We start from the raw sequence: 143,081 nt of genomic DNA, 5'->3' as shown, positions 1-143,081 counted from the left end.
TGCGGTGGGAATTGTGGCTTCAGTGAAACTGCCTGGAAAGACTGCTCTGTTGTAGTTTGACCCTGTGTTAAGGAACAGTTCCAGCTTCTAGTGTCTGGCCACAATTTCTTGAAACATTTCTAGTGCAGAGTTAATGTTGTTTGAGTTAACAGTTTGCAAAGATCTGTGAGTACATTCTGCTTGTGGGTACATTGAGGCAGTTATTTCTAGATATCATAGTTTTTCAAATTAGTACCTTGAATGGTAGAATTTTCTTTTCATTATTGATTTTTTTTAATAAATATTTGTATCATTAAGAAAGAATAAGAGGCATCTGTCTATGTCAGGTATTGTACAAGCAGCAGTGGAATTGCTAGTAAAGTATGGTGCTTTGTGCTTTTCTACATTTATACATTGGTGTATCATTATTTCTTCTGGTGGGTTTGTAATAGAGAATCTTGGAAAACACTATCCACATTGATCTTGAACCCTTATATCAAGACTTGTCTGCCTTAACTTCATGACTGTTTGTCATAAGCTTGGACTCTGACACAACAGAGGCTTTTCGGGAGTTTGCAGAAGGGTGAAAATATTCAGAATGTTAATGTTTACACTTATTGTATATGCCATCTGGCTGGTATTTTCAGATATCAATATTAAATATCAAATATCTAATTGTTTTAGTAATATTTGGGAAATTAATTCCTTAAGTTTATTTGAAAAACAATTCCTGCAGGCCCCATTGAAATACCAGTCTCTTCTTTATTTTCTTAAAGCATATAATTCTACATTGCCTGTACACAAAGCCCTAGTCCCATAACAGTTGATGAGATTTTACAGTTGACTTTGATGAAGCTGGGATTTCATCTGCATAATGAAACTGTAGGTAATTCTTTCTACTCCTGTTTATGTGTGCTGTGTACTTCATATTTCTAAGAATAGTAAGAGTTTTCTAAGAATGCGCTTAAATTCACATAAAACAATACAGTGCCTAATGATGACATGGTTTCTAGCCATTAAACCACTACCAGCAAAACGATGGGATCATAATTTTTGTTGTACGTAGCTCTTCAGAAAATTGAATCACTTTCATTTTGGGTTTAAGTATGAGACTGAGAACCCTGAGTTCAACATTCAAGCACAAAAATGTGGCCAAGGTTTTTTTTAAAATAGCAAATCCCAAAGCTTCTATTATTGCAAAAGTGTACTTATAATGAACAGATAAAATTTACCCTCTATTTCAGACTGGGGCCAATTTCACTGGGGCAAGGTCAAGTATCTATTGCAAAAACAAAAGATAAAGGATGCAATAAAACTATGAAACTGGGCATTTCTGGAATTGTCAACTAGCAGTTGCATGGATGTTAGCTCTGTAAGAGCTTTTAAAATACACAACAGTATGCAATTTTCATGCTGCAGTACAAAACGTTTGTATGAAGTTCTTGGCAGATCAGAATTGAGCTTATGTTGTTGCTACTTATACCATGGGGTCAATGGAAAGATATTTTAGGACTAAAAAGTTGCTATTGTTTTCTAACCTATTGTACAAAATGTAACCCCACACTGTAGTGACCTTTAGCTCTTAGCCATTTTTTATGTTGTTTTTATGGATATACCATGTCACTTTTTCTTTTTTTTTCTTTCTTTTTTAAATAATGAATGACAATCCAAAGAAAAACTGAGAACTCTTATCCCATTTTAAAGCCCAGAAACTGAAATACAGCAAACCTTACATAGCATATAGCAAACTACCATTTTTGAAAAAAAAAAAAAAAAGGTCAAAAATAGGGTTTTGTGGGTTTTGTTTGCTTTTTTTTGCTGTTGTTGTTTTATTTTGCTTTGTTTAAGCAAGTAAAGAGGTGAGGGAACCTTCATCCTGAAAAAGGGATAGGTGGAAGACAAATAACAGAGGTCTTTGTTGGTGATAGCCAATATAGTTTCACTAAGGGCAAATCGTGCCTGCCAAATCTGGTGGTCTTCTACGATGGGGTTACAACATTGGTGGATATGGGAAGAGAAACTGACCTCATCTACTTAGATTGTGCAAAGTTTTTGACAATGTCCTGCATGATATCCTTGCCTCTAGATTGGAGAAACATGGATTTGATGGATGAACCACTTGGTGGGTAAGGAATTGGCTAGATGGTCACACTCAAATATATATATGCAGGACAACCAGGAGATTAGGCCCAGTCAGCATGGGTTCATGAAAGGCAAGTCCTGTCTGACCACCCTCATCTCCTTCTATGACTGGGTAACCACCTGGTGGATGAGGGAAAGGCTGTTGACATAGTCTACCTAGACTTCAGCAAGGCCTTTGACACTGTCTCCCACAGTATCCTCCTGGAGAAGATGGCAGCCCATGGCTTGGACAGGTACACTCTTTGCTGGGCTAAAAACTGGTTTCAAACTAGCAGAGGGTATATTTAGATTAGATATCAGGACAAAATTCTTTAATATGAGGATGGTGAGGCACTGGAACAGATTGTGGATGCCCCATCCCTGGAAATGTTCAAGACCAGGTTGGATGGGGCTTTGAACAACCTGGACTAGTGGGAAGCGTCCCTGCCCATGAAAGGGGGGTGGGAATTAGATGATCCTTAAAGTCCATTCCAATCCAAACCATTCTATGATTCTATTGATGAGAAAACCTTGAGAATTACTAGAGAAATAGAGGAGTAGTTGAAATGAATAATACTTTTCCCCAGAAAAATGGAGTATGGGCATCAAAATTAAGCTAGCAGCTAGTAAGTTATATATTTATACATATATACTCTTTTTTCATACTTACTGCATTTCCTCCTCTTTGTAAACCTTATCATTTCAATCAAGACACTGTTTTCTCATAGATGGCCATTCTTTCTGAAAAATAGCAGAGACATCTGATAAATCATCACACAAAAATTGTATATTATAATAGCTAAACAGAATAGTTAAATTTCAATAGGGTGTACTCAAGTCAAATTTCAGCTAATTTTGTTGCACAGTTAGACCCATTCTGCAAGTCCATTTCCTTTATGCTTTTTCTTGCTCCCAACATCTTCTTTTTAATATTCAAGTTTCACAAATTTTCCATTTCGTTACATTTACTTGTTATATATCAGCATGTTCATCTGACTAAACACTAAAACCTATTGTAGATTAATCTCCTTCATGTAGAAAATACAGTTTCCATGCTGCTAGAGCCCATCTGTTAACTTCATAACCCTGAAATAAAAAACAGAAAGCAAAATTAAGTATATAATCAGCATTTTTTTCTTTTAATTCAGATACCAATGAACATCCAAAAGGACTTCAGGCAAATAGCAGGTGAGCAACAATGATAGCTACATCTTTTGAAGAAAGTATCCTTGGCAAAACACAAAGAAAAACCATTTTTGATTTTTTTTTCACGCTGTTATATAAACATGTCTGATGGTGTTGGAGCACATTGGACTATGCAATTATAAAAAGTAGTTGTTCTACCTCTCTTATGTACTTAGGATATAAGTTTAATGGGTATTTCACAATCAAAATAACATTTATTTCTGCAAAGTCAGCTATTAGCTTAAATGAATGAGTACAGCATTTATTTGTTTCTGCAAAGCCTTTCATCGTTTGGATTAAGTAAGATTTAGCAGAGAGGTCTGTGCAAACCTTCTTCCAACTTAACACTGACTTTTCTATACGCAGTACAATTGAAGTAACCATGTAAGAAAGAAAAAGAATGATGATGAATAACCGCATATTTGAAGTTTAAGACTTACAGATTGTGAGTAGACACATGATTTTATATGCTTCTATAATTAATCTATTTTCATCCAGATTGTTGAAAGCGTTCAAATAACAATGTTGTTTTACTGATTTTGCCATAATTCACTACTTAGACCAATTTCCACTAAAACCAGAAAGAGTTTACTTATAAAAGAATCGTGTAATTATACAAGACTTCATTCCATACTGGCAGGAATAGCTCTCTTATTAGTTCTCGTAATCACAATATAATTCTTGTAAATGTAATAAAGTTTGTTAAACTAAAACATGTGTTCTAAGACAGGAAATGGATACTAAAAATAACTATTTGTTTCGGCTTTAGTCCTTCTTTCAAAAGATTTCCTGTTGCTTATCTCACTGCACAGTGAAGGCTTTTGAAGCTTGAAACAAAAACTTGTTTTCTTTCTGAATTTTTCTAGTCTTTTCTTCAGAAAGTCACTGCTTTCAGATTATTCATGAATGTTTGTGTGATCACTTGCATTTGCTAGATTTCATTGTCCCTTTCAAGCAATTTTGCTAGTGCTCATCCATTAGTTTCAACTTTCTCAAGAGTAAATGTAGAACTGCAACTCAGGAATTTTTCTGAGCAATAGTATTTTCAGACTACGCACATAAAGAGATCATCTGATATACCACTTTCTGCTTTAGGGGACAAGGCATGATCTAGCCTTCCACCACTATATGTTTTTTAGAACTTCATGAAAATATATCCACAGAACAACTTACTGCTTTTATACCATCTGATGATGAAGAGAAGGACATCTGCATCTCTTGCTTGGAACATCTGCTGTGAATTTAATGACAGTGATAGAGAGGATACATCACTGAATTTAAACCGTTGTTTTCAAGGAGGCAAGGTGCCATGGGATGCCCTCTGGGATCCAGTCTGTGAGCTCTGTGTCTAGGAACCATTGTAAGAGGAGGGAGAGACTGGTAATGAGGAAAAGACAGTACTCTGTAGGCATGATATTATTCCATCTGCCTTAGATACTTGTTTTATCATCAGATGATGACATTAGTGAGGTGTCCTTCTCACTCCATTGACTGGGGAGGACTCAAGGTAACAGACTAATAGAAAGCACCTAACTTTGGGTGCTAAAATTAGATGAGGTGAATTTCACCTGCTCTCTAAAACTGAAGCACCTACTGAAATGATGGATGTAATATGTGAAGACTAGGGACTGTGATCACTTTTATTTTCAGTCATAGATTAATGAGCAAAGATTATGTGTTTTTTATATATTCTTAATATGATGCAATGTTTTCGTGTTGTTGGTTTTTGTTTTGTTTGTTTATTTGCTTTAACCTTGCGTCCTCATAAAGATGAAGAATTTTCTAATCCAAAGACTGCAGTCAAAGTAGACATATAGTCCTTTTACATATAGTACAATAGTTTGAGGTTCTTACTTGCTGCCTGCAAACTCATAGGTACTCAAAGTCTCCTACCCAAAAACAAGTATACAAAAAATGATTAATTTTACACATTAATAATGTTTCTTCAGATTCTACAATGTGCATCTCTTTTCCAAGATAAAAAAGCAAATTTCTAATTTTTGCCTTCTAATAAAAAAAAAAAGTGAAGTCTTTTCTTTCTTACAGTTAGTAGCTTTCATAGCCTGTAGCTTTCATAGACCACATCTTTCAGTCATAGTCTAAGCTGCTGCCCTACTTGAACTCCCCTATTATCTTGTCCATGAACCCCGTTAGCCACCTCCCAGGTAATTATCCCTTTTTTTGCTGCCACTGAAAGAGCCATCATACACCAGAACATTAATGTCTTTGCAGAACAAATAGCAGTATGCTGTCACCCTCTGTGGCAGGAGCAACCCACAATTACTCAACTTTATACCTTCACTGCATTTGCTGGCAATAAAATACCGTCTGCTTATCTGTGTGCCTGAAGTTTTTTCCCTCATGGCTGACTAGGCATCTGTTCCACATATTGAGGTAGTCAACGCACAGATTTGCACAATTTATTTCATAATGTTTTCACTCTGGAGCCATAATCTATGTTCCACCTCTGTACCCACACGGTGATGGAGTACCACAAGTTACTGCAGAAGGCACTCACAGTACAGCAGTCATTTCTGCAAGGTTGTTAACAGTTCTTCACTCTTCTAGTCACCTTTCCTACTTTCTGCTTTATAATTAGTGGACCGTATTCACCTTAGTTATCATAGTTTTCCTACCTGCCAACATTCCTGCCAAATTCAGGCTACTCAAGGCTGCATTGTTACTGTCCAAAATCCCACTGGAGTCATGGCCTCTGCCTACAGGAGTAATGAAGACTGAACCACATAGTCAAAGGTAACTGTTTTCTCTCTTAATACAGTCACCACAGCTCTAAAAGGACTCAGTGTTGACTTCAAGTATGTATCATTTACTCAATGTTTTCTACTCTAGCCCCATTTACTTTTGATTTGGCCATTACTTATTTTTTTCTTACTTATGATTAGCTAAGGTGGATTTATACTTCCATTATATTTCTCTAGCTGTTGAAGTTCAAATCTGTATGCCCTTAACAGGTTCTCCCACAGCATTAACCAGTTGCAACCTGTCTGTGAATGTTCTCAACAGGATTGCACAGTGTATATAAGGTGATGATTGCCCAGAGTGAAACTCTTTGTCCATTTCAATTTGCATTAATTCTACTGAGAATATTTTTATTAATTTCTGGATAGTCTAAGATGATTCTTTCCCTGAATGGTAAGTAGTGTTCATTATGATATTTTGCATATGTTTAAAAACAAACATTTCAAGGCCCTCACCCAGGTCATTCTTCAATTTTCCCATCTGAAAAATGTTGTAAAATTTGTAAGACACTTGACACTCTTTCTTCCACAATCTTCAGCACATCTCTTGACATGTTACATTGCCAAAGCCTGTTCTGCTTCTTTTTTTTTTTTTTAATTTTCATAAGTGTTCCTTCAATTTTTTATTTTATTTTTTTTTCAGGAATATATTATTCCTCTTTTCAGCACATTTTGTTCTGATTTTCTCTCCTAGCTGTCATTATTTAACATTCATTCAGAATAATCCCTCTTGATATTATTTATTGATTAATCATTAGATTGAGTAATGTGACTTTTTTTTTTCCTAGCAGAAATAATGTTTTGCACTTTCTTTTTCCTTCATTTATGCACTTTCTTTTTCCTGTGAATCCTTAAAGAGCACGTAAAAGCATCTTATCTGCTTTGTCATTAAAATTCATTACATTCATGTCATTATAAAATTCACTGCAGAGTGCATTGTTAGTAACTGCTGTATTTCCTTTGGCATAAACTGATGTATATTGAGATAAAGGTTTGTATATCGTAATAAAGGTTTTCAAGCTCTTCCTTAACAATGGTGAAAACAGTCATCTTTTCAAATCACTACTAACTGTTAACTTACAAAATATCAAGTATGCCATAAAATCAGCTCTGCAGGGGTATTCTTTCTAGTTATGAAAAGTTTTTAGTAATTCATAGAATTCTAAATTGCCTCTGAATATCTATGCCAATCTTATAGTCATTACAGACTGAAACTGAGGAATCACAGTTATGGATAAACCATCCATTTTTCCTAGATTTTAGATTAATTATATTTTTAATTGATTATCATTTTATTTTTATTTTTTTGAGTTTTGAAAATTAAAAAGGTTTTACCATCCTGATTAATTGTGATTAATAAATGCATCTTGCTTTGCATTGTTATATTCACAGGAAGCAAATATGGAAACTTGTGATAATAAAAGGAAAGTGGCATGTGTTATAAAGGAATGTACTAGAGTTGACAAAACCAGCTGCAATGATTTAGGACAACACACATTTATCTGTTGAGGCAGATATTCTATTCAAACACATCTCCTGGATTTCTTGAAGTATGAAAAATATCATAGAATCATAGAATCATAGAATATCCCGAGTTGGAAGGGACCCATAAGGATCATCAAGTCCAACTCCTGGTACCACACAGGTCTAACCAAAAGTTTAGACCATGTGACTAAGCGCACAGTCCAAACACTTCTTAAATTCAGACAGGCTTGATGCAGTGACTACTTCACAGGGGAGCCTGTTCCAGTGTGCAACCGCCCTCTCAGTGAAGAACCTCTTCCTGATGTCCAGCCTAAACTTCCCCTGCTTCAGCTTAACACCGTTCCCATGGGTCCTGTCTCTGGTGATAACGGAGAATAGGTCACCTGTCTCTCCACTCCCCCTCGCGAGGAAGCTGTAGACTGTAATGAGGTCCCCCCTCAGCCCCCCCTTCTCCAGGCTGAACAGGCCCAGTGACCTCAGCCACTCCTCATACGTCTTCCCCTCTAGGCCCTTCACCGTCTTCATCGCCATCCTCTGGCCACTCTCCAACAGTTTAATGTCCTTTTTGTACTGTGTTGCCCAGAACTGCACACAGTACTCGAGGTGAGACCGCACCAGCGCAGAGCAGAGCGGGACAACCACTTCCCTCGACCGACTAGCAATGCCGTGCTTGATGCATCCCAGGGTATGGTTGGCCCTCCTGGCTGCCAGGGCACACTGCTGGCTCATATTCAGCTTGCTATCAACCACAACCCCCAGATCCCTTTCTGCAGGGCTGCTTTCCAGCGTCTCATCACCCAGTCTGTACGTATAGCCGGGGTTGCCCCGTCCCAGGTGCAGGACCCGGCACTTGCTTTTGTTAAACTTCATGTGGTTGGTGATCGCCCAGCTCTCCAATCTGTCCAGATCTCTCTGCAAGGCCCTTCCACCCTCAGCCGAGTCCACAACTCCTCCAAGGCTGGTGTCGTCAGCAAATTTGCTCAAAACACCTTCTAGTCCTACATCCAAATCATTTATAAAAACGTTGAAGAGGACTGGCCCTAAAATGGAGCCTTGAGGGACCCCACTAGTGACCATCCGCCAGCCTGATGTGGCCCCATTTACCACAACCCTTTGAGCCCTGGCCATCAGCCAATTGATCACTCATCATATGATGTTTTTGTTAAGCTGTATGCTGGACATTTTGTCCAGTAGGATCCTATGGGAAACTCTGTCAAAAGCTTTGCTGAAGTCCAAAAAGATCACATCAGCTGGTTTCCCTTTATTGACTAGATGGGTGATCTTCTCATAAAAGGAAATCAAATTTGTTAGGCAGGACCTACCCCTCATGAACCCATGACTACATTGTCCCCCAGGTGCACTTCAACAACTTCAAGGATCATCTTCTCCATAATTTTACCAAGCACTGACATGAGACTGACAGGCCTGTAATTGCTACAGTCTTCTTTCTTACCCTTCTTGAAAACTGGGACAACATTTACCAGCTTCCAGTCTACTGGGACCTCTCCAGATTCCCAAGATCGTTGAAAAATAATTGAGAGAGGCCCTGCGATGACGTCAGCCAGCTCTTTAAGCACCCTGGGATGAATCCCATCCAGACCCATGGACTTGTATGGATCCAGGTGGAGCAGCAAATCCCACACACGTTCAGGGTCGGTTGGGAGTTTGTCATTCCCACTATCACGGTCCTCCAGCTCAGGGCACCCTGGATCCCGAAGACCATCATCAGTGTTGAAGACAAGGCAAAGAAGGCATTAAACGTCTCTGCTTTGCCTATGTCCTTGTCTGTGAGGAGACCTCCCCATCTAGTAGCGGACCTATGTTTTCTTTGGTTCTCCTTTTTCTGGTCACATATCTAAAAAAACCTTTTTTATTGTCTCCCACAGACATGGCCAGCTTCAACTCTAGTTGCGCTTTGGCCACACAAATTTTTTCCCTACAAACACAAACAGCATCCCTGTATTCCTTCCTTGTCGCCTGACCCTCCTTCCAGCAGCCGTACACTTTCTTTTTTCACCTAAGCTCCAGTAGAAGATCCCTGGTCAACCAGGCCGGCCTTCTGCCCCGCCTGCCTGATTTCCAGTATTTTGGAATTGCCTGATTCTATTCAAACACATCTCCTGGATTTCTTGAAATATGAAAATATAGTTTCCAAACACACTTTGTTATGTTTTATATATTTTTATATGATCTTCTATTTATTAGAAGCCCTGTAACTTGTCTGTAATATTCCATTATACTTAATGTTTTTTTTGGTAGAGCAAATATTTTAAAAGATAGAATCATAGAATCGTAGAATCATTAAGGTTGGAAAAGCCCTCCAAGATCACCCGGTCCAACCATCCCCCTACCACCAATGTCACCCACTAAACCATGTCCCTAAGCACCACGTGCAACATTTCCTTAAACACCCCAGGAACGGTGACTCCACCACTTCCCTTGGCAACCCGTTCCAATGCCTGACTGCTCTTTCTGAGAAGTAATATCTCCTAATTTTTAACCTGTTTTTAAATGAAGACAAGTGCTTTCAAGCATTCCTCCTAAGTGAAATCCTTCTTATTTTGCAAAACATAGCCCAATATGAGCTATAAAGATCTGTTCATTCTGCATCACTGAGAAAGTTCTTGTTTACAGATAATTAAATTTTGATATCAACATTACAGTTCCTTTGACAATCTTTATTACTATGTTAGAGAGGTTATATGTATGAATATTTGATTCTTCTTATATTTTCTATGGAGAATGAATTGCTGCCTTAGTTCAAATCTTAAAATTTAGCTCTTTGGGTGTTTTTAGTTTGTTTGTTTGTTTCCTTTTCCTTTTGAAATATGACTAGCCAGTCATATTTACTTTGGGGTTTTGCAGTGCCATCTCCTAGATTCTACTAGAGAAAAAGGAGAGCATTAGTTCTTATGTATTACAAAAGGATGTCAAAGAGATGCTCCATCTATGAGAATATCAATTCTATTAACTTGCTTTTATGGTGAATGCCAGGCCCTGAAAAAAGTAAAAGTTACTAATACCAGAAAAATCAATGGTTGTATGGTAAAACAAACCCACAAGATAACACAGAATTATCTCCTACAAAGCATATGCCTTAGACCCTGGAGACATACTCTACTAAACAACTGTATATTCATTGACCATAAGCCACGCAAAGGTTTGTTGGCTTGTTTTCATTCAGCTTCTGGCGGAATGAAAACTGATTAATTCCATCAAATTTAGGAGCTGTAACATTCCTTTAGTCTTCTTATAATCATTTCTTTATTAACTGTTCCTTCTTGTTTATTGTGTCACATACATTTATATATGTATGTGACGTACAAATTCAGTGAAAACTGAAGCAAAGGTCAGAGCACAGAATAATATTTGTCTTTGTTTTAGCCTTTCCCTTTAAAACATCTCTTCCTCTAATTCATTAAGCCAATTTTATTTTTAGTTTTAGTTTTTATTTCTTTGATAGTATCCTTTTGCAAACACACCTTTAATTTACAATGATGGATATAACATTAGTTTTAGAATCTTTCTGTCTACTAAATTTTATTAATTTCCTAGTAAAAAACTCTTTTTTTAATGCATAGAATTTGAAATCATTTTTTATACAGTCATTTTCTGAAGTTAAGACAAAATTAATTCAACAATTCTGGTGATCATACTGAAGACCAAAGTTTTAGGTTACAAATGAAAAATGCAAGGACAAGTGTTTGTTTTGCTTCTGCAGTGATTCTGTTTATATAGGAAACAGAGCAGTTGTGTGTATAGATGGGGCAAAATTAGCTGTCCATTCAGATGGCTAATTAGGCAACGAAAGGATAATAAGTATACATAGGCAGCTGCAGCAATGACTGTAGTGAAATCAGTGTGCAGCTTTTTATGTACGATGTTAAAAACTCAATATTTTCATGACTTTTACAGCTTGAGATAGATATTTTCTAGTACCACATTTTTATTTTTTATTTTTATTTTTATTTTTAATTTAGCAACTGAAAGGAACTAATTATTATATATTAGCACTTCAAATAGTGTGCACATGACAACAAAAGGCAATTGCTCCTACATTCTGGAAAACAGGTTTGGAAATATAAGATACTATTTCTTTGTACATTTTAATGTTCAGTAGGAATCTGTCAATATTGTAACTGAATTACCTGTGGAAGGCAAGTTACTGGTATCTAGGATCACAGATGTCTTTGTACAGCCGTAAAGAGATTTTTTTTTTCTGACACATTTAAAGATGACTACTAAGAATACATGCAGTTATGTAAATATATTCCAAGAAAAGGATGAAATGTTTCAGTTGGTTGAAAATCTGAGTAGAAGTATGAATTCAATGTCTGGTGTTGTATTTGTCTTCTATGAATGTGAATTATCATTTATTTTCATGTTTATTTTGTATGATGTACAGAAATGCTAATCCACAGCTCCGCCGTGGGATCCTTCGGCTGCAGGGGGACAGCCTGCTCCACCAGGGGCCTCTCCCTGCACAGGCCACAGGGGAACTGCTGCTGCCTGCCTGGAGCACCTCCTGCCCTCCTGCTGCACTCACCTGGGGGGCTGCAGGGCTGCTTCTCTCACATTTCTCACTCTTCTCTCCCGGCTGCTGTTATGCAGCAGTATTTTTTCCTTCCTTAAATCTGCTCTCCCAGAGGCCCAGCCGGTGTCGCTCCCTGGCTCAGCTCTGGCCAGCAGCAGGTCCCTTTTGGAGCCATCTGGAGCTTGCTCTGCTCTGACATGGGGCAGCTGCTGGGCTCTGCTCACAGAGGCCACCCCTGCAGATCCCCTCATATCAAAACCCTTGCCTGATAAACCCAATACATAATATTGTCTGCAAACATACTGAGGGTGCACTCAATCTTTTCTTCCAGATCATTGATAACAACATTAAACAAATCTGTCCCCAGGACAGTCCTGGGGAGCACTACCGGTGACTAGCCACCAACTGGATTTAACTCCATTTACTGTGACTCTGATTAGCCATCAAGCCATTTCTTCAGTCAGCAAACTGTGACCTGTTCAAGCCATGACCAGCCAGTTTCTCCAGAAGAATTACGTGTGAAACTGTCAAATGCTTTACTAAAATCCAGGCAGACAACATCCACAGCCTTTCCCTCATCTCTGAAGTGGGTCACCTTGTCATAGGAGGAGATCAGGTTAGCCAGGCAGGACCTGTCTTTCACAAACCCATGCTGACTGGGTCTGATCACTCAGAAGTCCCATATGTGCCATGTGGTGACATTCAAGATGATCTGCCCCATAAACTTACCCAGTTCCAATGTCAGACCGACAGGCCTATAATTCTCCAGATCCTCCATCCTGCCCTTTTTGCAGATTGGAGTCACGTTCATTAACCTCCAGTCAACTGGGACCTCCCTGGTTAACCTGAACTGGTGGTAGATTACTGAGAGTGGCTTGGCAAGCACTTCCATCAGCTCCTTCAGTACCCTTGGATGAATCCCATCTGGTGTCATAGACTTCTGAATGCTTAAAGGATGTAGTAGGTCACTTACAGTTTACTGCTAACTGAGGGTGAATGATCAAGATCTAAGCTGATTCTCATCAGGCTTTTAGCTTTATCATTCAGGCTTTGGAAAGCTGTGCTTTTCTTTTTTCTCTTTATATGATATGTTTTGTCTAAATGGTGTCTTGCATCCAACTATTATTTTTACACATTGTTACCTGAGGCAACAAGTTTTTTTTTATTTTTATTTTTTTCTGTTCCAAAGTGTAAGAAGAGGGAGAAAATATTCCCTCTTTTCTTTTTCTTTTTTTCTTTTTTTTTTTGAAAGGCTAATGCATATTAATATAGCACACATGAAGGTGAAAATGTTAAATACTTTTAAATGTTGCTTGTAGTAACATGAAGATATCGAAAGCTGATAGGAATCTGCCACTACTCTTGAAAAACTTTGCCATCCATGTGCATCTTCCTGCAGATGTTTTCTTATGTTGAGTTACATACATCTTCAAATGCCTTAAAGGCAATCCTTGTTTTATATTGGTAATAGGTAGTATATATAGCCTGACACCTATTGGTTATTCACATAAAAACATTTTAATATGTATGTCATATGATGTACATTATATATATATATATGTATGTGTAACTGGTGTATGCTTTGTTCTTTTGGATGAACTTTCCAAGATTTTAAGAATATATTGAAAAACTTGCTCTGACTGATGATCCAGAAATATTTAGAATGCATGAAGATGCCAATTTAGTGTTTCAGGTTTGTAGGTTTTTCTTAAAAACATTTCTAAACAAATATGTTAAATGAACTATATTTTGTAGCTTAAAGGGCAAATTTAATTTAACAATCACAGTTTGTTAAGCAGAAATAACAAGGAGTGGCTGCACTGCTCATTAGACTTGGCTTCTTCCACATAGGTATGGAACAGAGGATTCTTGGATGTTTTCTTTAACCCATTTCTTATCAAATTACTTATTATTATTTGTACATTATATATTATGTACTATGTTATATGTTATCCATGGTTTTGCACAAATTAATCAGTTTTCACGTGCTAGTGCTTTTATACTGTCCAATTTCACACAGAAACACACCAAAGGAATACTAAGAAGCTGTTCATATCCAGGTTTTCAATATTAAATTAGTTAAATCTTTTTCATTTTTCCTAGAGGGACTCTAGTAATCCTCTAAAATCTGCTTAAGCGGGACATTTATAACAACTGATAATGTGATATGTTTACAACCACTCAATGTAAGGAAGTTTAAGACTTTCAATACAAGCTAAAGTATTAACATGAAGGAAAAAAATGTATTTGTTTATGCTTAAGGTTTTGGGGTAGAACTGCAGTGATTTTGTACAGTTCCTGACTGCACCACAAATACCCAGGGTAGGCTGGGGTAAGTGATTTGATCTCTTTTTATTTTTGCTTCCTGTCAGCAGGAAATAAATGAAATATTTCTTGTTTATCTTCCTGTACCTTGTTTATCTAATCTGAAAGCAATTTGGATTGGCTGTACACAGCCAACCACATATGAAACTAATTTTGGTAGTTTTCTGAGCGCTTCTGAGTACACAATAATGACATCCCATGACTTTAGAAATACATATACGTTAATATTCCCTGTATCATTTTTAATAACCTGATATGAAAATCACACTTTTACCACTTAACCGCCAGTTTCTACAAGATTTCTAATTCTTTACATTTCTATTCTAAATCTATCAAGCATCAATACACATATCAGTCCCTTTGCAAAGATATCAACTTGAGATTTTAGATGCAGTTTTGAACAGAATCAGTTTACTTACATCATAGCCCTCTGCTAGGGAGAAGAAGCGTCAATTTATGTCTACAGTGCAATATTAATTATAAAAACTAGACTTCTATAGCAATAAACTGAAATCCTAGTACAAAAAGATGGAGGTTGCACCTCCTAGAATATAAGGAAGATAAAGGACATGATATTTAATAAACTTTGTTCCTCCAGGCTTGAAATGAGAATTTAATAACATCTAGTCCTAAGATAATTAAGTCAAAGTATTAAAATTTTAATATGTTTTCTTATGTTTAAAACCTCATTCAGTAATACACCTAAGGATTTTAATGGCAAAATTAGGAACATGCTGAGGAGAATAAACCTCTTTATGAAGGAAACAGTGAAAATTGTCCTTAGAATGATCAGCATAAAATATTAATAAACACTTTAATCCAACTTTGAATATTTATCTTTGATTTAAGTAGTATTCATAGTCTACAATTCAGTGCAAAGGAATAGATGCTGTGTAAAATTAAAAAAATATATTTTTTCCTAATTCCTTGGAATTTTTTTTTTCCTGTGCAGCAGTTGTTCTTTTAATAAATAGCTGAGAACAAGTAGACATTTGGTGTAAAACATCAATTTTAAATTTTGAACTGAGCAACTTAAATAAGACCATCATTCCAAATACTGCATGGAAGCATTTCCCATGGAAAATAAATATATATAAATAAATAAATAGGAAGGAAAGAATAGAAAACATGAGACTTCTGTTGGAAAGTGCTCTGAAGGATTCTTATTTTTCTATTATCTACCCTCTGTCCTATATAAAGAGACCAATATTTTAATTACAATAATATCTGAGTTGCAGCCATGGTCAACAGCACAAAGATAAGGAAAAAGCAGCGAGGAAATTCTTCTAGGGCTCATTAACAATATCTTGTCCAAACTCTATGGTATTTCAGTGTCACATATCTTTCTCAGTGCAGCTATTCTATATTATAAAGTCTGGTTGTTAAAACCAGTGAACCAGTGAAAATTGGTCCACTGTTTAATAAACTCACTTCTCACTGGAAACACTACAATGGATGGCTACAAACTCTACAGAAGGGTTAGGCAGCCCTGTACGTTAGTGAGTGTTTGGATTGTCTTGAGATTAATAATGCTGATGACAAGGTTGAATGTTTATGGATAAGAATCAGGGGGAAGACCAATGAGGCAGATGTCCTGGCGGGCATTTGTTATAGACCACCTAACCAGGCTAAAGAGGCAGATGAAATATTCCACAAGTAGCTGGGAGAAGTCTTAAAATTGCTAAACCTTGCTCTCATGGGGGACTTCAATATACCAGGTATCTGCTGGACATACAACATAGTTGAGAGGAAACAGTCTAAGCCAACTAGAGACGATGCCCTGCTGGGCCTTTTGAAGGGCAAAATGTAGAGAAGGAATTGTGGGTGATGTGAAGGTTGGAGTCTGCCTTGGGCAAGTGAGTTAATACAGTTTCCGATTCTTGGAAAAGTAAGGAGGGGTTTTAGCAGAACTGCCACCCTGGACTTCCAGAGGGCAGCCTTTGACCAGTTAAGAAGACTGGTTGGCAGAGTCACTTGGGAGGCAGTTCTGAAGGGCAAAGGAGTCCAGGAAGGCTGGACACTCTTCAAGAAAGAAATCCTAAAGGCACAAGAGCAGGCCATCCACACATGCCAAAAGGTGAGCTGGCACCGAAGGAGACTGGCCTGGCTGAACAGAGAGCTGGGGCTAGAGCTCAGGAAGAAGAAGAGGGTGTATGACCTTTGGAAGAAGGGGCAGCCACTCAGAAGGACTACAAAGATATCGTGAGGCTGTGCAGGGAAAAAAAATGGAGGACCAAAGCCCAGTTAGAGCTCAATCTGGCTATTCCTGTTGAAGACAATTAAAAAAAAAAAAAAAAGTTTTATATAAATGCATAAACAAGAAAAGCAGAACTATGGAGAATCTCCATCCTTTATTGGATGCGGGGGGAAACATAGTGACAAGAGATGAGAAAACAGCTGAGGTACTTAATGCCTTCTTTGCCTCAACAAGACCAGTATTTCTCTGGGTACTCAGCCCCTTGAGTGGGTAGATAGGGACAGGGAGCAGAACAAAGTCCTTATAACCCACGAGAAAATGGTTAGCAGCCTGCTACTCCTCTTCTATTCCACTTCTTCAATATTTTTACAAGTGATCTGGACAAGGGGATCAAGTGCACCCTCAGTTAAGTTTACAAATGTCACCAAGTTAGGCATGAGCGTAGATTTGCTCAAGGGTAGGAGGGCTCTGCAGAGGGCTCTGGATAGGCTGGACCAATGGGCTAAGGCCAACTGTATGAGAGTCTTGCACTTGGGGCACAACAACCCCATGAAATGCTACAGGCTGGGGGAAGAGTGTCTGGAAAGCTGCCTGGTGGAAAGAGACTGGGGGTATTGGCTGATAGCTGGCTGGCTGAATATGAGCAAGCAGTGTGCTGAGGTAGCCACGAGGCCAACAATCTCCTGGCTTGTATAAGAAATAGTGTGGCCAGAAGGATTACAGAAGTGATTGTCCCTCTGTACCCAGTTCTGGTGTACCTTGGCCCACATTGAATACTGTGTTCAGTTTTGATCCCCTCACTACAAGAAGGACATCAAGGTGCTGGAGAGTGTCAAAAGAAGGGTGAAGAAGCTGGTGAAGGGTCTAGAGAACACGTGTTATGAGGCGCAGCTGAGGGAGCTGGGATTATTTGGCTTGGAGAAAAGAAGTCTGAGAGGTGATCTTATTATACTTTATGATTACATTCAAGGAGGTTGTAGCGAGATGGGGATCGGACTCTTCTCCTAAGCGCCAAGTGATGAGGGAAAATAGCCTCAAGTTGCACCGGGGGAGGTTTAGTTTAGATATTAGGAGGAATTTCTTTGGTGAAAGGATTGTGCAGCATTGGAATAGGCTGCCCAGGGAAGTGGTTGAGTCACCATCCCTTGAATTCTTCAAGAAACATGTAGATTTAGAACTTAGTAGAATGGTTTAGTGGTGGACTTAAGTACTAGGTTAAAGGTTGGACTAGATGATCTTTGAGGTCTTTTCCAACCTGAACGATTCTATGATTGTAATAAAAGTGTACTTGTCATGATGCCAGTTTTACATAACGAAATAGTAAATATGTGTGTAACATACTAAAAGCCAAACTTCTAATACCCATGAAAAATTGCTGTACTTTGAATGTTAAAAATGGGAAAAAACACCTAATCATAATCCGTGGTTAGTGCATTGAAGTTGTTGCATAAAGCATCATTAAGCAGTAAATTCTCATTTATGCTTGTGAATATCTTCAAAAAGATATGATGACTAGTGAATATAAAACATGTAAGATTAATCAAAACAGATTTTTTTAATATGTAATATATTTATCTGCTAAATGTTAACAACTGCAACACAGCATAAACACTTAGGAGTAACAATCCAAACACTTCAAGAAGAGATCTGAATGGCAATTGGTGTTGACAAAGCAGAGTATAAGTGTGTTGCTAGGACAAATTATGGTGTTGACAGCCTCTTTCAGAGTACCCCCCACTGGCCAGTGATGTGAATGTTATCTGGCTAGATGGGCTAGATGGAATGAACAAAATAGGTGGATGGGATCCAAGTACACAGCAGTTCATGGGATCATACCTAGTTATGTCAACTGAGGATTTGGCTACTCTTAGATTGCATGTTACACAGTGATTAGATACTTGGCATAAAACTGTTTCTCTCAAAATAAAAGATAACCATGTGGGAGTAAAATTCCTGCAGGTGTTTTTAAATCAATGCTTTTCATCATGTTTTAAGTAGAAAACATTGAATAATAGTTCAATCAAGATTAAACTCTTTCAAACCTGTCACAAATCAGAAACTAATTAAACACATTCAAAATTATGGTGAAGTCAGTAATTGTATTCCTATCTGCAACAGACACAGGTGTCCATGAGAAAAACACGGTATAAGAATGACTGTGTCTGACTTGTTTGTGTATTGACTGCACAGAAGTGGAGAAGAAGGAAGGATTTCTAAATGGAGCTGGAAGTCTTAGGCTATTAGAAAAATCATCTATTCAAATAGATGTTCATGATGAGATGTCATAGCAAAAATAGATCTTTTGTTCCATTAGAGAAAATAACATCCTCTTCCAACAAACAGCTTTTATTACACATTCCCTTAGCTCTTAATTTCATTTATTTGCTAAAAGATAATTTTAACACTCACATCACCTGCAATGCATAAATCTCACAGCAGTTTATGTGGTTATTAAGCAGTCACAACTGTGCTCCTGAAATGCTTTCCCTACTTTGATTTACACTGATATACTGAAGAGGTGTGGCATTTGCCATGGATGACACAGCCCGAGATACCTGGTTTGGGTGTTTTTTTGTCTAACTATATACTATGTGGCTGCGTTAGCAAGGTATGGCCAGCAGGTCAAGTGAGGTGATCCTTCCCCTCTCCTCAGCACTGCTGAAGCCATACCTGGAATACTGTGTCCAGTTCTGAGGCACCCAGTGTAAGAGAGACCTACACATACTGGAAAGAGTCCAATGTAGGGCCATCAAGATGGTCAAGTGACAGGAGCACCCCTCCTACGAGGAGAGGCTGAGAGAGTTGAGACTGTTCAGCCTGGAGAAGAGGAAGCTCAGGGAAGGTCTTATCAATGGCAATAAATGTCTGAGGGGAGGGTGCAAAGATGGTGGAGCTAGGGTCTTTTCAGTGATGCTCACTGACAGGACAGGAGGAAATGAACAACAGTGCCCTCTTTAGGGCACTGACCCAGGGCCAGGTCCTGGCCAGGCATGGGCAGCTGACAAGAGACATGAAACCTCTCAGTGCTACCAACAGTCCTGGATGGAGAGACTGATTTGGAGCTGTGCTGCAGAGCAGCAGCAGCAATGGAGCATGTGCAGGCCCTGAAAGCCCCTGGGGAAGCCTGGAAGAGGAGAGGTCTGGCCACCAGCCATGGAAAGTGAGGAGGTGAAGCTGGTGCTGCTGTCCAGGGAACCTGAAGCATGGGCAGTGCTCAGCCTGGGGTCTGTATTTCTATGGGCTGACAAACACTGTTGGAGGAGTTGGGCAATAGGGTGAATCCTCCTGTCCCAAAAAGGCACTGCCATGGTCTCCCAGACCAAACAAGCTGGACAGGGAAAAGGCGCCACCTTCTTCCCAAGTGCTGCTCCGATTGCTCAGAGCAGGCAGAGACCCTGGGGCTGAGCAGCACTGTGTGACCCCATCACCCTGCAGACACTGACCAGGGGATGCTGGGCCCCACTCAGCTCACATCTGAGCTGGGACCCAAGCACTACGTCCATCCCAGCCCAAGGGTCAGCAGGAATTGAACGCAAAAAGCTGCTAGGAAAAGTGACGGTGTCCTGTGGTGTCTCCATGGTGGTATCTGGGTGCAACCCCTTTCAGCAAATGGAGACCCAAAGCTTGGGTCAGGAAGCAGACGTTGTTTTGCCCTGTGGGTGGGACAAAATCCCTAAGAGCAAGCCAAGTGTTGCTTTTGAGCTCACCTGGGAGGAACCAGGGGAGCCCAGAGGGCTGGTCAGCAGCCCTAAAGTGTGGGAAGAGCCTGTAGGACTTGGTCCTGCAGCCTCAAAGAGAAGCATGAGGTGTTGTCGAACACTTCCTCTTGCTTTACATCCCTGGGGATGTGTGCCATGGCCCGAATGACCTGATGGAGCCACGTCACAGGAAGACATAGCCAAGGCCTTGATGACTAGTGTGAAACACCAATGCCCAGCACACAAGATCTGCGAGTTGCAGCAAAGAGTGGCACTGCAGAAACCCCACATGTGTGTGCTGGGGCTGGAGTGCGGCTGGAGCACATACTGCAGGTGAGAACACAAGTCGTGATGCCAGGCAGAGACAGCTCAGGGACACCCAGCCAGCCATGGTCCCCTCTCCTCTAGGCAGCCTGGCCACGGGCTGTGGAGCTGGTGCCCATGGCTTCAGTGGGTGGCTTCCACCAGCACACCTGGGAATCCTTCTTCCAGGATGTATTGGGTTTATGTGGCAAGGTTTTGGTAGCAGGGGGCTGCAGGAGTGGCCTCTGTGAGCAGAGCCCAGCAGCTGCCCCATGTCAGACCAGAGCAAGCTCCAGATGGCTCCAAAAGGGACCTGCCGCTGGCCAAAGTCAAGTCAGGGAGTGATGTTGGGTGGGCCTCTGGAGAGTAGATTTAAGAAAAGGGGAAAAATGCACAACAGCAGCTGGGATAGAGAAGAGTGAGAACCAGCCCTGCAGCCCCCCAGGTGAGTGCAGCAGGAGGGCAGGAGGTGCTCCAGGCAGGCAGCAGAAGTTCCCCTGTGGCCTGTGCAGGGAGAGGCCCCTGGTGGAGCAGGCTGTCCCCCTGCAGCCCATGGGTCCCACACGGGGCAGATGTCCACGCTGCAGCCCCCCCGTGGAGGAGCCCCTGCTGGAGCAGGTGGATGTGGCCTGGAGGAGGCTGCGGCCCACGGAGAGCCCCCGCAGGAGCAGGCCCCGGGCTGGAGCTGCAGCCCGTGGACAGGAGCCCACGCAGGAGCAGGGGGTCTGGGGGGAGCTGCCACCCACCCGTGGGGGACCCGTGCTGGAACAGTTTGCTCCTGGGGGATGGATGGACCCCGTGGTACGGAGCCATGTGGGAGCAGTTCTTGAATAGCTGCTGCCTGCGGGCAGCCCCCGCAGGCTCAGTTTGGGAAGGACGGCATCCCGTGGGAGGGACCCCACGGGGAGCAGGGGCAGAGAGTGACCGTGAGGGAGACAAAGTGTCAGGGACTGACCGCAGCCCCCGATCCCCATTCCCCTATGCCGTTTGGGGGAGCAGGTAGAAAAGAGTGGATGGGGGGAAGGTGTTTTTGGTTTGCTTTTAGTTTCTCACTTCTCTAGCTTGTTAGTAAAAGGTAATAAATTTTATTAACCTCCCTATACTAAATCTGTTTTGCCCATGACAATAATTGTTAAGTGATCTCCCTGTCCTTATCTCAACCCTTAAGACTTTTTCATCATATTTTCTCCACCTTCCCTTTGAGGTGAGGGAGTGACAGAGCAGGTTGTGGTGCAGCTCAGCTGCACAGATGAGTAAAACCACCACACAGGAGTACCCATCTCTGCACATTTTTTGGAGTCCTACATAGTTGAACTTTTAGTTTAGATCATCTGTGGAAAGCAAAGGCTCTGAAGACGATTCAAAATAAACGTAATCTGCACTTAGATACTGAGATGTGAATGTAGAACCCTGGCTGCAAGTCTTGTTTGAAATCACTTCTGACATCCTTGCCACCTTTCAGGTATACTGGCTGTAAACAAAAAAAACAAGATTTCTTTATATCCATAAAATCAATAGGAATCACAGAGAGGCTGTGTCATTAATGTTTCTTAGAACTGAAAAGTACAGGAATAAACTGACAGATATTGTGAGTTTAGGTGTTTCTCACTGTGCAAGTCATTCATTAATAGTTACTTCAGTCAATAAGAAAAGAGTAAGTTGACAATATAGCATTTTTAGTGAAGCAAGGTCTAATTCTACCTCAAATATACACAGCACATTCTCTTATATCTGCCCGGTTTTCGCTGGAATTTACATTCTCCACAAGGATAGGGTCAGCCAAAAACAATACATACACTCTGTACACGTAGTGGCCGTCTTCCATGTAAAACCACTGGATGAGGTGCAGCTGTCGACTGCACTTTCTGAATGTCAGCAAATATAGCACTGAAATCTTTGGCTCACTTTGTCAAGAGAGACAGAGGTGAAGAAGACAGGTTTAGGTACAGTTCCTATCTCACCCGGCAGTCAGAGAAGATCTTATTCAGAAAGATGAGCAGCTTGACATTACCTTACTTGTTCCACGAGGATTTTTGCTTTTGTGCTCGATGTGAACAGAAACCAGTGCCAGGAGACATTTTTGTGTGCCTTGAAGCCCCCCTGGTGACGCATGCTTGCTTTGTCATGTTCCATATCTGCCTTTCAGGCCTGCAGTGACTACATATGAGCTGGACCCTGAACTTCATCCATGCCCCCTCTTCTTTGGGGCAATACATTCAAGAGAACCCACACATGGTCCTTCCTTCAGTGTCGGTTACTTCAGCTTGGAAAAGGATTGTTTGGATCTAAAATATCTGACTGATTTTTGACCATCCAGTATATGCTGGGTTTTGCAAATTTCTTAGCTTACAGTTCTCTACTAGTGTCTATCACAGTATAGAAAGGTTGTGGGTTTTTTTCTCATACAGTCCATACCAAGACTTTGTTAGACTCACTCCTGAGACTATTCCATAAACTCAGAGAAGGTTTAGGAAGGAAGACTGGAAGGTAAAATGGATTTAATCACAGCTCATCATTTTCAAAGATGTGTAATTTCTTAATGGAGTCTCCTGTCAGAAAGTGTTCACCTTTACTCCTTAAAAGGTTTTCAGATACATGACGATACTGAAGTTGAGCCTGGTTATGAGAAAGCTGATTATCAGCCAAGGGAACTTCTCTCTCCCTTGACAGGTGCAGTGTTTTGTGAGCAAAGTGAAATGCTCAACCCAACATTTACTGATATATGTTCAGTATATATGCCCTGTCCTTAAGATGTCCTCTGTGCAGCAAATTAAGACACTCCATGACAGGCACCTGCCACAACATTATCTCTGAGGTCAAGATAATACAGAGCTCTGAGTGAGATTTTCTCCTGACACAAAGAAGATGTTAGAGGTACACCAGTGAGTTGGAACCTGAAAGGGAGTTAACATGCTGCACTCCTGAAAAGATGAAATTAGTTATGTGTCCTCTGCCCATTTAAACTGGTGAATAATATCACAAGATTCTGCATGTGATGAACACCGAACCCCAGACAGTTGGCTTTGCCACTTGCCAAAAAAATATTTTCACTTTTTAATTTTTTTTTTTATGAGTTGGACTTGATGATCCTTATGGGTCCCTTCCAACTAGGGATATTCTATGATTCTATGATACATTTATCTGTTCAGGAATTCCATTAGGCATACTTCATCAGTGCCATCCAGAAAAAAATACCTCAACTGAAGGGAACTGTAGCGACTGTCTGCAAGCAAAACACTTTGTTGTCTTGCCAAGAACACTTTACTAGTTTGTAGTAGAAAATATATGGTCACTGAATTACAACAACATGGAACTAGTTTGTGATCAGTCAATGAGATAAAAGGCAGGCTCTTTTAATGTGTTCATGGAACTGGTCATGTCCAATATTAATAACAAAAACTGATGACAATAGTCACTTTATACTATTTCTGCATTAAAGTCCATTAAAGTGACAAATCAGGTTGTTGCTGTTTAGATGTACACAGTACCCACAGCTTCCATTTTATAGCAGCCCTGGAGGAAATAAATGGACAGAAATGTGGTTGATATTTTGTTTCATGCAAGTTTTGGAGGTGACTCCTCATGTTCAGACCCTGACATGCATCCCCTGGAATTGTGTAACAGACAGTCCTCCTTACAAATAGGTTTTCTACTCTCTCAACAAACTCTATCAAGTTTACAAGAATCTTCCATGCTATGCAGATGCTTACCATCAAAACTAATTTTCAAAAGCTCAGATTTTCACTTGGCAATCTTTGTTGACAGTGGTGAGAACCTGGCTGTTTCTTGCTCTGTCAACTCATCTTCTCACAAATCCCAAATACAAAAAGTTGAGACTTACATATATATATATAATGTTATTCTTACTCTGCAGAAGCAACAATTAAATAAAAAAAAAACAAACAAATACACAAAAAAAACCAACAACAAAACTCACAGCTTTAAATAAGAGGTATGTGGTTCACTTCTGTTTCTGTAATACAATTTTAAAATTATGACTTGAAGGCTCTCTGGAAACACTCAAAAAATATTGCTGTTTTTGTGGTGATGAGAGAAGAGGAGGAAAAAATTTTGTAGTAGTTTTATTTAAAAAATAAAATAAAATAAAAAATCCTGCCCTGTGGGCCAATGCAGAATATTCTTCCCCGAAGCCCTTAGGAAGCTGAGTACTAAATTTTATCTCAGGACAGCAGTAGATGCAAGTATTTCACTTTATTAGTTAAGGATTTAGGAATTTCATGCTGAACTTTATCTTTTTTGGCTTTAACTATGGGAGCTGCTCAGGGATATGAAAGAAGATGCTGACCCAAGTTTGCTGTGTAGTCTTTTCTCCAAAAGCCATTTGGAATTAAAACACAAAATTCACACAGCACAGCTGCTGAGAAATCTGCTCTTCATCATCACCATTATCGTAGCTGAGTCCGTTTCTGGACACTGAGGTTTCAGTCTGCTGCTATTCTTCAAGGCATTTGAAAATTCATAGCAGTAGGAAGAATGTGCAGCAGAAAGGCCCTTCTGGCACGTTTGAAATGGTGTATCCAACATCTCCACAGCTTGAGCCTTCCCAGCTATTGCACAGCATCAATCTCAGGTCATTGCCTTGTTCTGTCTGATCTCATATGGAAGGTGTATTTTAAAGTATTTGAATCTAGTCGATTTTACTATGTGCTAGTGATTCCCAAACAGTGGTAAAATATGTCAGTGATGCATTTGGGAAACTGTAAATTCTCTGTTATTTGAGTTTTAAGATTAGTTATGTTGGAAGCAGTTGAAACATAGCTGTTGTTGATCCCATGTTGGTCAGGAGAAAGATTGTGTGAATGATTTGTGTGATATTTGATAAGGAGTCAGAACTAGAGATCCAAAGAGCATCTTAAATGGTGATCGAAAGCAGTTGTGATGGAGTCTAGCTTTAAAAGCTACCGTGTCAAATATAAATCCAAGAGACATTTCTACTCTTTCCTGTGCAAAACCTGCACAAAAGCACAGTAGACACATAGAGTCCTCCAGCCTGTTCAACATGAGAGAAAGGGAGCCAGTTTTCTGAGCATACACATTTTTACTAAATTGAAATGGGGAGTTTGTATGTTTTCGGTACTTTCTCCCTTACTCTGCATGCAATCAAGAGGAAAAATTATAAGAAACCCTTGTTTTGCTAATAATTCCAAACTGGATGTGTAATTCTGGTAAGGGGAGGTCTTCCAGGAAAATTTTCTTTGCTGAGCCCTTAACACAGACATATTTTCAATAAAAGTTTTACAGAGGTTCAAAATATTCTTCCAAATTCCAGAAAGAGGAGATTGACAGAAGAGATTTTAACTGAATCATAGAATATCCGAGTTGGAAGGGACCCACAAGAATCATCTAATGGCCTGGGTTGAAAAGGACCTTAAAGATCATCTAGTTTCACCCCCCCGAGCTCTGGGCAGGGTTGCCAACCACTAGAGCAGTGGTTCTAACTAGTTCCCTGAGCAGTCTGAAGTCTGCTCTCCCCAAATCCAGGGTTGAAGTTTTGGCAGCAGTTTTCCTTTTATCACCGAATATTTTGAATTCAACTACCTTGTGGTCGCTATGGCCAAGGCAGCTACCAATGCCACTTCACCCACAAGACACTCCCTGTTCACAAGCAACAGGCATAGGAGGGCACCTTTCCTAGTCAGCTGGATTCACCTGTATTTATTTCTGTGGTGGTTTCACAATATTTGACACTCTTACAGTATAAAACCCCCAATTAGCCATGTTCTTCAACAATATTCTGCTGATTTAAACAACTCTCTTACTCAGGGAATGTGGTAACTTAGTATAAGAAAATGTTTTTAGCTCAAAATCCTCTACTTCTCTATTATTATCAATACTAAAAAGTTAATGTTAGTTCTAAAGAACTATATGGTTTTACTGTAGTAAATACATTCTTGATATTCACTGATAGAAGTTATACAGCCACACTTCCCATGGTGGTAGGCAAAATAGCAGACTTTCAAGGGTGACTGCCAGTGTTCTAAGAAGATTGAAAAACACATTGTTCCAGGTATATCTAGGTATTTTGAGTCAAGATAATTAAGACACTTCAGAAAACACTGTAACCCATGAGTCAAAGTGAAAACTAGGCATTGATGGTATCTATTGTTTTTTATGCTTCATGAACAAATCAGGGCAGACTCTCATCTTCTTATGCTGAATACCACCATGCCAGAAACCTACCATGCCTTCTAAGAAATAAGGCTCTCTCTTTAGCAAGAGACAATGCATAAAGGCCTTTACTGTCATGTTTCTGTGTTACCTGGGAAGGGTAAGAGGATCAACGCTCTTCATGTTTCACTTGTGTAAGTGCCTCAACATTGTAAGGGACATTGTGGGCTAGTTCCTTGTTGCCATTTACCCTTAGTAGTCATTTTGGGATTTTTTCCTTCTCTTAGAATTATGTAGTACTTTGACAGATACTCTGTGACACTATCTAGCCATGTCATGAAGGGCTGTGAATCAGTATATAGAGATGATGCGTCTGCTTTTCCAAGGGTGCTGTGGTTCTCAGAAAAATCTTAAATGTATTGGCACTTTATTCTGCATTGCCTTGTGTGTATAGTAACTATTTTCTGGGCCATCTTAAACTAGGTCATTCTACAAATTCTGTGCTGATGGTGCTATTACCTTCCAAAAGGTTAAGTGACTACTGAATATCCAAAGGATCTGCTCTACTTTGTCACCTTAACAAGTAAGCAGAAAGCAGTTTCAGTCTAGTATAAAGATTTGTAAACTGCATAGAGCTAACATAATTTGAGTTTTAGAACACTTCTGTAAGAGACAGTCCAGCCCTGCTATATAACAGTATTAGATAGTAAACTGTAAATTGAAGTTTTTATTTGCACTGACTTAATAAAACAAAAATTATTGAAATTAATTTCCCGTTGCTGTTTTCAGACAGTTTCTGTCCTTTCTCTGATCCTAACATATACACATCCAGTTAAAAATACTCTTATACAACAAATCTACATTACTTGTAAAAAAACGTGCTTTGCATTGGAAAGCTAAGCTATTCTGACTGTGTGCTTTAACTTTAGCTTTTATCTTTTTATCCTGTCACTGGAGATTACTTTCAAAATGGAGATCTTCAAGCAAAAATATTAGTGGTCCTTGAGCAAGTGTTCCAAAGGTCATTTAGCATCCTGCATCATCAGCGGCAGAAGTAAATGATATTTAGGCTTTTTATTTGTCTATTGTCCCTGTAACTAAAGCAGTAATTTACAGTGAGCACTTCAGCTGCAGTCCAGGATCAGAGCCTGATATGACTAACCCAAAGCCCCAGACCAGTACAGCAGTTCAGTTAAGATATTTCTATTAGCCAAACTGCTCTTGAATTGCATTTTGCAAGGTCAATTTAATAAGTAGAAGCAACAAAATGGGCAGGAGAAAGAATCAGAGATCATGGCAGTTTTGTCTTGCTGGCCCAGAAAGAACTAATTAGAGCACTAGAGCTCCTGTGGAGGAGAACAAGATCTCAGAAATATGGATTGAATTTTCAGTGGAGGTTTTTACCATAAGTCATTGTTACCCCTCTGAGCTGCACCCAGAACTGAAGAAACTTCCGTAAATACAGAGCACAAAAGTTACATGAAATACTGAACAGGCAGCTGTGGCCAGAACCATCAGGGTGCTTTTTTGAACATAACTCCAAGTGGTGTGATAGCTCCATTGATGTGATGATCTAATTTCATATCCACAGAGGTAGCATTCAGAACAGTGAAGTCTCTGTCTGAAGGGAGCCATCACACCCATAATAAAGAGCAATAGAGGAGAAGCTCAAGAACCTGATTCAAAAAGAAATAGTTGTGTGTTCCTTCAGTCTGTATAGCTATCAGCTTCACTGTCACCTTTAAATTAAATGCTTTCTCTTGAATAATTGCTCTCTTTCTTCAATACTGATAGTGAGACGGATCCATCAAGCAGATACGGGACATGTTAATTCTGGTGCACTAACAAGTGGAAGAAAAGGAAGGTGTAGGCTAACCATAGAAAACAGTAAGTTGTTGTTTTCTTTTAGTGAACACTCAGAAAAATGCTATGTTACCCCAAAGAGGGAAGATGCCTCAATCAGATCATATCCTCTTGGAGGTCTGTGGTGGTCAGTTGGCAAAAAAAAGTCATACCAAGAAAGGTGCATTGCCACTACAGCAGTGAATGGAAAGATGCTATTGAGAAGAGGGTTTTATTGCCAATATCTTCCAGCCAAATATCATGATAGAAATATTTTTTTATTAATTGATACTTTGATACTGTAATTGAAACATTGATGCATAAAAATTTAGCAAAATAAAAATAACCTTTTACACAATCTTTTTAACAAAGTCATATTGACCAAGCTTGAAAGTGGACTGTACTAAAAGAATTTGCAAAAAATATTGCTTAAGTGTGGTAAAGACCAAGGGCAACAAATATGGAATCTGACACCAGTGAAATCATTGGCAAATTTGCTACAGATTATGCAAAGCCAATATTTTTGCCCTAATTACACAGAGTTAATCACTCTACGTTGGCAACTGTGACCCAAGAAATCAGAGATATCTCAGATTAAGTAAAGATGACAGCTACAGTTAAGCGGCAAGAGCAACGGGGGTGTTGTGTTAATGATATGTATGATTGTCAGCATGAATTTTCTTTCCATCCTCAACAGCCAACATTTCCTACATTAGAAACAAACTAACAAAAAGATAATATCCTGGCAAAAAAAAATAAAAATAATAAATATATATATTAATAATTAAAATCTGAAAACATATTTACTGATAAAACATTCCAGACATTGCACAGGTAAGAGCTAACAAGATGATAGTTTATTTTCTTATATGCAATATGCAGGATCATAAAAGTGCAGAGAGATGTCTGTCAAATGTGAGGAGTAAATTTCACAACCACACTAAACAAAAATGATAAAACATAAAGATATTGAAAACAATAAAATGCTGCAAATCTTATAGTCAAGAATGTATCATTTAACTTACTAACAATATTTAAAAGTTCACAAATACATAGTAACACATTGACACTACTGTTAACTTGTTATAAATGTATTGTGCACTTGAATTCTTGTCTATTATTTGTAACAGATGATGACATAATTACGTGTGGAATTAGTCTAGGAAATAAGTAACAGAGCTCAATATGTATACTATTCAGTAACTACAATTACTAACATCAGTAATTATTATCTCCTAAAATTAACTTTATCCCCATCAGTGTATGTTAGCACATAAAAGTACACTTCTCTCTTATGAGTTAAATTACTTAGCAGAATTACTGGTAATATTCACTTTTAAGTTACCTTTCTGCTCTTTGTGTTTATCTTTGAAATCCTTATGTAAAATCCTTTGAAACAGCTTCTATGAAGTTTGGAGCAGACATGAGTATTGTAAATGTGCAAATGATGGCAAAAAGGGTAAATGCAACCAGGCATAATCTGTCTATAACTGCAGCTGCAAACTTCCACTCACTGCAGATCTCTTCACCCTCATCTTGCTTCCTGAAGCGCGTTGCTATGAACTGAACTTCCTCCAGGATCTTCACAATCACTGGGATAGTATCCATTAAAGCTTTCTTTTGAACAAGCTCATTATCTTCTGGCAAGGGGCAAGAGATCTTTCCACTCTTGCTACCCAGGTCATTGTTCTGGGGGCAGCATGGATTCTCCATTGCATGGTAGCTGTAGATCATGCTGCCATTGCTGGACTGGTGCCCAGGCAGGACGTTCATCTCCATGCTCTTCATGCTTGGATGGTGCTTGGGGTAGCTATATTTGCAAGAGAGGGGCTTTAGGTTTTCCCCGGGTTTTTTCATACGTAAAAACCAAGCACACCAATTCAGCAGAATGACACGGACCTGAAAGAAAGTGATCATAATATAAAAAAAGGGAACTTTAGTGCAATTTAACAGGTTTTGAAATATTCAGTGACTGTTATAGTCAGTCTGTATGTTCTGCTAGAATGACTGCCTGCTGTTTCTTCAGCTATCTGCTTTCAAATGTAGTGGTTTTGGCTCTGGCTTATTCCCGAGAAATACCTTTTTTTTGGATATGTTTTGAAGATGTCTACCTAGTGTAGAAAGCAAAAGAGATGTAAGATCTTATTTTACAAAATGGTTTTTGAACTCCTGTATTTTGCAAACAACCTTGCATCTCTGTAATTGAACGCAGTGGATAAAGTTGGCTGCATTGTTTTACAACCACTTCCCAGGTAACATGGAAAGAGACAGAGTTAAGGATCTGAGGAACAAAGTTTCAGATTACGCTGAAAAAAAAATAATATATATACACAACAAAATAACAGCTGTTTTAGCACTATCCTCACCCATATTGTTTAAATCTAAATAACCTTTTTTTTTTCTCTCTCTTTTTTTTTTTATTTTCACTTGAGTGATCTTAATACTCCTTTGAAGTTTAGCTGCATAATACAGAAGACCTTTTTCTAATGAATAACAGTAAATCAGTTAGACTGGGCAGTTCAAATCCAAATGTTGTTGTCAGCTGCCATTGGCTCCTCATGGTCTGGTGTACAACTTCTTGGAGCATTGTGAGAATGCTCTATCCTGCACCTGGCAGACTGGGGAGTGTACATTTCTTGTCAAGGTCATCAGCTGAGCCAAATGCAGAGAGTACATCCAGCTCTTTTTCCTTGTGAATTGGTCTTCTGATGTTCTGTCTGAAATCTGAGCCTCCGATAATTCCTGGAGTTGATACATTGCAAATTAAATCAGTAAATCTTGTAACTGTAAAGTCCTTCAAGCAGTATGTATACAAAATAGACATTTGCAAGGTGCTCGTGAGTCACTCCAGGGACAGAGAGGGCCTCCGTTATGACTTTGTCATTCTGGCTGCAAGTCAAATAATCTGCTGTTTGGTAAAGAGCAGAAGTGACCACTGGTTTCAGGAAGAACAGGACTCTTTCTGCATTTCTGCTGCAGTCACTTCAGCCACACAGAGCTCAGCACTGCCCTCTGCCTCTGTGGTTGTTTTGGATACAGGTTGAGTTGTCTCCTGTGTTTGCACAGTGCAGATGCAGGGATGGGGAAGTTACAGCAAGCACATCAAGTTGCTGCTGTAACGACAAGCATAATTTCAGAAAGGAGAAACCATTAATTACCACAGCTGGGAATAATACTAATAAAAACCCCAAGCAATAGCAAGTGGAAGATGGTTACACAACTTTGAAATTCTACAGTAAGTGTTCTTCTGGTTTGCAGTCTCGTACTGTTTTCTGTGAGCTTTTCTGCTTCTCTCCTACTAATGAATCACTTATTCCTTATCCTGGAAGATTATTTCCTGTGTTTCAAATTATTATGTTTTTCCCAAGGACTTTAAATGTTTCATTATTTCCTCCATGGTCACCACAGACAAAGAGAAAACTGTAATGTAGCAGCTTAAAAAAATCCATCCTCGATTTAATTGAACTTACTTAGTTATAATGTCCTCTGACAGCCTTTAGACAGAAAATGAAACATCATTGAACAAAATAAGGTCTTAATTACTAACAGTATTTTAACAGTGTTTGTGGCAAAGGGGAGAAAGATAAATTTATTCTCTAGTACCATGAAATTCCAAAATACTACACCAGGCAAACTTTCCTATTAGAAAATGTTAATATGTCTCTTAGCTCTGGAAGGAGACGTGAGGTGAAAAAGCTTTATTCTACAGGAATATTACTTTTCTTTTCAAGATAAAGTGTTTGCTCCCTAGGGAAATTAGATTTATAAATATAGCCAAGCCCATTTCCCATAGAAAAATAAATATGTGCAAGAAAGCAACACAGCTTTTAATTTGCTTAAACTTCAAAATACAATATTTCTTTGAAAACAGAGATGCTCATGCATCAAAATGGTCTGTCATGCCAACTAATTCAGGAGACAGATACAGCACAGGAGCTGTCAGAAAACAGCCCGGATATGATGGTATGAAACTACATTCTCATCTGTACTGTCATTTATGGGTTTCTGTGGAGGAAGGACACAGGTATGCCACCCTCAGAAGTTAGCAGCCTGCCGCTGTTGCAACCCTGCCACCACCGCAGCCTTTCTGCTCTCTGTGCTTGATCTTCCTATATCTGTCACCTGTCCAATTGTTTTGGTTGTCAGCAGGGGTGGGTTGGTGGAGTTGTACCTCACATCTGATATTATCCATTCCCAAATTGTCAGCTAGCTGGACTTTGCCTCATGCTATTTCAGCAGATGTTTTAAAAAGCGCCACGTTGCCATCAGATCCCACTTCTGAGCTGAGTAACCAGTAAATACCATGACCGAACACCTCAGATTTAAGCTTCTCTCTTGGAAAGATGTAGGCTTTACTAAATCATCAAGATTAATAGGAAGGAAGGCACAATTCTCATCTGTGGAGTAAGGGAAGAAGCAAGAACTTGCAGAGAGCTTAAAAACTAACGCTCGTATCTCCTCCCTCCTCTGGCCCAAAGGCCAAACACCAAGCCCTTGAGAGATGGGCAGGGAAAAGAAACTGCTCAGTTGTGAAAAGTTTAGAAGGCAGATTTTTTGGCAGTGCCATCAGTTATACCCTCTAGGTTTGAAGCTGCTTCCACACAAACCCAGTGCCTTCCCCTGGAACTTACCCCAGCACTAATTGCATCGGAGCAGGAGGTGAAAATAATTGTGTAACATTATCCAGTCAACTAGGGCAAGAGCTCTGCAGTACACTGATGTCTGGCTTTGTGAGGAGGAGGAGAGTGTGGGGAGAGAGTAGCTGGTAGGGGAATCTGATGAGACTGGAATTGCAGAGGAAAAAAGAACAGTATTTCCTACTTTCTGCAGACAGATGTAGTATATCCCAGTTTTTCATTGAGCAAAAGTCTGTAAGGCTGTCTGTGACAGAAGAATGTAACATGCCCTGAAATAGGTGGACAGGAAAAAATGAAAATGGAGAATGTGCCATGAATCCTAGTGACTGAGCCTTGGCCGTGTATTGCAGAGGACTAATGCCCAATTCTGTGGAGTTAGCCTCTTCCCTGCATACCTGGCATTCACTTTTTTTTTTTTTTTCTCTTGAGATCTCACAGCTCTGTCAGCTTGCCTGTTCTGCAGATTTCACAGTCTTATCATCTGCTCTTCCCAGCAGTCCGTTAAAGAGTTTTTGCTTCATAATTTATTTTTTTATTGTTTTTTTGTTTGTTTGTTTGTTTTAATGCATGCCAGTTCAGCAGTTCAGCAGTCAGGGCACTGAACCATGTTCATCTGGAGTGATAATTCTTTATACTCAGTGTTTCCAGACGAGAGGGTGGACCTCAGCAGCTCTGTGGCAAGACCCCAGACTACTCAACCAGGTCTTCTTTTATCTGTAGTTTTTATTCTTTCGTCCTTTGGTCCAGATATTGTCAGGCACAGACCAGACTGTAGTCACAAAGCTTAGCAGCAGGTCTGTAGAGGGCTAGTGAGTCCTACACAACATGCTTCAAAACACAGGTCTAGAGCCCTCCATTCCCTCTCTTCTCACCCTCCAGCCCCTGTTTTCCCGTACTGGTTTCAAGAGTCTGGTTAGGCCCAATGCTAAAACTGGCCAAATTGACAGAAGCTCCCGTGTTTGTCAGTTGTGTTAGCACAGGATGTTGCCATGGGACTTTGCAGCACTGTTCTCTTAGGCTTGTGCTCTCTCACGAGAAACTCACAGAAGAGTCCTGAATCATAATTTCCTCCAAAATCTGAGCATCATACGACAGTTTCCTCAGCAAAATAACTGAGGAGGCCTGAGAGGATCTCCTGCTGTACTGTGATACAGAGCAAGAGCTGACTAAAGAGCTCATTTAATATGAGCTATTTTGTCCAGGCTCCTCAAAAAGCAAGATGAATAATAAAATTGCTCATGGGAGCTGTTACGCTGCTACATACTCTGTCCAGGTACATATCTGAAGCATGTTTGCCCAAATTTGTGCCCTCAAGTCTTGCTTGCATGGAGGCTTATCCACAATTCCCATGCTCTGGTGTCTTGAAAGTAAGGTGATCTTAAATGATATGGCACTTTAAGAAATAGTTATTAGAAGGCTTATTAGCTATTGGACTTCCTTTTTATTTATTTATTTTTTAATTTGCACTGATGCTGCAGTTTATTTTTGGAGGTGTCAAATTAGAAAGCATTTCTGTTCTCAGGCTGACATTGGTGAGCATAGGACATTTAACATTGTGTCAGGATAATTGTCTAGCATGACAAATGTGGTGAATGAGGTACTAGAGGATGTTATAGGAGCAGACATCTGCAAAACCAAGGTAGGCAGATGACTATTTGTATCTGCTTATGCTTTCATTGTTTTTCTTTTTGCAATAGCAAAGCACAACCTTCTTATTCTAAAACCTATTCTTAGGGAAGGGAGAGAGGAAAAAGCATACTTTAGTTTTATCTGGAAAATCTAAAATAAACACATTCCTCCTGAAAGGCATCTGGGACAGGTGCCAGACCTCAGTGGGAAAACAGTCTCTGCTGTAGAGAAAAGAGGGTCCAGATGCTAGCTGAACTGAGAAGTGATCAGACGGAAACAGACAGAATTAATTTTCCACTCAGAGCAGTGGACATAGCTTCAGCAAAGGGCAGATACTTGAGCCAGTGATGTCCGGGGATCTACTTGATGCCAGAGCAAGCCCAAAAGTATTGCCTTTCTGTTTCTGCTGATGGTGCACTAGGAGCCGGATCCGAGCTGTGAGAAGCGTAGCTGTGCTCAGCGTTCAGTTATGAGTTGTTGCTGTTCCTGGTTTTCCAGCAGCTCTGGGAGCCAACTCCTAAGTGGGGCAGTTGCAAGACAAGATAAGCAAATTGGCTTCACCTCCTGCCTTTGTTCTGGAGGATTACAGCTCTGCTGCTAGATTCAGTGAGAATCTATGAGGGAGCAGAGCAGACAAACTGCCCAGCAGAGGCCAGTAAATGTTTGCTGGTGCTTTGTAATGTCACGTTTTATTGGTGTCTGCTGGATAAGAAATCAAAGGTGCTGCCCACCTTTGTTAGCGCTTGCAAAGCAGGTGCTGAGAGAGATTACTCTTACCTACCCCTGTTTAAAGTTTAAATAAAAAACCTAAATAACAGATGCTGTTTTTAATGGAAACCCCAATTTAGTATGTTTGTTCTTTCACTCCAACAACAAATGTAACAGTGTAAAACAGTGTCCCTATTTGACACTTGGGGTTAATGGGGAACAACTTCTTCCCCTCATCAGTTTGCCACAACATTTAGATTTTTCCATCAGTAGGCTGTTGAATATTTACCACCAGAGCTACTTACCCATCTGGGCATCTTTCCGGCTTGTGGGTCGTGATGGTGAAACTGCAGAACCAGCACCGTTACAACCACAGACAGCCCAACAATGACCATAATGCTAGCGAAATACTGAGCTGCAAGTAGAACGAGGATTTGGTTAGGAGGGAAAATAATAATAATAATATTCCTTGGCCAGGCCCTGAGAGCTACATTTGAGAAGCATTGCATCTTATCCAAATATCCTCTACTCTGATCTTCCACATCGGAGCATCTGAGGCCTTTTAGGTTTTCAGTCTATCTGCTCAATTCCCTCATCTCCACCTAGGAAAGGCCAGAACTGGTGAAGGGCTTATGTTGATCAGTTTTTATTCCCAGAGAGGAATGTGCAGCCCCATGCCAGGGACCTGCTCCGTGTCTGCTGCCAGGACAGCAAGGTGCCTGCAGAGCTGACCTGCACACCATCACACCTGGCCCTGGACCTCCCTGCCATGCATGCAGAGGTGCTGGAGAGAAAAGCTGTCTTTGTGGCACCAGTGGACACCCCAGGAAGAGTGGTTGTGTCACCCTTTTCTCCTCCTTCATGCCATCATTGCCCACAAGGGCTTAGGTGCATTTTTTCAACACCCTCCGCAGCCCTTAGGGCCACCTCTCTTGGTTTCTTTGAGAACAAAATACACACTTGCCTAAGTGTTAAATTTAAACCTTCCATGCAGGAAAGAAATCAAGATCTTGAAAGCCAGAACTAGGACCTGAAACCGAATCTCAGTGTCAGTAGAGCCTCCTCATGCCAGCAGTGGGGTTGATGCACCAGGGTGTACAGAAGAATTATCCACAGGGCTAATGATATTTGAGGGCATCTGTGTCAAAACACCAGGGACCATTACAGCTGGGTGATGGGGAGAGATGTGGGAGAGAATGTGACATCACCACAGGCTGCAGCCTCCTTCCATCATCACCCCTCCCTCCTGCAGCTTGCAGAAAAAAATGAGAATCTAATTAAGACTCCGAGGCAAGTTTTTCTATTTCAATTTCTTAATGCTGCTTCCCACTGCCTCAGCAGAAAAAAAAAAAAAAAAAACACTTGTTCATAATAATGGGGTTCTGAAACCTTTCTGAAACCAATGTTGCTATTGCTTCAAGAGGCAGGTGCGGGTTTCTGAGGTAAGATGAATTTCACAGCTGAATGCTCCTGAGAGTGAGGTGAATTGAGAGGTCTTTGCTGCACCTACTTATAAGAGAACAGACCCAATAGCCAGGCAGAAGAACAGCAAACCACAAACTCAGGGTTGAAAAAAGATGTCTGATTTGATTCCAGCATGCATCATGCAAGAGAAATGCAGCAGTGTTTATATCACTGTTTTAATTACTGCCATAAATCACTAAATCCTACAATAAATTCTGTGCATTTTGGTGCCTCCAGTAAGACTACCTGACCTGAATGGTGCCTCCAGTAAGACTACCTGACCTGAAGTGATCCACTTAAAAGAGCTTTGGCTTGGATTTTTTCATAGAGTCTTACTGAATTACCTGCCTTGTTGAATTTGAAAAGAACTTGGTATTACCCGACACTATCAACGTCCAAGCTAATGATTAGGGTAGGAAATCAGTCTTAACTTTGTGTGCTGGAAACCCAGAAATTGAGGTCAGGAAATTGCTGTAGAGATCTACTAACAAACAAGGAAAGCAGTTCTCTCAGGAACAGACTGGGAATTGTAGGGGACCCGTGGAGCCATAAAGAAAGATGTTTTTTGTTTTTGCCTAATGATAGACAAAAGAAGATAGAGAAGAAGAAATGGCTGGGTGAGCATCATCTGTATATGTCAGGAGGCTTCAGTTCAAGGTACAGTTAAGTTTTCAGTTGGAAAGTAAGGATGGAGGAAATAGGGAATTGTACTTCAGCCCTGTTGCCAGGGTCAGGCAATGAAATGTCACAAGAGTATCTGTGAGATGAAAATTGGCAAAATTGGCGTGGGTAAACCCATGCAGCCCAGGCGTTGAGCTCATCTCAGGGGAAGAAAGCCCCAAATCTCTGGAGCAGCCCAGACCTGAAGAACCAGCACTGAGAGGGGTGGAAGGAAGTATCAGCTGGTGGCACATTTTACGTGTTAGCCTTTCACAGCTCCAGTATGCAACAAGATGAAGGCTGTTGCCTGCTCTCCTGTGGCAAGATGAGTTAGATGAGTCACTGTTCACAAATAAATTGCTAGATCTTCTGCCCATGTCTATCTTTGATCAAAAACATGATTCTACCTACAATCCAAATCCTGCACTGGGACAGAGACACAGGTAGAGATGGCCAAGACCAAGCTGGGCCTGGGTTCAGTGACAGTTCACGTGGAAGGGAAGGAAAGACCCCAGGACCCAATGTTAAATTCTGCAAGGCAAACAGATGCTGACTCTGAAAAAATATGTGTACTCACTCTGCATTTCCTAATATTACCTTCCAGAGTTTAATCTTGCGTCCTTCTCTTTCCTTGCTGAAAAACATGGTCCTTCTGCAATAGTCAGGAGAACTGGTGAGGAAGACTCCCATGCTGTCTCCCATGCACCTCCCCAAAAGCATTGCTTAATGGTTTGAGAACGCTCCAGCCTGCTGACTTGGCATCTCTGCCCCGGCAGGTTTTAGCCCTCACAACAGACGGATCAACTCCCATCACTTGGTGAAAGCAACAAGGGCTGATGTGCCATTTCACACCTAGCACACCCTCTGCTATGACTGTGACTTTCTCACCTTTCTTCAGCCACCCTATGAGGAGAGGAGCAGTCTGCAGTCACCCCACACTTGCCCCACACAGGCCCAAATCAGTGAACTCTATTCCTGGGGCACCACCGATGTTGCTGAGCACTGCCACAGGAATAGAGATGCTCTCCCATGAAACGTGGCACAGGAAACAAGTGACACTCACGGGCTTAGGGCTTTGAAGCTGCTGCTCTCACCAGCCCCTACACCTGTGAGTGCCTGTTGGCAGGAATAAATGTGAATCTGATTTCACAAAACCTCATCCCCTCTCACTGAAACAGCAGAAGGGAAGTGCTCAATCTCTCCCACTAAGTATCTCTCTGTATCCTTCTTAAGAGCTCCTGCTTACTGAGGTCTTCCCTCATATAAATGGGTCATCCTGGAGGCTTTAACAAATCACCTCCCAGTGGGTAGTGTCAGCCCTCGGATTAAAGAAGAGCAATCCCAGACCAGGGTGCGTTAGCAAGAGCATGGGACCAAGTGCTGTACGTCAGCTGCTCTGGGGCACGTCTGGGAAATGACTGACCCATTCTGGAAGGCAACTGCTTCATTTGCACTCTCTGTCCTGGACAGCTGCCGCAGTCCAGGGAAGGGAGATATCCACGTCTCCAGCCCCACCATATACCTGCCTTACACAGTGGCATTTCCCAGGAATACCAACGCCTGCTAGATGCTCTCCATCGATTTCAGAGCTGCATGCCGCTCTCTTTAGCAGTTGCGTGTGACAAGGAAAGCTGTTTAAGATTATTGGCTGAGCTCTTTCAAGCATGAAATATTTGCTCTCCTACAGCTGATATTATTCCCTTTGCCAAAGGAGGCATGATGTAACACGCTACCTGGACAGCTGTTCTAACATCTGGGAGTTGTCAGCCCCTGTCTCAGCACTGTCAGAAGAAGATCAGGTGCTGCTGTCATAGCAAATACAGATCTAATATAGACATAGAGGCCCAGAAGCTCTTTAAAATATCGGTGACAACAGCTATTTGTTCTTACAGACATCCTCTGAAATTGCCTATATCAAAAGGATGGCACTGACTTGCAAATCATAACTCAAGGAGCTTCCAGCATGATTTATGGACCTTCTGTGCCCTTATTTGATGTCAGGAAAGCACCTTAGGATTATTTTAGAAATTATTTGGATCTGCTGCTTGAGTGGAACTGGATTAACTTTAAGGGCTGAGTAGGAGCAGGGTAAATAAAACAGAAACCCTGAGGGGCGAAATGATTCCAGATGGATGCTTCACTTTGTTGATTTTATCATTGAACACTGATTCAGAAAGCAGTGTATTACCCAGATTTATTAACACAGCTAATCATAGGAAAGGCAGAGCTTCTCCATTGTGTCCAGTCTTGCTGTTACTGTGGAAGAGGGGGGACAAAAGAGAGTGTTATGATCAAGTGTTTAGAATGATAAGATTGGATACTTCCCACTACCTTTTCTGTTTGTATTCCTTCTTTTGTGGACACACCAGTTTGTGCAACTGAAATGCAGGACCGGCTTAGAGCTTCTGTAAGTCAGGTCATTTCAATCATTTAGTGCTGAGCACTTCTGGTGAACTCTCATGAAATGGCACAAACATCCCAGAGAGAGCATGCACAGAAAGAGATACACACTGCTCTTCCCTCTGGAATGGCTCCAGGTTAATAAACTGAAGCCTGTGGAGGGTGCAGAAAACCTCAGATGTCAGCACAAGGACTTCCACCCACCCTCCTTCTTTTCTCCTGTGGCATGGAGCAGGACTGGAGCTGGTCTAACACTGTCGCAGTCTATGGCAGGTGATGGCTGTTCATGGGCAGAGTTTCTTGGAGACCAGGGAAATCAGAAGGTGGAGGACAGACTGCCTTGCTGGCTGACTTACTGTTGTATTCAGACATCAAAGAGACAGGGACGATGACAAGGGCAAGAAAAAGTTGTCCATCATTAAGATTTACTGTATCTGGGACACCTTGTGTCAATCTATTAGGTCTCACTGGCAGTAGAAGGCAAAAAAAAAATTGTTACTGGTGCCTCACAAACGTGAAATATCTTAAAAGACTGAGAGACTTCAGGATTAGAACCTATGTTGACCTTCTGATTATGGTATTTTTAAAGGGCATAGATTTTCTCTCTCTTTTTCCTCCCACATGCTGTTGAATAATAGAACAAGTGTTTGAGGAATAAAACTGTTCTTATTCTTTTTTTCTTTTTTTTTTCTTTTAAACAAAGTGCATCCAAGAGTCATGGATTTCTGCAAAGCACCATTGATCACTGTAAAGAACTGCTGCAAATAAGAATTTCTGTTGGGTGGAAGAAGCTGAAAGGAGACCTGGCATCAGCAGGTCACCAGGAAGGACCATGAAAAGGGAAGGAGAAAATCATTCCACAAAACTGGAAAGAGACAGGGAAAAATGAAATGGCAGCAGCTGAAGACATGCAGGCAGATGACAAAAGATGCAATAGATTAATCTCATTTTCTCTCTCTAGTCAGGACCATTAATAATATCTTATGCTCATAGCTTAAACAATCTGTAATTCCTGGAGGTGGCAAAGCACCACATTGCTTCCTTGTCTTAGCAATTTGCAGTCTCATTTGCTGTATGACTAACTGCAAGAAATCACCCTAAGCATCTGCTGCAAACTTACTTACCCACAGCTTACAACCTTGATTTGTATTGAGATAATGTTGGCAAGATAATGAATGGCAAGGAGGGAAGAAGGCTGAAAACAGGTCAGCACAGCAGAGCCCTGAGCTGCAAATTCAACTGTTGTGGATTTAGAATAAGCAAGCAGATGAAGAAGACAGAGGAAAATGCAGTTATGTTATCTGGAGATGAGGGTAACTTGAGGGTTTTTATGCAGCATTTGACACATCCAGCCAAGGTGTCAGGCATCATGTGGATGTTGATCATAGGAAGTGACAGTTCCTTATCTTCACAAGCCCTGCTGTCCACTTCCAAATGCTCTCTGCACAAGTTAGCTTTCAGGTGCTTCACACTTTCTGCAATAAGAGTCCTTTTATAGAAAATACAGATTTGGTTGTGTTATTGTGGAGAGAGAAATAGTGATTTGCAGCATTTTGGAGATATTTGGCTGTGGGGAAAAAAGTCTGACATGATTGAGGACTTCTCCCGAGCAACAGGATGCTCTCTGACTGGTTTCAGAACATTTCACCTGAGGATTTCCCTTTTGGGCAATCTGATCTGACTTCCTCAGAGCATGGCTAGGATGGAGGGAGTGCAGCCAACTCACACCTTATTGCAGATTTGGTCTCAAGCTAAAGCTGTCCTGCTGTGAGTGCCCCCAGCTGTTGCTCTGCATAACTGTACTTCTCTGCCACCCAGGACCTGACCTCAAAGGCTTCTGGTCTGCTGTGAGCTGTGGACCAACAGGAGAGTAAACAGCCAGATGAATTGCAAAGTGATCATTTTAGGGTCTCTTTCTCCACTGCATTGCCCTGTTCTCACAGCAGTGGGACAACACTGCAGCAAAACAAAGGTGGGCTCAAGGCAGATGCAGGAAGGTGGCAGAGAAACCTTCTGAAATTGGTGTTTTTATCTGTTGCTGGAAGCAGCCAGCATCACGGAGTGAGAGGGAAGAGTGGCAACAGCTACAAAACTTTTCAGTGCTTCAGGGTTTCTCCCCTCTGGAGATGATGTCGGAGGTGGGAAGGAAGGAGGTCAGGAAGCTGGTCGTGATCATGCCCACAGCCGTGATGCTCTGAATTTTCTAGTGCAATGGGTTTGGGGTTTGTCCGACTTTAACAAGGGTTGTGGATTGATCTGTCTTTCTGAAAGACTAGTTGGTATTCGTAGTAACTAAACATTACATTAGAAGCTACATTTTTTTATGGTTTATAAATCCAAACCAGAAGCTTAAACTGAGACACTGATTTTTGAAGATATGCCTACAGCAGTACAAGATTAATTAGATTCTGGTCACTGTTTTAACAGGTACTGCTGGATGTGTGTAGGCATGGTCAACAGCTGTGACATCTTAAGGAGTCTCTACTCAAAGGACAGTCATGAAGGGACAGAGCTACAGTCAGGAATCTGTCTTGACGTAGGGGAACTTGTTCCTCAGTGACTTCTTAATGCATGGTTTACTAGCCTTAATTACAAGGTTGCTTCCAAATGGGAAACACAGCTTAATGAAACAGACCAGAGATATGGAGGCTGTAAGAAGGGAGGCACAGAGCTCTATAAAAAAGAGAATTCAGGCATATGTCTATTGCCAGAGGAAGGAACTGATCTTATCTCCAGAGATGGTCATAAAAATATTATCAAAAAATGGACTTGATTATCCATCCCTGTTTACCTGAATAAATTTATCTTTATAGAGTTAAAAATAAAAATAAAAAAGACACTTCCAGTTTACATCTGAATGACTCAAATGTAGTTCTCAGATTAATTACCTAAGCCTTTAGTTTCAGTGGGTAGGACCTGAGCTTGTACAAAAGCTCTAATTGAAATAAGAGGATTTGCTTAATTTCAGTGCGGTCACTGAACTGGGAAATCGGCACATGCACATCCATGTAGATATCCCTTCTTATATAATGCAGTAGGCTGGGTGCAATGGTAGGGACATGAAATCCCTTTGAAATTACTGGCTTTCATTGTGTGAGATAAATCTATGCATAACTGCATAGGTTTTGAGAAGTGGAAAGAACAGTTGATGTATACGTGAGCTGTATCACACAGGCTTTAGGATTTTAGCCAGTGATCAGCACATTCAGCCCAGCCATTTCAGATGTGCAATACACCTGGAGTACTTTGCATTTCTTCATGTTCCTTCCTCAAGTAATGACATCCATCTCTCTCTACTTACATAGACTCTTCATAAAATATTTTCAAAGAGAGAAATCAAAAGTCAAAGCACGTGTGCAGCCAGACACATTGCCCATGAGGAATGATTAAGCTACACCAGGGAGGGTAAGTTTAGGACACAGCTGCTGCTCTATGGACGTGGTCTGAAAGTCTTTTAAGGAGCTACACTCCAGAGCTTTGAGTGCCAGGAGGGACCTCCAGGACCCAGAAGTGAAACAAGCCTTGTGTATAGAGTTGACTTGTGTTGGGCTCCGGCCAAACCATTGTGTTTGTAGATGTCATGGGACTAAAACTCTCTTCATCCAAATGGCTGAGCTGGTTTCTGTTGCTAGGGGTAGTTAATTTTTTAAACAGAAACAGAGGCATCCTTGCTCTGGTTCCCAAGCTTCTTTCTTTGGCATCACAAATGACTTTGCAGAAGGGCAGCATTCAACTTTTGAATGGTCTCTGTGCCTTGCTTGGCACGTACTCATGCTGCTGAAAATTGTGTTTTGGAAATATTTTTTTCCCCCAAACATGGATGGTCTCCTGGAGAAGGATGGGAGCAGATGTGCTGCTATTCAAGGAGAAACTAGCTTCTGATATGAATGCAGGCCCCCAGGAAGGCTGGGTGAGAGCAGGGACCAAATGTCATCATCCAGACTACCCAGATAGAACATTTGGCAGGGAAATAATAGACTGATCATTGTGGAAAAGAAAGTTCCTGTAAACACAACCCTGCAGTGCAGTGGAGTATCAGGATTCTGGTGTTGAAAAGTGCTGAGCAGCCTGCTGCTTATATCTATAAGCTTATATCTTTGCTGCCTGCTCTTTGCAGAAAAGAAGTCTGCTTGTTTTTAATGTGTATTAACACAGCATTTAGAGGGCTGTATAGAAATGGGCATCCATTGTGAGGGGAAATTGAACATCATGAAGAACAGCTCTGGGCAGCTTTATAAGCAGACAAAGAAAGGGCACACACACCAAGGAACCAGGGAGCAGCTTTGTGCAGAGGTAGAAAAAAGCAAATGTCTTGCCCTGCCTGTCTTCTTGTGTCTATTTAGGCTGAGTGGTGCTTTATTCACTGTAAATATAAGTTGAGGACACAAGGGAAGTGGCCTCAGCTAAGAAGAACCAGACTATAATTTCCACATTTCCTTTCAAACAGACCAGACCTGAGAAGCTAGTTCATTCCCAGGTGTCGTATTAGAGCAGCATTCCTTTGTCTCTTCATAAGAGACACTCCAAACAGCAGCCATGAGAATTTCCAGTATTATTATCTACTATTATTTAAGTAGTTAAAGCTGTGGTCAGATGGTGGAGAAAAGTAAAATGTACAGCATGTTTGGGTTTAGTGTTTATACACTAGCAAAGGCCAGAAGTGTTCAGCCATGTCCAGGTAGCAGTGGGTGCATGGCTGTTTCAAAAATAAAAATAAAAAAATTCTAGGAATAAATTCAGATTTTCCAAAGCACGTGGGGTCATGTTTTCCCACACAAAGACCAGCAACAGTGGCTTTTCTGTAGACTAGCAATGGATTTTTTCAGCTGCTGGTGGCTTTGTTAAGAGGATAGAAGGTGTGCTCTTCATAGAGTCATTTAGGTTGGATAAGACCCTTAAGATTATCAAGTCCAATCATCAACCTAACACTGCCAAGTCCACTACTAAACCATGTCCCCAAGTGCCTTGTCCTCATATCTCTTAAACATCTCCAGGGATGGTGACTCCACCACTTCACTGTGCAACCTTTTCCAATGCTTCAGCACCCCTTCATGAAGAAATTCTTCCTGACATCCAAACTAAACCTCCCCTGGCACAACTTGGTGCTGTTTCTATCACTTGTCACCTGAGAAAGAGACCAACACCCACCTCTCTACAACCTCCTTTTGGGTAGTTGTAGGGATCGATGAGGTCTCCCATACCGGGGAGACAAGTTAATACCCACAAGGCTGAACTATTTGGAGGAAAGGCTGACTGAGCCAGCATGCAATTCAGGCCAGAGCTATAGGCAGCCCTGGCCCTAGGCAAGCAGAGCCCATCAGGAGTCCAGAGGGCAGCTCTTGGGAGATGGCACAGGGGGCACAGGGCTGCACAGGGGCCAGCCAAGAGCTGGGGCAGAGTGGGCATGGGGTGAGGAGCCAGGAGGCCCGGGGGGATCCCTCCCTTCAGCAACAGCCAGGCCTCATCTAGGTGCTCCTTTCTGGGGTCCTGGGCAGGGCGGATGACGGCAGACTTTCAGAGAATGATGCCTGAGTGGACCCCACCATGTGGATGGGTCGGTTTGCTTTTAGGCTGTTACAGGGGAGCATCAGATGAAAGTAATCATGGGGTTGTTTTAGGCAACCCTCATCTGGATACCTAAAGTCAGTCTCTAGTGTCTTACAAAGTATTTGTGTGCTGGCATAATTATATTATAATGTTTCACAATGCAAAATTTGACTAATGAACAGATGAAAGAAACAGACTGCATTTGACCTACATGACAACTTTGAGATTCCAATATATTTAATATGCTCTAATTATTGAGGCATTAGGAAAAACTTGTAACAATACGTGCAGCCAATGAGGCATACTAGCTGTGAGAAGAGACTCCTTTATCATCTCCCTGTCTTTTGATCTAAAAAGGATGAAAAGTTGTGAGAGGTCCTAATATAACATTTACATGGAGAAACGGACTGTTGCATAGTCAACCTCCTTCTCCACAGGTAGATCTGATTTTTTTTTGCCTTGAAGTTAGATAATAAGATGTCTGAGTAAATGTTCTTTTGTTATTTTTATGATACAATTCATGCTAGGCTTTAATTTTACAATGATGAAGTGCACCTTCTGTCAGCACTTAGATACAATGTTGAATTTTTAGTTTATTTCAACTGTCTGGAATGTGAACCTTAGTCATGATTTATATGCAAATATTGACCTTAGCTCACAGGAGAGGATAATTTAACAATTTCTGAGTTTTCCTTTGGTGTTCATACTTATTTCTTTGGCAATCCAGAACAGCTTTATTTTTCCCACCCTGTTATGAGATCAGGAAGCTATGCTTTACCCAGTTTATAGGAGAGAAACTGAGTCCTCATGAGATCAAGATAGAGTGATGATCCTATGAAAATAAAAATAATAATACCTGTCTGTAATACTCAAATCAACTTCAGGATAGAAATGACTCAAATAGACATGCATCAGGTGTTGTTAGCTGGGTCTTGCAGAACAGCAGAGTCCCAGCCTCATTTTCTCCTTTTTAAAGCCAGCTCCAAATTTAGCAAAAGGAGGACCAGGAGATAAGGGACTGCACTGCACAGATCACTTAGTCCCAGTGAAAAAGATAACTACTGGCTGCTTTGCCTGTGCCCACAGGGTGACTGTCACCAGCTTCTCCTTCAGCAGGTGCCGGTAGTAACTCAGGCTCTGCACCCAGGTACATGTGCATCCAACAGAAAGACAACAAAAGTACACGTGCCTTCACTGATCACAACTTGCCACCCAGCCTTCTGCCTCTCCCATCCAATTTAGCCATCACAGCTCTGCTGGGTTTCTGCCTCCTCAGCCCAAGAGAGGCGGAGAGCCACCTGAATCTCCTGGCCCTCTGACCAGCTTCAAGGCATTCCCTTCTGCCTTTGCTTCTCTGAAGGCACAAGGGAGCTTCTCGCTGCTTCTCCCTCTCGTGCTGCCAGTGACAAATCAGCTGGCAGAGGAATGTGCAGCACACAGAGGTGACTTTCCCTTCCTGTAGTTTATGTCACATGCAGCTTCAGAAACAAGATGCCATCAAGTCCATATTTCTCACTTTTTCTGATAAGGTTCATAATATCCACGTCTTTGTGTGCTAGCAACTTGATATGACAGTCCCATAACAAATAAGCCATCCCTCCTCCCACATCAATTTACCTCGTAGAATAAAAGTGAGTCCCTCACCTGACTTGTTATTTGACACTCCAGAAAGAACAAATAAATAAATAAAAAATGATTACAGCCCGCTGTCTTTCTTGTATGGCCTTGGGCAAATCATTTAATCCTTCATAGTGTTTTCACTCCTTGTCTGCAAAAATGGGAAAATATCATTCCTTCCAGCTGTTTCTTTATACTTCCCATCGATTGTGTGCTTTGTGTGCCTAACCTACTGATCTGGAGACTTCTGATACCACAACAGTGACAAAGTGAGTAACAATCTACCATGTTAAATCCACATAAGATTTTTTTTAGATGTTTCCATGGCTATTTGCTAACTCATAATAAAAATATTTATCTAGTATAAGTTTCTATTTCTTGTATTATCTTTGGAGTTATTTAACATTGGTCAATGCCAGAAAGAGAATTGCCTAGAAGGTTCCTAGTTTGGATTTTACAGGGCTATATCTAGCTTTAGAGATTTTAAGCCAGTTATGATTGTGGGTTTTTTGCTCTCAGTGTAGGCTGTGCAGTCTCACAAGCATTTCCCCCAGAGGGTGATATCCTATCCATTTTGTGTTCGTGTTAACTTCTCTATCTGTAGGTTGAGTCTTGCTGTTCAGACAGTGGTGGGAATTTCTTGAGTCATTTGTGCAAGCCTCACCACTCTGTTCTTACCTTCATTCCTTGGTAAGGACAAGCTCCCCTGCAACAGCATGGCAATTTAACTCACACTGGTTATTTCGAAAGAACAGCTCATGATTGCACCTATGAGAGTTCTGTGTCTAGCTTGGTGGGGATGACCACAAAGAGAAACTGAGACTTCAGTGAGGTTTAAAGGCTCATGACACATCTTTGCAGACTCCCTGTAGATCTGCATATGGTGGAAGGACTCTGTCCAATGCATTGTTCATTAAACTTTTTCATATTTAAGCAAAAAGTTGTGTTTAATTTACATCAGGTAGTACAATAAATTCCCAACAGTGCATAAAAGGATGGAGAGCAGGTGACGTGGAAGAGGAAAGGATTTTCTTCAGACAGCAGCACTGACATCTTCAAATGGGCCCAGCTTCATCCAGAGAGATGTCAGAGTAACTGTACCAGCAGACCCAATGAGCCCAGCACCATGGCCAAGTAATATTCCTGTATCCCACCCACATCCATGTACTGGTGGTGCTGTCCTTTGTACTCTGCCTACCCAAACCTCCACATCGTGTATTGATTCTTCGTCCCCTGAATCATTCCAATTACCAGCTTATATGATACTTGCAGAGCCCCTTTCTATCCCTCATGCAGGCTCTCTCTGCATCTACTCAGACAGCAAAACCCAGACAGGGATTTACTCCTGACGTTGCTGAAATGTAGAACTGTGGTAAGACAAAGAGTCAAACCTCCAATAGGCATTGAAGAACTCTTGGAAAGCATTGTACTTTATGCACTGAGCAGAGAAAATCAACCTACCTATTAGTGGGACTGAGTCAGAAGTTGCAGGCATGATCTCGGCCACAAGCAGCATGAATACTGTCAGGGAAAGCAGAACAGTGATACCTGCAGGGAGTGAACATGTAGGGGAAAGATGAGGAACATGATCACTGCAGCTCCTCCTCTGATGTCTTTGCTGTTAAATATAACTTTGTCCTGATCTATGGCTAAGCCAAAACCATGACTTAGTGCTTGTCAGAGCAGGTGAGAACTTCTACCAAGTGAGAGCATCTTTGGATGCACTTTTATCTGCTCCCTTTCCACTTCTCAATTGCACCCAAACCTTTGCTCCTCTGAAAATAATGGATAAATCTTTGCAGGTCAGTCAAATGGAGCTTGCAGATCTCATGAAATACACTGTTCTTGCAAAACAGAACTCATACAAAACCCAGACAATTATTAAGGGCTAGGAGACACTTGAACAGTTTTGGCTATTGCATGTTATATAACACCCTCCACAGAGATGCATGCCTGTTTCAAAAGGAGCTCTTTGTTATCTTGTTCTCTCTGGAAAGGCTGTTTGCAAAACCTAACTACCCTAAGCTGAGAAATTGCTTTTTATTTCGCATGTTTAATGTATGAACATTACATCCCATTTTTGTGACAACGTTGTTACTTTAGCTCAGATAATCCTTTTCCCTGCCTGTTTTTCACAGGCAGCAGTCGTATCCCTCACAGCCCGTGTTTTGCTTCTTGTAAGACTGGCTGCTCAGTAGAACCCTGATGGTTCTACCAACCAAGTGCATTTGCATGATTTAAAGGTTTCTATCCTGATTGCATCTGTGCACAATTGACTCTAAAGGTCTTAGCTGGGTCACTCTTACATATTTACTTTACTTTTATTTATTTTACATTTTATTTTCCCTGTCTTTTCTTGGAAGCGCCCCTCCTCTCTTTATTGGTACACATGACAGTAAATCTTGTTTAGCTATTCCTTGGCTGTTGCTACTTTGCATTGCTTGGGAACTCATGGTTTGGAGGTTTGGGAGCTGTACTTGGAAGGCAAAAATAAAGTGTCCAGCTGCTGCTGCTCATGACCCTTCACTCTCTGTATGTCAGCATGTCTTATCTGAAAGAGAGAGTTAATCAGCCGTGAAATCCAGTGAGACTTGCTAAGGAACAGAACCACAGGGAAGACAGAGTACTATCACTGCTGCCTCTGCCAGAGATGAGTTCTGCCTCATCCCAGGGTAAATGCAAGTAGAAGTACTTAGCACAGTGTGTGTGAATGGTGTGCAGAAAGCTGTTACACCAGTTTCTGCAACCAAACAAGTGCTTCTGTTGTTCCTCCAGGGAAATCTTTATTTATCAAGCACCGTGAGGCATTATTTGCCAATTTATGGGAATCCCTAATGAAATAAGTGAATTCTTGAGCACTTACCTAAAGAAATCTTCTCTCCTGAATCAGCTGGCAAGAGGAAAACAAGCAGAGCCAAGCCAGATATGAGGACACAGGGAATCAGTAGGTTCAAGCCGTAGTAGAGGGTGCGTCGGCGCATGGTGATGGTGTATGTCACATCTGGGTAGGGTTCTTTACAGCACTCGTAGTACATCTCATTCCTTTTTCCTGGGACACCTACAGAAAGGGAGGTCAGAGCAGTGAGGAGAGGTGCAGGACTGCCCAGCATCCATCCCCTTGGAAGGGGCCAAGAACAGATGGCTTATGAGCCAGTGTGTGGCTCATAAGGGCCTCTCACTGGCACCAAAAGGATCTCCAGAGACGCCCTAGTCTTTCCCCAACCACAAGCAGATCCAGCTTTTTGTGCAGAAAAATGTTTTTTATTTCATGTTCTTATGAACGAAATGTTTCTTATTTCAAGTTTCTTATTTTATTGCCTCTCAGATGCCCTGGCTGGTAGAAATACTGTAATCAGTTGTTCTGGGGCAGTTTTTCCTTGGCTATATATCCGGATTAGAAGACGAAACATCCTGCTTGCAAGTTCTCATTAAGGTGGTCTAAAACCTGTCCATTTCTACAGCATTACTTCTGATTTACCCCTACTTAAATGAGTTCAAAATATCTCACTGAGATCAAGCTATGAATAACCAATTCTGGACATGGGTTCCTCTTTTAAAAATACAGGTATCTTCTAAAGCACAGAAGAGGAGAGAGACATAGTGAGCTGCAGTTATTTGCAGATATTACTGACTGGAGGACACTTTCATGGTTTTCTGCGTGAGAGGGATTCTTTGCAAAAGCTCATTTCAGTTTTGCTGAAATAGTGTTTTTTGCACCAATCATTTTTTGGCTGATGTGTTAGAGTAGATGTGACAGTAGTGTTCAGTGTGTCTACATGAGGTACATCTAAGTATAGTACTGGCATACTGCTCGGATGCATCAGCACCAGTAGATTTCATCTATGCACTTAGATTTAGGCAATTGCTTCAGAACACAGTGTTTTCAGACACATTTCAAAGAATGCATTTGAAAGGTTGTTTCTGAACTCTTTTTTTTTTTTTTATGCTGTTGTTTTCATGGAAACTTTTAATATCTGTATTTCAAATGTCTCAACAGGATTGATCATTTCTATATATTTGGGTTTTGCCTTTGAAAATTAGACTACTGAAAAAAAAAAATTTAGGCCAGACAATTTACCCACTAAATCCCACTCTCCATTTGAGATGTAGTTGGAAATATCAGCGTCAAGCATCTGTAGGTCAATCAACCAGCCGCTGTGAGTCCAGGAGCCAAACTTCAAATCACACTTCTGCACATCGAAGGGGAACCAGCGGACATCAATGTAGCAGGTGCTCTTCAAGATACCTGTGGACAGAAATCAACCAGAATCAATCACGTGCAGGGTGCAGTTCACCTCCACCCTTATTTATCCAGTTGATTCTGACCACCTTTCTTCTGCAAAAGCCTGTGTGATGTAGTCGTGGGGTAACCAAACAACTAGCACAGGTGGAAAATGTTGGCATGTGTGGAATATCATCCCTTCCTGGGGCACCAAGGAAGAGCAGAGAAGATGACCTGTGCAGCCCGTGCCACCAGCAGCTGGTGGCAAAGCACAGACGTCAACCCTGCAAACCCTCACCCCTGCAGGCCCATGGCTCTTCAGCCCTCACCTTACCTCCCCACCTCCCCTGGGCCAGCAGCCATCTCAGATGTGCCGTGCGATGGAGAAGCAGCTCCTGCTTCATTAGAAAGTTATCTCCAATGCTGTGCCGAGGTGACCTGTTTGCAGTAATTGTTTCTGCGTTCTCCCTAAAACACCAGCTAACACGAATCCTACCTCTGATTCACCTAAACAGAGTCTGATGCTTTGCTGTAAGTACTCAGGCTGCGACTTTTCAAGATTAAAATCCCCAAAACAGAGTTACTGTGTTGCTGTTTCTGCCTGCTGCTGCAGAGGCTGAGGGCATTCTGGCATAACTGTGTAGTATGTACACGGTTACTTATTCCCCTGCACAAACACTGATGCTCTGCAGAGGCTAGATTCCCTCCTTTTGCTCCGTCAGTTTCTGGTAGGTCTGCCTCCCACTGCCACAGCCATTGCGGGGTTGGTTTCATGGGCGTTTTCTCCCAAATCTTGGCTCTGCTCCCTTCCTTCTCAACAGACAGCTGTCTCCTGCTTGTCCCCTCTCTCCACTCCTCCACCAAGCCATATGTAACAGAGCTTGTTTCTCTAATGGAGAGCAGTAGCGGGTACAGCCTGCTCTCAGTCCTGGGAAATAAAACTTTCATGAAGCCTTGGAAACAACATCTTTTTCTCCTTTCCATGTTTTCCAGTCTCTTGATTGATCTAGCTGTTTCTGTGAGCAGTTGTTGCATTAAGTAGGCTGATTATCAACATTTACCTTCTAAATTGTGTTGGGCAAAGCAGTTTAGCAGCAGTTAAATTCATTTAGGAAATTATTTCCTGTGATTTGCATGAGACATTTCTATTACTCCTTATTCTCTCTTTTCAATTTCCTTGGGGTCTTAAGTAACCAATTCTTCGCCACAGAGTTTGTAGCTCACCATAGATGTACTCTGCTTGTGTGGTATGCTTTCTCCTCTGTTAGGTGAAAAGAGATTGGCAGAGCACCAGATCTGCCCACACAGACACCTTTTCCATCACCTACTTGTGCAGACCCTTGAGGAATGAAGAAGGCTCTGCTCTGGTGCATCCTGATTTAATTCCTGTCATCTGTTTCTCCCTGGAGAGCAACCATTCCCATGGTCCGCCGCAGAAAAAAACATAAAGTTCATAAAGATTTTTGTTTGTTTGTTTGTTTTTTCATTTGCTTGTTTGTTTTGTATGTTTTTAAAGAGGTCTCAGAGGTAGGGATCAGCTGGGGATCAGCCACCAGGGAAGACCCTTTTGTTTCCTGGTGTCCCTTGTGGATGTGCTGGCATCAACAAACCAGCAGCTATGGCACAAGGTTTGGACATTTCTTGCCCACCAAACGGAGTGACTGCGGAGCTAGCTTGTGTGTTTTCTGGCAGGTCCTAGCTGCTCAGCCCTCTGGGCACTGAATCAACAATACAGACAGAAAGTGGGATGTGTTCTGGGTCTGGCTGGCCAGCACTGGCCTCAGTTCATCTTTTCACCTGGATCTGGAGGTTCAGCCTCATGAGGTGGACTTGGCTGCAGAGGGATGGCTGCTTCTGGGTGCCTCCTCTGGTCACAGCTCTTCTCACTCTTAGGAAAGAGCTAGTTGGTTGACATGAGAAACTTCCCTCTGTGGTAAAGTGACCTGTGGTGTGTACCACCTTGCTTTGGGCAATACCTCAACTGGGCCTCTGAATGATCAAACTGCTCAGGAGAGAGATTTACTGACTTATGAAGTGGAAATACGCAACTAATAATGGACCTAAATTACTTCAGTGGGTCTGTCTAATAATTAAATTACACAGCTTGCAAAATTTCTGCAGACTGCTTCTAAACACTTTGAATTCATTTATGAAGGAAAACTGCTTGTAGTTATTTGAAGCTACACATTCACTTAAAACAAACAAACACATTGCATTCTACCTGGAGGAATATATTGGCAGGATCCAGAGTAATTCACCAGCACATTTGTGTGAAATGTTGCATCAAATCTTTCATCCGCACTATAACACGATATAAAGAAAACAAAAGAAAAGAAAGAAAATGTAGGCTGATGTTTGAGTTAAGATGTACCAAATTCCTACAGAAAAAATAATCTTTTGTGAGAATTCAGTGCACAGAATCAAGGTCTGGCTTACACCTAAGTTAAGAGCACACCCTATATTAGTATCTTGCCTTCTGATAGACATTATTGGCCTGCTCCCAGACATGCTGGTGACTTTCTTAATGTCTTCAGAGAATCAGAGAATCATATCATAGAATGGTTTGGGTTTGAGGGGGCTTTAAAGACCACCCAGTTCCAACCCCCTGCCATGGGCAGGGACACCTTCCACCACACCAGGTTGCCCAAAGCCCCATCCAGCCTGGCCTTGAACACCTCCAGGGATGGGGCATCCACAGCTTCTCTGGCCAACCTGTGCCAGTGGCTCACCACCCTCTGAGTAAAGAATTTCCTCCTAACCTCTAATGTAAATCTCCCCTCTTTTAGTTTAAAACCATTCCCCCTTGTCCTATCATTATCTACCCAAGCAAAAATGATGCTCTGCATCTTTTTTAATAAATCCCCTTTAAGTAGTGAAAAGCTGCAGTGAGGTCTCCCCAAAGACTTTTCTTCTTCAGTCTCAACACCAGATGTCGCAGGGCAAAGGCAGAAGGGAAAGGAGCAGAAGTATCATAGTTTTTGACGTTTCTAAGTGGTTTTCAAAGACTGGACTGTAGGCAGGATGTTTTTTTTTTCTGGGGCTGCTGTCAGAATCAGGCAGCTCATGGTGTAAATCAAGTTATTTTTTACCTAGATATCTATTATGGGAGAAAAGATTTCCTGAGGCTATAATTCTGCAGTCTCTTAGGATACATGGGGGCCAAAGGTTTGCTTCAGGCAATGGAAGAAGACACTGGAGAGAAGTTCTTTCAGATCTGGGGTTCATAGGACAGTACTGATTGAGACTGTAAGAGCAGAAACCATGCAAAAGGGACCAAGAAAAGAGAATTTATTTAAGATTCCACCAGTTCTGAGAAAAAGAAGGGAATAGTGAATATCACTAAGAAGGGAATAGGGAATATCACATTCTATCATAGTGTGCTGAGCAAGGGCGAGCATTCTTCAAGGGAGCAGGCATGGGGACCTGCTCCAGGTTAAATACAGAAGGTTCCCCGTGCTGGTGCTACAAACCCTTGCCTGTCATGGCTACGTGCAGGTCTTTGTTGCATGACTCCACCATCTTACACACCCAGTCTTACAACCAAACAAGTAAAATTCACATTCCCTGTTCCTCTTATGACCTGCCCTCTGTTCCGGTCTGAGGAGTCCTCAGGCAAGACATGCTGGAGGAGACGACATACAGGACACACAGACAGCCTACTCTGATGGGAAAAAGTAAATCACAGTGTCTGCTGCTTCAGGATCCTCTACATCGTGGCTTGGAAATCAAGGGCTGAGCATTGAAAACATGGGAGCAAGATCATATGCCTCAGGATAAGATTAATGAAACAGAACAAAACAATGGGGATGAAATTGAAAAGACCAAGGTGCAGGACAAGTGATGACATAAAAGGCAGCAAAAAAGGCTTTCATTAGTAGAAGAAAACAAGGAAAAGTCTAACAGGACAAGTCAGACAGGATAGACCCACTGCTTGCTGTGGTACAGAGAGCTGCAGTATCCTGTACCCTCTGCACTTCACTCTTCACAAATTGTGGCTCACCCCAAGTAATTCTCACACAGCGCCAGGAGTCCAGGGCAGGAGAGGGGAGGAATAGGTTAAAGAAGTGTATGTAGATAAGAGAGATTCCAGTTGGCAGCACTGATGAAATTTACTCTCAAGTACTGAAGGGACTGGCCGAAATACCCTCTGAAGCATTAACAATTATCTGTGAGAGCTCGGGGAGAACAGGGAAGGGCTCAGTGAATTAGAGAAGATCAAACAGAATTCTGACTTTTTTTTCTTTTTTTTTTTGTAAAAAGGTAAAATTACAGACACATCAGTCTAACTTCAAAGATAATGAGGTGAAAAAAGCTGGCACAGATTTGTCAAGGGCCAACTGGATCAAATCAATCTAATTTTCTTACTGACTAAATGAATAAGAGGAGGTAGGAGATATATCTGAACTTCAGAAAGCCTTTTCCATGTCATGCTCTTATAAATAAACTAGAGTAATATGGACCATACCATATGCTTCATTTTTGGTGACTGAAAATGAGTAGAGAGACTTTAAGTAGTAAAGCCGGAGTAAAGAATTATACTTTAAAAATTTCCAGGCCACTCCAAGCCTCCTTCAGATATACTGGGGACTTGGAATGGAAAATGGATCTTGGTAGACAGTGAAAAAGAGCAGAATGAAATTCAACCCAGATAATTAGAAAATATTATGCATAAAACTGACAGAAAAAGACAGATCAGTGAAAATCTAGCCAGACAGCAAGACTGGAGAACAAAATTAGTCCAAAAGTAAGATGTTAGAGCAAAAATAAAATCTCTCCCTCCTGGAAAGAATTAAAGAAAAGTGTCTAGAGAACTTTCACTCCAACCAAAACTGCAGAAGTACTGTCCAGAGTACTGGACTCTCATGGAAAAGAAAAAAAAAATAATCTAGAGTGTTAAGAGGAGACAAGGAGTGACGAAAAGAAGTTTAGAAAATGTGGGTGATGGGTAATGTGCAAAGAAACACAGATTGTTCAGTTCAGGCAGGAAGACTCTGGCAGCGGTAATTTTCTAGCACAGGTGCGTTAATTATAAGGAGAGTATGGATTGTTTGCTCTGCACATTCACTGGGATAAGGGAAATAAGACATCTGCAAAACAACTGCAAGATTTAAACTGGCTATTAGAAAAATCTGTTAGCTGTTGGTTTTTTTTTTTTTGTTTGTTTTTGTTTTTGTTTTTGTTTTTTTTTACGTGTAAGAGAAGAAGTCCTGGATGGATAAAGCCCTGAAATATCAGTGAAGCAATGTTGTTTTCCACCACCTAGTGCTCTAGTGTTAGGCTCTCACTGGATATTGCGCACCTTGCTTACCTGTTATACAGAAGAATGTCTGGTACCCAAATCTGGTCAGCTGGAAATCGTAAGTTCTGCACTCCTGGGTATTCATACTGATCCCAAGACAAGTAAATATCAACCCAGTACTGTTGGAAAATACATACATTATGTTATACAAGCTGGCAAAAGACTTTTAAGGTATCTGGAATGTTTAGGGAACAGAATGGATGTTGTCAATAGCAATAGCAGTAGTATGATAGTATGATAGTATGGCTAAAAGGGTGTTACGTGTGCTATAGCTGAAGACACCCTCTGCAAAGGACAGGATACACATAGGCTGTGCCCTGACAGTCCTGTAGTCCCGTGGGATGGTTTGTGTTAGTTTTTCCAATAGAGCTAAACCCATTCTTTCTGCAAATAGCAGCAGGTAGCTGCAGAAGAAGCTGCACCCATTAACTTGACATAGTGTTCGGCTGCTTAAGTCAAAGCAGAATTAGCTCAATCATTCAAGTCTCCCGCAGGCTTTCCCCTGCAGAGCTGCATCTTTGCTGAGCACAAACCATTAAGGAGATCGGTTTATGCTCCGTAAGAATAGATCATATCTCTCACCATACGCCACCAGCAGCAGACGTGGTGGGAAGCTCCCTCCACCACAGCCCTAAGTGAAGATCAGTTTTGCTTATCCTGCATGGCCAGCACTGGTCACTGCTCAGCTGGAGAGGTTTGCAGGAAAGGGAAGAGGTGCATTTAGGGATGAGGTTGTTAAATCGGGAGGGAAGGCAGTGCTCCTAGGAAGCTGTCCCAACTATGAGCCTGGGCACTGCTGACAGCAGTGCAGCACAGGGCTGCACGTGGTCCTCTGCGTTTGGGAGTGCGTGCTGGGGGGTTCTTGTACAAGCCATGAGAGCAGGGCACCCAGGTCTTACTGTGTCTTACTTCACCACAGGTCCTCATCTCTGCCCTTGGAGAGGCCCTGAGCCCCTTAAAGAGTCTCTCCTTCACTTGTGGTGGGAGTCTGGCTTTTGGGCTCTCCATTGCAAGACCCCCTATGCCCAGTGGTCTAACTATATAGGTTGGTATTACCTCCTGAAGCCAACAGGTCTGCCCAATGGATTAACTCAGTCTCCTTCGCTTTGTTTCAAATGCTAAAAGGAACATCGGAAAAATTTCAGAGGACTCAAGAACATGCACTAATTTCACACTGCAGACAAATTAAAAGGCAGCAATCTTGCTTTCCAGGTAAGAAAATGCATCCAGTAGTTTGCTATTAGGAAGGGGGGGTTGTTCTTTATCGACACAGGTTACTCACCATCTGCAGCCAAGCGTTTGTGATCAACACCTGGTTCTTCTCATCCTTTGAATGAAAGGGGAAAGGAAAAAGGGAAAGGGAAAGGGAAGAGAAAAAAGGATGAGCCACAAATTACAGATAAATTACAAGTGGAAGAGTTCTTGTTCTGCTTCTTTGAAAACCCATGCTCTTGGGGTAAACAAGCACAAATGGTATGGAGTAGACTGGGAGCTCAGCACAGAACCACCCAGCTGCTTTGCATGGCTCAGACAATAATGGCTCTTTCTACCCTTTAAAACTACAGACCTCCTGAATTTATCATAACAAATCACTATCAAAAGTGAAAATAATAGACAACAGCTGTTATTTTGCTGGAGACAATTGAAGAGCTTACCAAATGCACAAGCTTTTCCTTTTGGCTAGCTGGGCAGAACAAGTTATTTCTAATACCATGAAGCATGTGGTAATTGGAGCAGGTTTATGTCTTCTCTGCTGCCACTGCAAAACCGTAGTGAAACAGCACTGGAAGCACTCTTCTTTTGGAGTCTGCAGAACCCCAGATCCACACCCATGCTTTGCATAGCTCCAGATACTGCCACAGGTGTGCCCTGCACTTATGGGGAGCTAAGGCTGGGTACTCAGTGGTGCTGGTTCACTGTATGCACAGTTCTGTCCAGCTTGAACTGAGGTGGATCCTTAGGTTTGGGTTTGATGCTGTGCCTGGGGGCATTTCTGACCAACGTAGCCACTTTCCAAGAAAATCACATTTTTGGCCAAAAGGCATGCCAGAAGCCAGCACTTGTCCTCTCTGCTTCAGCTCAGATCTCTTGCAAGGAACAGCCATGGCCTGGGCAATGTGACTCACTTGTCCGCAGCAAAGTGGGAATGCTTTCAACCTGTCACACCCCATACTGCATTGACTTGCCTACCCTTCCTACAGGTAAGTTACTATAAAGTACAACTTGGGCTCCTGAGACACTACTCTTCTTTAATTAGAGACAGTTTTTATGATTGATTGTGTTTTTTCCTATTCTTCCATAGCCAAAGAGAAACATCAGACACAGAACTCATGCAGAGACTAGAGCGATTAGCGATATTACAAGGAAGATGTGGAGATCTCTGAAGGAGAGCTAGATGTTTTATCATCAGACAAAGCTGCTGTGAAACTCTACAGAAAACCCTGTGACTTCACTGCAGTGATCAAACCTCAGGGCCCAACAGAGCAGCAAATACTCATGGACAGTATGCAGTAAGAGCAGACAGACAGAGAACTTCACCAAGATGCAAGAAGATGTGTTGTCCTAGCAAATTTCTGAGGAGAAACACCCATTAGTCCTGGCTGTCACCTAATCAAGTTACTTCCCAGGCTCATGGTGACAACAACGTGGTGCCAGTGCTCTGGACTCCTGAGCTACCAATTCATGTGTCTGTGTGTGTGTGCACGCCCTACGAAGCATCTGTTCTTCTGCAGTGTTTGGAGTGGGACACACTGCAATTGCAGACTGCTCCAGCAGGCATTAAAACCCTAAAGAGCATTCCCTGACCATGTTCTTAATGTTGAAGATAAGTGAGCGTGTGTCCTCCATGCAAAACTCTCTGTCACACCACTGCCTCTCCTGCTCCCCTCAAGTCCATGCCACTTGTACTTTTCATTGGCACTCAGCATCCAAAAATGCTTGGTCTCCAAAATTACAAGGTAAACCACAGTTCTGAAGTAGCCTGGGCTTTTTGGTTAGCCCAGATCCATAATTACACTTACTGGTTAACATAGGTAGTGAAACCAGAACTGCCTTAATCACTTTGGAAAAAATACCAGTCTGCTCATTTTACCTCGTGGGGAAAGGGAGGAAAGTACCTTACACTTTTTGTTGGCTACCCGAAAGCCACAGGGGGATGCAGCAAAGGGTAGTGTGGATCTGGAAGGCCTGTAAGTTTACTCCATGTGGAGATGTTTCTGCTCAGGAGCCTTTAACTCTTGACAAGCAAACTTCCTTTTACTTGACGTAGTAAGTTTATTCTCAATAAACTCCATGATTGCAAAGAAAAACACCTAGTGCAGACCTCTGTACTTCACAGAACTGCCTGTTGTGCTTAGCTGCTCACCCATCATATCTTTATGAGGTCCTTATTCAGAGTCAGGTGCTAATGACCTTGGCAATCAGCTTTGTCTTCAAGCAATTCATCAGCCACCGCACAGCATGTGGATATTTCATGTAGCGTTAAACACATTACCTTGGGTACAATTTGCCTCCTTGTCACAAGGCCACAGTGTTCAACGTGTTTGTTCTGCTTCTCAGTTTTGTTTTGCAGTCAAAGTTGAACTTTTCTATTAGAGTTGTCACACATTCATCCGGAGCGTAAGCACACCCTGCATGGTCTTCCTGCCTTGCTTTTTGATAACCACAGTCAGAGAGAGCACAAAGTCTAACCAGAGCTTTGGGCTGCTTATGACTCTTTCAGCCTTGGGGGAAAAAATGTCACTTCAGGCTCTTTTCATGGCCATTCAGAGTCTGTCTATTCTCATCCTCGCCTCCAGGCTGCTAAGCTTTCAAAGGCTTTATAGACAGCAAATGCTATTTCCGTATTCAGCACTGATTAAAAGAAGCAACCTGACGGGTCCTTCTTATCACAGGAAGGAACAGAAAGTTTTCTAAACAAGGATCTGAGTTTGGAAAAAAAAAAAAAAAAAAGACTGTTCTGGGGGAGCAGAGGGGGACAATCCCCTCCCTCCACCTGCTGGCCACCCCTCTGTTGATGCAGCCCAGGACGCAGTTGGCCTTCTGGGCTGCAAGCACACACTGCTGGCTCACGTCGAGCTTTTCATCCACCAGAACTCCCAAGTCCTTCTCTGCAGGGCTGCTCTCAGTGAGTTCTTCTCCCAGTCTGTCCTCATGTCTGGGATTGCCCAGACCCAGGTGCAGCACCCTGCACTTGGACTTGTTGAACCTCATTAGGTTCACGTGGGCCCACTTCTCCAGCATGTCCAGGTCCCTTTGGATGGCATCCCTCAGAAGACCCCTCCTCAGAAGGACCCCGAGGAGCCAGGCCTTCCAAGAATGCACCCTGAGGCTGCCCAGGAGGTGAGGGCTGTGGAAGTCTGGAAGTCTGAATCTATCATTCCATGTTAGTGCAAGGGGCTTTTAAGGCCTGAGATGTTTATGGAGCTTTCCATCTTTGCAAGTTTGTTGTTTTACTGGGCTGTGCAGCTTTGTAACCTATAAGGAAACAGTTTGGCCTTTGGAGTGTGCTGGTTGCCTGGCCTTTCCAGAGCTCAGGAGGGATCAGGATCTGTGGGCAGAAGTCATCTCTGAGATACCTGGGCATGGGAGGGACCGTATTTGTCTGCTATAAGGGTACTTACAGGTAACCAAGAGTATGTATGCCTTACCTAGTCCCAGGAGCTCAATGGCAGGCACTGTTTTGCCTAGATGAAAGCCATTTCTCCCACTTGGGAAGCACTGGAAACAGTTCCCTCATTGCATGTTGTGGATTTGTGCAGAGGGATCAGTTGTGAAGGTGCCTTTCCTTCAGGAGAAAGCTTGAACAACCCAGCCCTTTGCTTTTCCTGTGCATGGCCTATACCTCGCTTGGCACTGTCAGCCCTGGCGATGACCTTCCCTCTGTTTTTCACTCTCCGCTCTTCCTGTAGCAAAGCACCCAAAGCAGCCCAGCCAAGATCCCAGGTGAGACTGGAGAAGACAAGCACCCAGAGATGCTTTTTCAGCACTCCTCAGGCTGTTCCCCTGGGCTGCAAACGTTCAGCTCAAAAAAATCAGTTTGCTTCTGGTTATTTAAAAATGCTGGGAAAGCTATTTCTGTGGTCAGTAGCCAGTGCAAGAGTTGCCCTCTAAATCCTTTCTTTCTTTATCTGGGTCACATTCTCCCCTTTCTATCTTCAGACTCACCCCAGTTAATCCTCTCTCTTGGACATCTGATTATTCCTTTAGCCTTTGACCCATGGATGTTTCCTCCAGTGCACGTGCTAGGACATGTGTGAGTTTTATTTTTATTTATTTATTTATTTTCCCTGCTGCCAACTCAAAGCTCTCAATATGCGTAGGTCTGCCTTTCTTTTGCACCAATGCCTATCAGTAGACTCTCCCTTGCCAGGCCAACATCCAGGCAAACTATGCCTGCCTTCAACTGCGTAATTATATGGGTCATTACACATGGATGGAAAAATCCAAAGGCCTTCCTGGTTTAGTAGCCACATCCTATGGTGATATGTCATCCCTGTAACGAGGCATTTACTAACAGGTGACTGACCAACCTCATTAATCTTTGCACTTTCGCAGAGGGAGTTAATTCTGCCATTGATTTATCACAAGATACTGAGCAGAAAAGTCCTAAATTGCACAGGTAACTCTTAGCAGTGACCAAAGGCCATATGGGGCTACTTTGGTTAATTTCTTTTCTTTTTTTTTTTTTTTTTTTTTAATGCTGCTTTTGTGTCTGAATATGTAGGAGGGTTATGGTCAAGAGAGAACACCACTGACCTTGAGACTCAGCTTTGTTAGCAGAGGCATCATTCTCCACACTGGATTTTGATCAAGAGAATCAAAAGGAAACAGTAAGGCTTTCAAATGCTCTTAGGCTCTGTCTATATCTGCAGCAGGCAGTCCTTTCCACTGCCAAAAAAACCTACTACCCACTACCTTGGGATGATTAAGTAAAAGAGCTTTAATGCATTGTATGAATGAAGCCCCACAAAACCAGACGGCTTGGGGAAAGCCTGGGTTGCCCTGGCAACAGTCATTAAGCATAGCTGGACAGCCTTTATACTTTTTTTTCAGTGTTTGTTAACTATAAGCACTCGTACATCTACAATTTGCCTTCTGAAAGAGCATTTAAAACGTTGGAATGAACGTTGCCATAGTAACATCAAAATTGAGGAGATAACTCATGTTTAAGTACTTCATTTCCGTACTTTCAAGAAGGCACTTTCAAGAGGAAATGGGAATGGGGTGATGTCCTGGGGTCAAGAGGAAGGGATGACGAGGGACACAAATATACACTGGAACACCAAAGATGAACAAACATCAACCGATGTCTGCTGAGCATTTCTGTGCGCATCAGGATGGAGACGTGGTGAAGTTTGTCAAGCCAAAGATATAGTTAAGAGCTCATAGCTGAATATCCACTCCCTCCTGCTTTTCTCATTTTACCACCTTGGGCCTTTACTCCTATGTACACTTAAAGGTGTTTTATTTAACTTCTATGGGATGCAGACTTAGTCTCACACCTTTCATAGTGCATGGCATTCAACGACAGACTGTGGCTGTAAGTGCCTCACTGGTGAATATCTGTAATTTTTTGCTACAATGCAGCCACTCACCAGAGCCTGAAGACCTGGACTTCTGGGAAGAGTGCCATATTAGAGACTCCAGAGCTGGTTTGATGGCTATTTGGCCTCAAACCCTTCAGCAGAGACCTGCACATTCAAGGTACCCCATCCCCACACCGTGGCAGGGTGCTGGGAAGAGTGAGGGTTCGTGCTTTGTCCTGCCACTTCACACACGTTTCCCTGGGAAGCCCCAGGAGCTGCGACAATGGGCCTCACGTGGCTTTCCAGCACAGGGCTGCTCTCTGATGACCGCTTGGATGAACTGACATGCCTGCCCAGTTCCTGAGGGAAAGGATGTTATGTCACAGCCTAAAATCAGCCTGCCCTCCACTGAAATACCAAGCCATCCACACACAGCATGTAGGTGGTTTGTGTAATCTCCAGGGTGGGTTCCTCATCCTGAAATAGCCCTCTGTGTGTTTTGTGCACAGTTGGCAGGTGTTCTGATAAACAGGACTCGACAAAAATAATATTATTCCAGCATATTCATTATTCATTGCCTTTTTCAGAATTTGAAATGACAGGAAAAGCAGTGGGAGGGGCCAGAGAAAGGTCACAAACAGGCCAGCCCTGAGAACTCACCAAAGTCTCACTCCCAGGACACCTGCAAAGGTGCCTTTGCATTTCCTCCTCTATCTACATGCTGTCGTGACAGGGCATAAGTCTGTTCTGAAACACAAGCAAGCACTTAAAGCCTTTTGTGAGGGATGGGAAATGGGGGAAGAGGATTTTACTTAAGAACTGAAGTGACTCTCAGGAGTTACACTCAAGGATACAGCACTAAGATACAAACCTTCCAAACACCGACAAACTAAGAAATGGACAAGGACACGCTGACAGCTTTGGTTTAAATGCTTTATTGCAACTTGAGGATTTAGAAACGTGACCATTTGCAGTACCCCTGTCCTGTGCCAGTTTCCACAGCCCCTGGGCAATGGTGAGGCATGGCCAGAAGTCTGATTTGTGAGGACTCTGCTGCCTTTACTGGAGGAAAGTGTCATGCATTTCAAGCAGTTGAGTGTTTCTCCAAAGGACAAGTTTCTTTCCCTGCCACTGCTATCAGGCTCCTGAGTGATAATCAGGCAAATCTCACCTTAAATAATTTTTGCTCCTTTGCACCTTGTCGAGCTGAAGTAACAAGTGATAGGGACTCCTGAGAATCCTAGATGACTCAAATAAGATTAGGGAGTATCCATGGGTTCAAAATCTAAATTCCCCTGTCCTCAAATGGGATAGTACAGGCCTTTTTGCTACACAGGCAGAAGACTGGGTAGTTATTGTGAAATGCCCAATCTGGATCAGCATCACAGGAAAAATAAAAATAAATAAAATAAAATAAAATAAAATAAAATAAAATAAAATAAAATAAAATAAAATAAAATAAAATAAAATAAAATAAAAAATCAGTGTATTTCTTGTTAAAACCACAGCCACCAAGCACAGCTTGGAGACCCATGCCAAATAACAGAGAGCAAACAAGCTGTTGGATTGCTGCTTACTAGGTGAACCCTATCCACTCCTTACCCTGAGCCATGCAGAAGCCAATGAAGAAAAGCTTTAGGTTAAGAGGCGGGTAATTTAAGACTTCATGACAATGGTTAATGCAAGTGTGTGGGCAAAGATGTATCAGACAGGAAGCCATAATTCCCATGGTGCCTGACTTCATTGTGCTAGCAAACTCAAGTGTTGCATGTTTAATTGGCTTAGTAAGACTGACATTTTGATAATGCCTGACACTTATAAGGAAGCCAAAATACTAATTCATGACTCAATTAGCCCTGGCATTCCCACTGTTGAAGCTTCAACCATGCTAATGAAGAAGCCAATTTATTTAATTTTTCTTCCCAGAGTTCAAAATTGGTCACAGTAAGTGAGCTTTATGACCAGGAGAGAGTTGTTGGGATTTAACTTTAATGAATCTATTGGTCTATCAACCTTTCCATAATTTTCTGCTTGGACTTTTAATGACTACTTTTCATGATCACTAATTACTGATTTTCAGCTTTTATAATGAGGTCCACTCTGATTTCCTTCTCAGTCACACAGTTTTGAATCGGTCTCACTGCACTGGTCTCCATGAATTTGCTCTTGCAAGATGAGAATGCAGTTTCTGGTGGAGAAAAATCTTTCTGGAAGGAGATGGGTTTTTGGAGAGTAGGGCTGTCCAAGGAGAAATGGAGCAGCTATAGCTCACAAAGACTATGTAGGAAGCCCACAGATAAATAATAAATGCAAAGGCTTGAATAGGGAACAATAACAAAAATAAAAATAAAAATATTTAAATGCAGAAGAACTGAAGGGCTGAAAGAGTTTTTCTCCCTACCTTTTTTCAATGCTTTGTAGATAAATAAAATACAAAATATCTGCTTACTAAATATTTCCTTATGGTATCTCTTTCTTTTATATGCTCTGTGTTTCAATCTTGAGTAGTCAAGCTTACACTTTTCAAGTTATCTATTCTGAAAAGATTTGTACAGGATGTACTATCAGGATTACGGTTTAATCTAGTGAATACTGATGCTATATTGGGAATAATATGTGAATGGGTGCTTATGTGTTTGACGTATTTATTATTTATTTCTTTGAATCATTTGTGAATTGACCTGGGTTCGCTCTGCAGATATGTGGACACATGGCAGTGCCAGGAGGTAGGGTGGGAGGGAATGGCTTAGCCACTATAAAGTAAATTTAGGAATGGAGAGGAGAATTAGAGCTAGAAAGATAATATTTGAATTTTCTGATTGTTTGGTTCACTTGCAGAACCAGTGTGCCTGGCTGCCACCCTGCTCAGCACCGCTGGCAGGACCAGCACCACCACCAGCAACACCAGCAACACCAGTACCACCAGCAGCTCTTGTCCTCAGCCAACTTTGCAAAAGGGGAAAACAGTACCTTCACCGTGTTAATGTTTTTGGGAAGGAATAAACACATTTTCAGATTAGAAAGCAGAGCTTCTATCATAAATCATCCAAGTTTACAGCTTATGAAACACAAGCACTTAAAAACAAGGGGATGACTGCTAAAGACGTTCAGATCTGACAGAGATTTTGCAAGTACACTGCCACTAGGAGGTCTGCGTCAGATGGCAGGTGCCACACAGCTGGCCTTCATCACCTTCCTCCTGTCTTTTTACCTTCACCTTGTGGCACAGCCTACTTACAGGCAGCCTTGCTCTTTGGCAATTCTCAGACGAATGGAGCAAGCACCAGCAAAGAGTTCATCCTACACCAGCTCTTGGGGGCAGAATTTGAGGGTCCTGCTAACTGAGATACAGATCACCCAGGAACTGAGCCGGCAGTTGAGGACATCCTCGCTATAAAAGCTGCCTGCAAAACAAAATTGTTATCCCACCAAGCACTTCCTTAAAAAAAAAAAAAAATAAATTAAAAATTAAAAAAAAATAAAAAAATAAAAAGACTTTTCGGGGCTGCAATCAGATTTAGAGGGAAAACAATGTGAACTAAAGCTTGAATCTGGAAGTCTGATTTCTGGTAGATAAAGCTAAAACTGCTGTGTTGCCAAGCTAGCACACTGCTTATAGCAGTAATAACTGCATCTGAGTACTCAGGGAAAACATGCACATATTTTCACCATAATTTCCCTGCCCAACAACGCACAATATGCACAGTTCCAGTTTTCAGGAGACAAACTGCGTACTGGCTCTTTACTGCCCCATTAAACTCTTCTGTGATCTTGTCTTGCTACTTTACACACCAATCAAGAGCTTCGAGAAGCACCTAAATTTGCAGTTTAAGTGGGATTATTTGCAAGCATGTGATCCGGTTTGGGATGATCCTGCAATCTGTAGAATGGACAATCATTCTACACACTGTTCAATCAAATCAAAACAACTTACAGTAAATTTTCCGTATATAATGTTTGTTTGGGGTTTATAGCTACAGCAAAAAGATGAATTTTTTTGCTTCCAGAAGTGCCAAGTTGCTCTTGGGTGGCAAGATTGGTTTTGTTCTAATATTTTTGTTCCTTCCTAGTGGGGGCTTGCAATCTCTTTTTCTTATTATTTTTCTTACTGTATTTCCTCTGAAACAGGAGGCTGTTGCCACAAAAGCAGTAACAAGACTGTGGTGTTACAAACTTGGGCAACCTTGCTACTCCTGGTGTGGTTTTCTGGATCAATAGCAGCTGGAAGAGTGAACACAGAGGAGAAAAGCACTACAGGACTTCGCCACACACGGGGAGCTGTGCAGCCAGACCTTCGGGGTGGCTCTGCAGAAGATGACAATGTCAGAGACAGAGTGATGGCAGGGCCGTCCCTTCCTTCTTGCATGAGGCTAATGAGCATGCTTAGCAGTGTGTAGCCTCTGAAAGGAAACAATGCACTTACTGGAAACCTCAGAGCTGTGTTTGCTTTTAGAAAGGGCTTTTGAGTCATTTATTACTTCTGCAGCTTTGTGGCACCTTGCAGCACTCTTCTTAGAATGTGGCTCTTTAAATCATTTTTTTTATTAAGTCTGTGAGAATTGCTGCAGTTTTAGTCATGATATACTTCTAATGGTCTGGTTTCTTTTTCTCTTTATACATTTAAACTCACAGTTTGGAGAAACATGTGGCCTAGAAAGCTAATCAAACAAGCTTTTCCTGTGGACAGCCAAAAGCAGTGTGTCTATTGATGCAGTGGCATTGATGCACTGACCCAGAGATAACGATAAATAGTATCACTAGCAGAAGGAAAGCTAAAAAAAAAAAAAAACTGCATTTTTTTTAAAATGTTTCACCAGGGCTTCATCATAAAGGATGTAGACCCTCTCAGATAAGGTCTCCTGCAGATGCCAGCAAGAGCAATCAAAACCACTATTCACAATGACAAATATTTTCTACTTAGCAGGCTCCTATCACCGTGAGCCATAGGGAAAATGCCAGCACTTCCTTTGCTGTGAAAATGCCTTATTTCTTAATTTGTCTAGCCTGGCTGACAAGCTGGGCTTTTAGGCAAATTAAGAAGAGGAATCTCATTCCAGGTACTCTTGGATGTGCTGTACACTTGCTTGGGCTGTCAGGGTCTGCTTGTGCTCCTGGGAGAGTTCACCACTCAAATCCCCCAGTGGTTGTGCCAGGGAAGTGCCCAGCTCCTCTGGGAAAGAGTGGGGGACAGGCCCCAGGCAAAAGTGACCCCAGGATGTTGTCCTTATACATTTAGGATATGGCAATTTAAACTGAGTCCTGATGCTAAACAGGGAGTGCAACAGCACCCCTTCCTAATCATTCATTTCCTGGATGTGAGAGGTCTGGCTTGGCTGCAGATGTGAACTAAGACCACTTTGGAAAAATCCTAACCCTAATGACAGGATGTTCTTCAAATCATGCATTTGTCTAGTGGACTATTTGTTGTCTATTTGTACAACTGTGAAAAGCAAAGAACATGTTCTTCAAGGCTTTGAGTATGGCAGCTGGCTTTGGGCTTTGAGTGCTAAAAAAATAAATAAAAAATAAATAAAAAATAAAGGCAAATAAATGTTGGTGGCTGCAGAAAATTCAGTCCAAGCGAGTCATGCTATGAAATTCTCTTTGAATGGATGAGAGAAGAGGAGGTGATAATTTAAGTCATCACTATTTGGCAAACTACAGGGATCTCAGAGCTGTCTTTCCTCTCTGCATAGCGAATTGTCATCAATGCTGTTCTTAGAAGCCTGGCTGCAAAAGATGAATTTAGATTTGATTGTATTACTGTACAGTTTGTGTAGGGAACAGACTTCAGGAGGCAATCCCTGTAAACATGTGGTAAATATGATGCCAGGCCTTGGCAAGGATGAAGAGTGAATTTTTGTATCAGTGACATACCCTTACTCCTTCCATGCAAATATAAAACATGGAACTTTATCTCTTCTTCTTTACATTGCTTTCTCTCATATGGAAACCAGTCTTGTGCACACTACCTCGACAGTGGTGACAGTACTCCACTGGCACTGTCCCTGGCACGGAGTCTTCATACAGACTGCTACTGTACGGTGTGAATGAAATAATTTTAGCCTCTCTACAAAAGATTTTCTGTTCTTCCCTGAGGGAGACAGGCACCTTTTTTACATTGTGTAAGATACACATTTCGGGTCAGTATGGATGTTTTTTGAAAACACCATTACTGAAGGTTGCAAGACCATGAGCCTGGGACAAGTCAATAATGCTCTGAGCTTAGCTTCTAGCATCTGTAGTGTGTGCTGAGACAGAGGGAAGCAAAGCTGTGTTTCTATGTAGGCATGACCGTTTAGATGACCTCTTTCTTATTGCAGAAAACCAAAAAGAAACAGAGGAATTAAATGTGTTGCAATGGACATATACATAAGGTAGACAGAGCACTTAAAGAAATGTCTGTTGAAAGGATATATTTCACATGCAAATGTGAAACCCAGCTGAAAAAAGGTTTTATGTAACTCTTCCCTCCTCCTGACTGAGTGACTTTGAAAATGTACAGTCACAGCCGGAAGGCTAAAAAGTCCTCTCTTCTACCCTTAACCTTCAAATTACTGCATGAAATACCAGCGGAAAAAGAAGGTTTGAAGCAAGATCTTTGGAGCTAAGATTCCTCTGCTAAACCTGGAATTGCTCTCTGAAATTTACTTGAAAGTAGCTGGAGGATTTCTCTGCTCTTTCGTTCATGAAGAGGACTGTGAGCTCCTGCTGTGAATGAGTGACTTCAGCTAAGGGTACTGATCTCCTCTCTCTTCCAGCTGAGTGCAGTCACTAATGTGTCAAAGGAGAAAGCTGCTTATCCTGCCTGAGTGGCTGCTGCCTGCCCCAGGGGAACCACAACTGGCTGGTCCTGCCACTGGTGCTGCACTGTGCTGGGGGGCTAGGCCTCCAGGGGCTCTCTTGTCCCCCCAGAAGGAGCACGTGGTGCACCACACATTTCCATAAAAATTACGGGTACTATAAGATTTCTAAATGTTTGAGACCTCTATCAAACTGGTCTGCAATTACACCAATGTTTGCAAGTTTCTCTCTCTCCTCTTCATTCCCTCCTGACAATGACAGTGTGTTGGAAACCAGCTCATACTACTGGAAATAGTAGGATGAAGGGAGAAGCACTGATGTATTCAGCTGTTGCACTGACCTAAGTGAAGGTGGTCAAATATTTTTTCTTGTCTGTTTTTTGTTTGCTTGTTTATTTGTTTGTTTGTTTTCCATGCACGTGAAAGAAATTCTCCCCATATAACATGGCTTATCATAGAGAATCATCCTCAGGATGAAAAAGAGATTCAGGTTTAGATTATAGTATTAAACTATTCCATGGCTCAAATCTCCAGTTCTGGAAAAGTATGTTTTAGAGAGATTGGTAAAGACAATTAGAGTGCTGTGCCTACTGGTTTTGTTTTTATGTATATCTAACCTCGTCTCAAGACAGGCTCCTTCAACTGTCTGGTAAAGACGTGGTTGGAGAAGAGGTCAACACCATTATAATGTCTAAAGAAAAAGTGTAAATGCAGTGATGCTAGCTCTTAATGCTTCACATTCTCTTCAGTTATTGCATCCTGCATGACATTGAGAAGAAGAAATCATTAATAATTTGTAGTGACACATAGCTTCTGAACTATTTAATTATCAGAGATGACTGTGATTCTAGAATGACATTCACTCTTTCAAAGTGTAAAAGCATGTACTCAAGCATTTTTTGAGGGTGCTCATCCAAAGACAGTACGCTTTCATCTCTGATAGCCTGATTAAGAGGAAATGTGTGGTACCTACATGAGAGATAAGATTAGTTATGCTGAACGGGTGCCGTAGAGAACAGAGCAGCCAGTGACTTACCACGTCGATTATCTGCAGCAAAGAAAGCTGAAGCTCGACTACAAGGGGCTGGGAGTCGTTCATGACCGGTCGCTCAAGACGATTGTAGTTTCTCAGCAGCTCTCTGTACAAGCGCCTCTGGCTTTCACCCTGCAGAGAGACTAGGGGAAAAGAAAGAAGGCAGCTGTCACTGAGGCTGGTCCCATTGTCCTCATCGGTTGTCTGTTTAGCTGAAAAATCCCTCTTAATATATTGGTAATTTGAAAGCAGTTTTCCAAAAACTACTTCCCCCAAACTCTGCATGTAGGTGTGACAGACACAGTTTTTCTATATATGTGACTGATGAGCTCCTAAAGAAAAAGAAAAGAAAAAGAAAAAAAAATACTATTAGCACTTTAACTGGTTACTAACACTCAGAAACTACCAAACAGCCTTTTGGACTCAGAGTAAAAGTCCCCCACTGCTTGGCTCCCTCCTGATGATGATCAGGACTACAGAAGTGCCAGACAGCTTGCTGGAAGGCAGTCAGAGCACTTTCATTTGCTTGTGCTTATTTCCTAGAGATGGGCTGCTGTGTGCCAGTGCTGGTATTACTTGGCCAAATTGAGTGTTTACTCAGCATGAGTAACAGGTAGCCTCATAACTCGGGGCTGATGTATCAGCCCTTCTCTGAGTGTGCTCAGGAAGCAGGAAAAAGCCTTCTAAATACCCTCTTTGGTTTCGTGTGGAAGCCTGTACAGGCTTTGGGTTGACATTTTTCCTTCAGATGGCAGCACGCTTTGCTAGCACCAAATGAGGTGGTGGTTTGAAGGCCAGAATGTTTGGCAGGTATGTGTAACAGTGAAACTGAGCTCATGGTGTCAGATGCTTAACTTGTTTTCCTGGGGGAATGGTCCCGACACAGTGGCTGCCACGCAGACACAAAAGCTTGTGAAAGACTAGCAGGACTTCAGTTTGTGCTTAAATCGAACTGTGCTCCTGTGTCCTGTCACCCTGGCTTTGTGACGGGCATGGAGCATGTTCGTGTACCTGGTGTTGCAGTGTTTCCAGGCCACAGCAAGCGTGGTTGAGGCCCTGCGGCAGTGATTTCCCCAGTTTCTTCCTATGGTAACGCCAGCACCTCACTGGGATTTGCTGCCCAGGAGCTTGGGTCCCCTAGGACCATGCAGGTGTTGGTGCTCTGCCCGGTGGCAGCCTGAGCTCGACCCAGAGTGGCATCAGAGTGTGGGCCACGGGCTGCAGGTTCCCTCAGGCCAAACCAGTCCTGTCTACACCAGTGCACAACCCCTACACTGTAGAAATACAACCCGTGGCAGGGAATCTCCACACTAAATTGTTATTACTTGGGGCTGAGGCATTTTTAATCCATGGCAGCTTCTGCTCTGTGTGACTCGTTTTAACTCTTGGGCAGAGGTCTTCACACTGAGACCAGGAATCCTCTCACAGTGGTTGTGATGATCACCTTTTTGACAGTCCAAGCAAACTCTAACAACGAATTCTCCTTTCCCCAGCATTTTACTGTGCTCAGCAAGCCCTGCAAGCCTGGAACAGGTATCTCCAACACAGCAGCCATGCCTTTTAAAGCTGATAATGTTGCTCAGTTAAAAAATCTGTTTCATTCACGTTTGTTTCTATTTTCCTGATGCTGAGGGGAGTTTTGTGGCTTACCAGTATGGCAGTGCCTCATGAACAAGGAGAAAGAGTATTTTTGTTTATTTTGGAGAGTTACACTGACTCATCATCTTCATGGACCCTCTCTTCTCTTGAATAAAACATAGCATGTTCATGGGGGTCCAGGGGAGCAGGATGCTGTAGGGCTGCTCCAGTAGCCCTTGCTGACACACTGGACACTATGCTTTACCATCTGCAATGACAAGCTCTGGCCACAGTTTCTCAATTCAACAGCTTAAGCAAGCTTCATTGCAAGTCAGTGATTAAAGTCCTCTTAATATATTGATTTCCAGTGCCTCAGCAGGCTCCAATTCCCTTTTAAGATTCTTCTGTGGGAAGGAAACCAGTGAAAATCACAAGACATTGTTCTATGCAAAGAGGCTCTGTGTTTTCAGCAGATCTGCTGTCCTTTGACTTACCTAACACACTCCCCCTGTTCCCCTCTCCTGTTCCTGTGCTTTAGGGAAGGAACGACTGCCTGCACTATTGCCCTCATTCTGAGTGCTTATGTAATGGTTGCCTTTAACATCCCTTTTAAACTGTCTACCTCAGCTTTTTGCAGCAGAGAAGTGCCCTTCACCAGGCTCAGGAAGTTGGCTGGGCTGCAGGAGTGCCCTGGTACCGTCACTGTCATGGTGCATTAAAACAGCTCGCCGAGGGAGGTCTGACTTGGAGAGATCTCAGCACAACCCCTTGCGGTTTGCTCCATGAAAATGTCTTTGTACTGTGAGCTGAAGTAACCCAGCAGTACACTTTTCGTAGCTGTTTTTTTCACCCTATCTTCAACTCTCCCCTCTGCAATGGGGTCCTATTGCTTTGCAATCTCTTGTATCCAAAGTTGTTAACATAACCTTAGCTGATCTATACTTAGCCTGCTGAGTCAGCAAGAGTAGCCGCATGTTTGTGTGCTGTCTGGTTATGTTTACAAAATTACACAGACTCAGAAGCAGAAGAGCTTTTGGGTTCTCCTGGCATGTTATCTTGGCAGCCATCGGTATCACAAAGACCTGGTAAGTCTAATCAAACCACCTTCTCTTTGCTCTATTTTGGAGAAGAAACTGAGCAGGCTGAGAAGTCAGACTTGTGTTTTCATATATTTTTCTTTAAATTGTAATTTTCAAATACTAAATGTTTCCTACTCCAGAGAGATTGCTGCTTTTTTTTCCCCTCTGATGCTTGTGCTAATGCATTGTGACACTACAAATCTGAGTGCTAAATGGAGTGTTTGCTGGAGATGGGGAAATCTGCATCTCTCAGGAATAATGGTAGAATAAGCTTTACCATTGCCTCCCCCTCAGCTGCAGAAATCTCGCCAAAAGCAGTGTCACTGTGAGCTCACTGGTCCCTAATACAAAGTTTCATCTTTTAAACTAGGCTGGAAGTTGAGCGTCAAAACTTCAGGTTACAAGGTCAGTCTCCCAAATGCCAGACTTGCTTGGCTATGTATGTTACAGGGAAAGTGCAAGCAATGGTCATTAAGGATGATGCTTGCTAGATGCAACAACTTTGAATAAAAGAGAGCTTCATGTGTCACACTGCCTCAGCCAGTGTCCCCCGTGTTACTGAATTATCTTTGAAGTAGTAGCAAAACATGCTGTCTTCACTAAAATTTGAGGGAAGCATGCCCGGCGGATGATGTTTATCTTGAACTTAGCAAGGCTTTTGACACTATTTCTCAGAACATCCTCAGAGACAAGCAGATGTTTTTCAGGCTAGATAAGTGAACAGTGAGGTGGACTGTCAGGTTCAGAGGGCTGTAATCAGCGACATGAAGTCCAGCTGAAGGCCAGTCAGCATCAGAGTACCCCAGCGGTGGATACTAGGGATACTAGCTAGTTAACATCATTGATGTTAATGTCTGCAAGTTTCCAGGTGATACGAAACTGAATGGCTGATGCACCACGTATTTGTGCTGCCTTTCACAGGGACAGATTAGAGAATTGGATGACAGAAACTTCATTAAGTTCAGTTAAAGGAGGTGCAAAGTTCTGCACCTGCAGATGAACAACCTCAGGCTGGCAGCCCACTGTTTGGAGAGCAGGTTGGCGGAAAAACCTTGGTGGGCTTTGTGGACACCAGGTGACCATGAGCCAGGAATCCACCCTTGCAGTAAAGAAGGCCACCAGCACCTTGAGCTGCATCAAGCAAAGTCTCACCAGCAGGTCAAGGGAGGTTGTCCTTGCTCTCTACTCAGCACTGGTGAGACAAACTTGGAGTGGTGGGTCTGGGTCTGGCCTCCCCAGTACAAAGGAGATGTGGACTTTCTAGAACAAGTCCACCAAAAGGCCATAAAGGTGATGAAGGGACTGGAACACCTCTCCAGTGAGGAAAAGCTGAGAGAGTGTTCTTCTGTTCAGCCTAGAGAAGAGAAGACTCGGGATCTTATCAATGGCTACCTGATGGGCAGAAGTAAAGAAAAGAGAATAGGGAAAGGGGAAGGGGAAGGGGGAGGGGGAGGGGGAGGGGGAGGGGGAGGGGGAGGGGGAGGGGGAGGGGGAGGGGGAGGGGGAGGGGGAGGGGGAGGGGGAGGGGGAGGGGGAGGGGAAGAAAAAAAGGGGAAGGGGGAGGGGAGGGAAGGGGAAAAAAGGGTTATGGGATTATGAAGTGAAATGCAATATTTGAGGTAGGCAGAATTTTGGACTGGGTTACTGCCTAAGTTTTACTCTCTGAGTAACTTAAATTGGTTCTCTAAACTGTTCCTGCAATTTGCAGACATTTGGAAAGCACGAGACAATTAATCCATGGAAGAGATAAAGTCCCTTTATGGCTTTGTGAAAAGCTTTATGGATAGCAGGGGTATTCATGGACTATGTTCATCTCTTCAGTACCTCTCTAAATCTCCTCCTATACAGCTGCATGTGGAAAGAAGTCTGCAAAAAGCCCGTACTGTGATGTTCACTGATTGATCAACACGATCTATAAACTGCTACCAAATCTCTTGGGAATACAGGTTATAATGGGATTGCATCTTTCTTTCTAGGACGGAGCTGCTGAGAACTGCACTGCAAGGTAATCTGCCCAGGAACTATCTCTCTATTGCAGCATGCTACCATCTCCTCCCGCAGGAGGTGTAAGAAAATATGGGTCTCTCTAAATGCATTACCAAGAGATCGGGGAAAACCCCTGTGGAGGTATGGTGTCCTCTCTGCTGGATCAGTGAGTCCTGTGATGTGAAGGAAGAGCCTGTACCAAGGAAACAGAAGATGGCAGCCTCCCTATGGGCTCATTTCTGAAATGCCTCTGAACAGCTGTCTTTCTCCTCCTTCATTCCCTTACAACATGCTCGCCTTGAATTATTTCTGCTGGAGATAAAGCAAGACGCCTTGGTGTTATTTCACAGTCTGGGCTCTGCCTTTCTTTGCACACAGAGAGTCTGCATGTAAGATTTCATCATTGTTAAGTGCAGACATGTTGTAATGCCCCAGATAGGTTAGGCAGAGACACTAAGGGTGAAACATGGAATAACTGGATATCAAATAAACATCTGCAGAGCTTTAGTAGCTAAACAGCAGAGATTCTTCAGGGCAAATCTAGAAGCAAGAACATCCAGGTATTTGGATAACGTGTGGCTTAACAGCTACATGGGGAGAGGCATGTTTGATGTGGCTAGCACAGATGGTGTCTCATAGTGACTGTATGGTATCTATAAAGGGTTTTGAATTCTCTGAGATGTTGCAATTAAATTAGATCAAGCTGGTGCTGGATGATGTCAGCTCCAAGTCAGCAACTGTGTATGCTTAAGCTCAAGCTCAGAATGAACTCTTCATGTCTTGTTGCCAATGATGGCAAAGAGAGCTGCTTCAGTTGGCATGCATGCTTTGTGGTAACTTAAGACACACTGATCTTATTGCATCTCAGATATCTGTGAGTGCTGCAAAACTAAAGATAAATGTTTAAACAACCCCAAACCACTGCAAAGAGAGGAAAAAATAAATTAAAAAATAATAATTAAAAAATAAATAAAGAAAAAGACATAAACCTGACTAAAACTAGTGAAGCCATTTCACCTGACCTGTGTGCTGCACGTGGTTTGTTGGGTTGCACGGGTTTCCTCACTTAACATTTTGCTTGGCCTGACGAAGAAACAGAGCTCCTGACATGTGGCTGTGGGCTGACCACAGACCTCTTCCACTTTCCGTCTGCCTGGGTTCCTCTGGGCTTGACTTGTCTCTTCTGTGTTTGAGTGGCAGCCTGAAGTCCCCAGTGTGTCCTTGAACCTTCTGTGGGTTTGGGTTCAGATCTGGTTAAGAGTTTGTTGGGTCTGGAGGCTGTTCAGTGTTGTCTGGTAAGAATGGCTGTCAAAATTGCAGCTATCTCTGGTCAGACTGTCCATATGCTATCCCCAGGAAGGCCAGATGCTTCCTCCTTTCCTAAGAGTAGTGCTGTCATATCTTGGCTCATAGATCCTCCTGCTCTGCTTTGCATGCAGAGCTCCCTGAGCTCCAAGGCAAGAGCACAGCCTTGCCAGCTTCCCAGGTTTGCTCCAAAAGGGGTAAGCTTCTTGACCAAGCATCCGTGGTGTGGGCGATAGGTTGGCTTGCTATGTACAGTAAAGAATAAATATTAAAGCGTAAATATTAACGAGAGAGTAAGTGGACTAACAGAGATTTCAAAGCTGGTCTGAGACATATTATTTGTGTTTATTGATCACTCCTCCTATTTTTAATGTATATTGTATATATACAAATGTTTATAAAATAATCCATGGATTTATTTTGATAATCTCTTGACTTTTTTGTCTATATTGTGCCAGCTTCTAGCTGAATGCTTTCTAGTTGTTGCTCATTTCTTTTGGCACAGGCCTGAGTCTTACACACAAGCTATTACTTCATTCATAGAAGTTTATGGTAGTTATTTGTACCTAAATAATTTCAGTTCAAATGTCATATTTTTCCTACGTCACTTTTCTTGACAGATATGCATGCTAATATGTTTCTGAATTACAAAACATGCCTTTATTTCTTCCTTTTTCAAAAACAGTTCATAGAAGTATTTGCATATAAACAGCACAGTAAGTTAAAGTCAACTGCGTATTCCTTATTCATCACTTTGTTGCTTTCACATATTTCGTCCCCTGCTACTTTCAGAAGGTGTCCAAAACTGCAGCAATATTGTGGCTGTGGTGTTTATTCAACATCCTTGCACTTTCTGCAGGTATTTAACACCAATTTTGGCAGTTTTTTTTTCCTCTTTTTTTCTTTGTATACTGTGTTTTTTTGTTGTTTTTTTGTTTGATTGATTGATTTTTTGCCACATTCCTTGTTTGGTTTTTGGGTGTTTATGTTTGGTTTGGTTTGTACTGTTTTGCAAAAGAAATTGAGTGGAGTTCTGGCCTTTTTTGAAAATCAGTGTCATTACACTGGTAGGTATTTTTATATTTCATTGTTCATTGCCTACAATGTCGGTGTGATTGGAACATTTACACAGCAAAAACCATTAGGAAAACATTTGTGCAGCAGACCTAACTCCCAGAACTTTCACATACTTTCCTAACAACCTGCAAACTCTTCTGGAGTACCTCATCTTCTACTAGTTATTTTCTCTTTAGTTTATCGTTGCATGGTTACTGGGGTTTTAGCTATTTCTGAGTGAACGCAAATAGAATGATCACATGAAGATGCATACCGTACACTATTATGAATTATGGAGGAAGTAACGAAGTAGTATCAGAGAAAAAACAACATGCAACTTCACTGACATAAGTAATTAGAATGACAACAGCACTTGTTAAAATGTGGTATGTTCTACTGCTTTGGTAGCTATAAAAAAGCATCTGCCTAATTTTGTATATTTTGCAGATTTCTGAAAATGTAAAGCATGCCACTGTCATATGTCACTTAATCCCCAGAGACACAGATGTGTCCCATCCGCTTTTGTTCTTATGTGCAGCATTTTCACTTTTGTCTGTGGCTGCAAAAGCATTATTTCTTTCAATGTCCTTTGATTTAAAATGCACACCATCACACCTTCGGGGAAGAGTACTCACATGCTAGACAATGGAATCATATCAGCTGCCTCAACCCTCTGTGTGTTTGTGTGAGAGAGTACTGTGTATTTGAATAGGTCTGTCATTTAAAATCTCTTTTTAATCTTCTTCGCTTCTGGGTAATATTTGACTCTCATCTTCAGCTCTCGCTACGCAGATTGTTTTTGCACCTTACACTCAAAACTCGTTAGATATCCAGAGGAATGTGAGAAATGCCTGGTTCTCCTAAAAAAAAAAAAAAAAAAAAAAAAAAAAAAGGACCTAATCTTCCTGATACTGGTCATTTCTGCTCTTTTATACCAGATAAAGAGCTCCCCGCAGAGATGGGTATTAAGGGGTATGTGAGGAAAGGTTTCAACTCAAAGACTTTAGGCACATGACAATATGCTAAAAAGAGTATATAGGCCATTATATAATGAAAGGATGGGATTATTTTTTTTCAGTGGTCCTGATGGCTTGGTGCAGATGTTTTAAAAGCTGAGATATGTGAGACATGCGTTAGGATATTAACAGTGGGATACCTCTCAAACTCATGGCAGTTATCTAAACTACCTCCTTGCTCCAGATCAGAAACATAACTGGCTGCAGCCAGAAAGGGAAAAAGGGAAAAAAAAAAAAGCTGTATTCTTAGTGTTATGCTAGTTTACATCAGCTCCGTGCAACACAAGTGTAGTTAATACAATCATAGATGTGGAGGAGCACAGGAAGAGGGAGTTGGTGCACGGGTGAAGACTGGGACTCCCCTTGCCAAGACGTATTACAGAGAGCTGTGGTTGTGCAAAGGTGACTCCTGATGGCCTTCCAGAGATCACTGGGGTCAAGCGGTGGTGGACGCCAGTGGAAACAAATAAAATCATACAATAAGAGTGAGGCACTGGGGATACAGCCATCAGCGTGCTGGAACAGGCTTCTGAATTCCCAACTCACACTGGCTCACAGAGCAGCATCCTTCCACATCCCTTCACCTCGACACAGTTCAGTACCCAAGCCAGTAAATGAAGGGAAAACCCTCTTCAGGAAAGCACTATGTACCTCACTAATCGAGTGCTGCTAATAAGGTAGCCATGGCAATCTGCACCACATTCACAGATGTCTCTAAAAAGGAGCCCACTCAAGCCCACAAAATACCATTGCTACTGACCATAACCACTGCAACATGTTTGGGCACACAGAGTGGTTCATTTTCACAACACGATGGTTGTGTGCAACATTTTTCACTCTGACCTGTCCTCTGCATCATCCAGAGCAGTTAGATTGTCACTGTTGCTTCAGCAACATCACGTCAAGGCAATGGTTTTGAGGCAAGGTCCCTCTGTCACCCCTGAGCTGTGAAAAAAAAAAGGAACAGCTTTCTCTGCCTAGTGGAGGTAAGTTTGTGACTAAGGAATAGCACCTGGGAGAGTGATGCCTGATTTTCATCTTTGCTTTCTTCACACCTTGGGAACTTTTTGTCATCCTGGGAGATCAACTCATTTTTCTCTTCTTCTTCTTCCAGGGTCCTGCTGATCCTGGATTGGGCTTATTCTATTTATATTGTGATATTTCTAGTGTAGGAAGTGGAGACTGAACCACTGGTTTGCACAATAAGCTGAATATGTCATTGCAGCCTCCAGCACTGTCATTATCTACAATGAGTTTAGAAAAAAAATCTCTTCCTAACTATCATCTCCTCAGCCCTCAGCAGATTTACTTATTTGTTTCCTTTTCTGAAATCATATTACACCTGCCTGTCCACCGAGGTCTTCCCAGATCTGAGCAACAAATGATGAACTTTTGCCCTTTCAGCCTGCAAACTGCACTTGCATAGCAATTCTAACGAGCAAAGGTACTGAGGATGCAAAAGGCAAATTCAGTGATGGCTTCTTCTGCCTTCTTCCTGCATCGCTCAAGACTCAGCTGTGGCCTTGGAGCACAGTGGGAGGGCTGCACTGCCATGGGCAAGGGCACTAATGGTTGAAGTCAACATGGACCTGGGAATGTAGAGGAAGCTGCAAACTTGTGTTAGGACCCTGTGTCAGAAACTCAAATGGTGGATGACAAGAAACATGGTGTCAGGGCCCCATGAAAGGGATGTGGGCTTCCCTGCTGGGAATTTTGACAGCACCTTGAACAGATGCTCATTTCTCATCCTTTTCAGTGCTGCATGCCTGAACCAGGAAATATGAATATACATCTTTTCAAGATCCAAAATAGTTTACTGTGAGGGAACCAAAACTTACAGAAAACATCTGTGGATGAGAATCACCCCTGTTTTAAGCTGCACTGCTCAGGTTTCACTAGGCCAGGCTAAACTTGCTGCCCATCTACGTGAAAGATGCTGTATTGCTAGATAACTGGTTGTAGTTTGGAAGTTTGAGCAGCCAAAGTGGCTGCTGTCAAGCAGCTTTGCTGAGGAAAAGAAGCCTAACTCTTTAGTGGTCCAGGTCTTCAAAGGCAAAGGGAGCTGTAAATACAAGCATGAATATTCCTAGCGGGGAGTCTGAATCTATTTTTCGCTGAAGACAAAAGCTGCCTCTAGGAGTGTCTTGATGAGGGAAGTGGCTGATGCTTAGCAAATTAGACTTGTGACCAATCAAACAAGGGTCTGTGGAGATCTGACCTAGGACACTTGAAATTGTAAGATGTGCTTTGATTTGGCTCATTTCAGCACAGATTTGCTTTTGCTTATATCAAGTGGCTGAACTCAGGCTGTATCACGAAGGATATGGCTGTTTTCTTCCATACTCCGAGTGTCACAAGGTCTCAGTGGCACATGTGTGTTTATTAGCTTTGATCTGTCTCCATTTCCAGGATGGTAAATACTTTTGTCTTTCTCTCATGTCCTGTTTTTTAGGGGATCAACAGGGAGATGAAATATGTTGTTTTCATTGCTGCTTTCTGCCAACCAAAACTGCGTCAGCTGACTAACTCTGACTAAGAGAAATGAACTGCAGTGAAAATGAGGTACTCTCAGGCAATGTTGGTCTGGGAGCCTGATTTTGACATGATTTTATCTGCCGATTTTAAAGCCTTGGTAACCTCAATGTATTGTTCCTGAGTTATGTCAGTGCAATTGCGTGTCCAGGTGGAGCATGGCAGTCATCTTGTGATACAGTAGCAGACACCTGAACATGTTGGGATGCTCGATCTCTGAGAGACCACAACTAATTTGAAAAGCAGAAAGTGAAACTATGTATGCTGCCTTGCCTGCTCTCTTTCATGCCCCAGCATAAAGACTTCCTGAGTCTGTTAGGGCATTTTGACCTAAAGGGAAAACTATTTTCCCAGTTGGAAGGAGGCTTCCTCTGGGGAAGGATGGCTCCTCTCCTCACCCACGCACATGTTCCCAGTTAATCCATCCTTTCCATTAGCCTGATCTCTCATTGGCATTTTTAGCATATACGAAGTACTTCAACTTCTTATTGCAATATCAGCTAGAAGGTCCCCACGGAGGTCAGACACCTCTACTGTAGTAGACTTTGAACAGACACTTGGTGAGAAGGTGCTATATACTAAAATGGGCAAGAGGTGAGAGGGGAACTGAATATGTAATCATGAATGTAAGCATCAATATGACATCTGTTAGAAGGCTGGGAAGGCAACCTGGTCTGGAGAGGAGGGAAAAAATCTGCTTCACAGGTAGTTTGCAAGGATCTTGCAGCTTTCAAGCATGGCTAATGCTTTTCCTCTTAGCTTGGGGTGGGCTAGTGAAAATTTCATGGATAACCTGTGGTTCCTTCAACCCAGTGCCTGCTGAGGTGGAGAGAATCTGTAGCTCTGAGAGATGATTTTAGCTCTGTGGTTTGACAATCCCTGTTTACTGGAATGCATGAGCAAACCAGGCTTTTGTTTTGTTGGGAATCCATAAGTAGGTTGACTTTGGAGAGTGTTTTTTAATTAGCTTTCTAGCTGACAGCTGTGGAAACAAGCCATTGTAACAAATTGTTATTACAATTATTACAAAGACAGACGTCCAGTAATTTGCCCTGTATCATTCATGTCTGTCTAAGCAAGCTTGTGTGAGGGGATTCTTCCTCTCCAGCATGGGGTTGCCTGTGGAGTGTCTGACCTACTAAATTCTTGGTCTCTTCTATAATTTGGGGATGAAGCCTAAACAAGAATGGATACAATTCAAAGTCACTGCCTGGGTGAAAGCTGAAGCACTGACAACAGAAAACCATCTAACAAATAGTTTTATAATTTTTTCTCTCTTCTTGCTGTTCTTACAGCTGCTCCTTCTCAAGCTAGATATCAGTGTGCTGATGACTTTTCTAAAGTGGAACAATGTTCAGAAGATATACCCCTTCACGTGTCATGACCTCCTCTGCCACTTTGCAGGCTCAGGGCAAGAAAGTTCTTCAAAAAGAACAAAGGATGGGTAAGAACTGTAGAATGTGTTTTCTACATCATTATACAACAACAACAACAAAAAAGCTTTTTTCTTTTTTTCCCTAAACCTACTCAGAGATGAAAACAATAAGTAGCATCCTACTCTACAGCCAGCCTATATTCAGCATCAGTGGGGCCCACTGTATGACACACAGTTAGCTTTGTACCTAACGAAGCCTCCCTAGCACAACTGAAGACACCGACCCTATGGAGTGAGTCCAGTGGGTGTCACCGAGAGGAAGGGCTGCTGGAGCACAGCACATCCAGTGAGAGGTGGAGTGAAATTGGCTTTGTGATGAGAAGTCAACAGGGAGCTCTTCTGGCTGCCCTCATCTCTTGCAGGGGAGGGCTGTATGATGATGGAGTCAGACTCTCCTGTGAGGTGCTCAGGCACAGCACCAATCAGACAGAAGTCACATCATGGGGCTTTTCCAGGAGACCAGTGCAGCCTTTTTTCTCTGAAAGATGCTCACCATAAAGGAGGCCACCATCCCTGAAAATCTTTCCAGACTGACTGCACTAGGATCAACTTAATTGAGCTCCTCTGAGAAGGGGTATTAGACTGGGCAACCTTTGGAGGTCCCTTTCAGCTGAATTATTCTATAAGTCTGTAATCTACAAGTCTATTACTCTATAGATCAAATCCTCTTACTCCAACAGCCACAAATATATCTTTTCCAATTTACAGATTATATTTTTTCTCTTGCCATTGTGGAGATCAAAGTGACCTAGAAACTTTTTTACATAGTCACAGTTGAAGTTCAGGGAACACAGGGCACAGTTTTGTCAAACCAACCTGCAAATTATGGCTTTAGGTTGTTTAAGCAACAACAGACTTCCCACCTACCATTATATGGTCTTCAAATTACCTGCTAATAAGAATATCATTGTTCCCTGTCTGTGGTCAAAGGGAGGAGAACACAGTCCCTCTTGTCCTAAGTGGTGGCGTAAGACAGAAGACTTAATGTGCCTCTAAGAGGGAAGGAGGAAGGATGAACTCCTCCCTATCCTCAATGTGAAATGAGATCTCAAGCCTACACTTTCCCTCTAAGTCCTTTGTTTGTCCAAATCTATGCTGCGTTAAAGAGATAAGTAGGGACTTTGGCTTTCTCTGTTAACTAACCTGTCCTCATGCAACATCCTGGAAGACAATAAGGACTGTAGACATCTATTTCTGGAAGTCAGTAAGTACTGCAGACATCCATTTTAGTTCTCTGGTAAACACAGTTTCTCTTAGCTGAGAAAGGCCAGTAGATAGCAAGGCAGGACAGGGTCACCTGCATCTCGCTGTTGACAAGCATAAGTACTCATGCTCATTATGTTATTTTTCTATTGCAATTCACTGACTTAATTGTGAGCCATAGGCAGGAAGACTGTTATTTCCACTTACATCATCTGGTTCAGGTCTCTGCCCTGTTACCAGCAGCTTTGCTCAACACAGAAAGTACTTGATAAGCAACACATTTTCTTCAAGCTATATTTGCTCAGCAATAAACTCCTGCCTACCTGTTTCACTCCCTTGGGTGCTGCTGATTGCCAATGCTAGCTCTACCTGTCTAAGGCAGCTCTGCTCTCTTCCTTTATTAGATTACGCAGGCAGTAGGTATCCCTGAACAACCATGCCAGGAGTGATGCAAAGGTTTTGATCTACTTTAATCACACCCTAGAGCTGGGGAAACTTTCTCTCTCCCTCCTTGATTACCACATACAACATCCAATACGTTACTGCTATCACTAACTGATCCTCTCCTCCACCCCTCTTTAGAGAACAAACCAGAGGGAGAAAAAAAGGTCTGGATCCCTCTTTAGAACCTGAATCTTTTGCCTAAAATGGGAATTTCTGCTCTGAGGTCATCAGATGTCCTCCTGTGCTGGAGCAAGGCTGAATGCTCTTGAGGCACCATCGGTCATTCTCCCAAAGAACACGTAGAAGATACTTTCTTGTACACTGTACCAACTGCTGGAATGATGCAACTCAGAGAGGATCATCTCAGAAGATCTGGGGAACTGGGCTGAATGTGACATTCAGATCTCAAATTAAGAGCATGAAAAACTCTAAATAATCTGATTTTAATACCTGGTTCTAGTTGGGTAAATTATGAGATCTAAAGTCAAAGATCTTCCACTGACCATCCAAACTACCATGAAAATACACCATATTCTGTTAAGGTTCAGGACTTCTTGCATCTATTCAAAAATGTCTCCTTGGGCTAAACCAGTTTGATCTTCACAGCTCACAGCTCTTCATCAGCCCTATGCAACTTAGGCCCAAAGTTTAGACTTCATATATAAACATTTAAATACCAGCCTTGATTGCTCCTGCTACAGAGATCTCTAAACTCCCTTCACTTCCATTTAACTAGTTCACATTAACGAAATTGTAGCTTGGCAGCAGAATCTGGCCTTTTGAGACTGTCTTGCCAATGATTTTGCTGCTGCAGAAACAGCACCTGCTTACATGGAAGTGAACCAAAACCAGTATCCTAGTGAGGATTTGCTCCTAGAGATCACCAGCTGTTTTCTGATGTGATCACCAGAGCTCATCTAAATCAGAAGAGCCATGAGAAACCAAAAAAGGGGTACAGCATAAGAATTCCACTCTGTACTGCAAGTGAGACAAAGAAAAGCTGTTTTTTTTTTGCACCAGCTCAGTAAGCCAAGTCAGGTTAAATTACTTCATCATTTACATCTTTTGGTGGTAATCTTGTTTGCAGCATCCTCTGCCATAGGTTTTGTCCAACCCAGCTTAGCCCTTCATTCCCACAGGATTGCAGGGTATGAGCTCAACCCTTACTTTGTCTTTGCCTTGGCTGAGCTTTTCAAAACACACAGCCAGAGTAGGGCCCTGATGTCAGCCTGCACTGAGCAAAGAAACTAAGAGGTCTGACTCTGCTCTGTGTGGTGTGTGTGGCACTTTTATGCCTTCACTTTAAAAAAATGTACATAAAAGTACAGTAATTAAAATACACGGGTTAGCTGGAGACTTTCAGCTCAATGTGTAGCAAAGCATGTGTTTAACTCCTGGGTTGTTCAAAGCCAGCAGGTGCCCAAGCACTGCGCTGAAGGTAATGCTCCTCGGGGAGGCTAGGTGCCTGTATGGTCAGTTAGGTACATTTCTTGGGAGGAGAACTCCTTTACAAAGCCATTTACAGCCTGGCTCCTCAACTGTGCCATGCCTGAGGAAAGCAGAAGGGTCTGATCCCTCGCTTCCCATCCTTCTCTAGAACAAGGTTTTCTAGTCACTCTGCTTGAGATTACTACGAACCTGATGGACTTACAGAGGACTTCCATCCTCTGGATGCTCCTTCAGGAAGCTGATGACCGGTTTGCCTAATTTCACTAGGGCACATATCCCAAGAAAGCATCACTAGCTCCAGGTGCTTTGGGAAGGAGGGATGCAGCGACCTAACAAGAAGGACACAGCTCCCAGCAGTAGCACAAGCAGAGCCAGGATGAGGTTGCTGAAATGAAAATTCATGGGGGAGGAAAAAAAAAAAAAAAAGAGTTCTTGTGTCTTTCTGGTTGTTTTGTATTTTGTATTTTTTTTCTAGTCCTTTTAACAACTTCCCTGTCAATCAGCCTTACAGGAATTTTCAGTAGTTGAGAAACTGCTATGAATTCTGTTGAAACAACTCAGCACTACCTGAGAGTGATGTTAGCTATGACAGGCTTGCTGTGAATTCCACGAGTAGTCTTGTGGGAGTTCATTTGAAGCTTACTACTAAGAAGGCTCCACTATTGACACCATGTTAAGATCATCTTTATTTTTCTTCTGTTCTGCCCCAACTGCCCAATTTCTGTGGATTTTCTCTTTTCTAGAAATAAAAAACATATATACCCATAGAGCAGAGGGTAAATATGGAGCACCTTCATTACAGGTTCATTTTATTCTGTATTAGCTGTTGTCTATAAAAGCATATACTTGTAAGCTTCTGGTAAAAGCACCTAACAAAAAATCCTCTGAATTATTTATAAAGCTGTTTGAGTCTTCATGTGCTACTCAGAGAAACTGAACATCCTCCTTGGTGAATTAGTGATTACTCAGTATTCAAAAGGCCACATTTTAAGTGTTTGAAATAGGACTGCACGTAAGCTGAGTTATATCAATAACTAGCAGCCATCACTTCGATGTTAGTTCAGCTCTGAAGTAGCACAGAAATGTCTTACCAACAAAGATAACAAGGTTCTTAATTAAAATGGGGGGGAGGGGGGGAGGTGGCAAAATTTTCTGCAATACCACTGCTACATCAGGCAACTGAAATGTGGAGCTGTAATAATGACATGCATAGTTGTTTTGAGGGTTCAGATAAACTAATGAAGAATTGTCAGGGTGACTTGTATAGTCCAGTGCAACAACACAAATATGTAACTTTCCAGTGCACCTGCATGTCTGAAGTATGTGGACTACATTCTCTGTTTTAAAAGGCAATCCTCCTTTCTCTATGTAGAAACCATGGGTAACATAACATGGTCCAACACACCTGCAATACTCAATTTTAAAATTTGTATTTGCTGCAGGCAGGAATGTTTCACATAAAAAGCTGTTAGGGAGCAATAACAGTGTATTTTGTGTAAAACCCAGAATATCTTTCAGGACTATGGCTATTTCAATCTCCCTTCTCATTTAAAAAATCTTTGTCATTAGCCCTGCATTCCTCCATGTTTCAAAAGAGTCACACAGGTACTAGTTTTGTTTGTAACATGACAAAACTTCAGAAGACAGCTTGGTCACATATGACAGCTTAGACTACAGCAGCCCATTAATATTTTTATTAGATATTTCCAGCTTACACCTGTCACTGCCTGGAAGGACTCTTTTTAAACAAACTCAAAGGTAGAAGAGAAAAACATTAAACCACAAATAGTAAAGTCATATGTTTATGCACCTGCATATCTTACCAAATAATGCACAGAAAGTAAACAGTTACTAATTTTCTTCTGGTCATATTTTCTTTGTAGAACAACATAATTTCAGCATCACACCTACAGGGTTCTCACAGCCATCCTGTCCAGTCTGGAGTTATAACTTCTCATTCCCAAAATAAACAGTGATAGAATAAAATTATAAAGGAGAGAAAGAATATTTTCCTCTCCAAATGCAATCATTTCTATTCATTTCTGAAAGTGAAAATGGCTCAGCTTTCATTAAAAAAGCATACCTTTTCCCTTCTTAAGAAAAGGTGCACAGTAGTGTAAGATACACAGACTTAATCAAACTTATTACAAAACTTTTCTTAACTTCAGTACTGCATTCTGATGAAGTTTAAACTACATGCAGATACAAGTCCTGAAAAAGAGCTGGGGTGAGTGTGACTGGCGTTTATGAAAGAAATAAAAAGAAAAAAAAATAAAGGGGGGGGGGGGGGGCGGGGGGCGGAATGGACAACCAAAGATGAACTTACCTTTAAAGAAAGACAGGAAGAAGGATGCCCAGAGGCATAGTCCAGAGTAAAAAAATCCCAAGCACTTTTCTGTGAGCATTGTCGAAACTGGCTGGCTATCGCTCCTGAGCAGAAGGTGAAATAGGATCAAGTCTTGGCAAGAGCCTGTAATGACTGATGTATTTGGCAATTACAGTAATAAGGCACCAAACCAGCTTCCTACCAGGAGAGAGAAGAGTATTTGCCTGTGTGCTTCTCCGGTCCCCAGGAGCCAAATCAGCTCAGTGCTGGGTCAGTAAATCCAAACACAAAGGAGCTGGCTACTTTGCTTGGGACTCACATTCCCAGGCACTCTGAGCCTTTCCTTGATCAGAAGCAAATGCCAGCAATCCCCGCACACAGCTGTGTGTGTGTTGCAAGGAGGGGGAGCAGTGCTGCCTGGGAGATGCTTTCCATATCCCCAGATTGTACCTAACTCGAGACAGCACGTCTGCAGCACTTCCAGTGCTTGCACTCGAGTGCCTCTAGAGCTGCTTCCCAGAAAAATGAGTTTGTGTCCCTCTCTGCTCTCTCTCAGCTACCAGTGTGACTTGCAGCATGCACCTGTGGCATGGTGTCCCTGCAATCCACCTGCCCTTTCTCACAGGAGAAATGGTCCAGGTGCAGAAGCTGGGGATAGTGACCCTGGACTGTCTCATGCCCTCTTCAATTTTCCCCTTTCCTATGAGCACATCCACCGAAGGCAGGCAGCTGCCCTCAGTGCCCCTTCCCCAGCTGCCCACTGCTTCTGGCTCTGCACTGGGGAGTTTTGCACACATTGTGGCTCCCCTGGGACAGTTCCTCTATTTCTCCACTTCACTTGGTCAGGACAGAGAAGCATCTTGTAGTTCTTGGGCAATTTTGCCAGCCTGTGGTCTGCGCTAGATTTCAGCAGTCACTGCCTTCATCCTGGCTTGCTTGGGGGTAGGAAGGTTGTCTTGCACTTTTCTGCCCATTTTAACCAATACCACCTGGACATTGTGGCTGAGATTGAGATTTGTGCCCCCTGTCCTCAATTCTACTCTGGGGCGACGAGTCTCTCCTGAATGCACACCCAGTCCCTGCTTGTCTCTGCCCACCTCTGAATTGTATTAGGTTTGGGATGCAGATGGAAAGGAAGAGGGTTACATCTTCCATGCTTTGTGTTGCCTAGACGAAAAGAGCAGTTGCACCCGCATATGTAGCTGTCTGTTAGCACTCTGTCCCCTTTTCTTCTGTCCAGCAGACCTCCTAAGAAAATCCCACACTGACACCTCAAAGCAATACAGCTCTTTCATATCCTAGAGTAAGGCATGGCAGGGATATGCAGATGTAGAGATTTCCATTGGGCACATTTGGACTACCCATAAAGACAGATAACAGGAGCCTCCAGGGCCTGCCTTAATTAAAGACCTCACCTATTCACTAAGCTCTCTGCTGGTACTGAATGACTTACACAAAACACAGCCTACCCCTTAGTGCTACACCTGTAACTAGGATGGGATTTGTCAGAGAGTAAAAGGATCAAAGAATTGATCCTTTTGAATTGAGGTTGGAAGGGATCTCTGGAGGTCATCAGGTAAAAAATCCCTGCCCAATCAGGACCACCCAGACCATGTTGCTGAGTATCATATCCAGATGAGTTTTGAAGGAGGGAGACTCCACAGCCTCTCTGGGCAACCTGTGCAAGTGCTGGGTCACTGGCACAGTAAAGAAGTTCATAGAATCATCGAGTCTGGAAAAAGACCTTGAAGATCACCAAGTTCTTGCTGACATGCAAGAGGAACCTCTTGAGTTCCTGTTTTCGCCCATTGCATACTGCCCTGGCACTGGGCACCACTAAAAAGAACCTGGCTCCACCCATTCTGCACATTACTTTCAGGTATTTACTGATGTTGATCAGATCCCCCCGAGTTTTGTTTTCTGCAGGCTGAACAGTCCCAGCTCTCTCAGCCTTTCCTCAGAGGAGGGGTGCTCCAGGCTCTTCATCACCTAAGTGGCCCTATGTTGACAACACCCAGTGTGACCATATCTCACACTGGGGAGTCCAGTACTGGACACAGTACTTAAGTGTGGAGTGCTGGGCAGAGGGGAAGGATAGCCTCCCTTAACCTGTTGGCAATGCTTTGCTTAATGCAACCCAGGACACGATTAGCATTCCCTGTAGCAAGGGCTGATTTGTGGCTCATATTCGATGTGGGGTCCACTAGTACTCCAGGAAGTTCTTTGCAAAGCTATTCTCTGGCTGGGCAACCCCAGCAACTGCTGGTGCCTGGGGCTGTTCCTCACCAGGTGCAGAGATCTGCCTTTCCCCCTGTTGACCTGCTCGGGGTTCCTGTGTGGGCAGGGCACAGCCCTGGCTTCCTGCAGCCAGCAGCAGCACCAGGCCATGACTCTGCACACCGGGGATCTGGGCGCCACCATGGCCAGGCCGTGCCCAGCAGGGCAGGCTGGCAGGAGGGCAGAGCCCCGAGGCGCAGGGGCACAGGGGGCGCTGAGCAGGAGGCCAGGCCTGGGGCGATGGGCATGGGCACGGGCTGGCCCCAGTCACCCCTTGGCTGCAAACCTCTCTCTGGGAGCAGCTGAAGAGCTGCAGGCCTGCAGCTGAGCAGCACAGCACGCGCTTTCAGGGGGAGCAAAGCAGTGGTGCCGGGCACCTGGGGAGGGAAGCACCAAGACGAACAGCTCAGCCCTCCTGGCAAAGGGCGGCATCGCCGTGCCCCAATGCCACCAGACCTCATAGCGGGCATGCGAGGACGCGGTGGGCACAGCAGCAGGAAGAGGGGGAGACGGTGGCAGGGGTGGGGATGGCAACTCCAAATAAATTGTTAGCTACACTGAGACTTTTTATATTTATAAAATGGCTTTATTTTCTACGTTGTACAGATTTATTTCCTGAGGGCCTTCCGGTGCTCCTAGGTGCCGGCATGTGCCCCGTCTGCTGGCGGGGCCCTGTTTTTGCCAGCTCCTGGGGCACTGTCCTAGTGTTGCCGGCGGGGTGGCCTCTTCTTGGCTGGCGGTGCAGAGGCCTGGGAGGTGGGGGCCCTCCTCTTCGGGGCTTGCCGGGGCCCCCTTTGTGGACGGTCCCTGCTCTGCTGTGCTGTGGAGGGCCCCGCCGCAGCCTCCGGTGGCTCCTCCTGGGGCTCTTCTTGGTTCCTGGGGACAGGAACCGGGCTGGATGGGGGGTGGCCGGGACCCCCTTGAAGGGCAGCAGTGGAGGTGCCTGGGAGGTCCTCCGCGTTGGTTCCACTGGGGCTGCTGGAGGGCTCTGGGCTGTGGGCAGGAGTCCCTGCTGGGGAGGCTGCAGGGCCTGGGGCTGCTGCGGGGTTGCCCTCCTGTTCCCCAGCAGCACGGGAGCTCCCCAGGCCCAGCAGGCGGTGGGCCTCCCTGCTGCATCGCTGCACGGTGATGTCGATGAGACGCTGCACAAAGCTGCGTGCGTGGCTTTGCAGGGAGGTGCGTATGAGCAGGGTCAGGGCCGCCTGGTCGAGGCCAAGGAAGCACAGGCTGGAGATGACCAAGTTCAGCGCTGCGGTGGCTTCCCTGCCATCAGCCCCCAAGAGTCGTCCCAGCTCCTGGCACAGCCAGGGCAGCAGGAGCTGCAGCATCTCTGGGTGCAGGCGGAAGAGGGAGGCCCAGATGTAGGGGTGGAGGCCGCCCACAGGAGCTGTAGGCACTGGTCCTGCAGCCTGTGGTCGGGAGGCTGCTGGGCGACGGAGTCGGCGTGTGGCTGGGCGGCCGGGAACTCTCTCTGCGTGCTGGGCGATGAGCAGTGCCTCTGCAGGTGGTGGGATGACGAGCTCCTCGAAGCTGTCATCGGCCCGCACCGAGTGCACGATGGAGCTGACTCTCCTCTTGCAGAGGGGGCACTCGGGCTTGTTGTCCACCCACTGCTGGATGCATCGGAAGCAAAACTGGTGGAGACATGGCATCACATAGCTGGCGTTGTCCCAGGTGTCAAGGCAAATGGGGCAGCGACTGTCCAGCGCCATGGCCATGCTCTCCAGCTGCGGCAGTGGGCTGGGTGGAGCAGGGGATGAGGGGCTGCTCCTCCTCACTGGCGCTGCAGCAGCAGGTGTCACCCTGCAAAAGGCAGAGAAGAGGCCATGGTCATCGGCTGATGTGGGGGCTGCTGGAAGAGCTGTGCAGCTCCCTCAGGGAGGAAACCCTTCCAGCTGCCCAGGGGGAGGTGTCCCTGCAGTGCTCACCTCTGCTGCTGCGAGCGCTCCTCTTGGGTCTCCCGACGGCGCAAATGAAGCAGGGCCGCGGGAGAAGCTCTGATGGCTCTGGGAAGGGCACTGAGAACTGCTGCAGCAACTCCCAGAGCACGACACCAGCACCAAGGCCAACCTTGCTCCTCACTCCAGACCTCACGTAAACGCTCAGCCGGAGTGCGGGCTCTAGCCAGTGGGGTGGGCCTCTGCGCCTGCGTATAAGCAGTGAGGGCCATGCAGTCACAATCCATTGCACACAGACATCACAGTCCATCGCTTGGAGACGCCACCAGCCACCCGTAGGACATATCATAATGGACCATCCTCACCCCGACAGCTCTCTGGCCCCAGATTCTGAGGACTCCTGTAATGTTCGTGTCCACTCCATGCCCCCCAGCTTTTGTCTTGTCCTTGGCATCGGTGTTCCCCACCAGTCAGGGGGGCCTTGGCTGTGCCTTCCCGGGGCCCAATCCAGGTCACCTTGGCTCCGGCATACATCTTCAAGCACATACAGCAAGAGTGTCCATTCGATAAAAGCTCGGGCCTGCCTTTGAGGCTGCAGCGCACAGTCCCTCCAGTCCTCCTCACGCTCCAGCACTGATGGCCAGCCCTCGTGTCTCCCCTGCTTCCTCCCCCGCTGGCTGGAAGTCAGCCCTCTGCTTGCTCCCAGGGATTTTCTCCGGTCTGTCTTTTCTTACTGGGGAGAGCAGGGGGGATGCTGCCCTCTGCTCAGCACCCATCACGCCTCATCCAGGCACTGCATCCTTTGTAGGGTCACGGGTAGGAAACACACGGGGAAGCTGGAGGGGCCCTGTGGGGAAGCTCTGTGCAGCCAGGGCTGGTTCAGCATGACTCAGAAGAGGTTTAGGGGCACCTAACAGCACGCTCTGGTGCCTTTGGGGAAGGGACCAAGGAAACGGGGCCCGGCTCTTCACAGCAGTGCCTGGTGAGAGAGCGGGGGGCAGTAGCATCAGGTGAAACTGGACAGGTTCAGGCTGGATATAAGGGAAACAAAATCACAAGGATCATTAAGCATTGGAGGGAGTGGCTGTCCAGCAAGGCTGTGGGGCCCCGGGGCTCAGAGGATTTCAAGACCTGAGTGAGCACGACCCCGAGCCTCCAGGTCTAACTTCAGTGCCGACCACGTGCCGAGCCAGTGGGGTGGAGTAGAGACCTCCTCAAGCCTCTTGCAGTGGGAGCGGTTCTGGGCTCTGGTGATTGCTAGGAAACATAAAAGGTAACAGCTGTGTGTGGAAGCCTCTGGAAGGACTGGCAGAGAAAGCCCCATGAGGAAGGCAGGTATTGGTGGCACCCACACTAGAGCTTCATTGAGATCACAGCACACCTGTGTGCAGCTTCTCAGGACGCCCAATCAGGGAAATAAAAGCACAGACGAACACAAAGGCAGACAAGAGTGTGACTAAAGGAAGGGGCAACTGAGGCCTGTTGCTGACTAGAAGCTACATGCTGGAGCAACTGGTGACCCAGCCAAGGAGATGGAAAAACTGCCAGTGAAGCAGAAATGTTGTGTGATGACCACAACCACTGGCAGATTGTCAAGTGTACAAAAGGCACATCTGTCAAGCAGCTCAGACTTGCACCTAAGATCCAGGAGATCTGAAGAGACCTCCAAAGCTTAGGCCTCTTGGCCCTACGTGATTCTGTCCAGAGCAGGAGGAAATACACTTTGTGCTGCTTGCAAATATGGCACCGGTGCCATTTAACATCTTTGTCGGTGCCATGAACAGTGGGATTGAGTGCACCCTCAGCAAGTTTGCTGATGCCAACAAGCTGTGTGGGAAGGGATGACAAGCTGGAGGGAAGGGATGCCATCCAGAAGTACCTGGATAGGGGTGAGAGGTAGGCCTGTGTGAACATCATGGGTTTCAACAAGGCCAAGTGCAAGGACTTGAATATGAGCTGGGTCAATGCAAGGATAAAGAGAGCTTGGGCAGAGAATGGATTGCGAGCAGCCCTGAGGAGAAGGACCTGAGGGTGTTGGTTGGCAAGAAGCTGAACATGAGCCAACACTGGGTGCTTGCAGCCCAGAAAGCCAACCGTATCCTGGCTGCATCAAAAGCAGTGTGGCCAGCAGGGCTGGGGAGGTGATTGTCCCCCTCTGTTCTGCTCTCGTGAGACCCGACCTGGAGCGCTGCGTTCAGCTCTGAGGCCCCCAACACAAGAAGGAAATGGATGTATTAGAATGAATCCAGAGGAGGCCACAGAGTTGATGAAGGGTCTGGAGCACCCTTCCTACGGAGACAGGCTGAGGGAGTTGGGGATGTTCAGCCTGGAGAAGAGAAGGCTCCAGGCAGACTTCATAACAGAGGGTAGATCTACAATAGATGTAAGGAAGACATTTTTTACTCTGTGGGCAGTGAGGCACTTGGACGAGTTGCCCAAAGAAGCTCTGGATGCCCCGTCTCTGGAAGTGTTCAAGGCCAGGTTGTATGGGTCTTTGAGCAACCTGGTCTGGTGGGAGGTGTCCCTGATCATGGCGAGACAAAGGAGGGGAATTAGATGATCTTTAATATCCCTTCCAACCCAAGATTCTACGATTCTATGAAGGTGATCTAAACGATTAAAGAATAAATTAGTTATTGGATTGTGTGGCCCTTTTCCATAAGAGTGTTACAGGCAGATTGGTATTCAGGGGTTAGTTGATGTTGCCTTTCTAAAAGAATACATTGTGCTGCAGTGAGTCTAAAAGAAGAGAGTGGCCTCCAGATGTTTGTATCATAGAATGTCTGAGGTGGAAGGGACCCACAAGGATCATTGAGTGCAACTCCTAGTCCCCAAAGGACTACCCCAAAAAAAGATAAAATAAAATCAGACTGTGTCTGAGAACACTGTCCTAACACTTCTTGAACTCTGTCAGGCTCTGTGCCGTGACCACTGTCCTGGGTTAACAGCTTGCTGTCGATCAAAACCCTCAGATCCCTTTCTTTGGGGCTGCTCTCTAGCATCTTGTCCCCCAGACTGTATGTATAGCCAGAGTTGCCCCTTCCCAAGTGCAGAATCTGGCACTTACTCTTGTTAAACTTCATATTGTTGGTGATAGCCAACAACAACATTTGTCAAGATCTCTCTGCAAGGCCTCCCCATCCTCAGTGGAGTCAACAGCTCCACCCAACTTGGTATTGTCTCTGATCTCTCCCCCATGTGAGCTCAAAAGCAACACTTGGCTTGCTCTTAGGGATTTTGTGCTACCCACAAGGCAAAGACACATGGCTGCTTCCTGACCCAAGCTTTGGGTCTCCATTTGCTGAAAGGGGTTGCACCCAGATACCACCATGGAGACACCACAGGACACCGTCACTTTTCCTGGCAGCTTTTTGTGTTCAGTTCCTGCTGACCCTTGGGCTGGGATGGACGTAGTGCTTGGGTCCCAGCTCAGATGTGAGCTGAGTGGGGCCCAGCATCCCCTAGTCAGTGTCTGCAGGGTGATGGGGTCACACAGTGCTGCTCAGCCCCAGGGTCTCTGCCTGCCCTGAGCAATCGGAGCAGCACTTGGGAAGAAGGTGGCGCCTTTTCCCTGTCCAGCTTGTTTGGTCTGGGAGACCATGGCAGTGCCTTTTTGGGACAGGAAGGAGGATGCACTCTATTGCCCAATTCCTCCAACAGTGTTTGTCAGCCCACAGAAATACAGACCACAGGATGACCAGTGCCCATGCTTCAGGTTCCCTGGACAGCAGCACCAGCTTCACCTCCTCACCTTCCATGGCTGGTGGCCAGACCTCTCCTCTTCCAGGCTTCCCCAGGGGCTTTCAGAGCCTGCACATGCTCCATTGCTGCTGCTGCTCTGCAGCACAGCTCCAAAGCAGTCTCTCCATCCAGGACTGTTGGTAGCACTGAGAGGTTTCATGTCTTTCATGCGCGCTGGGCACACCTGGCCAGGACCTGGCCTTGGTTCAGAAACCTAAGAGGGACACTCCTGTCCCTGCAAAACCCTCAGAGACCCATAGCCTGCTCTCTACCAAGTGTTCTGTGGGACCCAACAGGACATTGTGGGGAATGTGGCCAGCCTGTGTTTCAGTTCATGCCCATTGCCCCTTGTTCTGTCACTGAGCATCACTGAAAAGAGTCTGGCTGCATTATCTTTGCACCATCCCCTCAGGCATTTATTGCCATCGATAAGATGCCCCTGGAGCCTCCTCTTCTCCAGGCTGAACAGTCCCAACTCCCTCAGCCTCTCCTCACAATAGATGTGCTCCAGTCCCTTGACCATCTTGATGGCCCCACATTGGACTCTTTCCAGTACGTGTAGGTCTCTCTTGTACTGCGCACCCCAGAACTGGACACAGAATTCCAGGTATGGCTCCAGCAGTGCTGAGGAGAGGGGAAGGATCACCTCCTTCAACCTGCTGGCAACATGCTTACTAGTGCAGCCCAGAATACCATTAGTCTTCACTAGAGCAAGGTCACATTGCTGGTTCATGTACAACTTCTTATCCAGCAGGATATCTGCATCCTTTTCCGCAAAGACATCTTTCAGCTTGGTGGCCCTGGCAAATACTAGTTCATGTGTTTTTTTCTCCATGATGTAGGACTTTGCACTGCCCTGAGAAATAGTTTTGAAAAGAGGTCATTCTTCACAACACAACAGTTACGTGGGCACTCTGAGCAAAGCATTGGATTTGTTGACCTTCAGAGGTCCCTACCAGCCAGCAGGATGCTGTGACTTTATGGCCTGGGCGATGTATGCATCCTGCTCTCATTCTGTCAGTGCCTGTACATCTTTGTGCAGCCTGCACTAACCACAGAGTTATATCATTGACTGTCATCAGCATGCTCTTCAGGTCATGCAATTTCTCCATAAAGTCAGACTTCAGCTCTTTATTTACAAAAATTCCTCTCACTGTTATTGTCTAATGCTCTGGGGCTTGCCAAATGTCAGAGTGAAGAACAGGCTGTCTGATCACACCTGTCCACTAGTGAGGCCCAAAGCTAGCCAGCCCAGCCTTTCCTGAGCCTGCAAGTAAGTGTGCAAACAGAGACATCTGTAGCAGGAAAATATCCTGAGAACAACACACCCAGGCAAGAGGTCTTCTGAAGGTGGGGCTAAGGATTGTGTTCAAAACACATTCAGGCCGTCACAGTGATATTTCTGGCAGCAACTTTTGACACTACAATATCAAAGGAAAAGTGTGACTGTGTCCTCCCTGGAAAAAGCTCTCATGCAGCCAGGGATGAGAAATGAAGAGAAAGAGAAAGGACAGTGAAGAGCTTGAGGATGTAAATAGCTTCCTTGTATTTGAAAGGATGCTTTCTCTCCATGGACAGTTGTCTTTGCGTTTCCCAAGAGGAAAAATGGAGCAATGTCTGATGGTACAGTCATAGCTACACTCTTAACTCTTCCTTTGATGGAGTTAGCAATCAGCAAAAGATCTCAGTCTGTAAATCCAGGCCATTTTCATGCATGGATAGAGCTAACATGTGGGATTATCTCCTATATCTAGAAAGTTGTTGAGCATCTGTAGAAAGCCCTGGGCAGGATGTCTGGTCCTTGGCAGTGCTTGTCTAACAGCCCGGCAATAATGCTGGGTCAGTATGAAAGAGGTTGCATTTTTGGCAGTGGCATTGTAAAGAGTCTTGCGGAACAAGAACCAAAGCTGTTGTTTAACTAAAGGAGAGGAAATTCTGAAGATGTAATGTTCTTCTTTCTCAGCACAGTTGGTGCTGAGATCCTCTTCTTCTGAGCAGCCTCACAGATAAGGCAGATATTGCCTCCACCACATTTTAGAGAATCCAAAGTATATTTGATTTAGGTTGATTTGAGTTCATCATCTGAGCTGTTCTTAAAATCTGAGCCTTTGAGATGTCCCCACTGGTGAACCCTAATGCAACTGGCACCATGTATGACCTGGCAAGACCCAGGCTAAAGCCAGAATTTTGCAGGGGATAGGACAGCTCCTGCCAGGCCTCAGGAATCAGAACAGCTGCTTTTTGGTCATTCCAGTCACTTTTGTAATGCCACAGATAAGGCTGAAGCTAAAGGTCATATGTGGGGATGGATGAGCCGGTAATTCCATAATGCTGATTGGTGTAGGAAAGACCTTTCACAGGAGGAAACTTGATGCAGAGAATTACAAAAAACTGCAACCTTCACATTTTAATATGGACAGAAAATTGAGGGGACAAACAATTGATAGTTCAAAGATAATGAACTGTGCTCTGAAAAGGAGATAAAATAGATTAAACAAAATAATATGGTATGTTCCTAATAATAACCTTCAACATTTGCTGAGAAATTCTTCTGAAATGAATCAAAGCACACATTCCCAGAGCAGAGTACACTTTTCCCAGACAGAGAAGACAAAACTCAGACATTTTTTACAGACTCAAAACTGTACTAAAATAAAAAATAAATAAATAATAATAATAATTTAATAATAATTTAAAAAAGGGGGGGGGAGGGGGGAATGAGAGAGCACATTTTGTTCTAAGGCACGGATTAAACTGGCAATCCAGTTAGGGAACTAAAATAGGGTAAAGAAAAGGTAAATAAAATTTTGTAGTGTTGTGAACAAGGAGTCTACAAATGCATCGTATCAAGTAATGCAATGCAGTCTGCAAAAAAGTTGCTGCTGCTATTAGGAGATAAACTTCAAATCAAAGAAGTCTAACAGGTTACAACTGGTAAAGAAAGAACATGAAGTGTGAGTCTTGTAGACTTTTAGTGCTACAAGTGGGGAAGCTGATGGCATGCACTTTGAGGAGTGTGTGGGGAGGAAACATGTCAGTACTGGAGAAGGTGCCTTTGAGGTTTAGATGCTCTGCAAGAGGAACAGAGAGGTGTGAGGATGCATATGCGTATATTTTTGCAAAATGGCATGGAAAATAGCACCTGATTAGAAAGGGGTGTAATTTGAACAGTGTGTGTGTGAATAGGATATACAAAACTGTGCTGAGAGGCCCCAGAGTGACTGTGCTAAAGAGGCAGGTGACCATTAGCTGGATTAAACAGTAACTGAGGATTCACAAAAACACTTTTGACACAAACAAGGCATCAGCTTGAAAATAAGTAGGAAAGAAGCATGAACCTTTGTGATGGCAGGGAAGGAAAGCAGTAAATAGAGAAGCAGTCATGTCATTTGGCAGTGCCAGAAGTGGAACCTCTGGGATTGCACCCTCTACCCTGATGAAACAGCCTCCCCATCAATGCCACAAACAGCTCGCCCTGAAGCTCGCGGGGCTGCCAGAAGGGGTGTGACATGTGGAGCCAGCCCTGGGGGTACTCCCACCTGCATGGGCAGGCACACACTGTGGAGAGCAGCCTGGGAGCACCTAAAGCTCGAATACTGACACTTGCTCTCTGTGCAGACCTGTGGGGAGAAATGGCTAACTGCATGTCCCTTGAACATCTCTGGGTTTAGAGAAGGAGGAGGACAGAAGAGGTGTCATTGTGGTGCCAGGAGTGTTCAGCTGCACACCGCAGCACAGGAGTTAGTGGGGAGGAGAGGAAAGAGGCTTTCTGCCTCATCCTTACCTAACACCCCTTACACCTTACCTTAGGTAACACCCCTGCCTTCTTGGTCCTGTTCATAGGAGAAGCTATGGTTGTGGGGAGACTGGCTGAAACATACATAGTTGCTTTTTATTTATGTATTTATTTATGTATGTATTTATTTGTTTATTTATTCAAATTGATTAGCAGCAGAATTCTTCTGAGGAGGAAGACAGAGTAGTTGTAGGATGAAGACAAAGGGCTGCTTACATTGGCAGTGCTGCTGAGACACAGGTTTGGCAAAGTACACCCTGCAGTCTTTCAGGTAATAATGAAAGCATCCTTGAATGCTTGCCTGAGGACAAGCATCTTTGTAAAAGAGAGGAAAATATATAGGCAGGCCCTGACAGCAAGACAAGGGCAGATGTAGATGTGCTCTGTTCCTTTTTCACCTCAAGGGTGCACAGTCAGGGTAGATCTTGATCCTTTCTCAGGTTGTCCATCTGGACACACACATCATTGCTGTTTCTTCTCTGGCTGCACTTATTTAGACACTTTAAAATGACTTGAGATTCCTACTGTGCAGGAGGAAATATATATATATATATATACTTTTATATATATAAGAAACCAGAATAGCTGGGTAGACACTTTAGTTCTAGCTGTTCCAGTTCATCACATCACTCCACTGCTCTCGTCCCCATCTCTGTTCTGACACAAACTTCTGCCCTACCTGAAGACATGTAAGATTTCCTCAAAGGTCCTGTGTTTTCTTAATCCACATACATGTTTGTCCCTCTTAGCCCAGAGACACCAGGGTCCCGGCAATGGATATTCTTACATTTGAATGTGTCATTGTCCCTGTTTCAGACAACTACTAGTGACTGCAGGAGACTCTGATGCATCAGGTCTTCTAACAAGATGCTACGTTAGAGGTATGAGATTTTGGAGTTGGCACAAGTGGCTCTTCATGTGCAGCAAAGCCAACATGCTGTACTGGGTTTATGTGGCAATTGACAGCATGGGGAGCTAAAGAGGTGGCCTCTGTGACAAGAGACGTGTCTGCCCCTGTGTTGGACAAGAGCCAGTTCCACCCAGCTCCAAAATGGACCTGCCACTGGCCAAAGTCAAGTGCATCAGTGACACTGGTGGCACCTCTGTGACCATAGAATCACAGAATCATTAATGTTTGAAAAGAACTCCAAGATCATCTGGTCCAACCATCGTCCTACCACCACCATCACCCACTAAATCGTGTCCCTTATATTAACTATGTGATAACATAGTTAAGAAAGGGAAAAGAACACGGCACAGCTTCTGTGATAGAGGAGTGAGAAAAATACGAGCGAAACAACCTTGCAGACACCAAGGTCAGTGAAGAAGGAGGGCAGGAAGCACTCCAAGCATCAGAGCAAAGATTCGCCTGTAGCCGGTGGAGAAGACCATGGCTGAGCAGGTTATCCCCTTGTGAGCCATGGAGGACTGTCTTTGAGCAGATCTCCCCCTTGTGGGCCACGGAGGACTCTCTTTGAGCAGATCACGCTGCAGCCCACGAAGAACCCCTCACTGGTGCAGGTGGATGTGGTCTGAAGAAAGCCGCAGCCCACGGAGAGCCCTGCCAGGAGCAGGCTTGTGGCAGGAACTGTGGCCTGTGGGGTCCCACACTGGAGCAGTCTGTTCCTGAAGGACTGTACTCCATGGAGAGGGCCCACACGGGAGCAGCCACAGGGCTGAGCTGAGCAGATGGTGTACTGCTACTGCTCCATGTGAGACCCCAGGCCTGTGCGTGTCTTCAGCCTAGGAAAACCACCCCCTCTTTCCCCACATATGAGGTGCTTTAAATGAGACTGTGTAGCAATACAATCTCAGAGAAAGAAGAAACCACAGCATTTCACCACCCGCTGCTGCTCAGAGCCGTGACTTCTGTGGTGCACTGGCAACTGTGCACCCATGGGTGCCGGTGCCCACGGCAGGGCCAGCCGTGCCAGCAGCGAGTAGGCCGTGAGTGCCGCCGCTGCTCAGGCCCTGAGTGCTACCACTGCTCGCAGGCAGGACTCTCCGCTGCCGGGCTGTGCTTCCCGAAACTCATTTAGCATTCAGGATGAGCAGGCTGCCCCAGAGGGGGGACCCGTTCTGTAAAGGGGATATGCCTGGCATTCTGCACTGAAGAGTGTTGTACATTGCATACATTGAAGAATTATATATACGTTTTGTATATTTCTGTAAGTTTTCTTTGCCCTAAGCACAGCTTTGTACAGCAATAGACACTCAGTGGGATCTTCACTAGCCCAGCACCTGGCTGTGTGTTTGCTCCAAGCATGCTGAGACCACGCCACTGGGCCGGCTGTCAGTGCAGAGTCTGTGTGAAGGAGGGACAAAAGATTGCAGGGAATTACATCCAAGATTACTAGTAAACTCCCCCTAGAAAAGGAAGACCTTGCCACAAGGATATTCATAATGTCTATTTTTAAAACTAAATGCAATGTGTTGATAAGCAGCTTTATCTAGTTTTATCCAGTAGGCCAATTGCAATATTAGCAGTTTGGTAAACCATGCAGAATGCTGTCATAAAAAGGAAAAAAATGAAAATAAAAATGGTGAAGGCAATACCCATTGACACTAAAGTCACTGCTGATCCTCTCACATTCCATGTAAAGCAAACACAAGAAGCCACATCAGTAAAACTGGGTGTCACTAATTGCTTATTAGCTCAGCCTTAGGTATTTTACCCATTGTAGATTCACGGTCTACTTCCTCTGGAGATTTTTCCTGTAAACACAATGAGGATTATTGTTTGTTTGTTATTATTGTATAGTATTATTAATATTAATTATTATTAATTATAAATATTAATATTATTGTAATTAAATAATTGTATTATTTGTTGTAAAACACCCTATGATCAGAAACTTCAGAAACTTCTTCCTCTTCCTCCACTGAGTCTAGTTCAGAGACATCCTGTCATTTCCCCTTTACTCTGCAAGACATTTTAGAGTGTCCCACTTCTTGGTTCTAAGAAGCTATACCAATCTGGATCATCTGTGAACTGCAAGGTGGAAGACAAATAAAAATGAAGGGCTGATGGAGCCACTGAAAGGCAGTTTTCCATACAAACGTTCTCAGAAGTCTTAATTAGAAAATTGTAATTTGACTGATTCCTGTGGTTTACTTGCCTCCTTTGAAGAATAATCACTTGCTTTGACAGACCCTATTTAGTTTAAGTCACTACTTTCACGTACATCCAGCACCAGCTGAACTCAAAATGCCTATAAATTGCGAGAGTCATGAGAGAAGAGGGCATTCGCTCTGCCTGCAGGCAAATGTACCAGATGGGCAGCCTTGATTTTTCATAAGACTATTTAAAACCAAGTTTCAGCATGTCACGGACTCTCCAGTTACACAATAGTGCCACAGCAGGAGTAACCATGCACTCTGGACAATGCTCTTGTATGGTTGTTTACAGCAACCCCTCAAAAGGGGAAAAAAACAGCATGTGTAGGGGTCAAATCCAGAGAGAGTTGAAATCCAAATTCCATTTCCATCAGACTGCTGAGTAACGAGACAGTTTTTTGAACCATGACATAAAAAAAAAAAAAGTCTGAATGCTGAATGGATCACAGTGCATTTTTCCCTGCGTTAGCAACTGGAGGGAAGGCATTCCTTTGCAATGCAACATACTGAGCAATCCCAATTCTGCTCATGCAGGTGGAAGAAAAAGAATTTTTGCTACTCAAAGAGAGGCAACCAGCACTGTTGGTCTAGCTGGGACTCCAGAAGCATATTTGGATTCTAACTACTACTTTGGACAAAGCCAAATTTCCTTTCTCACAACTTCGTAACTAACTTTTGAGTTGCTGAATGGGGTGAATGGTGCAAATGTGCAGCACATCACCTCCCAAAGAGGCTGCGAGGTGTTTCCTGATGGTGTCATGAATCTGTGGCTTATTTTAGCACTTGAAGCTGAGCAATAAGTTGGCCAAAAGCTATGCTATCAGGTAATCTTAGATGATTGATTTCACCTGTTTTCATCATGGGCTTCCTCGTCTATTCCTTTTTCAGTGACTCCATATCTCAGGACAGAAAACCATGCGTTTAACAAGCAGCCTTAGACAATACAGATTTTGGGGACAACCACTGTGGAATGAGAGGTCTTCCTTGTGCATAAAGATACCAACCTGGTCCTTGAGTGCTGATCACTTGGAGATGTAAACTAACACATGCCTGGTCACAAACACAACCCTTCAAAGCCCCCGCCTAAGCCAAGCCAAAATTCACAGAATCATGGTTACAGGCCAGGGCACATGTTCTCCCCGGGGTAACTCTAATCTCTCATGCTGCTCCACGAGAAGATGCTAACTGGGCTGTCACCCCTCCCCAGGGCTGGTCCCTAATTCTGATTCCTCTGCTCTCTCATGGTAACAGTGCTCAACTCACATGGCTTACAAACAACTAGAATCAAAGTCATTTACCGTTTTATTAATTACCTGCAATTACCTGCCAATCAACTTGTACTTCTTGACCCCTAAGAGGTCTTATGCTGTGGCTGGAGGGGGCAAGCAGGCAGGCCCTGCATTAACTCAGGTCCCTGGGGGCTCCCAGAGCTTGGAGGAAAAGCAGAAGCAGAAAAGGCAGCTCCCTCTGGCTCGAAGAGGACAGCCCCAGCATCATCCTGACCCTGGGCTAGGTACCCTCAAGCCTCAACAAGACATAAAAACACAGCTGTGGAGCATCACATCCCTTCCACATTTAGAGCCACCACATATGACATCTTCACCCTGTGATCCAGGCACAGCTGCCTGAAAATCCTGAAAATGAGAGTGTGGGGGTATCACCTGCTTGTGGGCTCTGAGGGGGCAGGAAAGACCCTCTGTGTGTTAGAGGAGCTGCAAATACAGGCTCCTGGTCTCTGGGGTGGGCAGGGAGGAGATGAGCCCCCGGGACTGCATGGGGAGGTGGGCAGCAAAGACAGGCAGCTTGATGAGGGTTGGGAGGGTGCAGGGTGCTGCTGGGCACACACAGCGGCAGCCAGGATCCTGGGGCTTTATGGTCCAGCTACTTTCTGTGCTCCTCATCTCCTCAATTTACAAAATTAGCCTAAAAGTGAATCCCTGGGAATATCTGGATTGCTTTTCTGCTCCATCATTTAACAATACTCAAACTTGGAACCATTTAAAGACTTAGTGGATGAGATTCCCTGGACCACTGCCTTAGGGACAAAGGAGCTGAACAGAGCTGGCAACTCTTCAGGGTGCTTTTCTTAGAGCACTAGAGCTCTCCCTCCCCCTGTGTAAGAAAGCAAGAAGGGAGGGCAGAAAAACAGGATGGCTGAAGAGTACAGGGATGCTGTTTGGATGTGCAGGGATGGGATCAGGAAGCCAAGGCACAGATGGAACTAAGCCTGGCAAGGGATGCAAAGAATAACAAGGAGGGATTCCACAGGTACATTGCTCAAAAAAGAAAGGCCAAGGAGAGCATACCTCCTCTGATGGATGAGGAGGGAGAAATGGTAATGACAGGCATGGAGAAGGCTGAGGTACTCAGCAACCACTCTGCCTCAGCCTTCACTGACGGTCATTTCCCACATCTCTCCAGTCCCTGACCCTCTAGGCGAGGGCTGGGGGAGCAAAGTCCCTCCCACTGTAAGCAAAGAGCAGGTTGGAGACCCCCTGATGAAACTGGACAGGTACAGGTCTGGGTGCCACGCATCCCAGGGTCCTGAGGGAACTGGCTGGTGGAGCTGCCAAGACTCTCTCCATTGTATTTGGAAAGTCCTGGCAGTCAGGTGAAGTCCCTGGTGACTGGAAAAAGGGAAACACCACTGTCATTTTTAAAAAGGGTAGAAAGGAGGACCTGGGGAACTACAGACTGGTGAGCCTCACCTCTGTGCCTGGCAAGATCATGGAACAGATCCTCCTGGAAGCAATGTCAAGGCACATGCAGGACACGGAGGTGATCTAAGACAGCCAGCATGGCTTCACAAAGGACAATATAAATTATAATTTTCATATAAAAAGCATGGAGAGGGACTATTTACTTGTGTACATAATTATAGGACAAGGGTTATTGGTTTTAAATTGAAAGAGGGGAGATTTAGATTAGATGTTAGGAGGAAATTCTCCACTCAGAGGGTGGTGAGACACTGGAACAGATTGCCAAGAGAGGTTGTGGATGCCCCATCCCTGGAGGTGTTCAAGGACAGGCTGGATGGGACTCTGGCAAATGTGATCTAGTGGGTGGCATTCCTGCCTATGTCAGGGGGGTTAGAACAAGATGAACTTTAAGGTCCCTTCCAACCGAAGCCGTTCTATGATTCCATGGTTAATGATCCTTGTGATTTTGTTTCCCTTACATTCAGCCCGAACCTGTCCAGCTTCATCTGATGCCACTGCCCCCGCTCTCTCACCAGGCACTGCTGTGAAGAGCCAGGCCCCGTTTCCTTGGTCCCTTCCCCAAAGGCACCAGAGCGTGCTGTTAGGTGCCCCTAAACCTCTTCTGAGTCATGCTGAACCAGCCCTGGCTGCACAGAGCTTCCCCACAGGGCCCCTCCAGCTTCCCCGTGTGTTTCCTACCCGTGACCCTACAAAGGATGCAGTGCCTGGATGAGGCGTGATGGGTGCTGAGCAGAGGGCAGCATCCCCCCTGCTCTCCCCAGTAAGAAAAGACAGACCGGAGAAAATCCCTGGGAGCAAGCAGAGGGCTGACTTCCAGCCAGCGGGGGAGGAAGCAGGGGAGACACGAGGGCTGGCCATCAGTGCTGGAGCGTGAGGAGGACTGGAGGGACTGTGCGCTGCAGCCTCAAAGGCAGGCCCGAGCTTTTATCGAATGGACACTCTTGCTGTATGTGCTTGAAGATGTATGCCGAAGCCAAGGTGACCTGGATGGGGCCCTGGGAAGGCACAGCCAAGGCCCCCCTGACTGGTGGGGAACACCGATGCCAAGGACAAGACAAAAGCTGGGGGGCATGGAGTGGACCCGAACATTACAGGAGTCCTCAGAATCTGGGGCCAGAGAGCTGCCAGGGTGAGGATGGTCCATTATGATATGTCCTACGGGTGGCTGGTGGCGTCTCCAAGCGATGGGCTGTGATGTCTGTGTGCAATGGATTGTGACTGCATGGCCCTCACTGCTTATACACAGGCGCAGAGGCCCACCCCGCTGGCTAGTGCCCGCACTCCGGCTGAGTGTTTACGTGAGGTCTGGAGTGAGGAGCAAGGTTGGCCTTGGTGCTGGTGTCGTGCTCTGGGAGTTGCTGCAGCAGTTCTCAGTGCCCTTCCCAGAGCCATCAGAGCTTCTCCCGCGGCCCTGCTTCATTTGCGCCGTCGGGAGACCCAAGAGGAGCGCTCGCAGCAGCAGAGGTGAGCACTGCAGGGACACCTCCCCCTGGGCAGCTGGAAGGGTTTCCTCCCTGAGGGAGCTGCACAGCTCTTCCAGCAGCCCCCACATCAGCCGATGACCATGGCCTCTTCTCTGCCTTTTGCAGGGTGACACCTGCTGCTGCAGCGCCAGTGAGGAGGAGCAGCCCCTCATCCCCTGCTCCACCCAGCCCACTGCCGCAGCTGGAGAGCATGGCCATGGCGCTGGACAGTCGCTGCCCCATTTGCCTTGACACCTGGGACAACGCCAGCTATGTGATGCCATGTCTCCACCAGTTTTGCTTCCGATGCATCCAGCAGTGGGTGGACAACAAGCCCGAGTGCCCCCTCTGCAAGAGGAGAGTCAGCTCCATCGTGCACTCGGTGCGGGCCGATGACAGCTTCGAGGAGCTCGTCATCCCACCACCTGCAGAGGCACTGCTCATCGCCCAGCACGCAGAGAGAGTTCCCGGCCGCCCAGCCACACGCCGACTCCGTCGCCCAGCAGCCTCCCGACCACAGGCTGCAGGACCAGTGCCTACAGCTCCTGTGGGCGGCCTCCACCCCTACATCTGGGCCTCCCTCTTCCGCCTGCACCCAGAGATGCTGCAGCTCCTGCTGCCCTGGCTGTGCCAGGAGCTGGGACGACTCTTGGGGGCTGATGGCAGGGAAGCCACCGCAGCGCTGAACTTGGTCATCTCCAGCCTGTGCTTCCTTGGCCTCGACCAGGCGGCCCTGACCCTGCTCATACGCACCTCCCTGCAAAGCCACGCACGCAGCTTTGTGCAGCGTCTCATCGACATCACCGTGCAGCGATGCAGCAGGGAGGCCCACCGCCTGCTGGGCCTGGGGAGCTCCCGTGCTGCTGGGGAACAGGAGGGCAACCCCGCAGCAGCCCCAGGCCCTGCAGCCTCCCCAGCAGGGACTCCTGCCCACAGCCCAGAGCCCTCCAGCAGCCCCAGTGGAACCAACGCGGAGGACCTCCCAGGCACCTCCACTGCTGCCCTTCAAGGGGGTCCCGGCCACCCCCCATCCAGCCCGGTTCCTGTCCCCAGGAACCAAGAAGAGCCCCAGGAGGAGCCACCGGAGGCTGCGGCGGGGCCCTCCACAGCACAGCAGAGCAGGGACCGTCCACAAAGGGGGCCCCGGCGAGCCCCGAAGAGGAGGGCCCCCACCTCCCAGGCCTCTGCACCGCCAGCCAAGAAGAGGCCACCCCGCCGGCAACACTAGGACAGTGCCCCAGGAGCTGGCAAAAACAGGGCCCCGCCAGCAGACGGGGCACATGCCGGCACCTAGGAGCACCGGAAGGCCCTCAGGAAATAAATCTGTACAACGTAGAAAATAAAGCCATTTTATAAATATAAAAAGTCTCAGTGTAGCTAACAATTTATTTGGAGTTGCCATCCCCACCCCTGCCACCGTCTCCCCCTCTTCCTGCTGCTGTGCCCACCGCGTCCTCGCATGCCCGCTATGAGGTCTGGTGGCATTGGGGCACGGCGATGCCGCCCTTTGCCAGGAGGGCTGAGCTGTTCGTCTTGGTGCTTCCCTCCCCAGGTGCCCGGCACCACTGCTTTGCTCCCCCTGAAAGCGCGTGCTGTGCTGCTCAGCTGCAGGCCTGCAGCTCTTCAGCTGCTCCCAGAGAGAGGTTTGCAGCCAAGGGGTGCCCAGGTTCAACAAGTCCACATGCAAGGTGCTGCACCTGGGTCGGAGCAATCCCAGACATGAGGACAGGCCGGGAGAAGAGCTCAGTGAGAGCAGCCCAGCAGAGAAGGACTTGGGGGTTCTGGTGGATGAGAAGCTCAACATGAGCCAGCAGTGTGTGCTTGCAGCCCAGAAGGCCAACTGCGTCCTGGGCTGCATCAACAGAGGGGTGGCCAGCAGGGGAGGAAGGCGATTGTCCACCTCTGCTCTGCCCTTGTGAGGCCCCACTTGGAGTGCTGCGTCCAGGTCTGGGGCCCCTAGCACAAGAAGTACATGGACCTGTTAGAGTGTGTCCAGATGAGATTCATGAAGATGATCAAAGGGCTGGAGCACCTCTCCTGTGAAGAAAGGCTGAGGGAGGTGGGGATGTTCAGCCTGGAGAAGCCTCAGGGGTGACCTAATTGCAGCTTTTCAGTTCTTAAAGGGGGCTTGTAAAAAAGATTGAGAGCAACTTTATGCTCTGGCAGACAAAGACTGAACAAAGGGAGTTGGACTTGATGTTCCTTGTGGGTCCCTTCTATGATTCTAAGGGGGAATAGTTTTAAACTAAAATAAGGAAGATTTAGATTAGATGTTAGAAAGAAATTCTTTGCTCAGAAGGTGGTGAGGCACTGGCACAGGTTGCCCAGAGAAGCTGTGGATGCTCCATCTCTGGAGGTGTTCAAGGCCAGGTTGGATGGGGCCTTGAGCTGGTCTGGTGGGAGGTGTCCCTGCCCATGACAGGGGGGTTGGAACTGGATGGTCTTTAAGATCCCCTCTAACCCAAAGCAGTTCTGTGGTCCCATGATTCTATGAATATCAGGTGGCAGAAGTGAGAGTGTCTTGTTACCAAATACACACCCTGGAGCTAGAAACCTTACTGAAAATCACGGTTTCAGAACCTGGTCCTGGGATGCAATGGTAGACAGGTATGTATGGGGGATTTTTGTATCATGTGCATGGGGAGAGGCAATCTGGTGACCAGGCCTGGTGCCATCAAGTCAAGCTGTGGGCAGTGATGACCACCTGCAGCACAGGGATCCTGGCAGGCCAGGCACCCAGGGACTAAGGATAAACCAAAACCCAGCTTTCTCTTTTAAAACCCAGGCAAGGTACTGGTGCTACAAAGTGCAAGTGTCTTATTTCACTTCTTAGACAGAGTCTGGTTCCTTGCTGGGCTCATTCCTCACACGGGCTTGGTCATCAGAGCAGGGCCTGGGTAAGGGGTTCCCTGCTCACAGGCTGCTAACAAGGAAAGAAATAAAGGGAGGGAGCTTGTCCTGCATTGCTACTCCTCCCTCTTGTTTCTTCTACTTTCTTCTGTGCTGCCACTGAAAAAGTCTGAGAGATAATAATGCCAAACTCTTAAGGCTGAGGTCCTGTGAGAAGCATGCACAATGCCCTGAAGCTCAGCACCTGAGGCTGGGTGTCATACAGGACTCTTGGCCACTCACACTTAACAGCTTAGCAAGCAGAAAGGGCTGGATCCCACATACACAGTGGGTAGTTATTTCTGAACACTGGAATTTGCAGCTGAAAAAAACAGAACCACTGCTTCCAGAAAAGCAAATGAAGGAAGCACTCCTTCATTTTGTAGTCATTCTCACAGTAGACAGTGGAGTAGATTATTTTCTGCTTTTGGTGAGAATACCATATACAATTCTGCTTGATTTTCACCAAATTGAGATGAGACAACCTTTTCCCTTGAAAAGCAGCTCCTTCTTATATCCACATTGGATGTGGTTTCTTCTTACTTCTGTCAGGTGCTATTTGTCTGTCTGTTTGTTTGTTTGTCCACCCACACAGAAGTTGATTTTGCCCAGAGCAGGCCTGCAGTTCTATAACTAATCCGTAGTGAGATGTTTCTAGCCCTTGTTTTCAGGGCCAGCCTGCACCCTATTGCTGGCTTGGCCATCTCTTCACTGTACTGTCTGCCCTCACTTCTTGGGCTTCTGCTTTCCTGAGGTCTGTACTGTCCTTTGCTCTTGGTATCAGCTTTGTGGTAGTGTCCTAAATATGTTCTCTACACTGAATAACGAGTTTTTACAGCCATCTGTATGCACCTGTATGCTATCTGCTATGGTTGTGCCCTACCAGGATAAGCAAAACAGCAGAGCCACAGCCACCTGATCCGCAGCAAAAGCACCAAGAAAAGTGAAAGCACAGCTCCAGGCAGGCCAAGGAAAAGCTGAGGCAGCGGAAGGCTGGCCAGCCACACCTCAGTCACCCTGCAGACTCAGTACAAAGGCTGTCATCTGCTACTAGCCCGGGTCAGGGTGCTGCTACGCCACAGGGTATGGAGACAAGGAGAGGAGAAACAGCAAGACTTGGGTCTGCGGAGGAGCAGCAGCACAAGCCTCTCTGCGCGTGAGCACCGTAAAGTGCATGCGCACTGCCTCCCTGCCCTCAGGTTAACTCATGCCAAGCGCAAGCGCACTGACCCTCCCTCAGCGCTCACCCCAAGCAGCGCCAGGTGCAGGTGCAATGCCCCTCACCCTGCAGCGCCAGGCGCAGGCCGCAGCGCAGGCCCCGTGCCAGTGCCAGTGCCCCCCTTGCTTTGGGGGCCTCAACACTCCCAACCCCCACTTCAGGGCACCTGAAAGGTTCCCTGACACTCTGCGGCTTCCCCCCCCTCATCCCTTCCCTGCGTAAATGCCCCCAAACACCTCAGCCTCTGTCCCAGGGGCCAAAAATACCCTAAAACTTGCTGCAAGGCCCCATTTATACCCTCCCCCCCACACACACACACAGTGGAAGTATCCCCAGTGTTTCCCAATCCTGCCCAGGGACCCAGACATCTCCCAGACCTTGCCATGGGGGCCAAAAACACTGCCCCAAAGCTTTCAACAAACTTTAAATATCCTCAAACTCTGTGCCATACTTACTGGTTCAGAGAGACCCCGTACCCTGAACAGTTTTCCTCAAAGAGCCCCAAATCCGTCCCAGCCCCCCACACACACCTCACTTCAGGACCCCTAGAGACCTCCCCAAAATCCTACCACAGGGCCCTGAACCCTGCCACAAAAGCTCCCGGAAACAAGGAAAGCCACACACCCTGTCCTAATGCTCCTGAAGACCCCAAACCTGCTTTATGCCCAAAACACAAAAAGTGTGCCCCAGGAACCCAGATAGTTTCAACCAACCCCTCTATGCAGATGCCCACAGCCACCTAAGGACCTCAAACCCTGACCAAAATTCCCCCGAGATCCTCAGAACTGCACTAGGTCACCCAAACACCTGATTCAGGTCCCTGAAAGATGTTTCCCAGCCCCTAATCATATTCTGACATCCCTCCAAAACCCTCAAATCATGCCAAAATGCTTCATTAAAACCTGTCAGAAAACTGCTAGGTTCCTGAAACACCCTTATAACCTGCTTCAGACCTCAAAGACCTCAAAGTCATCAGTCCTTATACCTTGCTCAACTGCCACCAAGGAGCTCCAAACCCTGCCCCAGAGGTCCCCGAACACCCAGTGATCTGTCCCAAGGGACCCCACTGCCAAACACTGCCCCCTTGGTGCCCAAACACTGGCAAAAATGAGAGACACCAAACATCCCCACACCTGTCCAAAAGCTCCAAATAAGCAAACCCTCCCAGCCCCCCCAAACCATCCATCCCCAGGTGTGCAAAGGTCCCAAACCATGTACAGGTACCTCCAGAGATGCCCAAACCTGCCCTTGGTTGCTGAATGACATCTGCCCACCCCAAAGGCCCCAAAACACTCCTGAAACTCAACCTCAATCAGCTCCAAACTTGCTTCAGGACTTCCAAACACCTCCTAGTTCTACCTCAGGGTCCCTAAAGAACAACAAAATCTCTTCAAAACTCTCACCAGTCGCTTAACTACCTCGGGACCCTCCAACGCCTTTCTCTGATCCTGTCCAAACCCTGTCTGGCCTGGGTTTCCTGCTCTCCTGGGCCACTCACACCAACCCTGACATCCCACACCTATGTCTCCGCACAGATGCACCACAGGAAGGGGCTCACAGCGATGGTGTGCTACCAGCCCATGGATTTGCCTCAGAGGACCAGGCCCCATGGCCCTCAGTGAAGAGGAACTAGTTGGGCACAGTCTTCATAGTCAAGAGGAGCAGCCCCCATGGCACTGAGCTCTGTGGAGCAGCCTGAGATTGGAAGTCCTGCAGCACTTGAGGGACAGGCATCAGGGGAGTGTCTAATGGTATGAAACCCAGAACCACACTCATGTTGTGGAAGGGTGGTGGAACAGCTCCCCATGTGGCACAATGTCCCCCATCCCCACCACATTGGAAAATCAGTGTGCTTTCTTGGTGCAAAGGAAGGCACCAACTCAGAAGAGGCAGAAAGTGTTGCTGCCCCTTGGTTGGGGCAGGTAAGGGCCAAGGTGATGAAGAGTGCACGGCAGGGCAGGGAAGGGGAGGAGAATCACTGGTCATGGAAGAGCTCCCTGTTCAAACAGAGGGGGCACTGCTTTGGCCACAGGAGCCATCAGCACAGAGGCAGCACAAGGGAGCCCCAGAAAGCCTGGGGACAATCAGCAGAGGAGCAGCTTTTGCCTGCCTCCCCTTCTCCTTAGGTGGTGGGACCAGTCAGGCATCCAGGGTCCCCCGGAGAGCTTCAGGACACCGGCCTGCAAGTGGCATGCAGCCCCACGCCCCCATGAGGCCACCCACTGCCTCCAGGAGAGGAGGCTGTTTTGGGGACCTGCCCAGCTGTGGGTGGACGGGCCACCTCCTCCCTGGGTGCCACCAGGAGGCTGAGGTACTTTGGCTCATGGCCTGCCTGTCTCGTGAGGTGCAGCCCACTTAAGCAGCTCCGAGTTCGCTTGGCTCGTCAGTGCTGCCACCAGGCACTGCCCCTCAGCTAGCCCTCCTCTGCCCCTCCATGTCTCTCAGTTGCACACCTCATGCTCCAGGGAAAACAGCCCTGAAGGTGTCCCTCCCTAACATCCCACTAATTTCCTGCACGGCCCTTCACAACTTGTTTGGTGAGAGGAAAGTAGGCTGAGGTGAGGCCATACGACAGGCTCAGTGGCACCTCTTGCACCTTCTTCCCCTCCATGTTTCCTCAGTGCCAGAGAAAACCTTCACGGAGGCCATCTGATTTCCCATTCTCTGTGGAGCACGATGTGCAGCCACCTCCAAACAGAAGAGGCACAGAGATCTGTGAAAGAAGGAGCCAGTCAGTGAACCCAAACCAAATGTTACACCTGAGTATGTGCATATTCATCTGTCAGTTGGGGAACTTAATATCTTTTCCTTCATAACACATTTCTTGTTTGTGACTAATTTCTATGCAATATTCTTCATCCTTCCTTCACTTCCCATCCTGTGGGTCTGTTAACACTGTGCTCGATGATTTATGAGTATGACATAGCAGATGCCACCTTTTTAGCATGGCTGGCTGTGGTCCTGGGTGGCTCCTAGTCACAGAGGGGATGTTGATGAGGCTCAGAAGCTCTTTGCGAAGAGAAGTCAGGACTTTAATGGGCTTGTTTTCTCTCTTCAAGATTTCTTCACTCATGCCTGATGTTTTTATGCTATTGCCTCTCTCCCCAGACAGGGAGAGGAAGCCTTATCTGTTCCTGACACTCTTTATCTTGTTTTTGACCTTGTCATTATATGCATATTCAGGAAGTTCCTTATTTGTAGTTTCTTGTGGTTATCTTCTGGCAACTTTCAGTTACTTGAATGTCTGCCTTCTGCACCTGCACCCATCTTTGCCCCTTTGCTGATCAGATTGTTCTCATGCTCAGCTACCGCAGGTCTGGCTCTACCATCACAGCATTATAAAGGTTGTGGGTACTGCTTGTGTTACACTAGCTGAGTATGCTCATAATTGGGTTCAAGACAAGCTAATATTAGTTAAGTCCTGATTAGCACATTCAGAATTCATAGGTAAATCAGGCCTTTGCTTTGGTTACTTAGCTCCCTAGCTGTGTTATCCATCCCTGCATGGCAAGACATCGTGGAGGATGTGAGGCTCAAGGACTCTTGCAGGATGCCACTCCCAGGGAGCATGGATGAAAAGGTGCTCAGACCCTGACCCACCTAAAAATGACCTAGAAAGCTTCACACCCATGGTGGGGCAGGGGCAACCAGACGCCCACTGTAGGACATGTAGTGTGTCAGCTGCTAGATCCATTTGGCACCATCTGCAATCTGCAAACAACAGATACCCTAGAAGTTTGGGTCACACAGCAGTGGTGGTAGTGGCAAGAGGAAGGCTGAAATAGAGCTTTGGTTATTTGAAGTGGATCTGCCAAGATTTCTTCTTAGAAGGAAGCAATGCCAAAGGGACCAAGGAGGCTTTTAGCTCAGAAGAACAGCTGGGGAAAGGAACAGGGAGAGGTTGCATTTTTTATTTTTTATTTTATTTTATTTTATTTTATTTTATTTTATTTTATTTTATTTTATTTTATTTTATTTTATTTTTATTTTTTTCTTCTGAGCAGAAATGAGAGCAGGTCACTGTTTAAAACAGAGATAAGGCAGAATGGACCAGGTGAGGCAGAGCGAAGTTTCTACAGTTTCTCCCTGCAGGCATGCTGTGTTATGCCCTTTCTCCAGGGGAGGATGCTCTTGATTAAATCATCTCTTCTATTAAAGGAACATGTTATAGTAAACTAAATAATATCAGTAATGTCCATCACATGTTAATAAATCTGAGAGTTCTTGAAATAGGATCTCAGAGTGTGTACATGAGGGAAACTTACCCAGGCAGAAAGTACTGCAAAAGATGTTTCGGCTAGTTAATGTTTTGCCTAGCACCTTTTGGGGTGCCTTTTCCACTGAACCTCTCAAGTAATCTAGTTTTCTTCTAGGCACTGAATGTGAATGACAGCTGAGTTATGCACCCTAAAGAAAGGTGTATCACAGTATGCTGACTTCAGCTATGGTGGTAATTAGGCCAGCGTGCACCCATGCCCAGATTTTTTTTTTTCTAAAGACAAAATGTGTTATTAGCAGAACCAGTACAAACAGCTCATGGTGCAAGCTAAGTATTTGTGTGAATTACCTGGCTCCACTGTTAGCAGTACTACAGTGCCTCTACAGCACGCCTTTGCCTTGTGCTGTGTAGCAGATGTGATGTACTCTTGGACCTATAAAATACTTGTTTAATATAGTGAAAAAAGATGAGTCTTTTCTTAATGTTTTCTTAATCCACCCTTTATTAAAAAACATAAGCATTTGTAAATATATAAAATTATAAAGTACCAAGTGCTTTTTGCTTCCCAGTACAGTAGGACTCAGGAGTGATGGGTAAATCTGGTGTTAACCTGTTCAGTGTATTAGGTCCAGTGCTGCAGAACTGACCAGTCAGTTTGCAAAAGATGGTTAATTTCATTCCTCTGACAGGTCCAAAGTTACTTTGTTTCACCTCAGTTTAAGACTTCCTTCCTGCTCCTCTTGACAGATATCAGTGCTTATCAGGGACATCAAGGCTGTACCTGTAGGAACTAGGAGACTCCATGGAAGGATGCAGGAAGTTATTTTATAAATAGAAAGATATCCAGTTGCTAATGGGAAGGAGAATTCAGGCATTGAGAGAGCTGCTCTTTAGTGTTTATCAGGTAAAGTGCATTCTTTGCTATGTGATTATCCCCTAACTGGACTGGAGAAAAACAGCCACTGTATTTTCAGAGGTCCAATTTGCATCAAGTTCCCTTAATCAACAAATACTGAGATCCCCTCTGCCAGCTGCATGATATGAAGCATCGCCAAGTCCCACCCATCTTATTTTTTAGCACCAAAATGTCATAGGGTAAAAAGTCCTCAGGCTGTAGATTTAGACCTCAACACCAGAGCAGGACATTGGGCTCCTATGCAAGTATTGTTGTAAAATGAAAAACAATTGTACCCGTTTCAATTCTTAGTGGAACTGAACTCCAAACAGGATCTTTTGTGTTACTAACCATCTCTTCAAACACTGAGCAACAGCTTTTGCTTGTAGAGAGAACTCCAAAGTGCTTGTTGACATTGTTTCTTACTTGGTCTTCCACCAAAACCCCCTATCATCTGCAGAAACTCGTGAAGGCGCCCTGCGTTCTCTGTGTGGTCACCTTTGCCAGGTCTTTTACCAGCTGCTGCCACACCATTCCCCCAAAAGTGAGCTGCTTTCTCAATGTTTTTCTGTGAGAGCATGTCTTCGCTTGGTGCAGTACACAACTCTAACCATAAGGTTCATCTTGTGAAAAGCTTGAGCCATTGGAATTGTTGGACAGATGGGGAAACACCAGGAGCCCAAAACAAACTTTTCCTGAATGTCTCAGCATATGGCAGGGGATCAGAAAGGGCAAGGAAGGCTGTTATGCTTAATTTCTGCTGCTCACTGATTTTTTCTTTTACAGTCAGCATGGCAGGGAGCGCTTTCCTTTTCCTGTTTCTGCGAGAGGACAAAGTGGACATTGCAACAGATTTGTGTTACAGATCATATACCTACACCTCCCTGCTGCAACAGACAGGTGCTCTAGCTCCTACCGAATAATTATTTCCACACTTAGAGTGGAAAAGTTGCTATGCAATATGGGAACCGTAGTCCTGAAAGGCAAGTTCTTCGGCAGGTTTGTGATATCAACTTTCACCTCTCCAAAAGCTTCACTCCTGATCCATGTATATGAAAATGAAAAAAAGGCTGAAATATGATGCTCCACTCTTCTGCAACATTTCTTCAGCTTGAATCATGTCAGCTAAAAAACCCTGTTACCTGTGTAGTTATCCAGTTCCCCTTTGACCTCTGGCAGCACAGCCTGTATTACAGCCCAGACTCACAAATAAATACAAGATTGGGAGAAGATCAGCGAAGGTGCCCCAGTGATTGCTGTAGCCACCCTCTTGTGAAATCCAGGGTGCTTCTTGTGCAGCAGGACCCACACACCCCAGTCTGCCAGCTGAGCACTTGCAGTCGTGGTCCCTGCCCATAGGCCTGAGTCCTTCCCTAACTGGGCCCTTGGCATGCCCCTTTCAGCCTTGTTAGGCTTCGGGAACATCTGCTGATTCTGTATCTTCTGTCCTGACCAAATCGCTGTTCGTCTCAGCATGGAGCCGCTTGTAGTCCGTGTGGAAGAAGATGACGTAGAAACAAGCCATGGCACTGCAGAGGCCAGCCAGCACCAGCACTGGAGCTGCAAATAAGATAGACTTTTAGAGGGTGAATCCACGCATCCCAAATGGTGCAGAAGTCTAGAGGTCAGTTCCCTAACAACTGCACAGCCTGGGTGATCTGTTCCCAGTGGCTACCCTGAGGACAGCGTGCAGCTCACAGTGAGGGAGCACTAGTTTGGTAAAAGCCAAACATCATCTCACATACTAAGGGCTTTAGAAGAGGATCTGAGTGAAAAGTGGAAGGCTTACAGGAGTCGTGTCCTGCACGGCCCACAGGTTGGAGGCCTTACACCAGTGCACACAGTGTGTTTGTGGGAGTGCATTTGCATGTACCTGTGTGTGTATGTGTGTGGACATTTGTGTGTTGGGGGCAGGTGAAGGACATTACAAGAAAGACTTAAAACACCTGGGCTTCATAAGAGAACAGGTCCTCACAAGTAGCTTTGTTTTGTTATCTAAAAGCAAGGTGTAGCAAAGGTTCACTAAAGATAAACTTTAACTGAAGAAAAACCCTGTGTCTTAAAAACCTTTTCTGATGAAAAAAAAAAAAAAGGAAATTTATACAATGTCTGGAAGTAGTTATGGTCTTATTCAAACAGTATCTCAAATAAACACCTCCACACGTTTCTCCACATATATGTCCCTGCATATATCAAACCACAAATGAGTAGGGATGGGTACCTAATCATAAGCTCTGATCTGATGAGGAGGAATGTTGCAGACCTTCAGACATGAAGCAGCCAAATTGCTTTTTGGGAGCAGTTACTGTGATGACTTGTTCCCTACCAGCAAGTGGAGTGGCTTCTGGGGATTTCTGCTCAGCTGAGAATTATATACAAAGGTGTTTGGCAGCCTCTGTTATGGCATGTCCCCAGAACTTGGTGTCAGTGTTATATAAATATGAACCAGCTGAGAGATCAAGACCAGAGTTTAGCCTACAGAGCAAAAAAAATTTTTGTGTTCCTGTTTCTATCAATTGCTGCCTCTTCTCCTGACCAGCTTGGAAAGGAAGGGAAATATGGAGTAAGTCAGAACAGAGCTGTACAGGCATGTTACTGACCCACGCAGCTGCGTGTGCAGATGCAAGGGAATTAACTTTCAGTCAGTGTGTCTGTGGTCTTGACCTGCCACACTGCACAGCAGCACAGGCTGTGTTACAGACAGGGTTGTGTATCCCATGACCCCAAGCTGTTCTTCCCCCCGGAGCAGCTGCTTGCGAGCTTGGTGAAGCTCAGGCCTCTGCAAAGTGGCTGTAAGAGGAACTGTAACCCACAGCCATCAGCAGCATTTTTGGCATCTTTGAAGTCTTCCCCATTTCAGCCGTTCAGGACTGTTTTAGCAGGAGCAGCAAGAGTGCACAGGCAGGTTGGAAAAGGTGGTCAAGAGATAGGCTGCAGTGGGAATCAGTCTTGCAGGCTCCCTCACAGTGAGATACGGGCAGAAGCAGGGGACATGTAGGGTGCAAGCAATTGTCCAGCATCACTCCCCAGGGATGTGCTTACTTGTCCAGTCCAGGGCTCCATCCTGGTCAAGGGCGCAGGTGGAAGATGGGTCCTCAGAAACACGCACGGTGAGGGCTTGTAGCAGAATCATTAAAATCACACCTTCAATCTGGCTGTGGGGAGAAGCCAGCATGCAGTGACTGCCCCTGACCCATTCACCAGTGCTGCAGACAAGCCCAGCTTCCCCGATGTGAAGGAAGCAAGGTCCCTTTCTGGAGTGGGGTCCTTCTTGCAGAAAAAGCCATGAATGGCTGCCTCTAACCCCGGTTCTTGGTTAACTGGCCTGGGGTCGGAGGGTGGCCAAGTCAGCACACCTCCAAACACGGGGCAGGCATGGCAGGACCACTGCACGCCCACAGTGGAGGTGAGAAGGTGTTGAACTACAGCTGTCAAGGAGATGAGGCTTAGTCACTGGCCAGAGACTTGGAAATACCTCCTGCTGCAGGGGTGAGGATGGGAAAAAGACTTCAGCCTCCACCTCATTCACAGCTGTCCGGAAGCAGCAACAAAGTTCACAGCCAATGGGAGACAACAGCCCCTTAGGGAGGTGTCTAATGCTCCTCTTTGACTGGTGTTTCTTGCTGCTGCGGCTCCACCTGACACACACAAGCGGAACTGGGCCACGTTTATCATTGCTTCGGGCTCCCGTGAGTCTGGCAGTAGTCCAGTGCCAGCCCAAGGTATGTAAGCTGATCGTGGAAAGGACCATCACTGCCCCATCTGGCGTGACCGGCCACCCCGTGAGTGGTGAGCCCCATCTCCCTCAGCTGAGCACTGAGACCTCACATCTCCCTGTACTGCTGTGGGAATGAACACACAGACCCCTCCTTCTTTAAAGGTAGGCAGGGCATGGCTAAATCCTACTTTGGGGAGGGATTTAATCCAGGGAGAGACCTCCAGCTTCCTTCTTGCCTTTTCTGTACCAATTTCACACTCTTCCTTCCTTTAAAACCTACAGGGAAAGCTCATCAGCTCTGCAGCTCAGCCAGCTCCCTCCTTGCCGTGCTCGCATACATGGATAGCAGGGAGGCAGTTTGGCAGCATGGCTGGCATGATGTCCACACTCTGCTCTAGCTGCATCCACACACCCGTGTGTGTGAACCTAAGCTCAACGGTTGGCTGGATTTAACCAGCGTGCTTACCTTGCAACGAAAATCAGTCCTGTAGATGTGCCTTCTCCCACAGGGTAGGAGCACTCCACAGCCAGCTCCATGGCAATGGGGTAGATGGCAAAACCAAAGAAACCAAAGACTGAGCTGGCGATGGCCAAAGCGATGGCCTGACCTCTGAACCGAGATGCCTGTGGGCAGAATAACAGCACCAAGGTCTCAGTGTCAACATTGCTGCACAGAATGTCTCTGAACCCATAACCCGCAGGAAGTCCCAAGTGCTCTCTGTCCACTAATACCACATCTCTTCTTCCTCCGACCCCCTAGTCAACCAATAGCTACACAATGGAGATTTAGCTGTCAAACTTTAGCAAGGAGAGAGACTGGATCAGCAGAATTATCTGAAAAATGTGGATGTAATTATGATACTGTGACTTGATTTCCTGGACAGTAACTTATGAAGAGTGCACTCAGTTACCAAGAGGGCACCTCCAGAACCACATGAAACACACACTTCTGTCCTGATGAAAGCTAACATTTCAGAAGTGGCATTTGCAGTGGGTTACATATGAGAATTCATTGGGTTACTACAGCTCAGTATAAACTGAAAACTATTCTTTATCATGTCAGACTCATGTTTGTAATATCGGAGTACTACCAACAAAAAACCAAAACCAACAGACAAAAACACCTGAAACATCCACAAAAGCTGGTGATCAGTTTAGTGTCAAAAACAGCCTCATCCCTAGCTCTTGTGGAAAAAGCATGGCCTTGTCCCAGAGCTAGTGAAGTCAAGGGTGTAAATCGTGCAGCCACTGTGCTGCTACCTCCTTCTTTAACTATGTTTTAAATTACCACATACAAACACCAGGTGTCTCTCCTGGCACAGCTCCAGAGGCCTGACTGGAGCTAGTAAAGGCAAGGAAAACTGTGTGTCTGGAATCCAAATTCATTGATGGGTGGTTTTCATTTTACTATCCGGAACTAGTAGTTAACCCGTAAGGGATGAGGGTGAAGCAGGGAAATGGAGGAGAAGTAAGGAAGACGTGATCCAGTGTAAAGGAGTAAATTGCACCAATTTATATCCTGAAGCAGTCTGTCTGAGGCTCCACAGTTTGTGAAATGTTTTTTCTGTAAAAAAATCCTATCCCGGGTGGATTATCCCAAAGTAGAACATGTAACTTAATAAATGTTATTAAGTCAAATCACCCTGTTTTGAGTTGATGGTTTATTAGATGGCAACAGAAGTAAGCCCACAGGTATGGTGCAATGCAAGTGAGAACTCACCACTGCGAACACGATGCTGGCAAGCGCGCTCAGACAGAAACAGATCTTGGTGGACTCTATAAAATTCCTCGTCCGGTCAACATACAGTCCTAGCAGGAAGGCTCCCAACAAACCAAAGACTGTGAACAGTGCACCATTCAGGCCGGCAAATACCTGGAGGGCAGAAAAACAAGCAGCCAAGAAAAGAGAGTGGTTAGGAAGAGGTTTTAATGTCACTGACCCATCTGCCTGCTGCTAGTATATCACTTTCTGTGGTAGGGCAAGTTTCCCCCGAAGGACTATGAGTAGCAAATAACTGGGCCCCGAATCACACGCTTGTGGACAACTGGGTCACAGCACCACGGTCTCAATGGACATCAAATCTTGGTACGCCTGAGAAGGAAGGCTGCGTGCAGAGCAGGTGTATAGACGTGCAGACCTATCAGCTGGAGAGTTAAGAGGACCTCCAGGAGAGTACAAGCAGCAGGACTGAAGGGGAAATGCAGGAACCGAAACAGCCCCTTGCTACTGCACAGAGACAACAGGAAGAATCTCACCTGTGCATGCCCTGTGCTCAGCTGTAAAAGCTGCACCTGGCCAGAGTCCAGGAAAGGATGGGGAAACAGAGCTGTTGCAGCACCTGTGACTTCCTACTGCCTTGGCTTCGTGTAAGACTGTCCAAAGAAAAAAGGAAATTGCACCAGCCTGCCTTCCATGTCCTGCTCACTCCAGGGCCCATCGGAGCCTCCATCCCCTTTGGGAAAGATGTCAGAAGGCTGCTTAGACATCAGTGCTCTGGAGTGCTTAAGAAAAAATGGAACACTTTTTTTTTCCTAAATAGTGTTTAGGGAGAAAAAGCTTTTCATTTGCAAATGGGAGCCTGGCCAGAGGCAGTAACAGAAACACAAATCATCCATTACACTGAAAGATTGCCTGTGCTATGCATTAATGTACTGCTTAACCTATGTTAAATAATACAAGCAAATAAGATATGAGAAACTGCATCATATTAATTTTGTCTTCATTTTGTTCTAAGTCGCTTATTGGGAAAATTATCTTGATTCTATCACAGATGCTGTGGACAGTGGGGATGAAAGGAGGAAGACTCACATTTGAATAACCCTTTTCACAAAGGATTTGTTCTAGTAGAGCCGAAAAGCAGGTAAACATCCCAATTCCTCCTCCAAAGCATACTGCCAGGATGATGTACGGCTTGTTTCTCAGGAGCTAGAGAAAAAAGTTAACATATTTAAACAAGCAAAGAGGGAAGAAAGGCCAGGCTGTGACAAATAGACTTGAGGATCTGAGGCTCTGACCCCTCAAAAACATTGAGGGCAACCCTGTGAGCACTAAGGAACTTTGGCTCTCTCCTGTCAGTTCAGCCAGCAGACAAGTAAAAGCAGAGACCATATAGGAAGAAGGGATCTCTTCAGCGTCCCAAATTCTTTCTTTGCTTTGCCACGTGCTGTCCTACCCATTACCGCATCCGTTACCACCTCAGAAGGCTCAGGTTGTGTGGTCCTCTTGGATGAGTTCAGATGTGCCTGTTAGCCAGCTGAACAGCAGCCATCCAGAGGCTGAACGGTCAGGTAACGTCTCTCACAGCTTTGCTGTGAGCAGCTTCCACTCCCTGAGGAAGGAAGGGAACCTGGTCTCCTTCAGGAGGCTTTCTGTGCCAGGTTTGGTGGAGAGCAATTCAGAGTCTGCTTTGTCAGCAGATTCCGCAGCGCGTCCCTGTCTGGCAGGGCTGCATCCCTCACTTCAGCACTGTTTTCTCTCTGTGCTGCAGCACTTACCATTTTGAGCCCTGTGAGGAATGGCTGAGAGGTGGAGTTGGTGGCACTGGCCGAAGGAGGTGTCGGTGGAACTTTCTCGTGAATCCCCACAGTTGCTAGAGCACAGGCTGTTAGCGCTGGGATGGCATAAACACCCAGCTACACAACACAAAGCAAAGACATGTTACCAGTCTTTCCAGCTCCACTGCTTCCAAATATAAAAACAAGCTGGACCCCAATCAGCCCAGCTGGCTGATTAAGCCAGTTTTCATTTACCATTAATGGGATGTGCTTTCCTTCAGGAACTAGTATAGGTGACAGCACGTTTGCTATGAGAATACCCAAGGGATTGGCTGAAAGAAAATAAAAGAAAAATATGTTATTCATGCAAGCAGTCATAATCACCTGTCAATCCCTACTACCAAGTCAGCATCAGAGTTGCAGTATGTAGCAGAGCAACAAGCATGGACAGACCAAGGTATATATATGGAGAAACCAGGAGGTCTCACTGTTGCCACATCTGTTCCCCCACCCTTAGGAAGTCCATTATATAAACCCATTTTCCTACAACACCTAACTCGTGTAACAGGAACCTGGTTTTCATTTATGAATTATGTTGTCTTCATCCTTGTAAGGCTGTTCCAGTAAACGCTAATCAGAGGGGACAAAATGAGGATGGCCAATCCACGTCATCTGTCCTGATGCTATACAGCAGCAGTAACAAATAGAGATGCTCTCCACAGGCAATCTTAGACTCCTACCTGAATCTGGAGCTAGAAGAGTATGCATCCTAGCACTGGCTGGGACATTTCTGAATGCAGTGTGATGCCCTCATGTGTCACCTCCTCAGCCTTCCTCCAAGTTTAATGTCTCCTGCCTATTTCACTGCCACCATGGTTTCCCCATTCTCCTCACACATTCCTGCAATATGATTATCCATTGTCACTGCTATCCAGCCTTAAAACAGAAAGACTAATCTTTCACAGTAAGCAGAAAAACAGCATCCTATAAGCACTTGCAGTTCAGGAGAAAGAGCCAAGTCACAGCTGGTCCATCTTAACCTTCCCCCGCAAGTAGAGCGAGTATACCAATAAAGTAGTAGGCATCAAGGAGAGTTGCCTGGCCACCCTTCTGCGCTTGATGTGTTTGTGAATTTCATTCTCAAAAGTAACAAACATGCCATGATCTGGTAGCTCTGAGAACATATGGACATTTAGTTCAGAAAAAAAAAAATCAGCAAAACATCCCTTTTAAAACAAAGAGAACCCTTGCTATTGCCGGGCTGTGCATTGCATTTTGAGAAGACTGGCCATCCAGTGCACAGCGTGTGTCCTGTGTACACCTTCCACCAGTCCTCAGCAGGAGGGTATTAATGATGTGCAGGACAGCCCAGAGCTCAAACACTGTAAATGAAGGACTGTGCTGAATTACATCAATGCAGAACAAAATTCCATTGTGTGTGGAACAAAAGTAGTTCTTCCAAAGGCAAAAGTGCACACAGAATCACCAAAACAAATAATCAATGAGGTTGGCAGGTGCCTCTTAAGATCATCTAGTCCAATCCCTCCTGCTTAGACCAGGATCAGCTACAGCCAGTTGCCCAAGACGATGTTCAGATGGCTTCTAAATATCCACGAGAGAGACTCTGCAGCCTCTCTGGGCGGCCTGTGCCTGTGCAGACTATCCTAAGAGGTGCCTTAGAGCCTCCTCTGTTCCGTGGTTCTGTTGAGGCATCATTAACACTGCCATAGCACGCAACAGTCACAGCACTTCTGCTCTACATTTGGGAAAGTACCAGTTCATGTAACGTGACCTGGGTGAAATGTTATCTGCTCCAAACTAACATTAAGCGGACACAGTTAAACAACAGTTTCCAAGGAGGTGGATTTAAACGTCTGCGTTTCGGTAAAATAAATGTGGGCATTGTAGGGGACTGGCTATAAGTATGATCATGTGTATGACCATGAGCTATCTGCATAGTGAAGCAGAAGATCTGAGGGAGGGGGGGGGAGACGGAAATGTGAGCATTGAGCTAAATTTGAAAAGACTAAGTGAGCCTACCCAAGTCATTACAGGGTTTCCGCCTTCTCCTCCTGGGAAGGGAAACGATACAGGCCTAGACTGAGAAAGAACGGAAAGGAGATCACTGGAGCTAATCAACAGTAGATAATGGTGCAGGAGTTTTGCCTGGATTAGCTTGGACTGCTCCACTGTGTGACTGTGTGTTTTGTGGACAGCGATGCTGGTGCAGTAAGACTGAACAGAGTGCAGAAAATGAGATGCTGACAGACCACGGAAAGCAAAGAATCCAGCAGATGAAGCAGAGACCACTTCAGTGGACTCAGCCAAGTCTTTCTTCGTGCATGGAAGAATTTCTCACCATCTTCACAGGGACCCATTCTTGGCCTGGTTCTGCTTCTGTGTGAGTAAGTCTCTACAAGTGATAGGACGACTGAGTGTGGTAAATATCAATGAGCACAGATGAGTCACAGTGATCTCAGCTGCTCAGCTGGATCCTGTCTGCAGGGTCTGTTTTCATCTGCATGCAAACACAGCGAATCCTACTCAGAGGTACTAACAGAAGCTGTGGGGATACTGGCAGGGCCAGTTTCTGTGTGCAACACTAAGTGCTGGTTTGGCATTAACACAGGAAACAGGGAGTGATAAACTGGAGCGAGCTGAGAGAAAAAGCTGATGTGAGCAACAGGCAGACGTGGAGATATGTGGGAAGAGGAAGAGGGAAACGTGCCTGTGAAGTGATTGCATTGGAGCAGTTCAGCCTTTCTAGACAAAGGAGAGATGAGGTGACTGTCCATAACTACTTGCCAAACAGGTGCAACGAGACTCAGTGGCTGGGGGATAAGGAGCATCAAGATGAGAAGTAACATGTAGGCATTTGCCAGTGAGGTAATTAACCACTGAAGTAAACGACTGGGCTGTGGCTGATGCTCCTTCTAGGCAATATTCAAACTTTTTAAAAATGAAATCCTGATTTTGTACAGTAATGGGTGTAACCAGAAACCATTAATGGATGCTTGCTAAACAACAATATGCAAGCATTGCAGCAGATAATAATAACAGCCCTTTCAGTCCTCACGCTGGTATCTCAACAAGCCACAGATTGAACAGCTTCAGATCTTGGGTATCTGCTGTCCCTTGCTCTTCAGATGTATTTGTTCTCATAGTTAAATCCATTTATTCTTGTAGGGGCTAAGGTCACTGTGTCAGTGAAATACTATTTGGCTGCTCTGGCTGCTCTCACTTTAAAAAAAAAAAAAAAAAGTTTTCTGGAGGCTGTGATCCTTCACACTGTGAAGGATGGCAGTGCCCAGTGGTCCCCACCAGCGACTTCTGTACTCCTCTGATAGTAACTGTATCGCACCCCACTGACAACAGAGATCCTTCTCCAGCAGGGAAGGTGAAGATCTACTTCAGCCCTAGGGGAAGAAGGTGAGCTATCAGGTGCACCCTATTCTAGGGAAGGCAGTACAAAAAGGAATTGCTTTGTTCTGACATCACCAATCCATTCTTGCTAAATAATAGCACCCATGCTCTGCGTTTGCACCAGCACACCAACATTGGAAAGCCGTATAGCTGTCCTCCTACACTAGCTTTTTCCTCTGACTTATCCCTTCCCACACAAATCCAAGGCAGTGTGGAGGCAAGTACAGGTGGAGCTCTCCCGTACGTGCAGGTAACGTGAGATTTGCCAGCTGGAGTCAGTGGGCCAGCCTAGATTCTGGGGCACCTTGCAAGTCCTTGGAGAGAGAAGCTGGGGAAAATGTCACACAGAGGGAGGAAAGAGGTCTATCAAGTGCAGTTCTCTCTATCTAGCAGGAAACAAGCAACCAGGAGAGGGATGGGATCAGAGCAAGCATACCTGGTGCCTCCTCTCCAGTTTCCCAGCTTCCAGGCACTTTACCTCAGGGACTTCACAAGCAAGAATTGGTTTGTGTGGGTAGTCCTGCTGCATTTAGAACACTCAATGTGTTTGCATGGCCAGCTGAGTATGTTTAATGCAGGTATGCATGTATCATTTGGAATACAAGCTCAGCCTTGCTACTGGAAGAACTGGTAGATAAAATGGATGCTGCAGCCTCACCTCTACCTGGTTACAGAATTTGACAACTGTGATCACAAGCATCACTTGCAAATTGGAGACTTGCTCTACAAGTTCCAGAGATAAGACCACTACAAAGACATTATATTTAATAACACTGAAGGCTGTCCTCAATCACCATGATATTTGGGCAAAGACGGTTGCCTTGTTAGGGGAGAGGGTCCCTTTGCATCTCCATGTGGTTAAAGCCCACTTCTTGCTCCCCAGTGTGGAAATGCCTGTCTGTCTTATGAGGCCTCGAAGCCACGGGTTTAATTGCACATGTTTACAACACTCATGCAGAGCTGTATTTGCAAGGCAAAAAAGCTGTGGTACAGAGGGTTTCCTCTGCCTTCTGTTTCTGAAAGGCAAACAAATGCTATCAAGTTCTGCAAGGCAGCAATAATATTACTCTGCAGCTGTCACTTACACATTGATGAGATCATGTTTGCTGTTGCTCTCTGGTGGTCCGGGAACCATAGCGCTGCCAGCTTTGTCGGCGAAAAGATGACAAGGGGCTGAGCCAGTGCGCAGAGGCACTGACCAACAAACAGGTACCAGTAATTCTGGGAGCCCAAGCTCATGAACTTCATGACACTGAACATCCGGATGATGCTACCCGTCATGTTCAGCCACGCACTCAGGATCACCTGCAGCAAGCAGAAATAGCCAGGAGTTGTGTGCTGCAGCCTAAAGGACAGAACTTAACGCAACAGGACAGCATAAACAAGTCTCAGATGCACTACAGGAGACACTGGGTTGTTAATAGCTGCTGCACAGAAAGTTGCCTGCAGACTGTCCCCATCCCTCTGGCTCACTGCAGGATGCCCCTGACCCAACAGTAACCTCTTTACCAGTCCCCTTAAGGAGCAAGAAGGCTGTCCTGCTCTACACCATCATGTAGCTTGTGCAAGACAGTAGGTACCATCGTGGAATTGAGGAGAAGTCCAAAGTTCACTACTTTCACTCTGTTTTCAAGTTTGCACCATCACCCATGTATGTTGTTGTGACAATTCAAAGACCGTGGAAATAAGTCAGGCAGTATACAGGTCCTGCTAGAGTGCTAGTGTCTCAGTGCCACAACCCCAGCATCTCTGCTTTTGGGAAGGCTGTGCTGAGATCCCAAGTTGGCTTTGCACTGAGCAAGCTGTAAGATGACAAGGGTCTCTTGCTTGCTTGCACCCTGCCCTGCTACTCTTTAAAATGGCCTCGCAAAATAGTTGTGTTAACAGTCTTCACTAGCAAACCTTGCCTGACTCCAGCAAGCTCTTCACAGAGTCAGCTCACACCGTCTGTCCCTGTCAGTTGGCTAAGACAACAAAAACCGAAGCAGAAAAAGGCAAGTAGGGATGCAACATTACTCTGACTTTTCCTACAGCTCCCCCCCCCTCAGAGGTGGTGACAGCTATTACTGAAATAGAACCGAGCTTTCAACACACCCATCCTCTGCTGCACTTGGCAAGACTCCCATTCACAGTACACATGCTAGTGCTTTGTGCAGCTAAATCCACGGGGATGTCACCACTTCTGTCTCCGGGTGAAAAACCCTCAGGGTAACAGAACAGTTCAACTCACGGCGCATCTGAGCCCCACGCTGTCAAGAACCCATGTTGCCACCAGACCAAATGGGATCGAGATGAGCAGGTACACTATTGAGAGCCAGTTGACCATCTCCAGGGAAATGTGGAAGTAGGCAGCTGTCTTGTCAGCCACAGGAGCAAAGGTCAGCCACAGCTGCAGAAGAGAGGACAAAGGTAGGTATGCATGAACACCTTTACCAGAACAGATTTTCAGCATCCCCTCAAAATAATTACATCATGAAGAGGCTGACTGTCTTAGTCTCTCCTTGAAATTCGGATGTTAAGGCTAGTAATTAAAACTCAGACCTTCAGTGTTTGCATGCTGGTAGTATTTTGGCACTGACCCCATCATTATCTTGACCCTGAGCTCCTCATCCATTTCACTTTCTCATCCCCAATTCTCCTGCCTTGCTGCTGGAAGCTGGCTGAAGTGGAGGTCCGTACCTTTTTCTCTCCTCAGGCTGAACACATTGGCCCCCGACACACATACTTACCTGATGTAAACTACAAGCAATCCCCCTGCATTAGCATTAACAAAACAGAGGCTAACTTCTCCTCTCTGCAACTTGCAGCCTCTTAAACTCAGCCTAGCATTATTGGCTGTTATCAAGCTCTGGATGTGTCCCTGTAAGAACATATTTGCTATTTGTCAGCCAAGAGGTTCACCCTTGCCACACGGAGTATTTTGTTTCATGCTGTCCTACACACACTCAATGGCTGGGAGAGGACCTAGAAATTTGCATACATATCAGAACATATGACAGGGAAACACAAAAGGTACATTAATAACGATGCAACTGATCCTTCCAGTGCCTTATCTGAAAATATTCCCCTACACCCTGTTTTAGTCGCACTGGTTTCACAAAATTACTGTCTGCTCCTGGTTTCTTCTGGGAATGATAAGGCCTGCTTTGATCCTGAAATCAGTCCTGAGGTCATGCCCACAAGAAAGAAGTAAGAGTACCATCCCAGATGTACAGATACTTCTGTGCATCCTTTGCTAAGATCCCCTCTTTGGTGCTCTACAAAAAGACTGGCCTAACCTAAAAATGGGTTTCAATGATGTGGACATAAGCTACTCCACTGTTAGGTGATGATCATGCAGGTGATGAATACCTGAGATGATAAAGTCTGTAGAAACATGAATAAAAACCTTCAGCTTTCCTAGAAAATAACTCCAGCCCACTGCCTCTTTTCAGGTACCCCTCTCTGCCATCACAAGCTTCCCCTTCACTGCCTGCATTGTGCAGACACGAGATGCGTGTTAATGCATAACTGAAAGGGCTTGGGTAACCTCATAGGGGGGTGAGACCCGACACCCTGCTACTGGTTTTCTCCAGTGCTCCTATTGACTTCTTACATGCCAGAGACCATGAAAGCTACCAGATTAAATGGAAACAGAATGGGAGGTGGCCTCTTCTTCCTTCCTGGCATCACTCTGTGAGAGTAGCCACAAGCAAATCACTGATCTTCTAAGCTCTTCTGCTAGCAGGGATGTCATAAGTAAATGCCAGTGGCAGAGAAGCTGTGCATGTGTTACCAGTGGCCTAGCACAGACTCCCAGCATCAGCCTTTTCTGCAGCTCTCCAGTGAGCTGAGATGCCAGATCTGCGTTCAACACAACGCTCACATCGCAGCACTGGCCTCAGACACAGCTTTCTGTGATCAGCCAAGGCTCTTGCTGGGAGCGGGTTCAGCGTTTACTCACATTCCACAATTAGGTGGATGAAGATCGTGAGTGAGGAAAGAAATTGCACCCCAATGATTTCAGCACACAGCTGGCTGCCTGGGTATATCTATGCCCCATCAAAAGAAGAAGAAGACAGAAATATTTTCCACCCATGGTATCTTTATATTCACAATTACAGGAGAGCCCCCTTCACACCTCCTTTGGCGATGGAGTATGTGGGATCACCATAGAAAGCAAGTGCACTGAAACTCAAGCTATCTGACCGATACTGACGCTGGAGGGGGCCTGTCTCCACTTTCAGCTCTCCCTCCCTTTGCTTTGACTTTCTTTTAGCTGGCATTTTGATTTTTCTTCTCCCGCATCTCCTGCTATGGGGCTGCCTGCTCACTGCAGGCCTGCTTGGGCACTCCTATGCTTTTAATTTACAGCTGTTCTCATTCTGTCTAAGCTTCTTTGCTGCTCTCTCTCCCTCGTAAACTCTCAACTGATTCTAAGAAATTGATCCAGCCCTCTTCCTCGCCCAAACCCTCTAGCTTTTCTCCTGCTCTCATGCCCTTTCCACCTCCACCTTCCCCAGGTTCTGTTCCTCTGTCCCACCGCCTTTACTTTTTTCACTCCCACACGAACCGCCCAGGGTCCATCTCACATGCAGGACCCAACTCCCCTCCACCCGTCCCAAAGGTGCCAAGCATCTGCCCTCCCTCCCACTGCAGCAGCACCTCCACTCCTGCCTGGAACGGCAGCAAGGTGAGGGCAGGACAGACAGACTCACTTCGGTAAGCAACAGCTGTGAGCTGCACAGGGAAACATAAACACAGCCCTAGGATTTCCAGAGCTCAGGGAGCACTCAGGGTTGGTGTTGACGCATCACACACATAGCCAGGCACAGCCCCACCAGAAGGTGTAGGAAAACGTTAGTTTTCATGAAACGCAAGCTGTTTACCAACGTCTACCCCCCTCGCCAATAAATCAGGATTTTAAATGTGACAAGCAATACGATTTGTAGAACGGCAAGCACATGCAACCAGGCAGGGTGGAAGGTAGGCCACTTTGCCAGGCTAATGGCCGGCATGGCGTGGCCGTGCCCCTGTAACACCTTTTCTGCGCAGCTTGAAAAGGAGGAGCCAAGGGGATGGCTTACATGAAATGGGACCTTCTGCTTTATGACAGGAACAGCTCAGCAACCCTCAGCCAGGCGCTGCCTGCAGCAGCTGTCCCAGCCTCAGCGTGCTCTCTCCCACGCACCAGGATCACAGCACCGTGGCTGTTCTGAAGCTGATGCTGCATGTCCCTCTGAGGCATGCAGGATTCCTCCTCTCCTGAGACCAAGCCACGAAGCTCCTACACCAGGTTCCTCACCTTCAAGCTCATTGGTCACCAAAACGGATGCAAAGACTGGAAGCAAAGAGCCCCCGCAGCTGCCTAGGAAGGAAGGACAGAGGTGAGACCTCCAGATGGGTCAGATCCCCACGTGGATCTCAGTTTTAGCCTCTTACAGCTCTTGGGAAGACTGGCAGGACACAAGGGCCAGGTGGTGGCAGCTGTGTGCGCATGCGTATCTACAAGGGCACTGCTGGGCCGGACAGGTGCGGGTGAGGAGCGTGTGCACCCTGCCCTGGAGCACGCCGTCTCCACTCGTGGGGCTCTCCTTCCTCTCCCAAGTACACCAAGTGGTGGTGTAAGTCCTCCAGGCAGGTGAGTCAGGAACCGTCTAGCCATGTGTGAGCCAGCTCCAGCCCTCGGCTCTCCTCCTCCTCTCCAGCGTGCTCACGCTGACAGGCACAGAACAAGGCAGGAAACACTCTCGCTTTCATTTCTCTGTGCTTTTCTCTGTCCCCAGCATTAAGGCAAGAAGCAGTTCCTCCTGCAAAGCACAGTTTCCACCCTTTGAGCTCAGTAGTAAGGAGGCAAAGAGGAAGAAGGTGTTGCTGAAGCAGTCCACTGCTAGAGCAGCTGTCAGCACTCCCTGACTACTACAGGGAGTAGTTTACCTACATTAAGAACCTACATTAGAACCTACATTAAGGCTTCAAGTTAAAAAAGCCACACACTGAAAACCACAGCATCAGTTTCACAAATCTGGAGAGCAACCACAGGCACAGTTAGGTCACCCCTCAACTGAAGTGGTGGCAAAAGACGTCTGGGGAGCAATCATCTAAGCTTAGCTTAGCGATGGTCAGAAGAACCTCTTGGCCCAGGACTTCAGGCAGGAAGTGAACATGGTAGACAGTGCCTACTTATGGACTTTTTAAGATCTTTTCAGCTAGCAATTTCCAGAATAGCAGGATTTAGGAAATGAGAACCAAACTTCAGCAAGATAGTAGCCACTTTGTAAAAATCAGAGACAGAGGCTTTTAAACCCAGGTCAGTAACAGAGACGGAAGAAAGAGACCATTTACCTTTGGTGTGAAAGCCCTCCTTATGCCTTATCTACCCTGCTATGTTCCCTGCTTAAAGAAAGGATTTCACATGATGATGCAGAGCAGGAGGAAGCAGTTCCTCTCTCAGCACCACATGATCTGCCCCGGCTTTGCCCAACCACAATCCTAGCACAGAATGAACAAAGAACCATTTCTTTCTCATCCTGCCCTTGCTGCATGACTGAGCGTGCTTTCCTGCTGACAAGTTTGCTCCTACATTGTGTTCATGATACTGACAACAGCCTCTCTCTCTCAGGATTGTCTGCTGTCTGTCACTTCCAGTGACATCGAAGGCCACTAATAGAAAGCTGCATGCGTGCATGGGTAAGAGTGAAGAATACACAGCGTCGTCCTGGGAGCTTGGTCCACCCCACAAGGTGACCTGTTCTCTCCAAGTAAGACAACTCGTAAGTCACGCATCCTCACCACAGGCATTTTGCAGACAGACCGACACAGGTATACATAGGACAAAGTACTGCATGCAACATCTGGACAGGAATTAAGGACTCATCTTAACTTCCATGGCAATTTTCACACCGCAGAACTGGTAAATTAATCTTTCCATCCGGAACTTTTAAACAGAAACCAACCACGTGACTGTCATGTCGTTTCAACCACTCCCTCCATTTTCATGTGACTTTCGTCTGGAATCTTTAGGAGAAACATTAGCATCAGGATATGTTTGGTAACAACTTTTTATGTCAGCATGCTTGTAACTCCAGACCTGCCGCGGCTTAGAAACAGTATTGCTACCCTAGGGTATTTACTGAGCACACAATTTCGAAGTGGTCAAGTTCTGGCTCAAGTTGCTACAGTGGCAAAATAATGCAGTGGAGAGTTTGAAGTTGGCAAGAGACCAAGCAGAAAGACAACTGCAGGATCATTCGGGGCTACAAAGTTTTCAGCAATTTGACCCATGTCAGGGCGACAGACATCAAAAGCTCCACTTCAAGTACCTCTCCAAGTTCACTACTAGTGTTTAGCAAAGTGCAAGTCTGCCAAGGCGGCCTGGAAAGCTTTGTGCAGCGCCCTTCACCCATGATGCCACTATCCACACTGAGTAGGGTCAGACACCTAACCTAACAGCGGTGCCTTCCTGTTACATCGCGTTCTTGTGCTGTGCTGACTGAGCTGCAAGAAACAGTGCTTCTCATCGCTTTTCTGCAGGACACCTTTTTACACTATCAAAGGATATGAGCTTCCCTATGTGAGGGTATCTTCGCTTTTTTGGTGTTTCAGTATATTACTTGATTCTCACTGTATTTTTCTTGTTTCTCTGCTCTGGCACTCTTGCATCACGGACGACCTACTCTTCCTTCCCAGCATTTAAGTGTTTGCAGGTTGCAATGCTCAATATCGTGGCTGCCAGACAGCCTGCGTTCGTGGCATAGTAATCCTCAGGCGCATGAATAATTCTGCACTGGCCTGATAATTACCAGCAACGTCTTCAATGGCTTGGTGAGCAGCGATTTGGACTTCCAATTTGTTTAAGGGGAAATGAGCAACGATTTGGAAGGGGGAAACTTCATGCACCTACCTCAGTAACTACTGAACTTGGTTTTAACCGGCTCAGCGGGCGAGGTGTGCTTTGGCATCCCTTTCTTTGATGTTTTTCAGAACTGAGCACCCGTGTGTGACCAGAAGTCCCCGCGGCAGTGTTGTTTAGCACAGAAACACTCCTGCATGTGCCGCAAACCCCAGCAAGGACACCTCCTAGCTCCTTTCCCTGCCCGGGGAACTCCTCCGGCGCAGGCCAGCAGCACAGGGACGCCATCTCCTGCTCCTTGCCCTCACCCCCGTGCCCACCCGAGGGCCACAACCGCTCTCCGCAGCAACCCCCCCCCCTGCCCTCCCGACCCCGTTTATCTCCGTCCCGGCCCTGCTCGCCTTCCTGCTGCCTTCCAGACCCACCCCGCACTCCCTCCGGCCCCAAACCTCGGGCAGGGCCACAAGCCTGCCGCCCAAACCCCGCAGCCTGCCCCTTCCCTCCCTGCCCCAGCACCCCGGGGCGGCGCTGCCGGCCCCCCTCAGCCACCAGCAGCCGCCGGGGCCGCCCCGCTCCGCGGCTGGGGTCGGCGGTGCCGCCGGCCCGGGGCTCACCATGGCGTTGGAGCAGTTGAGCAGGCACACCACCGCCAGCAGGAACCACCGCCGCCGGTACGCCTTGAAGCGGGACAGCCGCGACAGGCCGCGCTCCGGCAGCAGGCCGGACGCCTCGTCCTGCTCCATCGCGGCTGACAGTGGATCGGGTCGGGTCGGGTCGGAGGGGATCGGGTCGGGTCGGCTCGGGTCGGCTCGGATCGCCTCAGCACGGCCCGGCCCGGCCCCGCCCCGCTGTGAGCCCTCCCCGGGGCGGGCACGGGGCGGGAGGCCGCCCCCGGCCCCGTGTGGGGTGCTCCTCCCCTGCTTGTCGGAGAAAAATAAGGAGAGCTGACACGTTCAGCCCGGTTCTGCATTAGGGTCGGCCTCTTCTCGCAGGTGACCAGTGATAGGACCAGAGGGAGTGGCCTCAGGTTGCGCCGGGGGAGGTTCAGGTTGGAAATTTGGAGACATTTCTTCTCAGAAAGAGCAGTCAGGCACTGGGACGGGTTGCCCAGGGAGGTGGTGGAGTCACTGTCCCTGGGGGTGTTCAAGGAAAGGTTGGACATGGTGCTTAGGGACATGGTTTAGTGGGTGACATTGGTGGTAGGGGGATGGTTGGACCAGGTGATCTTGGAGGTCTCTTCCAACCTTAATGGTTCTGCAATTCTGTGATTTTTGACATCAAGATCGCATGATGCACGGCTTTCTACCTGCAGTAGGGTCCAGGAGTGAGTTGTAGCAGGACAGTGGAGGAGATACTGTCTGAGAGAGCTTTGTCACCTTGGGTTCAGTCACCAGAAAGTATGCGTCAAGAGAGGCCACAGAAAGGGAAATATACAACTGCAGCAGGAGAGAACTGCTTTGCTGTTTGGGCCAGAATAATCAGATGGATCTGCGTAAATATCTTATTAAATATCACTTATATCTGGGGGGAATCTCGGTATTTTTTCCCTCTCCTTTTCCTAGATGTATCGCACCTGTTCTTACGTCTAAATTCAACCTGGTAGGCAATTCAAGCTGGTAGGCAGCCATTCCCAAACTTTCTTTGCTTACTTTGTGTTCTTTTCTGTATGTACCCTAAGGCTCTGGGGATGCAGGAGAGCTCAGAGCAGCTCTGTGCAACTTCGTTCCTCTGCTCTGCACCACAACTCCCATCAACAGGGCACTACTGGTTACTAAACAGCAAGGACGGTGGTAGGATTAGCATTGAGGAACTGCCCCACCTGCCCTGCATCTCCTCTTTCTTTCTTGGTGCTCGGCTTCTGCCTGCACATCTCCATAAGTCTCCTGCCCAGTGCCACCCACTCTTCCCCACACCCCAGCACACCCCACAGGTACCCCCTCACCACCCTGGCTTTTGTTTTCAGGAACAGGCAGCTTGACCATATGTCACAGGTCCTTCCCAGTTTGGTGGTTTCTTGTTTTGTAGGTACTCGCACTGAGTCATCTTTGGTCTCTGATGTGTGAGCACATCTGATATCTGCCGAACAGACCCAACTACATAATTTGTGCACAGAACAGTTTCTGCTAGAAAAAAAAAAAAAAAAAAAACTCATTTTCAGTCAGTGGGAGAGACACTGAGGCAGTTGGTATGTGAAAGAAGGTTTTCCACAACAGGGTAGTTAAAGTCTCTGAATCTTAGTTGTGAAATGGGCGTGGAATGATTTGGGAGAGGACTGGGAGAGGATTGTGCATCCAAAGCAGTTTTCCAGTACTGATCACTCAGGATGGGAATTGCAGGGTAATTCAGCTTTGAAGAGAGCACAGGAGGTCTCTAGTCCGACCTCCTGTTCAAAGCGAAGATAGCAATGAGGTCAGAACAGGTTGCTCAGGGCTTGGTCTGGTCCTGGAAGCCCCTGAGGACAGGCACTACACAACCTCTCTGGGCAATCTCATTCTACTGCTGGACTGTCCTCATGAGGAAGAAGTTTCCCTTCCTATGCAGTCTGAACTACTCTTGTTTCAACTTGTTTGCCTTGTCTTCTACCACGTAACACTGCAGGGAGCCCAACCCCATCATGATGATCCTCCCTGTAGGTTTGGGAAGGCTGATTACATCCACCAAATCCTTTTTTCCCAGGCTGAATAAGCCACATTCCTTCAGCCCTTCAGGCAACTTCACCAGTCTCTTGCCATCTTCGTGGCCCTCTGTTGGACTCGCTTCAGTTTATCAATGTCTTTCTTTTACTGGGGGATCCAGAACTGAACACAGTACACAACCTAGTAAGTACCGACTAGAAGAAAATAATCCCTTCCCTCAACCTACTAGCTGTGATCTTCTTCACACACAATCCAGGATGCTCTTGGCCTTCTCTGTTGCCAGGGCACACTGCAGCCTCCTGTCTACCGGGCATGTCCTGAGGGGTCTTACCAAGGCCCTTCAGTACATTTACAGCAGAAGTACTCCCCATCCAACCAGTCTATAGCCTGTAAAACTGCAAAAGGTTCTTCCTGCCCTGGTGTGGGGCTTTACGATTGTTCTTGTGAAATTTCATTGTCTACTTTCTCTAGCTGGTTGAGGTCCCTTTGAATAGTAGTCCTGTCCTCACGTGTATTGAATGTTCTCCCTACTTTGGTGTCACCAGCCAACATGACAAGCAGTACTCCCTTGCATCCCCCAGGTCAGTTATGAATGAGCTAAACAGGACGGGTCCTGGGACAGATGCCTTCAGATACAGGACAACCCACTAAGCATGACCCTCTGACCCAATCCATCCAGTACTTTACCCATCCAACTTTTTGCTCATCCAGACCATAATGTCCTAACCTGAATACATTAATATTGTGGGAGATAGTGTTGAAAGTGTTGCTAAACTCATGGTAAATGACATTCGCTCCTCTCCCCTGTCCAAAAATCCCATTCCTTTTACAAAAGAAGGCAATCAGACATATCTGCAAAGTATTATTTATCTTTGGTGAACCCACACTGATATTCCCAATTGTCTTCTTCTTCATGTGTCCAGAACCATAAACCAAGATAATTTAGTTTATGTTTTTTTCTAAGGAATGAAGGGAGACTGAACAACCTTCAGTTATCTGGCCTGTCCTTTTGGTGCTTTTTGAACATAGGCAAAACATTTGCTCTTTACCAGTTGTCGGGAATATTCATGGCCTCTCAAAGATGACCAAAATAAGCCTTGCTACGGCATCAGCCAAATCTCTCAGCATCCTTGTACGCTGTCCTTTTGGTCCCATGGGCTTGTATGTGTCAAGTTTTTTCTAGCAAACCCCAGTTTACCCACTAATGCTCATCTTGCTTGAATCTCAGTTCTTGAGTCCTGGAGACCTTGCTAGTGAATATTAAGATAAAGAAGGCACTGAGTTTCTCAGGTTTGCCAGTGCCAACTTTCACAAAACCACCCAGCCTGTTCAGTAACAGTCCATCATTTTCCTTGATCAGCCTTTTACCACTAGCTTAGCAGTAGAAGTTCTTCTCATTACCCTTGACATGCAAGTTTATACTCCAGCTGAGCTTTGGTTTTCCTGACACCATCCCTACATGCCCGGGCAATGTTTCTAAATTCCTTCTTTGTAGCCCATCCCTGCTTCCACCTCCTGTATTTTTTTTTTTTTGCATTGGAATTCTGCCATGATTCCCTTCTTAGCCAAGCTGGTCTTCTTTTTTTTTTTTTTCCTGAGTACTGAAATGACCTGTTCTTTGCACTTGGTTGAGGCTTCAGAGACCTCTTCACTGCTGGAGACAGCCACAGAGTGAAAGGCTGCTTCTTCCCATGCCGTGCACTGAGAGAGGCAAGGAACAAGATGTTCTAAGCTGTAGGACTAAGCAGCCAGATATCTTACAGGTGCACCTTTGGGTTGACTAGCATTGAGTAAGTTGCAACCTTTCATCACGGTTGGGGTATTTGTAATACCCCCCTGTTGCATGGATCATCTCTTTCCTGCTGACACTGTGGTTTTTCCATGCTGGAGTGCTAATAGGTTCTCTCTCTTCAACCACAGGTTTTCAAGAAAACTATGGAAACTGTGCTGGTTTTGAGAAGGCTGTCCCTCTGCTGAGTTTCATTAAAACTCACTAACAGATTAAAAAGGGGCGAAGGTTGGGGAAGTAGACAGACTTACTAGTTTTGTTCATTACTTACTCTCTGAGGAGTTGAAAATGGTACTTGAAGGTATAATTAAAGGCAATGCAGACTCATTAAGAGCAGGGGAGGGGGATTAGGATTGCTCAAACAGTTTTTATTCTGGCATTTCCTAATGGTTAGTGTTTAAATTAGCAAGCCTTTTTTTTCTTTTTTTTCTTCTTTTTTTTTCTTTTTTCTTTTTTTCTTTTTTCTTTTTTCTTTTTTTTCTTTTTTTTATTTTTTTGTTTATTTTTTTTTAATTCCACAAACAACATAGTGACTAATGCTTTTGTAACATAAATGGATCCTGCCTCTGCTCCTGTTCTTTCTCTTGGCCTGATATTAGCAGCATGAGGAGAATTCCCCAAGAAACCTTGGATTTTGGCTAATCTAGACTTTTTTATGTTAATCCTCCTGTCATCGGTTTGTACTTGTACAGTTTGTGACAGAGAGGGCACCAAAGACTCATTCTGCATACCTGGAAGCCAGCATCCTGCTTGTTTCCACAGTGCACGCTGGAAGGTGCATTGGAAGAAACCAGTAAAATCTCCATCTTCGAGACCATCACAGTGCGAGTCTAAGGCCCTTTATGGGAACAGATCATATATGTAAATTTATCTTAAAAAAAAAAAGAAAAGAGGGCATATGTTAAGCACATATAGCAAGGAAAGGATTTCCCAGATTGCAAGAGACAATTGCATATGCAAGTTCCATATTACTGACAGGTGTGGAGAGGAAGCTGGAATGCAGGAGTCACCACACTGGTATGTTTGCAAACTGCTGAATCAGACACTTTCCTCCAGACGCTGAGAGTAGTTGCTCACAAGGACCAAACAGAGCAAAACATGCCAGTCAAATCAGAAAAACACCTTAGGAAACAGCAAAATGCATAACCAGCCCATTGGGTATAGAGTCAGTTGACCCAGGGCTGAATCTCTTTACAGTGAAGCCAGTCCTGGGAAGGGCTCCTCCTGTTCCCCTTTGCACCAGATATGAGCCTGTGAGCACAAATTCCCACAAAATTCCAGCCCAACAAAAGGACTTTTCTGGCCAAAACAAACGATGCGTGCCTTAGACACTTCTGCTTGTGGACTCTGAGAATGGGAAGAAAAATATGCTCCTGCTTGCTGTGTCTGTGCTGCCAATCCTTTCTGAAGCCCAGGGTAGCTTCCGTGAAAGAATTGAAACATTACTTGACATTTCCAACTGTTTTCTTATTTTGGTATTTAATCATCCAGGTTTTCTCCATCTACATCTGTACCAGACACAGATAAGACAAGTCACTGAAATTATTGTTAGGAGCACATAAAAATTGGCTGTGCACTGTCAGCTCCATTTATGCTTTGTAAGATGAATCTTTGAAGGAGCAAAAAATTTTATTTTATTTTGTTTTGTTTTGTTTTATTTGTTTTATTTTTTATTTTATTTTATTTTATTTTATTTTATTTTATTTTATTTTATTTTATTTTATTTTATTTTATTTTTCCTGTGGAAAACACAATTTCATGGCTTTGCAAACATCAGTAGCTGAACCTATTTTAGAATCATTAGATCTAATGATATTTCATGTTCCATTTAAAATAAATCAGTGCAAAATCCAACAAAGTAGGTGTTAAATTTACATTTTGAAGCAAAAGGCAATTTTAGCAATTAGCCTTAGAGGCACAGCCCTGTCTTTGTCATTATTTCTTGAAGTGTTTCACATATTACCTTTCCGAGTAATGAGTCTGGGGATGGAATTTAGCATTACCTACCAAGGCCATGCGAAGTCTTTCTCATGCTTCCCTAGGAGCCTCCCCAGCTCTGCCCAGCCCTGCATCCTTCCCTGAGCCTGCCACCAGCACAGCCAGCAGTGGTGTCCCATTCCAAGGCTGTCAGATGTCCTCGCCACGCAAGCAGCTGCTGCTGTAGCACAGGCACAGTGAGAATGAGACAAGAAAAGACATCTTTTTGTATACACATTCCCAGATTTGTCCTTTGTCCTCTGCACAAAGAAATGAGAGCTAAAGGATGGAGTAAGGATGCACATATTTTATGCAAGATGGGGTGCCTGAAGGTCCCAGAAGTCAACTGCTTTAAGTCCAGGCACAGTATACCCAAGGTGAAGCTGCAAAGAGATACTCAACGCTGGAAGCGAGCTGTCCAGGTAGAACACAGAAGGGATGTTGTTAAATTCACTTTTCAGGGATGTTGTGCAAAGGAGATATGATTATAAATCAGCACTTATCACAACATTCAGTTGTTCACAGTCCCAGACAGCAGTGTTTGCTGTGGACAGCTGCTCATAGTTCTGCCGTTACTTCTCTCTCCCCACTTCCTCTTCCCATCCCCTTGTTTCCGCAAGAGAAAACCAAGAGCGGTTAGATGATTTATTTGTGCCTCTCTTGCATGTGTTCAGTTGTTTTAGTGAAGTTTCCAGTGTTTGGAAGGCTTGTGTTGTGTTAATTACACTTTCTCTTTTGTGCACTTTGCTATGTGACTGGGTGCATACTCCCTTTCATACTCGCTTTCAGCTGGATGTTTTTGCTGATGATTGGAATTCCCTACCCAAACATTACTTAAAACACAAAAAAATGATGTCACCGTGTATGATTGCTAATGTCTGCAGACAAGTTCTCAAAAACCTTTTTTCGCCTTTCTATAATCAGGTTCATGGATGCATTCTTTCTGCTTTATACCACTTTGGAGACGTAGAGAGCAGCTACTGTATACAGGTCAGCTGAGGCTGCTGATAGAGGATCCTGGAGCAGTTACAGCAAAGGACGTGAAGTACATCTCGCTCTCCTCTGGTTTGCCCGTACCTCTGCACACCTGAAATCTCCAGCATGGCACTTGATCTCTGTGCAGGAGGACAGGACACACAGCGTGTTCACATGCACACACAGCATCACACACAGGCAGACACGGTTACGTTACTGCAGGCTTGTTCTGTCATTTTGTGTAATTCAAGACTTTTATTATGTTCTGCTTGCAGGAAGTAGCATCTGAAAAATTCAGAGAAGTCCAGAAAAATTGTCCTGTTTAAGAGCAGTTTCAATTCTTCTGTTTCTGAAATAGCTGTTGACAAGAAATGATGGTTAAACAGAAGAGGAACCAACCAGGCTTCCTGGTGAGGTGGTTTGTGCTCCATGCCGGTTGGTGTTCAAGAGGCATTCGGATAATGCCCTTAATGATAAGCGCTAACTTTTGA

General features: G+C 44.8%; 4 protein-coding genes across 9 annotated transcripts; 1 reads left to right on the top strand and 3 right to left on the bottom strand.

Moving 5' to 3' along the window:
• Positions 1-29,658: 29,658 nt before the first annotated feature.
• Positions 29,659-88,850, bottom strand: LOC106040412 (neuronal acetylcholine receptor subunit alpha-7-like). 3 transcript variants are annotated; one of them, XM_048071329.2, is made up of 11 exons: positions 88,715-88,850; positions 88,513-88,616; positions 71,107-71,246; positions 58,023-58,067; positions 56,750-56,859; positions 53,663-53,742; positions 51,298-51,465; positions 50,083-50,277; positions 48,681-48,767; positions 35,837-35,946; positions 29,659-30,456 (listed from the first exon to the last, which is right to left on the bottom strand). In XM_048071329.2, exons 2-11 carry the CDS (start codon positions 88,589-88,591, stop codon positions 29,935-29,937), a joined length of 1,536 nt encoding a protein of 511 aa, XP_047927286.1. In that variant the 5' UTR covers positions 88,592-88,616; positions 88,715-88,850; the 3' UTR covers positions 29,659-29,934. The 3 variants fall into 3 exon arrangements, with proteins under 3 accessions (XP_047927286.1, XP_013043697.1, XP_047927287.1); XM_013188243.3 differs by having other exon boundaries at positions 88,513-88,850; XM_048071330.1 differs by lacking the exons at positions 53,663-53,742; positions 88,513-88,616; positions 88,715-88,850 and having other exon boundaries at positions 71,107-71,248.
• A 2,560-nt stretch (positions 88,851-91,410) lies between these two features.
• LOC136789023 (E3 ubiquitin-protein ligase Topors-like) lies at positions 91,411-93,793 on the bottom strand. The gene is made up of 2 exons (XM_066988282.1): positions 92,718-93,793; positions 91,411-92,592 (listed from the first exon to the last, which is right to left on the bottom strand). Exons 1-2 carry the CDS (start codon positions 92,972-92,974, stop codon positions 91,491-91,493), a joined length of 1,359 nt encoding a protein of 452 aa, XP_066844383.1. The 5' UTR covers positions 92,975-93,793; the 3' UTR covers positions 91,411-91,490.
• Positions 93,794-106,527: 12,734 nt separating this feature from the next.
• On the top strand, positions 106,528-108,822 carry LOC136788948 (E3 ubiquitin-protein ligase Topors-like). The gene is made up of 2 exons (XM_066988071.1): positions 106,528-107,525; positions 107,651-108,822. Exons 1-2 carry the CDS (start codon positions 107,269-107,271, stop codon positions 108,750-108,752), a joined length of 1,359 nt encoding a protein of 452 aa, XP_066844172.1. The 5' UTR covers positions 106,528-107,268; the 3' UTR covers positions 108,753-108,822.
• Positions 108,823-116,300: 7,478 nt separating this feature from the next.
• Positions 116,301-136,079, bottom strand: SLC49A3 (solute carrier family 49 member 3). Of its 4 annotated transcripts, XM_066988070.1 has the most exons (12): positions 135,828-135,968; positions 132,804-134,378; positions 132,667-132,729; positions 129,613-129,771; positions 128,468-128,687; positions 124,215-124,291; positions 123,960-124,097; positions 123,274-123,390; positions 122,185-122,337; positions 120,931-121,088; positions 119,789-119,901; positions 116,301-118,306 (listed from the first exon to the last, which is right to left on the bottom strand). In XM_066988070.1, exons 3-12 carry the CDS (start codon positions 132,676-132,678, stop codon positions 118,155-118,157), a joined length of 1,299 nt encoding a protein of 432 aa, XP_066844171.1. In that variant the 5' UTR covers positions 132,679-132,729; positions 132,804-134,378; positions 135,828-135,968; the 3' UTR covers positions 116,301-118,154. The 4 variants fall into 4 exon arrangements, with proteins under 4 accessions (XP_066844171.1, XP_066844170.1, XP_047927278.1 ...); XM_066988069.1 differs by having other exon boundaries at positions 116,302-118,306; positions 132,667-134,378; XM_048071321.2 differs by lacking the exons at positions 132,667-132,729; positions 132,804-134,378 and having other exon boundaries at positions 116,304-118,306; positions 135,828-136,079.
• Positions 136,080-143,081: the final 7,002 nt, after the last annotated feature.

The sequence above is a fragment of the Anser cygnoides genome, chromosome Z (assembly GCF_040182565.1).
Source record: "Anser cygnoides isolate HZ-2024a breed goose chromosome Z, Taihu_goose_T2T_genome, whole genome shotgun sequence".
Classification (NCBI taxonomy): Eukaryota; Metazoa; Chordata; class Aves; order Anseriformes; family Anatidae; genus Anser; species Anser cygnoides.
This window is presented reverse-complemented; position numbering and strand designations above follow the sequence as displayed.

Excerpts from the sequence above, each read along its gene's own strand:
- LOC106040412 (XM_013188243.3), bottom strand. The coding sequence starts at position 88,591 with ATGCTCACAGAAAAGTGCTTGGGATTTTTTTACTCTGGACTATGCCTC. Across the intron at positions 50,278-51,297 it reads TGGAGAGTGGGATTTAGTGG|GTGTCCCAGGAAAAAGGAAT; the intron begins GTAAATTGTCTG and ends CCCTTTCTGTAG. Across the intron at positions 35,947-48,680 it reads TGACTCAGTCCCACTAATAG|CTCAGTATTTCGCTAGCATT; the intron begins GTAGGTTGATTT and ends TTCTACTTGCAG.
- LOC136789023 (XM_066988282.1), bottom strand. The coding sequence starts at position 92,974 with ATGGATTGTGACTGCATGGCCCTCACTGCTTATACGCAGGCGCAGAGG. Across the intron at positions 92,593-92,717 it reads GAGCGCTCGCAGCAGCAGAG|GGTGACACCTGCTGCTGCAG; the intron begins GTGAGCACTGCA and ends TGCCTTTTGCAG.
- LOC136788948 (XM_066988071.1), top strand. The coding sequence starts at position 107,269 with ATGGATTGTGACTGCATGGCCCTCACTGCTTATACACAGGCGCAGAGG. Across the intron at positions 107,526-107,650 it reads GAGCGCTCGCAGCAGCAGAG|GGTGACACCTGCTGCTGCAG; the intron begins GTGAGCACTGCA and ends TGCCTTTTGCAG.
- SLC49A3 (XM_048071321.2), bottom strand. The coding sequence starts at position 135,956 with ATGGAGCAGGACGAGGCGTCCGGCCTGCTGCCGGAGCGCGGCCTGTCG. Across the intron at positions 119,902-120,930 it reads GGACTGATTTTCGTTGCAAG|CCAGATTGAAGGTGTGATTT; the intron begins GTAAGCACGCTG and ends TTCTCCCCACAG. Across the intron at positions 118,307-119,788 it reads TGGAGCCCTGGACTGGACAA|CTCCAGTGCTGGTGCTGGCT; the intron begins GTAAGCACATCC and ends TCTTATTTGCAG.